The sequence below is a fragment of the Primulina eburnea genome, chromosome 7, assembly GCF_022965805.1.
Source record: "Primulina eburnea isolate SZY01 chromosome 7, ASM2296580v1, whole genome shotgun sequence".
In the NCBI taxonomy this organism is placed as follows: Eukaryota; Viridiplantae; Streptophyta; class Magnoliopsida; order Lamiales; family Gesneriaceae; genus Primulina; species Primulina eburnea.
In genome coordinates this window covers 25,878,050-26,022,228 of record NC_133107.1, presented here as the reverse complement: position 1 = coordinate 26,022,228, position 144,179 = coordinate 25,878,050, and the positions used below count along the sequence as shown (strand labels likewise).

Sequence of the window (144,179 nt, the reverse complement as noted above, 5' to 3'; positions counted from 1 at the left end):
AAAGAACAGTTACCTGCCACAATGTCATCTGGTGCTTCCTGGGCCTGCTCTTCTGTCAAAGCGAAGACTCTGGCCTGCTGTCTCGGAGGCGGACCAACTGTCTGGCTTCCTCCTGGCCTCTGCTGTGACTGAGCTGGCGCTGGCTGAAATGTATGAACAGCAGCTGATCGTCTCTCAGTCTGTGCTGCTGATCCCGATGACTCGGCCCCCTGAGCTCTTTGGGAACCTCTCTGGGGACACACTTTAGCAAAGTGTCCCGGCTGTTTACAGAAATTGCAACTACCAGTCACTCCCTGGCATTGCTCAGTAGCATGTCTTCCTCCGCAAGTCTTGCAATAAACTCCAGTGTAACTCTGGCTCTGTCTAGTCTCACCGGAGCTGGAAGAGCTGCTGCCAGATTTCTTGAATTGCTTTCCCCTGGCTTTCAAAAATTCTTTCTTTCCTCCACTACTGCTGCCACCCTCAAATCTGGGAGGTGGTTGCTGTGGTCTCGGTGCTGGAGGCACAAATGAAGCCCCTTTCTGTCTCATCAGACCGGCTTCTGCTCCCTTAGCTCTGTTCAGGGCATCAGTAAAATTATTCGGTCGCCCTGTGTTCACCAATGTGAAAATATCGGGGTTCAGGCCATTGATGAACTGATCAGCAGTAGCTTCTTCGCTGTCAGCCACATGTGGAGCAAATTTCAGCAAGGAGGAGAACTTTGACACGTACTCCTCTATGTTCATCTGTCCTTGCTTTAGATTGGCAAACTCCGCCCCCTTGTCCTTCCGGTACGACACTGGAAAGAATCATTGATAAAATTCAGTTCTAAATATATTCTAGGTAATATTCGTACCTCTATGCTCCATGGCTCTCTTCCTCGTAATCCACCAGTCCTTGGCAACGTCGTGTAACTGCTGTCCAATTAATTTCACTCTTTTCTCATCTGTATACTCCAAGGATTCGAACAGCATCTCAATATCATCAAGCCAACTCTCACACTCCATAGCTTTCTCTGTGCCTTTCAAGGTTGGCGTATGAAATGACTGAAATTGTTTCAGTAACGTTTCCATTGGAGTCGGTGTTACATCCATTGAAGGATTTGATGTACTTCCCTGTTCTGGTACTCGTCTCGGAGACATATCTAATAATCAAATAGATTAGTAACAAGTACAACAATTCTGTTGCAATCCTCCTCTGATCATCTTACTGCTGATCTAGAATCAATACTGATCCAATTTCAACAAAACATATTAGTATATCAAATCAGATAAACAAGTAACATGTAATAAAGCAGTAAGACATGCTAGCATTCAAAAGCAGGAAAGAAAACCTCAATCTACCCCGCTCACTAGCATCTTCTATCTCAATCTAAAGGATCTATCGCTCTGATACCACCTGTTGTGGGGACCCGGACGCTAATCATCTTTTTAATCATCATTGGGACTAATTAATCAATTATAGTAATCAGGGTCTAATTTTTTTTTTTAAAATGCGGAAGGTAATGGAATCAAACTCCTATATATATCAGTATGAAAGTATAAATCTCAAACATCATACAATAATTTACATCTCAGGTTCAACACCTAACTATCAAGTGTTTAAACACCTATCTCTAGTCCAAGTCCGGAATCACCACTCTAATCTCGATCTGTCTTCACCTCTGTGACCCTGTACCTGTCCCACCTGTTGTCATGCACACATACAAACAAGACAACAGCCGGATAACTCCGGTGAGATATAAATATCCCAGTATAAACAATGTATTACATGCAATCATATAAAACATATATAGAAGCATAAACAAACATCAAAACATGTATCTAGTCTGACTACATGAATCAATGACTCGTGGTCTAATCTTATCTTATCTCAAATCTAGGGATCCCAATCTAATTTAGACTCTGGTATTCTGTATCGAGTGTCTACGATAGACGTCGATCTACATCTAAAATTCATCGATACACCGTAAGTCTAGAGTCTTGTCGGTTCTGAGAAAGACTCGGCGGTTCTGCCCTAGCTAGGCTGATCTGCCCTAGACTCGGACTTTGACTCTGTTCTAAGTCAATGGATTAACATATCAATCTGATAATCTGAAAATATCAATGCAATAAAATAAAGTATGTGATTTAGGGAAACTCAAGTCAAACCTAACTCGAGTTGTGCAATCCCAAATCAACATTTATTTATACCTTTCTTGCTGTCGATCTGATACAATCAAAGTCTTGATTCAAAGTCTGTCACTGTTCAATCTGGCAATGACAATACCAATATTCTGTATCAATATTCTAATCAAATCACAATGTCTCTGTTTTATCAAATTCTGACAGCATAACAGTACAATCTTGCGATACTGATAATACTATATCAGTCTATATCAATTCCAAACATTTACAATCAACCACCATACAAATCTGATATCAATTCTAGTCAATTTCCTTCTGAAATTCATAACAATTCCATATTCAGTCCGTTTCTTAATCTGACTTCGATTCTATGATGTCTAACATGTCAAGAACAACATATATGAGTTCCATTCAATTCTGACAATATCATAATTCCAAAACATGTCAAAACGTAGTAAAACTTACATCCAGTTGTAGCCTACGTTGCTAGGAACTCGGTACCGAAGTCGGATTCAAAATCTAACAGACGGATTTCTCGCAGAAGGCGTAAGGATTTTTCAGAAACCTCCCTCTTCTTTCTCTCGATTTCTTACTGAATTTTCGAAGGGATTTTGCTCTATATATATCAATGCATGCATGTCATGAGGTGTCATAATTTTCGCAAAACACGTCGCACCGCGGGTGCGGTAGCTTCAAGACCGCGGGTGCGCTCATGCTTCGGCAGCATTTCCATTTTCTAAAATTCCACGACCGCGGGTGCGGTCTTGTTCGCACCGCGGGTGCGGTCCTGCACCGCGGGTGCGGTCTTGTTCTCACCGTGGGTGCGGTCTCAGTTTTTCAAAAATTGCTACCCTACTGGACATGCACCGCGGGTGCGGTGTCTTCCTGAGCGCGGGTGCGGTGTTGCTTCGGCAATACATGCTGAAATTCAAAATAAATAGCCTCACATTCTCTTAAATCGTGTCTCAGTTGGCCCTTCAATAATCACGTTAAATTATAAGTCAATAATCGTTAATGAACAGTGATTAATCTTCGGGCATTACATTTCCTCTCTGCTGTATTCTATGAAAGAAATTCAACTTTGTCTCTTTATTTTTTTTATTTTTTTAATATTATATTATTATATTATATTAATAATATAATAATAATATAATAAAATATAATATATAATATTTAACATTTTAACGTCGGTATATCCTTTTGGATCAGTCAAAAGATCAAATTTTTCAAAACTCAAAACATGAAACTTCTATATTTTTGAGTTTTCTACGTTATATCCAAATTTCAAATCATTTGGGCTAATACTCAGACAATTATGTTATAAATCATAACATAATTACCATTTCACCCTTAAAATAAATTCATTATTTTTCAATTATTTACAAGAATGTCATCAAAATTAATCGAATATTTTTTAGTTTATTTACAAAAATGCCATCAAAATAAATTGAATATTTTTCAACTTATTTACGAAAATGCCATTACTATTTTAGTCTCGGGGTCTCACATTTCTCCCCAACTTAAAAGATTTCGTACTCGAAATCTCAAACATCTCTATATACATAACATTGGCGAACATATAATATGTCACAAGTTATAGTACATGTCAAACAAAAATCAATAAATGAGTCACTATTCATTGAATACAATGGAACATGTGGAATAGAATCAAACAAGTGTGGATATGATTCTTGCATCTTGCTTTCCAATTCCCATGTTGACTCTTCCACACCATGTCGTGTCCATTGCACTCGAACTAGCGGAATCGATTTATTACGCAATACTTTCTCCTTCCGATCCATAATGCAAACAGGTTGTTCAACATAGGAAAGTGAAGGATCAAGTTCAACCTCATTAGGTGCAAGTACATGTGATGGATCTGGTTCATACTTTCTCAACATAGAAACATGAAACACATCGTGAATGACAGATAAAGCTGGTGGCAATGCCAATCGATAGGCAAGATCCCCAACTCGATCAAGGATCTCATATGGACCAACATATCGAGGTGATAACTTCCATCGCATGCCAATCCGAACAGTGCCTCTGAAGGGATATAGTTTAAAAAACACTTTATCACCTTTCTGGAATTCTAAGGGTCGTCTTCGTTTATTCGTATAACTCGTTTGACGATCCTGAGCAGCTTTCATCCGCCGTCGAATTAACGGAACCTTATCATTCATTTCCTGTATCATTTCAGGTCCAGTCAATTGTTTTTCACCAATTTCATCCCAGAATAATGGTGACCTACATCGTCTCCCGTACAAGGCTTCAAATGGTGCCATACCAATACTCGTTTGGAAGCTATTACTATAAGAAAATTCAACCAATGGTAAGGCATCTTGCCATCCCATTCTGAAATCCATCACAATCAAATGCAACATATCTTCCAACGTTTGAATCGTACGCTCAGTCTGGCCATCAATTTGAGGATGATAACCAGTACTCATAGCCAAACGCGTACCCATCGCTTCCTGAAAACTACCCCAGAATTTAGAAGCAAACCTGGGATCACGATCAGATACACGCCAGTCTCACAATATTCTCGATGTATAAACGGGCCATTCTCTTATAAGGATAAGTCCGCTCATACGGAATGAAATGTGCAGATTTCGAAAGCCGATCAATAATAACCCAAATAGCATCAGAGCCCTTGGGCGAACGAGGTAAATGAGTCACAAAATCCATAGCAATATGTTCCCAATTCCATTTCGAGATTTCAAGACTATGGAGTAATCCTCCAGGTTTCATTCTCTCGGCTTTCACTTGCTGGCAGAGAAGACATTTTGAAATAAATTCAGCAATGTCCTTCATACGTCTCCACCAGAATTGGGGTCTCAATGTCAAATACCTTTTTCGACCTCTAGGGTGAATACTGTATTTGCTACAATGTGCTTCTCGAGGAAGGGCAGATTTCAAATCAGAATCATTAGGAACTACCAGCCGACCATTAAGTCATAAAGAATCATCAGAAGAAATCTGAAACCCAGATTGATGTCCTGCAGATACAAGTTCTTTCGACTTTTGGATCTGAGCATCGCTTCGTTGGGCCTTTCGTATTTTAGATATCAAGTTCGGCTCAATTTGCAATGCTGACACAGTGACAAAATTCCAATTTGAGTGAAAAGTCCAACCAGAAGTACATATATCTTCATGTACCTTGGCGACACTGAGAGACGCTAACACAGCATCATGAACCTTACGACTAAGGGCATCCACAGTAACATTACCGATCCAGGGTGATACTGAATCTCACAATAAAAATCCTTCAGGAGATCCATCCACCTGCGTTGCCTCATATTCAGATCAGATCGAGAAAAGAGATATTTCAGACTCTTATGGTCCGAATAGATAACAAAATTTTCTCCGTACAAATAATGGCGCCAAATCTTCAAAGCAAACAAAATGGCGGCCAATTCAAGATCATGAACAGGATAGCGTGTTTCATGAGATTTCAACTGACGAGACGCATAAGCAACCACTTTGCCATATTGCATCAGAACACAGCCCAAACCTTTACCAGACGCATCTGTACACACCACAAATCAGGTGCTGTGATCAATCTCGTCTTCAATTCAAGAAAACTAGCTTCACAATCATCTGACCAAATGAATCGCTGATTCTTCTGTGTCAGTTGAGTAATAGGTTTAGCTATCTTCGGAAACCCTTCAATAAAACGACGATAATAACCAGCTAAACGCATGAAGCTACGGATCTCAGGAACATTCGTAGGTCTCGGACAATTCAATTCAGCTTCAACCTTCGCAGGATCAACATATATTCCATGTTTCGAAATAACATGGCCCAAAAATACTACTCGATCCATCCAGAATTCTCATTTGGACAATTTAGCATATAAATGTCCATTACGAAGAGTTTGAAGTACCAATCTCAGATGTTCAGCATGCTCCTTTTTCGATTTAGAATAGACAAGAATATCATCAATAAATACAATAACGAATCGGTCAAGATAATCTCGAAAGACACGATTCATTAGATCCATAAAAATAGCAGGAGCATTCGTGAGACCGAAAGGCATAACCAAGAATTCATAATGGCCATACCTCGTACGAAAAGCAGTCTTAGGCACATCTTTGTCTCGGACTCGTACTTGATGATAACCAGAACGAAGATCAATCTTCGAGTATACAGAAGTACCCTGAAGCTGATCAAATAAATCATCAATACGAGGAAGTGGGTACTTATTTTTCACAGTAGCCCGATACAATTGCCTATAATCGATACACATTCTCATAGTACCATCTTTCTTCCGAACAAATAAAACTGGAGCTCCCCAAGATGATACACTTGGTCGAATATATCCCTTATCGAGAAGATCCTGTAATTGTTCTTTCAATTCTTTCAATTCCAATGGTGCCATGCTGTAGGGAGCTTTCGAAATAGGTGCAGTCCCCGGCATAAGATCAATAATAAACTCAACTTCTCGATGAGGAGGAAAATCAGGAATCTCATCGAGAAATACATCTGAAAACTCTTTCGCAACATGAATCTCAGATAAAGAAGGCTCCTTCTTTGAAACATCAATAGCGTAGATAAGATAACCCTCATCCTCGCTGGTCAAAAGTCGAGACATTTCCAAGGAAGATATCAATGGAATTTTGGCTTGAGAACCTTTGCCATAAAAATTCCACTTGGGTCCATTAACAGGTCTAAATTGAACTACTCCATGAAAACAATCGACAGTAGCTCGATTTGTGTGGGGACCGGGACGCTAATCAAGTTCTTAATCATGTTTGGGACTAATTAATCAATTATAAAACAGAGTCTAAAATTTTTTTAAAATACAAAGCGGAAACGTAATGTAATTTACTCAAATTACATATTAAACATGAACATACAAATCTTGCGTTATCTACAAGAATTCAACTAGGTTCAACTACATATCAGTGCTGAATCCTATGTTGCTTCGAAGCCCGGATCTCCACGCTATCTAATCTTCTCTCATCCTCTTCTTGACCCTGATCCAGGCCCACCTGTTGTCATGCACACATACAAAACAAGACAACAGCCGGATAACTCCGGTGAGATATAAATATCCCAGTATAAACAATGTAAACATGCAGTCATATAAAAGCATATACGAAAGCATATAAGAATTATTCATAACATGTCTCAAATCAGAAACATAAATTCATATCAAACATTCAATAATCATGAATGGCATAAACAATGTAAATCAACATGTCATATCAGACTCAACTCAACCGACACGTCGTCTCAGACTCGACTCCACTGACGCGTCGTCTCAGACACGACTCAACTCTAACCTAGGGATCCCGATGTCTGGATATAGGTAATTATATCGAATCTCAGTCGATAGGAATGAATCAATCCCTACACGGCATCGATATAATTCATATATCTGTATTTGGGCGAATCAGCCGCAGAATTGACGACTCAGTCAATAACCCGACGAATCAGCCGGTAATTAGGCGAATCAGCCAACAACCAGACAACTCAGCCTGTAATTAAGCGAATCAGCTTAAGTTTAGACGAATCAGTCAATCACCAGACGAATCAGCCGGTGACTAGGCGAATCAGCCTATACTAAGACGAATCAGTCAATAACCCGACGAATCAGCCGGTGACTAGGCGAATCAGCCTATGACTCAACGACTCAATCAATGACTAGCGAATCAGCAGTCATTACATGCAGTTGCTATAAATCAATAGACAACAATCATAAGTTTCATCAATTGCAAATGTCAATGCAATAATTGAAAGTATGTGATTTAGGGAGACTCGAGTCAAACCTCACTCGAGTTGTGCAATCCCGACTCAACATTAATTTATACCTTTCTTTCTGATACTCTGACCCTGTCGAAGTCTCGAACTCAAAGCCTGTCAATACTCAATCTGACAATCACAATATCGAGGGTACAATATCAATACACCACTCAATCAATACTGGATATAATCAGAATCCAATCAAATTCTGTTTCAACAACATAACGGCGTAATCTCAATATATCCAGCCCTATCATATCAGTCAGATATCAATTCTAATATCTCATAATCGATAATCACTCAATCTGGATATCAATTCTTATTCAATCTCATTCTGAAAATCATAACAAGTTCATATTCAGTCTGTTTCTTACTCTGACTTCGATTCTATGCTGTTTACTATGTCAAGAACAACATATATAAGTTCCATTCAATTCTGACAATATCATAATTCTAAAACATGTCAAAACGTAGTAAAACTTACGTCCAGTTGTAGCCTACGTCAAAAGGAACTCGATATCGAAGTCGGATTCAAAATCAAACGGACGGATTTCTCGCAAAAGGCGTTCTTCCTCCTCGGATCTTTTCTCGATTTCTTGCGTTCAATTCTGAAGGAACGAATGGCTATCACACATATATATACCATGCATGAATTCGACGAGGTGGCACAATTTCTGCAAAACACGTATCACCGCAGGTGCGGTAGGTGTAACACCGCGGGTGCGCTCATGCTTCGACAATCTTATCTATTCTGAAATTGCACGACCGCGGGTGCGGTCTTGTTTGCACCGCGGGTGCGGTCCTGCTTCGTTAAAACTGACCAAGTTTCTGTCCATGCACCGTGGGTGCGGTACATGCAAGGGCGCGGGTGCAGTGTTGCTTTGGCAACACACTCTGAAATTCAAAATAAATGGCCACACATTATCTTAAATCGTGTCTCAGTCGGCCCTTTCGTAATCACGTTAAATTATAAATCAATAATCCTTGATTAACCGTGATAATTTCTCGGGCATTACAATTTGTCGTCAAAATATCTATGCCAACAATACAATCAAAATCGTGCATTGGGAGGACAATCAAATTCAGAAATATCACATCGTCCTCGTATATCAATACACAATTCTGCACAACTTGCTCAGACAAAAATCTTTCCTGCTTCTGAGTCGCAGGGAAGGCTGGTGAGCTGACACTTAAGGTGGAGGAACATACTAAGGACCTCCTCTCCTTAATCCAGCTTCAGCTGCCTTGGCTCATTCAACTACCTCTGCGTAGCTCGTAGACAAACCCGAAATGACAAAAGTATAAATAGCAGGATGTAAACCATTTACAAACCTGTTATATTTTGGTTTTGCATTTGCAGCTACATGAGGCGCATACTTCAACAAGGTAGAAAACTTCGAAGCATATTCTGCAACAGTCATCGTTCCCTGTTGCAAACTATTGAATTCATTCTCTTGGGCAGTATAATAATAAGGAGGGGAATACTGCTCCAGAAACTGGGCCTGAAGACATCCCATGTGACTTCAATCCCGGCCTCTTTCAATCCAATCTCAGCGGCTTCCCACCAATATTTTGCTCGGTCTTTCAACTGATAGAGAGCAAGTTTCAGTCTCCGAGCCTTGGAATATTCAACAATATTAAACAAGTGCTCAATATCCTTCAACCAGGCCTCTGCTCTTTCAGCACTATCAGTGCCAAAGAACTTCAGTGGTTTCAGATCCTGGAATCGAGCCATCACTAAATCCATGGACATTCCTTCAAATTGTCCAACTATCCTCTCAGTACTGCTACTCGCAGTTTCATTCGTGGGATCCATCTACAAATCAAATGATGAATATCACAAATCAATATCAATTTCACATCATCATCATCTCATATCATCAATCTCATCAATAACATGCTCAAACTAAATCAAATAGGAGCAAGTAATACAATTAAATCAAACACATACGCACAATTCATTTGTGCCTATTCAAGTGTACACAAGACTCAATCGAGCATTCCCAGCTATGCTCTGATACCATACAATGTGGTGTCCTTAACTCCTAATCGTTATTACAACACAATCTGATTAGGGTTAATTAATTATAGCGGAAAACGAGTTTAAATTTTCTTTACGATGAGCCCAAAACATCTTATTTGAATACTAAAAATAGTATTTTATCTCATATCATAAAACTCATCCACACATAATCAAAACCAATCATATACAAAAAACTCATATCCTCGGGACATGCCTCGGTGTATAAATACATATATATATAAATATAAATATACTGGGAACAAAACATAAAACCTCAGCCCAAACTGTGACTCCCTACAGAAGTACCCTCTCCGACCTCCTGATATCCTAGAGTACCTGCCATTGTCCACACACAAAGACAACAACAGCCCCCCTTGGGGGAGAACAAAGCTTCATATGGAACAACCATCATATATACCACAGGTATCTAAACAATGATATATGGTATGCAATGCATGTATGTCATGGAGGTATCAGGTCAAATGCCCATCCACTGAGCACATGTCAGAATCAATTGAATCGCTATCAAATCAATGCTCGAGCTGTCACACCGGCCTCAATAAGGGATACTCGTATGATAGTGTCGACAAAGCGTCATCATGGCCACTTCACTTCATGGGATAACAGTTTATCATGGGTTTATTACTTCACCCGGGGTCACTTACCGGTTCATGCTCAGTTATTGGTACGGATATCCAGTCGAAGGGCTGTGATGATCTCTACCGCCCAGTATACTGTGGTTTAGTATGATCAGGCGATTCAGTTCAGTTCAGTTCAGGGTCCACTAGCGTAGAATATAATCTCAACAGAAAATTTATGACATGTTATTTTACGACAGGGCTCGATTGAGCAAACATTTCACTTATGATTTTCAGTTCAGTTATGCACGTATTATAATTACTCATGACATGATATTTTCACTTTGCATGCGATTTTATTATTATTACTCGTTATTTACGATATATGCATGCTGAGTCTTTAGAATCACTAGACTTGATTGTTGTAGGTACTGATGAGGTCGGGACCGAGTACGGGGACCCGTGAGTCATCTTGGGTCGGCAGTAGTAGGAACCCGAGGATCTCATTTTCAACATTTACTATTTTATTTCTAACTCAGTTTTTATCTGTTATTGAATTATTTTAAAATGTTATTTTGCAAACAATAATTACTTCCGCTGTGCTATTTTGAACATTAAACTCTATTTATCAGTTTATTTTACGACTGAGGCATATTACTTATTTTAAAAGAAAATTTCTAAATTTTTCGCAAATTTTCAAGTACGAAATTCGGGCCTCTACATCATGGTTGGACGTTGAATTAACTGGAAGCACCTTATCTTTAATACCTTGAAGAACATGTTTCTATCCACCAAGCAGTCCAAAGGCTTTGCAGTGCAGCTCAATTATTCGATAAAAGTCAAAGGGTTGGTGGCTGATGACTCAGAGAGATTATCGAAATTCAAAATTTTCAATGCCAAAAACATTTTGCCACCAAAGACTAAACTAGGCTTGTCTCCTGATCAATTCGTGAAGATCAAAAAGGAGATTGGGACGCAGCAGGCTGCTCCCAAATCAGTCAAGAAAGCCAAGATTTTGAAGACTACCAAGCGGAAATTGATTGTGAGTGAATCTGATATAGAGAAGACTCCGTCTCCTCAAATCATCAAGAAACCACGGACATTGAAGACCAAACCTGCTGCTACAGTTAATGTCATACCAACTGATAGTATGATGGAATCAACAGCTCAACAGCCAATCCAGGCTGTTCCGTTAAAGGCAGTCCCAACTGCATCCTCAGCAGAGGATTAGTTACCCTTGTCCACCAATCTACCGCAGAAGACAATCACTGAACCTAGTGATCATACCAGACTGGCTGGAGTCAAAGCTCCTTTAATCATTGTTTCTCATTACATTCCTCTACCATTTGCTAGACCTACAGGGGTGGTGCTCGGAGAGGGAGTTGATGCAACTACTTCTGGATTAAACATCCCTCATATTCTGACTGACCCCGAGGGCAAGAGTAAAATACTAGAAGAGCCCAGACCTACTAATGCCATTCAAACTCATATTGATCTTATTTGGCAACAGGTCGATGAATTTTCAGCAGAGAAACTCAAAATCTATGACGAATGGGTAAGATTCCGAGCTCATGTTTTCGCTAAGGAGCTCCAGAAGAAATCTAAACTGAAAAGATTTATTGAGCTGGAGAAAGTGGTGTTGAAAATGGTCAAAGCTTCCTCGATCTCTCAAGATTTGGAGAGGAAGAAATATTTCTTTGATCTTACAAGAGAGAAGAAGCTGCAGAAGATTGTTGCTGAGCTGTGACAAAATTTCAATTCCTCAAGTCCAACTGCATTCAATGATAAAGCAGTATATGCTCAAATGGAAACAGATTTGATTGGACTACAGACAGAAATTAAACATTGGGAAATGGATCAAGAACTAATCATTCCAGCAGTGTCTCAAGAGTTTGTGACTGAAGACTAGCTGAGCAATCAGCCGGGGAACTCTCTAAGGACTCTGTTGCTACTTTTTCACTAAAAGCAGCTGTTCCTTCATCTTCAGTTGCTCCTTCTTCATCTTTGTCAGCGCCACCTTCCAATGATCCAAATCTTTATTCAGAACTGACTTGACACTAGCTCATATTGAAGAAATTATCCAGTCAGTGGTTCAAGAAGCTACAACAGATGAACCTATTTCAGTTGATCACTCCGCTGATCAAGCAGGTCAAGAGGTTCTCATTTCAACTGAAGAGCCAGTTCCATCTCTTGTCACTGATGAACCAGATAATCAAAATGTTGTGCCTGCTCAATCACCAGATCATCAAATTGCTGCAAATATGGAGGCTCAGTTGCTCATTTCTGAAAATATTTTAACTGACGAACCAGCCCAAGTTTCAGCTGACTGTCAAGCAGAAGCACCAGTTCATGACCCTTCATCTGTCAATCCCAAAGATTCTCATCTACAGCAGGAAAGTTCAGTTGATGCTCTGAATCAGTCTTCAACTCATCCAATTCAAAAGAAGTAACTGAAACAGATGTTCCCGAACAGACTGTCTCTGAAACGATATTATCTGACAGGACTTTGGTGGTTTTTGATCAAGTCTATCAGGAACCTGGAACATCTAGACAATCACCTACTCATTCATCTACAGATCTTGAAATAGGTCTTGAAGAAATTCAGGAGATTCAGAACAACTTGAATAAAATGATCGCTGACATGTACAAGATTTAGTACACTCAATTAGAGCACACTCTGAACCTAGAACATTCTGAAGAATTCAACTCAGCGAAGCTGAAGGCAATTCAAGAAGCTGTAACCTCTCTATCTCATACAGTAGAAGAAATTCGAAAGAACAAAGGTTTGGAGTCTCTCCGTAACTCAAGACTCTATCAGCAAACGAGTTGACAGTTTGGAGACGCTCGTATCCAGAAAAATGGACTCGCTGCAAACCACAATGACTTCTGCAGTCTCCAGAATTTCCACTACTGTCAGCGTCCTATCAACTGATGTTCGGAAATTATCTGTTAAGATGGAACTGTTTGACAAAAAGGGGTAAGAGATTAAAGAGATGCTAGAACAACAAAAGAAAAGCAGCTAGTTTCGAGTTGTTATTTTCGAGTTGCTACTTTTGGAGAAAATATCAGTTGATCAAATTCTTATATTATCTATATGAGTTCAGTTGTTCAGCTATTATTTGCTTAGTTTTTTCAAACACCATAAAGGGGGAAATTGTTGAAAACTAAGTTTCGGCGTTTGACAAAATTGCGAACCTTCGGTTTACGTAAATATTTGAAAACGAGAAAACTGAACTACGCGACTGAGTCTAGCTGAACTATACTCAACTGACTGATCAGTTGGAAACTGATCAGTTGATTTATTCAGTTGAGAACATAACAAGCGTTTTGCCCAACAACAGATCATTCAGCTGAAACACGTCAACCGACAAATAGTACAACAGACTGAAACTAGTAGTGGAACGCCACATTTCAGAGTCTGCAGTGTATGAGTGTCAGAAGAATATTGACGTGGCAAATCAACGTATATAAAATACAAATAACATTTAATTGTTACCGTTGAAAGGGAAGCTTATAAATAAGTGAAGAGGCCAGAGAAGAAAAGATACGAACTATCATTCAAGCTTACTATCACTCTGCTGAAATCACTACGCTCACACTTACTCGCTTATCAGTAGCATTCAAGGCTACATTCTTGAGCTTGTTAGCACGATTGTAATATTTTCTTTATTCGTTAAGTTGTGCTTCATTTAGTTGAGAACTATAAAAGCCGTTTGTAACTAAGAGTTTCAGTGTTGGCAGTGATAAGTCCAAACTGAAGTGGGTCGGTACAACTGTTGTATTTGATCAAAGTCTTTTAGTGGAAATCCTATCCTCGTGATAAAAAGGGTGACATAGGAGTTATTCTATTCTCGAACATCCAGAAACAAATTGTGTGCATACTATTTCAGTTATCGTTTTTCATTCAGTTATTCTATCTTTCAGTCAGTTTACTTCCGCAACTATTTTTAGTTAAACTGATTGTCATCGACTGACAAGATACCGAGCATCAGTTTGTCACTAAACTGAACTCATTTTTCGAAGAAAATATATAATACGTGAGTGTTTATTCAACCCCCCTTCTAAACACTCATCAGCTTTCCAACCGATCCTTTCAGGATTGGTCCATTGGTTAAAGTCTCTTCCCCCCCAACAACACGAAAGGACAGCAACTCGTCCATGGTGCATTGTGTGTCTCGATTTGCATGATTTATTGTCTAAGGTGAGAGTTCGGATCTTGTCTGCCCTAGGCATTGTAGCCATGGTTAGAACCTCTCCTTGGCATGTCTAGGACGTGACCAAGATGCCCTTTCATGGCTTGGTTCATGGTCCCATCAATTTTAAAACAAAACAAGACAGCCCCTTCGGTTTTCGTTTTTATGAGTTTGTGTGAGTAGTTTCGAATTTGAGGATGTTGGGTGGATCATGGTTGGCTTCTAGCCATTAGCCATGGTTCACGCAATACCTCATGATGTCTAGATCAAGCCATGGTCGATCTCATGACCATTGGAATGACCAAGACAACAAGCGAAGTAATACAACCCACGCGTGCTCAATGGCATCTCAAGTGGAACTTCAGATTTTTCGTAGGTGTTGGTTGGATTGTGTTTGGCCTAAGGACCTTAGCCATGGTTCAAACCACACCTTAGGATGTTTGGAAGAGGCTCTGGTCAGGGTTCAAGCCCAATCGTAAACGAAGCAAGAAAGCACAACAGCTGCTGCTGTATTTTTGACAGCAACTTTACCTTCGGTTCAGAGGCTTGTTTCGAGTTCTTGGTTGGCTTTTAGCCTATGGTCTTGGACTCGACAGTACCTCATTGAGTTAGGAAGGTCATGTTTTTGGCCGTTCGTGATTTGGTTAAGTTTAGAGGTCGTACGAGAATTTACGGTGCAATGTGCCAAAGTGACTCTCGAAAAAGCGTTTCATGTTTTTGGCCTCCATTCACCAAATTTCGAGTATCACAATTTTTAGGAGCTTATTTCATCATGTTAGGCGTATTTTGACCATGACTAAACGATGGTTCGATGTTGGTTCGGGTTGGTACGGAGTGATGGTTAGAAGTTAAGTTGTTGGTCTAGTTGGCCCCGTTTTTGGGTTCCATTACGAAGTTATTCTCAAGTTAAGTTATTTGCATGTTTCTCATGTTAGAATTTGGTCGCAGCGAGCCTGGGAACGATCCAACTAAATTGGTAAAATAACACAGGAATTTAATTATATTACGTGCATAAAAATATAAAATGTTTATTTCGAGATATATGCGATATGTCTTGTGGCCACCTCACGCTTATGGGATTATTACTTCACCCGGTGACTTACGACCGGTTCATCTTCATGTATGGGTACGGATATCCAGTCCAAGGGCTGTGATGACCTCTACCGCCCAGTATACTATGGTTTAGTCTGATCAGACGATTCATGTTATGTTATGGGCCACTTGCATAGAACATTATCTCAACAGAAAATTATGATATGATATTTTATGACAAGGCTCTATCGAGCAAACATTTTACGTACGATTTCCAGTTATGCACGTATTTATAATTACTCATGACACGATTTTCACGTTACGCTTTATGATATGATATCTTTGGACGGCATGAAATTTTATGATATATTTACTTGTTATCTATGATATATGCATGCTGGGTCGTTAGACTCACTAGACTTGATTGTTGTAGGTACTGATGAGGTCGGGACTGAGGGGGGGACCAATGAGCCATCTTTGTTCGACAGTAGCAGGAACCCGAGGGCCTCATGTTTCAGTTTATTTATCTTTTTATGCTCAAACTTATTTTGTTACGATGAATTATTTTAAGTTGTTGTTTTGAAAATTAGTATTTACTTCCGCTGCTACTTTAAACATTTAAACTTTTTATCAGTTTATTTTATGAATGAGGCAAGTTATTTACTTTTAAAGAAAAATTTTAAGTAATTCCGCAAATTTACAAATACGAAATACGAGCCTCTACAGTTGGTATTAGAGCCGACCTCTCTGAGTACGGTGTGGTTCGGGGACAAACCAAGCGGAAGCTAATGGGCATGTGATGCCCGGGGCCGAAGAGGGCGGGAGGTGATTGCCGGTGTCATGAGGTTGCACGGACAATGAGTGGCTCCTGGCAGGCTTCTAGGTGGAGGGAACTTGAATGAACCGATCCCACACCGGAATGAGAGGGATTCCGAGACTGTTCCATGTAATGGACTGTACAGTTGAAGAGGGATTATATGATTTGATTGGCACTACTAATATCGCGAATGTGCATATTCTTTTCGGTAACTCATTACATAAGAAATCCAAAGTTAAGCGTGCTTGACTTGTGCCAATTGTGGGATGGTTGACCTCCTGGGAAGTTTCCTAGGGTACGTGTGAGTGAGGACATAAGCACGCTGGAAAGACTTTTCTTGGTACAGTGAGGACAGTCGTCGAATCTGGGGAGTTACAGTTGGTATCAGAGCCTATGTTCTTGTAAAGGGTTGTACTACTACTGACCTCGAGAAGCTCACGAAGTCACGTCCTCGGTCTGTAAGTTTTACGTTTACGCATTTCGTTTAAAGCAAAAAATTATGATATGGTATTATATGACAAGGCTCTATCGAGAAAACATTTTACGTACAATTTCCAGTTATACACGTATTTATAATTATTCATAACACAATTTTCACGTTACGCTTTACGATATGATATATTTGCACGACATGAAATTTTATGATATATTTACTTGTTATCTATGATATATGCATGCTGAGTGGTTAGACTCACTTGACTTGATTGTTGTAGGTACTGATGAGGTCGGGACTGAGGGCGTGGACCAGTGAGCCATCTTGGTTCGGCCGTAGTAGGAACCCGAAGACCTCATGTTTCAGTTTATTTATCTTTTTATGCTCAAACTTATTTTGTTACGATGAATTATTTTAAGTTGTTGTTTTGAAAAAAAGTATTTACTTCCGCTGCTACTTTAAACATTTAAACTTTTTATCAGTTTATTTCATTAATGAGGCAAGTTATTTACGTTTAAAATTTTTTTTTTAAGTAATTCCGCAAATTAACAAATACGAAATATGGGCCTCTACAAAACCCATAAAACTACGTATCTCTGGTACAGATGTCGGTCTAGGCCAATTGATCATGGCCTCAACTTTGCTAGGATCGACAGAAATCCCATCTCCAGATATAATAAGACCCAGAATACAACATGTCTCAGCCAAAATTCACATTTCGAAAGCTTGGCATATAACTACTCATCCCTCAGAGTTCTCAATACAATTCTCAGATGCTCAGCATGATTCAAATTCTTTGAATATATCAGAATATCATCGAATAAAAATAATCACAAAATCATCAAGGTACTTCTGAAATACACGGTTCATTAGACCCATAAATACAGCTGGAGCGTTTTGTTAAACAAAATGGCATGACAATACACTCATAATGGCCATACCTGGTTCTGAACACTGTCTTCGAGATATCAGAATCTCTGACTCAGCTGATGATATCCAGATCTCAGATCGATTTTGGAATACACAGAAGAACCTGCAACTGATCAAATAAATCATCGATACGAGGCAAATGATACTTGTTCTTTACCATAGCCTTGTTTATTTGCCGGTAGTCAATGAAAAGTCTCATTGAACCGTCCTTCTTTCTGACAAATAGTACCGGAGCACCCTAAGGAGAAACACTCGGTCTGATGTACCCCTTGGCCAGTAAATCTTCTAACTGCTCTTTCAACTCTTTTAATTCAATCGATGCCATTCTGTACGGAGTTTTCAAAATAGGAACTGTACCTGGTACCAATTCAATGCTGAAGTCTATCTCTCTGACTGGAGGGAAACCCGGAATGTAAAGACCCGAAAATCCTCGCTTGAAAATTTGCGGAAAAATTAAAAATTTTCTTTTTAAAGAATTTAAATTGCCTCATTCATAAAATCAACTGATAAATCAAGTTCAATGTTTAAAAATATAGCAGCGGAAGGAAATAAAGTTTGCAAAAAAATAACAAGTTAAAGAATATCCAACAACTGATAAAAATGTTTGAGCATCAAATAAAATGGCAACTGCTGAAACTGAGGTCCTCAAGTGCCACTACCGCCGACCCAAGCTGGCTCACTGGTCCCCGCCCTCGGCCCTGACCTCATCGGTACCTACAACAATCAAGTCTAGTGAGTCTAAAGACTCAGCATGCATATATCGTAGATAAAGGGAAAATACTGTAGTAAAATTTTCATGGGATAAAATATCGTGTCATGAGGCATGCTGAAAATAACTTGTACTGAGCAATTATATTACGTGCGTAACTGAATTAAATAACATAGTAAAAATGTTTGCTCCTTGGAGCCCTTCACTGAAATGACTGATAAAAATTTTCTGTTGAGAATATAGTCTACGCATGTGGTCTCTGCACTGAACTGAACTGTCCGATCACTGGCGACCGGGGTACCAAACTGAACTGATCGGTCACTGGCGACCGTGGTACCAAACTGAGCTGATCGGTCACTGGCGACCTTGTAAAATAATATTCCCATGATAGTGAATCGACCACAAGAAATATTGCATAAATCTCAAAAATAAGTATTTTCTATTTTATGCATGTAATAAAAATTAATTTGCAAAACGAAATATCCTGTATTATTTTACTAACTGGATTGGATCGCTCCCAGGCTCGCTGCAACCTACATATGCAATGAAAAATATGCAATAGCTTCTACTTGACCAACTATGCAATTTAAGTTCAAAAATGCGACAATGACGCTTGACGCCTTCGTATTTAATCATGACTCTGAACCAACCCGAACCAACACTGAACCAACGTATAGTCATGATTAAAATACGCTTAAAATTATGAATTTATGCTCCTAAAATGATGAGGGTCGGAATCTAGGTGAAATGGAGGCCAAAACAAGAAACGCTCTTTCGAGAGTCAATTTGGCACATCGCACCGTAAATTCTCGTACGACCTCAAAAATGATCCGAATCACGAACGGTCAAAAACATGACCTTCCTAACTCAATGGGGCACTGTCCAGTCTAACACCATAGGCTAAAAGCCGATCGAGAACTCGAACGAGCCTCCGAACCGACACAGCAACTTGCTGTCATTTTCCAGCAGCTGTACCATCGCGTATCTTGTGTTGTTTTCGAAACTACAGGCCATTAGGGCGTGAACCACTGACCAGAGACTCTTACCAACATCCCAAGAAAGGATTTGAACCATGGCTAAGGGCCCTAGGCCAGCCACAATTCGCCTCATTCCAGCAACCACCCGAAAGCTTCACCCGAGAGCACCTTTGCGCGCGTGAGGGGTGTTTCTCTATGTTTGTTGTCTCGTGTCGTTCTAGTGGCCATTTCATTGACCATGGCACGATCTAGACATCCAATGGTAGGGTATGAACCGTGGCTAAGGGCCATAGGCCAACCAAGATCCACACCCATACACAAAACTCGAACACACACATGCTGTCAAAATTCGAAGGGCCGAGAGGAGAGGGGCTGTTCTTCTCTTTTAATTTAAAAACCGATTGACCATGGACCAAGCCACCAAAAGGGCGACTTAGTCACGTCTTAGACATGCTAGGGAAGTGATCTAACCATGGATATATGCCTTGTGGCAGCCCAGATCAGATCCATCCCCTTGACAGCCGACAACAGATTTTTGAAACACAAAACGCAAGGAAGAGATCTGCTGTCAAAATCGATTTCTATCATGCATGGGGCTTGTTTGAATGGACCATCACGGTCTTGACACACCCTAGTATGTGTCTAGATCTAGCCTAGTGAGCCTGGAGTCGAACCATCCACCTGAGACCACAAACAAGAGAAAACCGTGAAGAGTATCATGAATGTAAGAAAATTCTGCACTTGCATTTCGAAAATGCTTGGTGTGTATTTCGGTTTTCTGGTATAAAATCAGGTACAAGTGATGTTTAAAAATCATAGTAGGACTTGATTGAGGTTTGAAAGAAATAAATACATGCCTGGTTTCGTTTGAAAGAAAAACGAAAAAGATAGATGATACGGCGCGGAGGAGACGGAGTTGCTTCTCTTGTTTTCTTTCTTGTTTTGCTTCCTTAATTTTTTTCCTAGTCTCACACGATTTTTGTGCTGAAGGAGACTCAAATTTTCGAGATTGAGGAGGGGGAGGGAGTCTAGGAAATTAAATGGGAAGATACAAGATAAAAAAGAAGGAAAATATTCTTTCTATCTACTAATTTGAGTGATAAGGAAATAGAATGATATCAAAGATTTTCTTGGGGATACTAGAGGTGAATATGGGCGATTATAAGGTCTAGGTGCAAAGGGAGAATTGGTTTAATTAAATCTTGTTAGTGATTTAAAAGATGGGGAGGATAAATCTATCTATAAAAGTTAAGGGGATAAATAAACAATGAGTTGCAAGGAAATCATAATTAAATCTTTAAAAAAAGAACATGGCCGATTTCTCATCAATCAAATGGGATGGATTATTGCTTAGTCATCAATTAGATGTGGGTTAAAAATGGTGAGGAATTCATCTCCAAAAATGGATAAGGAAGGGATCAAGGAATTGAGTTGTTACAAATCTTTTTAAAATAAATAAGAGGGCCGAAAATTACAATAGAAGGGAGGGAAAATATTTCTTGAATATTGTATTTTAACTCTTTAGTGTTTTATCTACTCATTAAATATTTAAAAGAATTAAGGATTTAATTATTGAACTCTATTTACTACTCATCTCCACTTATTCAAATAATTCCTTAAACCTTATTTCACCATAAATTTACTCATTATTTATCTTAAATAAATTTTAGAAATGTTTTCTTACTAGTAAATTTTATCTCTTTACTCCAACTCCGGTCCGGCCTCACCGAATTGACTGAAAAGAATAAAACTCTAAACTACTGGGTAAAATAATTAACTCCAAGGAAAACACTTTAATACTCATGCAATGAAGTCAATTAAATTTAAAACACTGGAATTATGCATGGCTTATACGTAGTCTAATTACGGGTTCTACAATCCTTCCCCCCTTAAAAGAAATTTCGTCCTCGAAATTAAAACTCCCCGAATAACTCTGGGTAACGATCTCTCATCTCCGGCTCAGACTCCCATGTAGCTTCCTCCTCTGAATGGTTGAGCCATTTGACTTTGACTCGCTTAACCAACTTGTTCCGAAGTTTCTTCTCCTGTCGGTCTAGGATCTGCACTGGTCTCTCCGCATAAGATAAGTTCAGAGTAAGCTGCAACGGCTCAAAATTCAGCACGTGCGAAGGATTTGCCAAATACTTCCTCAGCATGGAGACGTGGAACACATTGTGTACTCCGGCCAGATTCGGCGGAAGAGCCACACGATACACTAGCGTCTCAACTCTGTCGAGGATCTCAAACGGTCCAATGAATCTCGGACTGAGTTTCCCTTTCTTCCCAAATCTCATGACACCCTTCATAGGTGCTACTTTCACAAAAACATGATCGCCCACTGCAAACTCTTAGTCTATCCTTCTCTGATCTGCATAGCTTTTCTGTCGACTCTGAGCAGTCCTCATCCGATCACGGATCTTGACTACTACCTCTGCAGCCTGCTGAACAATTTCTGGACCCAACTCTGCTCTCTCTCCTACTTCATCCCAATGAACAGGAGATCTACACTTACGGCCATACAAAGCTTCATACGGTGCCATAACAATAGAAGACTGGAAGCTGTTGTTATAGGTGAACTCGACCAATGGCAAGTTCGACTCCCAACTCCCAGAGAAATCAATGACGCAAGCATGAAGGAGGTCCTCCAAAATCTGAGTGACTCTCTCTGACTGCCCATCTGTCTGAGGGTGGAAAGCTGTGCTAAACAGCAACTTCGTACCCAAGGTCGAGTGTAAACTCTTCCAAAAGGAGGAAGTGAATCTAGGATCTCTGTCCGATACGATCGAAACTGGAATACCATGAAGTCGGACTATCTCCCGGTTATACAACTCTGCATACTGAACCATGGTGAAAGTCGTCTTAATAGGCAAGAAGTGCGCTGATTTGATAAGACGATCTACAATCACCCAGATGGCATTCGATCCTCTGGCTGACTTCGGCAAACCGGTCACGAAATCCATGGTAATGTTCTCCCACTTCCACTCGGGAATAGGGAGAGGCTTGAGCAACCCTGCTGGTCTCTGATGCTCGGCCTTCACTAACTGGCAAGTCAGGCACTCGGATACAAAACGCCTGATGTCCTTCTTCATCCCTGGCCACCAATACAATAGCTGCAGATCTTTGTACATCTTCGTACTACCAGGGTGAATAGAGTACGGGGACATGTGGGCCTCTGTTAGAATATCTGCTCGGATAGAACCACTGCTAGGAACCCACATCCTGTCTCGGTATCTCACAATACCGTCGGTGACTGTATACAAGACACTGCCCTTGGCTTCATCTCTCTTCTTCCACTGTGCCAATTGCTCATCTGCTGACTGACCACTGCGAATACGGTCAAGAAGGGAAGACTGAATGGTCAAGGTAGATAGACGGGGAACTCTACCTCTAGGATAAGTCTCGAGATCAAACCTCTACATCTCAGTCTGAAGAGGTCTCTGAATCGTCAAGTGAGCCATCACTGCGACTTTTCTGCTCAACGCATCCACCACTACATTAGCTTTACCCGGGTGGTAGCTAATGTCACAGTCATAATCCTTCACAAGCTCCAACCAACGCCTCTGACGCATGTTCAGCTCCTTCTGCGTAAAGAAATACTTGAGGCTCTTGTGGTCGGTAAAGATCTGGAACTTCTCTCCATACAAATAATGCCTCCAGATCTTCAGGGCGAATACTACGGCTGCCAACTCTAGATCATGGGTGGGGTAGTTCTTCTCATGGATTTTCAGCTGTCGAGACGCATAAGCTATCACCTTCCCATGTTGCATCAAAACTGCACCTAAACCGAGCTTCGAAGCATCGGTATAAACGACAAACTCTCCGGGCCCTGATGGCATGGCCAAAACTGGTGCTGAGATAAGAGCTTGTTTCAAAGTATCGAAGCTCTTCTGGCACTCATCGCTCCACACAAACTTCACATTCTTCTTTGTCAATGATGTCGGTGGAACGACAATGGAGGAGAATCCCTGAATGAATTTCCTGTAATATCCTGCTAGCCCCAGAAAACTGCGGATCTCGGATGCATTCTGCGGCACAACCCAATCTCTGACTGCAGCGACTTTCGCCGGGTTTACCTCAATGCCACTGCTAGAAACAATGTGGCCCAAGAACACCACCTTCTCTAACCAGAATTCGCACTTACTGAACTTTGCGAATAATTTGTGCTTCTGCAAGGTCTGCAGCACTGTGGTCAGATGTCTACTGTGATCCTCTCGAATCTTGGATTAGACGAGAATGTCATCTATGAACACTATCACAAACTGGTCGAGGTACGGCTGAAATACGCGATTCATGAGATCCATGAAGATCGCTGGCGCATTCGTCAGACCGAACGACATCACAAGGAACTCGTAGTGACCATAACGAGTCCTGAAAGCTGTCTTGGAAACATCTGCATCTCTCACCCTCAACTGGTGATAACCGGAACGCAGGTCTATCTTAGAGAAAATCGAAGCTCCCTGCAACTGGTCAAACAGATCCTCAATCCTCGGAAGTGGGTACTTGTTCTTCATTGTAACCCTGTTCAAATCCCGGTAGTCAAATCAAAGCCTCATAGAGCTATCCTTCTTCTTAACAAACAAAACTGGCACGCCCCAAGGTGAAAAGCTCGGGCGAATGAACTCCTTGTCGAGGAGTTCCTGAATCTGCTTCTTAAGCTATGCCATCTCTGTCGGTGCTAGTCGGTACGGCGCTTTGGATATCGGAGCCGTACCTGCATAAGCTCAATGGAAAACTCCACCTCTCTCTCGGGTGGCATACCAGAGACGTCTTCGGGAAAAACGTCTAAGAAATATCTGACAATCGGTACATCTGAGGCTGACTGGCTGGGTTACTCGGGGACAGATAAAAAGGTCGCTAGAAATGCCCGACACCCTCTATGCATGAGCTTCCTAGCCTGAACATATGGAATAATGCGCGGTAAAGGAAAGTACCTGTCCGGCTCAAATAAGAATTGCTCCATTCCAGGCGGTCGGACAAGAACGGATCTCCGCTGGAAGTCTATCAACACTCTGTTCCTCAATAGCCAGTCCATCCATAGGATGATGTCAAATTCTGGCATCGGTAGCACGATCAGATCCGCATAAACAAGAATACCGTGCAACTCCATATCTATATCTCGGATAACATTGGTGGCTGCCATCTCCTCGCCTGACGGCAACACTACTGAAAAGGCTACGCTAGCCCAATGGTCTTGATCTTGAAAAGTTTGCAAAGACCTCCGAAATAAACGAGTGAGTGGCCCCTGAATATATCAAGGCCTTGGTGGCGGAACCAGATATAAAAATTCTCCCTGAAAGATCGGAACTCTAAGTTGAATCCCACTACAAGAACTAAACTTATAGACATGCAAAGGTCAAGGTTCTTCTAGCTTAATTCCCCCAAAATAAATCTGAGTAGAGCATGCAATCCTATAACAGTTCTAAGTTCAAAATCTAAATCCCGATTCCCAAAACGCTGAAATTTGAATAATAACTCAATGCTTAAAGGTACCTGTCAACAACATAGTCTCCGGGTTTGTTTCCGCGGCATGGAAAGCAAAAACTCTGCCTTGAGTAGGCAGATTTCTCTGAGGACACTGCAACATGTGGTCTGGACTGCCACACTTAAAACACTTTCCTGAGCCAGACTTACACGCTCCAGGATGGCGGCGTGAGCACCTGGGGCAGACTGCGTGCTCAAAAGTCCTCGGGGCTGGGCGCCCCTACTGTTGCTGCTGCTGCTGGCCTCTGATTCTAGGCGGCCCATGGAATGGCCTCTTGTTTTGCTGCTGATGCTGATGAGGAGGAGGGCGGTGTGGTACCTGGACTGGGCGCTTGCCCTGGCGATCTCTCTCGATGTCCCGCAGGTCCTGCTCTGCGGATAGGGCTTTGGAGACAGCAATCTCATAAGTAGCAGGGTCAGACACCCTAACATCCCGGCGCAAGATCGGCCGTAGACCCACCAGGAAATGCATCAACTTAGCTCTGGCATCATTTGCTATCAGGGGCACAAAGTGGCAGCCCCTCTCGAACTTACGGATGAACTCCGTAACCGTCATATCCCCTTGCCTCAGACTCATAAACTCGGTGGTCAACCTGGTGCGAACTTCCTCCGCAAAATACTTGGAGTAGAAAACCTCTGTGAAGCGTGTCCATGACAGTGTGGCCAAGGTCAGGGCTACTGCTGCTCCTTCCCACCATAAGCGGACATCTCTAGTGAACAGATAGGTGGCGCATCTGACTCTGTCGGCATCTCCCAGCTCCATAAACTCGAAGATGACCTCGAGGGATTTGATCCATCCCTCAGCAATCATGGGGTCAGACGTCCCAGAAAATTCCTTCGGACGTATCTTCATAAACCTTTCATAAACAGCCTCGGGCCCTGTTGGCCTGGCTGCGGCTGCGGCGGCAGCATTGCTCCCCGCAAACTGCGCGAAGAACTGTGTCATCCCAGCTAGCATCTGGGCATTCATGTCAGGTGGAGGTGGAGGTGTAGGAGGAGGAGGTGGAGGAGGAGGAGAGGAGGAGGAGGAGGAGGAGGTGCCTGCCTCTCTTGTCTCTGATAAAACTCGTTGTCATGACGGCGCCCACCACCGCCTCTAGGGCGTCCTACTTGGCGTCTAGGGGGCATACTGTTCCATACATAACCCATACGTAACTAACATGCATAATTCCATAATTTATTTTAAATAACCACTGAAATACTGAAAAGATCTGATTGTAAACTATTTCATGGAAGCATGCTGTCGAAATAATTCATGCTTTAAATAAAATGCTGAAAGCAAAACTTACAGACCGAAGGCGTGACTTCGTGAGCTTCTCGTGGTCAGTAGTAGTGTAACCCTTTACAAGAACATAGGCTCTGATACCAACTGTAAAGACCCGAAAATCCTCGCTTGAAAATTTGCGGAAAAATTAAAAATTTTCTTTTTAAAGAATTTAAATTGCCTCATTCATAAAATCAACTGATAAATCAAGTTCAATGTTTAAAAATATATCAGCGGAAGGAAATAAAGTTTGCAAAAAAATAACAAGTTAAAGAATATCCAACAACTGATAAAAATGTTTGAGCATCAAATAAAATGGCAACTGCTGAAACTGAGGTCCTCGAGTGCCACTACCGCCGACCCAAGCTGGCTCACTGGTCCCCGCCCTCGGCCCTGACCTCATCAGTACCTACAACAATCAAGTCTAGTGAGCCTAAAGACTCAGCATGCATATATCGTAGATAACGGGAAAATACTATAGTAAAATTTTCATGGGATAAAATATCGTGTCATGAGGCATGCTGAAAATAACTTGTACTGAGCAATTATATTACGTGCGTAACTGAATTAAATAACATAGTAAAAATGTTTGCTCCTTGGAGCCCTTCACTGAAACGACTGATAAAAATTTTCTGTTGAGATTATGGTCTACGCATGTGGTCTCTGCACTGAACTGAACTGTCCGATCACTTGCGACCGGGGTACCAAACTGAACTGATCGGTCACTGGCGACCGTGGTACCAAACTGAGCTGATCGGTCACTGGCGACCGTGTAAAATAATATTCCCATGATAGTGAATCGACCACAAGCAATATCGCATAAATCTCAAAAATAAGTATTTTCTATTTTATGCATGTAATAAAAATTAATTTGCAAAAAGAAATATCCTGTATTATTTTACCAACTGGATTGGATCGCTCCCAGGCTCGCTGCAACCTACATATGCCATGAAAAATATGCAATAGCTTCTACTTGACCAACTATGCAATTTAAGTTAAAAAATGCGACAATGACGCTTGACGCCTTCGTATATAATCATGACTCTGAACCAACCCGAACCAACACTGAACCAACGTATAGTCATGATTAAAATACGCTTAAAATTATGAATTTATGCTCCTAAAATGATGAGGGTCGGAATCTAGGTGAAATGGAGGCCAAAACAAGAAACGCTCTTTCGAGAGTCAATTTGGCACATCGCACCGTAAATTCTCGTACGACCTCAACAATGATCCGAATCACGAACGGTCAAAAACATGACCTTCCTAACTCAATGGGGCACTGTCTAGTCCAACACCATAGGCTAAAAGCCGACCGAGGACTCGAACGAGCCTCCGAACCGACACAGCAACTTGCTGTCATTTTCCAGCAGCTGTACCATCGCGTATCTTGTGTTGTTTTCGAAACTACCGGCCATTGGGGCGTGAACCACCGACTAGAGACTCTTACCAACATCCCAAGAAAGGATTTGAACCATGGCTAAGGGCCCTAGGCCAGCCACAATTCGCCTCATTCCAGCAACCACCCGAAAGCTTCACCCGAGAGCACCCTTGCGCGCGTGAGGGGTGTTTCGCTTTGTTTGTTGTCTCGTGTCGTTCCAGTGGCCATTTCATTGACCATGGCACGATCTAGACATCCAATGGTAGGGTATGAACCGTGGCTAAGGGCCATAGGCCAACCAAGATCCACACCCATACACAAAACTCGAACACACACATGCTGTCAAAATTCGAAGGGCCGAGAGGAGAGGGGCTGTTCTTCTCTTTTATTTTAAAAACCGATTGACCCTGGACCAAGCCACCAAAAGGGTGACTTAGTCACGTCTTAGACATGCTAGGGAAGTGATCTAACCATGGATATATGCCTTGTGGCAGCCCAGATCAGATCCAACCCCTTGACAGCCCACAACAGATTTTTGAAACACAAAACGCAAGGAAGAGATCTGCTGTCAAAATCGATTTCTATCATGCATGGGGCTTGTTTGAATGGACCATCACGGTCTTGACACACCCTAGTATGTGTCTAGATCTAGCCTAGTGAGCCTGGAGTCGAACCATCCACCTGAAACCACAAACAAGAGAAAACCGTGAAGAGTATCATGAATGTAAGAAAATTCTGCACATGCATTTCGAAAATGCTTGGTGTGTATTTCGGTTTTCTGGTATAAAATCAGGTACAAGTGATGTTTAAAAATCATAGTAGGACTTGATTGAGGTTTGAAAGAAATAAATACATGCCTGGTTTCGTTTGAAAGAAAAAACGAAAAAGATAGATGATACGGCGCGGAGGAGACGGAGTTGCTTCTCTTGTTTTCTTTCTTGTTTTGCTTCCTTAATTTTTTTCCTAGTCTCACACGATTTTTGTGCTGAAGGAGACTCAAATTTTCGAGATTGAGGAGGGGGAGGGAGTCTAGGAAATTAAATGGGAAGATACAAGATAAAAAGGAATGAAAATATTCTTTCTATCTACTAGTTTGAGTGATAAGGAAATAGAATGATATCAAAGATTTTCTTGGGGATACTAGAGGTGAATATGGGCGATTATAAGGTCTAGGTGCAAAGGGAGAATTGGTTTAATTAAATCTTGCTAGTGATTTAAAAGATGGGGAGGATAAATCTATCTAGAAAAGTTAAGGGGATAAATAAACAATGAGTTGCAAGGAAATCATAATTAAATCTTTAAAAAAAAGAACATGGCCGATTTCTCATCAATAAAATGGGATGGATTATTGCTTAGTCATCAATTAGATGTGGGTTAAAAATGGTGAGGAATTCATCTCCAAAAATGGATAAGGAAGGGATCAAGGAATTGAGTTGTTACAAATCTTTTTAAAATAAATAAGAGGGCCGAAAATTACAATAGAAGGGAGGGAAAATATTTCTTGAATATTGTATTTTAACTCTTTAGTGTTTTATCTACTCATTAAATATTTAAAAGAATTAAGGATTTAATTATTGAACTCTATTTACTACTCATCTCCTATCTCAATGCTTGAATATAAATCTATAAACACAGCATGATCATATCAGGAGATTTCAATATAATCTATAACAATTCAAAACATATCAAAAACATAAACAATAAATCTAGTATGTGATTTGGTTGGGAAACTCTAATCAAATCTGATTCGAGTCGTATCTTCCCAATCACATGTATTATACCTTTCTTGTCGTAGTCTCGTCGTAGTCGAAGTCTCGAAGACGAATATGTCAATACCAAATCTGAAATGGAAATGTTGATATATAATCTATCCATCTCTAATCTCAATCAACACATATCCAATTTAATACTTGATCTCGGTACAATTTGACGGCATAAAGACGTAATTCCCCGATACCTTTCAATCCCACTCTCCACATATATCACCAATTCATATTTCTTAACTCATCAACATCATCATCAGCATATGATAGTACTCCAACTCTGCATATTTAATTCTAAACATGCTGGAAAATCGTAGCAATTGCATATGATACTATTTCTTTGATCCGGTTGCAAATATATAATCACCAACTTCACAAGAACACATAATCTAGTGTAATTCACAATTTCCCCAACATCAATATCTCAAATCATGTAGGAATTGAAGGAAACTTACATCACCTTGTAGCTAATGATGAGAGGAGCTCAAAACCGCAATCGGATTAACGTTTGGATGGCTAAATCATACAAAATCACATTTACAAGCATGAAAGATGAAGTTTTCTCTCTGGAGTCCTTCGGTTCCTATCTCTGAAATGAGGACAAATTCAGCACTTCACTATATATACATTGCATGGCTAAGAACACATGGCTCCTTCTTTGAAGTACACGTCTCGCGCATATGCGCGACATCACTCGTGCATATGCGCGAGACCTACGGGTCTCGGCAATGCACCACCTCGCGCATATGCGCGCTTCATCTCGCGCATATGCGCCAAGGCTTCTGGAGGTGTCGCGCATATGCACGCCTTATCACGCGCATGTGCGCCAAAGTCTCTAGACGTGCCGCGCATGTGCGCGCATTTCTTCGCGCATATGCGCCGATGCTACTGTAATTCTCACGCATATGCGTGCATATCTTCGCGCATGTGCGTCATCTGTTCTGTCCTAATTCGAATATTTCCTCATCTCATCTCACCTAATATTTCCCGTTAGATGTCATGCATTCTCATATATTCCGAGTCTCACATCAACGAAGAGTAATAACTCAAATCTCAAGCCCTATATCCTGCATACTCATATTTTCCGAGTATTTTGTCAATGAAGACTATTAATCTCGAGCCTTACATTTCTCTCCCTCTAAGAAATGATTTCGTCCTCGAAATCGTAGGCAATCTATTAAAGCATATATGAAGAGTAATATAATCAAGACTGAAGAATCACTTACATCATGTAAATAGCTTGGGATACTTCTGTCTCATATCTGCTTCTGTCTCCCAAGTCGCTTCTTCGATGCTATGACGACTCCATTGGATTTTCACGAGCGGAATAGTCTTTGTTCTGAGCTTCTTTTCCTTCCGATCAAGAATCTGTATCGGTTGCTCAATATAACTCAAGGTCTGATCAAGCTCTGCTTCGTCAGGGTGAATGACATGGGAAATATCCGGCATATATCTACGCAACATCGATACATGAAACACGTCATGTATCCCGGATAACGAAGGAGGAAGAGCAAGTCGATAGGCTCGGTCGCCAATCTTCTCAAGAATTTCATAAGGACCGATGTATCTAGGAGACAACTTTCCACGCTTGCCAAATCTGACAACTCCTTTGAAAGGAGAAATCTTTAGAAACACTCTGTCTCCTGCTTCAAATACCAACGGTCTACGTCTGATATTGGCGTATTTTGCTTGCCTATCTTGTGCCGTTTTCATTCTTTTCTGAATGATCTTCACCTTCTCAAACATCTCACGTATCATATCAGGCCCAAGTTCTGGTACCTCAGATACATCATCCCAGTACAACGGAGATCTGCACTTCTTGCCATACAAAGCTTCGAACGGTGCCATTTCGATACTTGTCTGATAGCTGTTGTTGTATGAGAATTCGCAAAGAAGTAGGGAATCTTGCCAACTAGTGCCAAAATCTAGCACTACGACTCTCAACATATCCTCTAATGTCTGGATAGTCCGCTCTGACTGTCCGTCTGTCTGAGGATGATAGGCAGTACTCAAGTGTAAAGTCGTACCTAGAGCCTGCTGCAAACTGTGCCAAAAGTGCGAAGTGAATCGTGAATCACGATCTGATACGATAGACTTCGGCACACCATGCAATCTGACTACTTCTCTGACATACAAATCTGCCATCTGATCATGTCGGTATGTCATTCGGTATGGAATAAAACATGCTGATTTGGTTAATATGTCAATAATAACCCAAATTGCGTCACAGCCCCGGGAAGAACGAGGTAACTTCGTCACGAAATCAATGTAAATGTGATCCCATTTCCATTTTGGAATAGACAAACTCTGAAGTAAACCTCCGGGCTTCTTTCTCTCGGCCTTCACCTGTTGGCAGTTTAAGCATTTAGACACAAATTCTGCAATATCTGACTTCATCTGTTTCCACCAGAACTGTGTCTTCAAGTCATTGTACATCTTCCTGCCACATGGATGAATGCTAAACCGGCTACAGTGCGCTTCTGACAATATCTGTTGTTTCAATTCTGAAAGATCTGGCACTACAAGACGGTTATTCATGTATAGCACATGATCACGTACCTGGTACTCGGAAATATGCCCTGATCTGACCATATCAATCGATCTCTGGACATTCGGATCACCTCTTTGTGCTTCTTTGATTTTCATAATCAAATCTGGCTCAATTTGAATCGAAGAAAGTAGCAATGGTCTACTACCTGTATCAAATGCTAATCCAGACAAACAGCAATCTTCAACTAGATTCGAAACACCTATCGTCGATAAGGATAGGGAACATACCTTTCGACTCAAGGCATCTGCTGCTGCATTTGACTTCCCTGGATAGTATTTGATTTCGCAATCAAAGTCTTTCAACAAATCGAGCCATCTGCGCTGCCTCATGTTCAATTCTGACTGAGAGAATAGGTATTTCAAGCTCTTGTGATCGGAATAAATTTCAAATTTCTCGCCATACAGATAATGACGCCAAATCTTCAGTGCAAATACGATAGCCGCCAATTCAAGATCATGAATTGGGTATCGAGTCTCGTGTGGCTTCAGCTGTCTAGAGGCATATGCGATCACATGTCCTTGCTGCATAAGAACACACCCCATCCCTCTGTGAGACGCATCACAATATACAACGAACTCACCCGTACCTGAAGGAATCATCAAGATAGGTGCACTGGTCAGCCTCTTCTTCAATTCTAAGAAGCTAGATTCACAATCTTCTGACCACACAAATGGCGTACTCTTCTGTGTCAACTGGGTAATAGGCTTCGCAATACTGGAGAAATCTCTGATGAATCGTCTATAGTACCCTGCTAGACCCATGAAACTGCGTATCTCTGGCACAGAAGTCGGTCTCGGCCAGCTAATAACAGCTTCAACTTTACTCGGATCAACAGAAATACCATCTCCAGATATGATATGACCCAAGAAAACAACCTGTCTCAGCCAAAACTCACATTTGGACAGTTTAGCATATAATCTTTCATTTCTCAGTGTTTGCAACACCATTCTCAAATGATTGGCATGCTCATTCAGATTCTTTGAGTATACCAAAATATCATCAATAAAAACAATCACAAACTCGTCCAAATACTTCTGAAAGATGCGGTTCATCAAACTCATAAACACCGCTGGAGCATTCGTTAAACCAAAAGGCATGACAACAAATTCATAATGTCCATACCTGGTTCGGAATGCTGTCTTCGGTATATCAACATCTCGAACTCTGAGTTGATGATATCTCGATCGCAAATCAATCTTGGAATAAATAGATGATCCCTGCAACTGATCAAATAAGTCGTCTATTCTAGGCAAAGGATATTTGTTCTTTATCGTCGCCTTGTTCAGTTGCCTGTAATCTATACACAATCTCATAGAGCCGTCTTTCTTCCGCACAAATAGCACCGGAGCACCCCAAGGAGACGCATTCGGTCTAATGTATCCCTTGGCCAGAAGGTCTTCTAACTGTGCTTTCAACCCTTTCAACTCTATCGGTGCCATTCGATAAGGGGCTCTCGAAATAGGGACGGTACCTGGAATCAAATCAATGCTAAAATTTACCTCTCGAGCTGGAGGTAACCCTGGAATCTCGTCAGGAAATACATCAGCAAATTCTCGTACTACTGGCAAATCTGCCAATGCCGGGCTAGATTTCTGTAGATCTTCCGCATAAACAAGGAACCCTTCTGCTCCTTTCTGCAACAATCTACTCATAGTCAGAGCAGACACCAAGGGAATCCGAGATCTGGAACCCTTACCATAGAATTTCCACTCATCTGTCATCTCAGGTCTGAATCCAACAATCTTGTGGAAACAGTCTACGGTAGCTCTGTACTTAGTCAATATGTCAATTCCGACAATCCAATCAAAATCAGATAAACCAAGTATCACACAGTCCAAATCAATTTCATGCCCTTCAAACTGTAATATGCAATGTCTTACTGAAGTCACAAATATCAAACCACTTCCCAACGGAGAAGAAATAGATACTACAATAGACATTGACTCGACAGGCAAGGAATGCAACAATGCAAAACGTTCTGATATGAATGTATGTGATGCACCTGTATCTATCAACACATATGCAGGATAACCGCAAAGAAAACAGTTACCTGCAATCACGTCATCTGGCGCATATTGTGCCTGCTCCTCTGTCAATGCAAACACCTGAGCCTGTTGTCGGGGAGGTTGGATCACTGTCTGGCCACCTCTGGCTCTAGGCTGGAACTGTGTGGGCGTGGGCTGGAAGGAGTGGACAGACGAAGCTTGCCTCTCGCGCACTGCAGTAGTTACATCTGCAGTAGTTACATCTGCCCATCACTCCCTGGCACTGCTCCGTGGCATGCCTACCTCCACACGCACTGCAATAAACACCATTGTACTCTGAACTCTGACCCTGACCTCTCTGTCGGGATCCGCTGGAGCTCGACGAACTGCTCCCAGCTCTCTTAAACTGCTTCCCTTAGCCTTCAAAAACTCTTTCTTGCCACTACCGCTTCCACTATCATAACGAGGAGGAGGTGGTGGAAACTGTACGGCGGACGGTGGCGTCGGTCTCTGACCCTGAACACTGTAGGAAGCTCCTCGCTGTCTGATCAAACAAGCCTCTGCTCCCTTTGCTCGGTTCAGCGCTTCAGAGAAGGTATTAGGTCGCCCCGTGTTCACCAAGGTGAAGATATCCGGATTCAAGCCGTTTATGAACTGATCAGCAACCGCCTAGTCATTCCCTGCTACATGTGGTGCAAATCGAAGCAAGGAAGAGAATTTGGCGACATACTTCTCTATGTTCCACTGGCCCTGTCTCAAATTAGCGAACTCCACCCCTTTGTCCTTTCGGTATGATACTGGAAAGAAACGTTGGTAAAATTCATCTTTAAAAATTTTCCAAGTAATATCAATACCTCGATGTTCTAGGGCTCGTTTCGCCGTTAGCCACCAACTCTTGGCCACCTCTTGCAATTGATGTCCGATCAGTTTCACTCTCCGTTCGTCTGAATAGGCAAGTGACTCAAACAACATCTCTATATCATCCAGCCAACTCTCGCAATCAGCTGCATTCTCCGTGCCTTTCAGAGTCGGGGGTCGGAACGACTGAAACCGCTTCAACAGAGTCTCCATTGGTGTAGCGGTTACGTCCATCTGAGTACCTGACGTACTTCCTTGTTCTGACACTTGTCCTGCTGCCGGTTGCGGTATTCTTCTAGGCGGCATATCTGAATATCAAACAAATTAGTATACAGTCTATACCATCTGTTTCAGCCCTCCTCTGATCATGTACCTCTGATCGAGAATCAGTTTTGATCCAGGCTTGACAATTATATGCTGTAAATCAAATCAGATAATACAACAACACATAATATGGAAAGAAATAAATCATGCTAGCACATCAAAAGCAAGGAAGATGACTCGATCTACCCCGCTCATTCTACTCTATCTCAGTCTACAGAACACACAGCTCTGATACCACCTGTTGTGGGGACCCGGGCTCTAACTCAATTCTATCTGGGATTAAATGGAACTACGAAAAAATGTGGGTCAAATTTTCGCTTTTTAACATTAATTCTAATGTATATAAATAAGCATAAAATCTTTACTTATTATACAAACATACAAATATGTCTTGTTCTAATACAAACATATCTCTAATGTTTATTACAAACCATATAATGCAAGTAGTACAAGTCCAATCTGACACCACTAGTGATCTTCTGCGCCCGTAGTCACCACTCTAACTCGAACTCATCTCTGTCGTGACCCAGATCCTGCCCCACCTGTTGTTATGCACACATACAGACATAACAACAGCCGGAAACTCCGGTGAGTACAAATCCCAGTATAAAACATGTATACATGCATATGCATAATAAAATCATAAAATACAATATCATGCATGTGATCTACATCATAGGTTCCATAGTCTATGAAACCAACAAATATACGCATGCTATGCAATTCAACTCATGTCTTGACTCTACTCTAGGGATCCCGGGGTGAATAAGACGTCATTGTCTGTTACCTACCCTCCCAATCGAGGTAACTGTACGTATTATTCCTAGACTTCGGTCGTGTCTGTATCGAATGTCTACAATCGGAGGAAATCTGCTCCTATGCGTCGATACCCCGAACGTCTAGTTTTGACAACTCTGTCAATGACTCTCCTATCTCAATGCTTGAATATAAATCTATAAACACAGCATGATCATATCAGGAGATTTCAATATAATCTATAACAATTCAAAACATATCAAAAACATAAACAATAAATCTAGTATGTGATTTGGTTGGGAAACTCTAATCAAATCTGATTCGAGTCGTATCTTCCCTACAATCACATGCATTATACCTTTCTTGTCGTAGTCTCGTCATAGTCGAAGTCTCGAAGACGAATCTGTCAATACCAAATCTGAAATGGAAATGTTGATATATAATCTATCAATCTCTAATCTCAATCAACACATATCCAATTTAATACTTGATCTCGGTACAATTTGACGGCATAAAGACGTAATTCCCCGATACCGTTCAATCCCACTCTCCACATATATCACCAATTCATATTTCTTAACTCATCAACATCATCATCAGCATATGATAGTACTCCAACTCTGCATATTTAATTCTAAACATGCTGGAAAATCGTAGCAATTGCATATGATACTATTTCTTTGATCCGGTTGCAAATATATAATCACCAACTTCACAAGAACACATAATCTAGTGTAATTCACAATTTCCCCAACATCAATATCTCAAATCATGTAGGAATTGAAGGAAACTTACATCACCTTGTAGCTAATGATGAGAGGAGCTCAAAACCGCAATCGGATTAACGTTTGGATGGCTAAATCTTACAAAATCACATTTACAAGCATGAAAGATGAAGTTTTCTCTCTGGAGTCCTTCGGTTCCTATCTCTGAAATGAGGACAAATTCAGCACTTCACTATATATACATTGCATGGCTAAGAACACATGGCTCCTTCTTTGAAGTACACGTCTCGCGCATATGCGCGACATCACTCGCGCATATGCGCGAGACCTACGGGTCTCGGCAATGCACCACCTCGCGCATATGCGCGCTTCATCTCGCGCATATGCGCCAAGGCTTCTGGAGGTGTCGCGCATATGCACGCCTTATCACGCGCATGTGCGCCAAAGTCTCTAGACGTGCCGCGCATGTGCGCGCATTTCTTCGCGCATATGCGCCGATGCTACTGTAATTCTCACGCATATGCGCGCATATCTTCGCGCATGTGCGTCATCTGTTCTGTCCTAATTCGAATATTTCCTCATCTCATCTCACCTAATATTTCCCGTTAGATGTCATGCATTCGAATATATTCCGAGTCTCACGTTAATGAAGAGTAATAACTCAAATCTCAAGCACTATATCCTGCATACTCATATTTTCCGAGTATTTTGTCAATGAAAACTATTAATCTCGAGCCTTACAAAAGGGAAGGAAAATATTCTTTCTATCTACTAGTTTGAGTGATAAGGAAATAGAATGATATCAAAGATTTTCTTGGGGATACTAGAGGAGAATATGGGCGATTATAAGGTCTAGGTGCAAAGGGAGAATTGGTTTAATTAAATCTTGCTAGTGATTTAAAAGATGGGGAGGATAAATCTATCTAGAAAAGTTAAGGGGATAAATAAACAATGAGTTGCAAGGAAATCATAATTAAATCTTTAAAAAAAGAACATGGCCAATTTCTCATCAATCAAATGGGATGGATTATTGCTTAGTCATCAATTAGATGTGGGTTAAAAATGGTGAGGAATTCATCTCCAAAAATGGATAAGGAAGGGATCAAGGAATTGAGTTGTTACAAATCTTTTTAAAATAAATAAGAGGGCCCAAACTTACAATAGAAGGGTGGGAAAATATTTCTTGAATATTGTATTTTAACTCTTTAGTGTTTTATCTACTCATTAAATATTTAAATGAATTAAGGATTTAATTATTGAACTCTATTTACTACTCATCTCCAATTATTCAAATAATTCCTTAAACCTTCTTTCACCATAAATTTACTCATTATTTATCTTAAATAAATTTTAGAAATGTTTTCTTACTAGTAAATTTTATCTCTTTACTCCAACTACGGTCCGGCCTCATCGAATTGACTGAAAAGAATAAAACTCTAAACTACTGGGTAAATAATTAACTCCAAGGAAAACACTTAAATACTCATGCAATGAAGTCAATTAAATTTAAAACACTAGAAATATGCATGGCTTATACGTAGTCTAATTACGGGTTCTACACGGAATCTCATCTGGTAAGACATCAGCAAACTCGCATACCACTGGCAGATCTGCCAATGATGGGCTCGATTTCAGTACATCTACTGAATACACAAGGAATCCCTCTGCTCTTTTCTGTAATAATCGAGTCATGGATAACGCAGATATCAAAGGAATTCTGGATCTAGAACCCTTACAAAAAAATCTCCATTCATCAGCCATATCAAGTCTGAATCTCACAATCTTATCGAAACAATCTACGGTAGCTCTGTACTTGGTTAGCATATCAATACTGATAATACAATCAAAATCAGACAACCCAAGTACAATACAATCTAACTCAATCTCATGCCCGTCATACTGTAGCATACAATGTTTAACAGAATTCACTGATATCAAACTTGTCCCCAAAGGAGAAGAGACAAATACTACGACAGATAATGACTCAACAGGTAATGCATGAATCAATGCAAATCATTCAGAAATAAATGTAAGGGAAGCATCCGTATCAATCAATACGTAAGCAGGGTAACCACAAATAGAACAGTTACCTGCAACAACATCATCTGGTGCTTCTTGGGCCTGTTCTTTAGTCAAATCAAATACTCTGGAATGCTGTCTCGGAGGCTGGCTAACTGTCTGGCTTCCTCTTGGCCTTGGCTGTGACTGGGCTGGTGCTGGTTGGAATGTGTGAACAGCTGATGATTGTCTATCAGGTTGTGCCATTGATCCAGATGATTTTGCTCCTTGGGATCGTTGGGAACCTCTTTGTGGACAAACTCTGGTGAAATGTCCCTGCTGTCTGCAGATATTGCAACTACCAAACACTCCTTGGCATTGCTCATTCGGATGTCTTCCGCCACAAGTTCTGCAATAAGCCCCGATATAAATCTGTCTAGAACCACTGGAACTAGACGAACTGCTGCCAGATTTCTTAAACTGTTTCCCTCAGGCTTTCAACTGATCTTTCTTTCCACCACTGCTACTGCTACCACTCTCAAATCTGGGAGGGGGTTGTTGGAATTGAGTCAAGAGTGGTTGCTGTGGTCTCGGTGCTGGTGCGACATATGAAGCTCCTTTTAGTCTCATCAGACCTGCTTCTGCTCTTTTGGCTCTGTTCAAAGCATCCGCAAAATTATTCGGTCACCCGGTGTTCACCAATGTAAAGATCTCAGGATTCAACCCATTGATGAACTGATCAGCAACAACTTCGTCATTCTCAGAAACATGTGGAGCAAAACGCAACAAGGTAGAGAACTTTGCCACATATTATTCTATATTCAACTGACCCTGTCCCAGATTAGCAAACTCTGCACCCTTGTCTTTTATGTACGACATTGGAAAAAATCTTTGATAAAATTTAGTCTTAAAAATGTTCCAGGTAATAGTCGTACCTCGATGCTCCAACGCTCTCTTGGTCGTGAGCCACCAATTCTTCGCAACATCATGCAACTGGTGCCCAATCAATCTGACTCGGGGATCATCAGTGTAACTGTAGAGGCCCAAAATTCGTATTTGAAAATTTGCGAAAAAATTAAAATTTTTTTTTTAAAATAAATAAAATGCCTCATTTATAAATAAACTGAAAAAAAATATTCAGCGTTTAAAATAGCAGCGGAAGTAAATGTTTGTTTCAAAGTAACAACTTAAAATAATTCAACAAAATAAAATATTAGTTTGAAATAAAAATGTAAGTGCTGAAAATGAGGTCCTCGGGTTCCTACTACTGCCGACCCAAGATGGCTCACTGGTCCCCGCCCTTGGTCCCGACCTCATCAGTACCTACAACAATCAAGTCTAGTGAGTCTAAAAACTCAACATACATATATCGTAGATAACAAGTAAATATATCCTAAAATTTAATGCCGTGTAAAGATATCATGTCGTAAGACGTAACGTGAAAATATCTTGTCATGAAAAATTATAAATACGTGCATAACTGAACTGAAAATCGTAAGTGAAATGTTTGCTCAATCCAGCCCTATCATAAAATAGTAAATCATAATTTTCTGTTGAGATTATGTTCTACGCAAGTAGCCCATAAAATGAACTGAATCGTCTGATCAGACTAAAACACAGTATACTGGGCGGTAAAGATCTACCAATACATGAACATGAACCGGTCAGTGACCACCGGATGAAGTAATAATCTCATGATAAGCTGCAATCCCATGATAGTGAAGTAGCCACAAGAAATATCGCATAAATCTCAAAAAAGAACATTTTATATTTTTATGCACGTAATATAATTATAATTTCTGTATCATTTTACCGAATGGATTGGATCGTTCCCAGGCTCGTTGGACCTAATTATAGCATGAAAAATATGCGAATGATTTAACTTGACCAAAACTCGTAATTGAATCCAAAAACGAGACAATCACGCCCAATGTCTTAGTATTTAATCAAGACTCCGTGCCAACCCGAACCAACACCGAACCATCATTTAGTCGTGATTAAAATATACCTAGAATGATGACATAATGCTCCTAAACTTACAATACTCGAAATTTTTGGAATGGAGGCCAAAACATGAAATGCTCTTTCGAGAGTCATTTTGGCACATTGCACTGTAAATTCTCGTACGACCTCTAAGCTTAACCGAATCATGAACAGCCAAAAACATGACCTTCATAACTTGATACGGTACTGTCCAGTCCAAGGCCATAGGCTAAAAGCCAACCAAGAACTCGAAACACACCTCTGAACTGCGGGTACAGTTGCTGTCAAAAATACAGCAGCTGTTGGTGCGTTTCCTTGCATCGTTTGCAAGGCTAATGGCCATTGGGGCTTGAACCACCGACTAGAGCCTCTTCCCAACATCCTAAGGGTTGGCCTGAACCATGGCTAAGGGCCCTAGGCCAGCCAAAATCAAAGCAACACCAGAAACAAATCACATGTTCCACCCGAGAGCCAAGCTGAACGCGTGGGACACCTTGCTTGTTCTTGCTGTCATGTGTCATTCCAGTGGTCATGTAATCGACCGTGGCATGATCTATAAACCATGGGGTATTGAGTGAACCATGGCTAAGGGCTAGAAGCCAACCAAGATCCACCCAACACCACAAAACCGAACACCAAATCACACACCCGAAAATCTGAAGACAGAAATCGAAGGGGCTGTTCTTGTTTTATTTTAAAAACTGATGGGGCCATGAACTAAGCCATGAAAGGCCGACTTGGTCATGTCATAGACATGTCAAGCAGGGATTCTAACAGTGGCTACAGCCCCTAGGCCAACCAAGATCAGATCTCTTCCTTAGACAACCCAAACAAGCAAAAATAGAGACAAAAAATTTACAGCATGGTGTGTTGCTGTCAAAGTGGTTTCGTTGGGGTGCATGGACCGCAACCAATGGAAAAACATGATCCTAATACACCCTATTATGTGTCTAGAAGCAGTCTTGAGCCACTGGAATTCGATCCATACCCTGAACCGTCAAAAAAGCAGAAAACATGAAGTGCACAAGGAAAGCCGAAAGAAATCTGTACATGTTTCGAAAATGTTGCTGTCATGAAATTTCGGTTTTCCTGCATTTAAATCATGTACATGTGATGTTTAAAAATAATTATATGGCTTGATTGAAGAGTGAAAGAAAATATAAACATGCCTTGGTTTGTTTTGAAAGAAAAACAAACGAAACGACGACGCGACGCGGAGACGGAGCGCTTTACTTTCTACTAGTTTTCTCTCTTGTTTCCTCACTATTTTCTCACGGGTTTTCCTCTATGAAACCTACTGAATTTTGGTGGTATGGTGAGGGAGGGAAGTTTAGGGAGATAAATGGGAGGTTGCAAGATAAGTGGGAGGAAATGAAACTTTCTATCCTTGAGTTGTTGGTGAGATAAGGGAAATGATTTGATTGAGAGAGATTTGAAGGATAATTAGGAGTGTTGGCCGATTTTCCTAGGCTAGATACAAGGGAGGAAATTGCTTATTTATTTAATTGTAGCTGATTTAAAAGTGGGGTATCTACCAAGAAAGATTATGGAAATGAATCAAGGAATGAGTTGTCCAATATTTTTAAATCTAGAAGGGAGGGGCCGAAATTATCTAGTTAAAATAGGTAGGAAAATTGCTTAATTAATATTTATTGGGGGATTAAAATTGTGGGAATTATTCTACCATGAAGAGATAAGGAAGGATATCAAAGATGGAGTTGCTAAAATATTTTTAAAGTTTTTAAAGTGTAATGGCCGAAAATTAATGATAATGGTAGGGAAAAATATTTCTTAAATCTTATATTTTAATTCTTTAGAGTTTTATCTACCCATTAAATATTTTAGTGAATTAATAAATTAATTATTGAACCTAAATGAACTTATTTACTACTTACCTCAAATTACTTAAATAATTCCTTAAACATTCTTTTACATTAAATTAACTTATTATTTATCTTAAATAAATTCTATGAATGTTTTCTTAATATTAAATTTTATCTCAAAACTCCAACTCCAGTCCGGCCTCACTAAATAACTGAAAAGGTAACAACTAAACTACTGCATGAAATAATTAAATTTAAAGAAAAGAATTTAAATTCGCATGCATAAAAATCATTTTAATTTAAATATTAGAAATTATGCATGGCTTATACGTAGTCTGATTTACGGGTTCTACAGTAATCCAATGCATCAAACAACATCTCTATATCATCTAACCAACTCTCACAATCAACCGAAGTCTCAGTACCTTTCAGAGTTGGCGGTTTGAACGATTGAAATCTCTTCAATAATGTTTCCATCAGTTTTGCGGTCACATCCATCGGATTAGCCGAGGTACTGCCCTGTTCTGGGATTCTTCGAGGAGGCATATCTTATTATCAAAAGGGTTAGCAATCAAATCTGACAAATCTGTCTCAGTCTCCTTCTGATCATCTTACCTCTGATCAAGAATAGGTTCTGATTCATTCTCATATAATACATATTTACAATCAAATCAGATAATCAGGGAAACATGTATTGTATATCGCAATAAAACATGATGGAATGCTAGCATGCAAAAGCACGGAAGAAAACTCAATCTACCCTGCTCATTCTCTTCTATCTCAGTCTAAGGAACCTATTGCTCTAGAAACTACTACTCTGATATCACCTGCTATGGGGACCCGGACACTAATTCATTTCTTAATCCTCTTTGGGAATAATTGGATCAAATAAACTGGTTCTAATTTTTTTTTTTCAAATACAAATGCGGAACATAACATAATCCATCTGACATACATGCCATAAGTAAAAGTACAGGTCTTTTACAAAATACATCAATGTCAAACTAGGGTTCAATCACTATACGTCAAGTGCTGACACCTACTCTACTTCTGGGTCTAGATCTCCACGCTAATTCTGATCTCTCATCCTCTTCTTGACCCTGATCCTGTCCCACCTGTTGTTATGCACACATACAAACACAACAACAGCCGGATAACTCCGGTGAGAATAATATTCCCAGTATAAACAATGTATACATGCAATTATATAAACATATACAAAAGCATATAACAGTTATCAATAACATGTATCAAATCTGAAATATGAAAAGACGTAAAACTGTAAATCAAATTCACATCTCTGACTCGACTCTGATCTAGTCTAGAGATCCCGGTTCTCGGACTTTGGTATATTATATCGAATATCTACAATAGAAGTCGATCTACTCCAAAGCAACATCGATATAACCAAACATCCAATGTCTAGACACCTCTGCCCAAGACTTGGCACATCTGCCAATGACTCATTCTCAATATCTATCTTCCTTTCTCTGCTATTCTATAATTCAATAGAATAAGCATATACATTCAAGTAATACAAAGGTATTAAAACAATAACATACAAGTATGTGGTTTTGGGAAACTCAAGTTGAATCTAACTCGAGTCGTTTCTCCCAGCTAACATTGATTTATACTTTTTTTCATTGGGGTTTCGGCTCTGTTCTGTATTTGAAATCTTCAATACCAATCTGGCATAACATATTCGAGGAATACAATATCAACATATATCCCAATCATTACCAGATATAATTAGAACTCGATCTAATTCTGTTTCGACGGCATCACATCACAATCTTGAAATACCGGTAATAAAAAATCAGTATATACCAATCCCAATAACTCATAATCAATAACCAATACAATCTGATACCAAATCTGTATAATCTCAATCAAATCAATTCTGAAAAATTATAACAATTTCATACGGTATCTGTTCTTCAATCCGGTTTCGATTATACGATGTCTATTAGCTCAAGAACACCATATATTAATCTTATCTGATTCCTTCGACAACATATTTTCAAATCAAAATAAAAAATAAGAAAACTTACGTCCTTTCGAAGCCTGTAACAAGAAGAACACGATACTGAACTCGGATTCAAATTTTACCGGTCGGATTCTTCAAACTCACAATTTAAAGCGACGATGGTATTGAGGAATTCTTTATGGGGAACTCTCAGTTTCTTGTTGCCGTTCACAAGGAAATGAAGAGATTTATATAAATCTCATGCATGTCCAAGCCATGTGGCTAAGTTTTTGTGCTGCACGTCTCGCGCATATGTGCGACCCTCCTCGGCGCATTACACTTCAAGTACTCACGCATATACGTGCCCTCTCTTCGCACATATGCGCGAGGTCCTCTTCCATGCTCGTGCATATGCGTGTCCTGTCTCCGCACATATTCGCGAGGTTCTCTGCCTGTCTCGCGCATATGCGCGCATAGGTTCCGCGCATATGCGTGAGACCTTCTGTCCTCGCACACAACAGTGCTCATGCTATTCCAAATCGTGTCTCGGAGTGGTCCTTCTATAATCACATCAATTCATAATCAATAATCTCATATTAACATGATATCAATCTCAGGTATTACATCAAAAGTCCCCCTCTTTTAGGTTTTCCTCCTCTTTTATATCTCCTTCCATAAAGCCCACCAACCATGTTATTTTCGAGCCATAATTAATATCTTCCCAAAATCTTCGCCAAACCTGATGTTGATATGAAGGGCATGGACCCCGTGTATACCTCAGGGTTAGGGTTCGTGTCTTTTCGCTGCAAATTATGTCCGGGAAACCATGGACACGGACCCCGTGTAGGGGTCAGGAGTGGGGTCCGTGTAGGCACTGCAACTCTCATTCTCGTGAAAGGGATCGATTTTAGGTGCCTGAAAACGCAACGGAAGCAACAACATTTCGATTTTTACAAGAAAAATTCGAGCACCACTATACTAGTGTGTAGCATATACAAAAACACAAAAATGACATTCATAGTGTGTTTAGAAATGTACCTATAAATCTTAAAAGATTGATGATGGCTCCAACTAAGGTGTAAACACCTTAGCTCTTGAATGTCAAGACAATCTTCAAGCTTCCTTTGAGCCCACCTTGCTCAAATATTAAGCCCACCACCAACTAACTAGAACCACTCTAATTTTGCACTAGACAAATTAGAGAATTTTTCTTTGAGAAGTGTATTGTTTCCTCAACCATTGAATAACAAAAATTGGAGAGAAAGTTGAGGGAAATTTCGGCCATGATTGTGGGGAGGGAAGAGTGAATGAGTTGTCTTGGTATGTGAAAAAGTAGAGACCAACTTTTTCATGCCATGCCTTGGTTAAACAAAAAGTTGTCTCCCAACTCTTCACCTCCCTTGCATGCATTTTTATTTGATTTTTAACATTTAAAAATCCATGGACTTAATTTAATTATCTCAAACAAATTTGAGACTAATTAAACATTACTTGAATTAATCAAGTCACTAGTTGAATAATTATTTTACTATTGGGCTCTACAAGACCCAATACGATTTAATTAATTCAACACTTGAATTAATTTAATTATTTGGACTCTATTAGGCCCACTAGTTTTTAATTAGTTCAACACTTGAATTAATTTAATTTAGTCCATAATAATGTTTATGAAAATCACAATTTTCAAATACATTATTTATTTGGCCAACTTTTAATTTAGGAACACTTCCACAAACTAAAAGTTACATTTCCCTCATAGAAGTCATACTTCTATTTTTCTTTACGCTTATAAACTCTTTTATAAGCCGTTCAACACATTGAACTATTTTACTTCTCAACGGGATCTAGAAAGCTAGTACTTGTGTGGCCCTCAATGGTTCATTGATACAACTAGCCGCGGGTTCACATCTCCATGTGATTCGGACTAAACATGTCCTTAAATGAGCATACCCCAATTGCTCCATTCTTACTTATCAACTCCTTGATAACAAGAACGTCAGAACTCAAGTCTGATAGTACCCAACCAACCATGTTAAACGCCTAGCACCATCGCTTACATGATTCCCTAGGTATCAAATGATAGTGTCTGCAAGAACCATTCAATTATGGTTAGCGTACAGTACGGTCCCTTCAACTCATATATCCCGACCGATTCGACAACCATTGGTTTATCGAGAGTTGTCAATGAATCGATACTATGTGTCATGTTGTAGTTGCATCGATGGTGTAATCTATGAAACCCCTTTCATAATTACCACCGTACTGTGATCAGAGATTTCATACTACATACACATAGAATATTCATACCCGAAGGTAAGCGGTGAATCCCCGACTACAATGCATCGACTCCTATATGTTTCGAAAAAACACCCAACCTTGCCACCTGATGACCCCTTGAGAGTCGGTAAACAAGTCAAAGTGTAATGCTAGCACATAGAGTCTCAATGTTGTCCCGGGTCATAAGGACTAATGGTGTACAACCATAAACCATGACGTTTCCACTCGATAAGTGAGAACCACTTGGAAAGTCCTCTATGGAGGGTTGTTCAGTGCACTCTACCAGGAGCACCTATCTGCATGCTCGGACATCACAATGTCCCCTACCAATGAAACATGGTACTCACATCGCAGTTACTAGTCTCGAACTCGAGCGGCCTATATCCTTCTTAGCGGCGGCTGGATCGACTATGAACTGTTTAGAATATACAGTATTCCAAATATGAGTTTCATGATACTCATCATATGAGTATCTCATATTCTTTCTACTATTTCTATATTCAAGGGCTTTATCTATGCAACTAGCATGGGTGTACAGATAAAGATGTGCCAAAACAATAATTTCAAATATTATTAAAATAAAGATTGCTTATACATAGAGTTTTATTGTGGACACTCGGCCAACACTTGGCTCGACGGGCACCTACTCTAACATCTCGGAAGATAATTGACACGGACCTAGGGTACAGGTCCGAAGTGGGGTCCGTGTACACTCTGAAGTTTTCTTCTTTGGGCTTCTATGACGCGGACCCTTACACGGGGTGCGTGTAGGGGTCTAGATATGCAATTTGTTCTATTTCCTGTTTTTTCGGGTGTTTCTGACATGGCATTGCGAAGCTTGACTTTCTTTCCCTTTCGTTGGCTTTTATCATCTTTTGGTCAAACCTACAAATAGCAATAATAAAACCAATTAAGCGCAAAACTCGGAATAAAAACGCCAGATAAGCACGAAAATGACAAAATAAAGTCCCTATAATGCTATGGAATTCGTGCTTATCAACTTCCCCACACTTAACTTTGTTCGTCCTCGAACAAATTAGACATGAAATAAATATGAGAAATATCTCAGATTCAGAACTCAAGTACTACATTCAAAACTTTTGAATTTGTCAAATTTTATCACCCCCGGTCAAAAGATCATGCTTCAAATATCACGTTTTCATCGCAATTTAAGATTCAAACATTACCCAGTAAAGGTCGACAAAATGATATGTGTGTAGTGTGCAAGTCAGAACTCGTATTCATCAACAACTACATGGTTTCAGGATCACTTATATTCATTTATTTCCGAAACGCCCCATATGCTTGACTTTCATACCCCTCTCTACTAAATGTTGACTGATCATGACTTGGTTAATAGGTCTTTCAAGCTTATAAAGTAAGGTCAAGGCTCACGGCTTATATAAAAGACATGAAAATCAAAAGTGAGAGAAAATAAACATATTCCTGCAGCGCATTCATTCCACCTTTAACTCGCGACCAATTATTATATTTTTATCATCTCCTTTCTTTTTTATCGTCCTTCAACTTTCACCCACAGATTTCTCGGGTGTCTTCAATACCATACAATTTACACCATTTTTATTATTATTTTTTTCTATAAAACCACTTCTTTTCATTCACATATAATTCAACAACTCCTTCAAATATGTCCTTTCCACACATTCAAGTTTTTGAACATTTCAAAGCGCTCGAAGGTTTTATTTCTCTCAAAGTTCGGGTACGACAATAGTGTATAGGATAAATAGGGTAGTCAATGCGGTGATTAAAGAAATTACGAATGGGGTCTAATTGTGTGCCATTAGCACACACCATTCGATTTTTTTCAAGCTCAAAAAGGGTAACTAGAGATAAGAATGATGCATTAGGTAGGCTCGAAAAGCTCAAACGGTCCAAAGATCGTCTATGTCATCCCTTATTCACAATCGTTCGTATTTTCGCTTCGAGGGCTAATCAGAAAAGTTTTAGGTTGTTTCAATTTTTTTTTTTATAAGTTCACCTTGCACCAATTCACCATCACTGAGTAAAAGTCTGACCATGTGCATGCAATGAAATGTCAATAAAAAACTGGTTCATGTCTGACTCTCTCTTTGAAACTACGACTCCTCTCATTTAATACTAGTAATGAAACGATTTCCCGGGTGATCCAAAATAAAACAAAATAATCAGATTATCATGTACGACAAGTGTTCGTTCTCTAGATATATTTGCATCCTACTTGAAAAGTGTTGTTAAGTGCTGTACAACGATGTGTAACAAAACTGGTCCACCCACACACTTTGAAATCGACACTGCCCTCAGTGTAAAGCTAAGAAAAATGTACACTAGCAGGAAAATCAAAGCAAAAACAGTTCCCAGGAAAAATATCGATTAAGGGGCAAAAATTTGGGTAGAAATCATCAATTCCTGAAAAAAACGACATCGAATACCCACAGAACCGTAAAAAGAATAGGAAAGGCACACATGCACACGAATAAACCAAAAGAGGATAGGCATACAGAATAAAATGGTCCACATACAATAAAGTAGTGTAGTTACTGCATAAGTTCCAAAAAGTCAACATCAACATATGAATGAAACGATCAAAACGAGAAAACTAATAAAATCCTCCACAACTACTAAAAAAAATCAAGGTAAACTACTCGTCGTCGGAACCCACATCCAAATCCTCAAGTCCATCCAGGGTGGATCTGTCAAAGGGTGGCGCATTGATATCATCTGAATAGGCTTGTGTCCTGGCATGGTGTTCGAGTCGAGCCAATCGGGTGGGCAAGTCATCCATGCAATCAAATACGGCCGAGAAGACCTGACGACTACCTCTCGGGGCGCTCTGTCTCGGGAGCAAACTAACTTGAGGTGCTGCCCGGGCATCCAATGCCGCTTCTTCCGCCACTCAATCTTCCCAAACTCGCTCATCGCCTGTAGGTGGAGGCACTGGTGGGTCACATGGATGGGGACTGATATGGCGACTCCTGGGATTACGGTACCAAGAACCCTGTCGAAAAATGAAATACATGCCCTGAATGGCCTGGGGGTATGAGAATCTGCGTAGAAGTGGGGAGGAAGGATGTCTCACCAGTGAGATCGACACCATGAGCCACCAAAATACGGGAGCTGATGATAGGAAAGGGGGCATATGGCGTCTTATTCTTTGTGGGATCAATATGGGCGACTGCACGCAAATGAGAGATTATGATCGAAGCCATTGGAATTGCAGAAATAGCCCCCAAGCCATTCAACATATTGTAGTTGATATATAGATCCATATGGCGGACCTCATTGTTTCCGGCCTTCCTCGGAATGATTTTTGCTCCGGTGAAGTAACAGATTAGGAGATCAAGCAGCGGGAGGGATGTCGGAAGGACGCTGGAGTGGGAATCAGTCTGGGATGGGAAATATTGTTGACGGCTCTGTGCCTGAGGGATCCGGAATGTGATGTCCGACAGGAAAATATCCAACTGATTGAAAGTCACCGGGGGCCCGTCACTGGGGACATTCAATATAGCGGTCAGAGATCCGCTGGTTAACTAAATTGTGACCCCTTTGACTGAGTCATCTGTCATTTTTATTATTTAAATAGTGCTTGAAATTTTTTTTCCTTAATCTCCTTAATTCAAAATATACATATATAAAATTACTTTAAAATATCTTGTCACCATTTTAAAAATAAACATCCAACTAACACTTAAAAATCCAAGAGAAAATATTTTAAAGCATAAAATCGTCAAACGTTTTACCAACCTAAAAACATTATTTGAAAAGTATAGCTTATACTATAACCTCTCAAAAATATCTCATAACATAAATAAAAGTCGTAAAAATATATTTAACATAACTTAAAATCATGAATCATAACTAGTGCGGAAAACTAGCGTCGGTCCTCGGGTTATGTGCACCTTCAGTCCAGCAAAGTCAACCATCAAGACCTCCATAATAATTATTATCATAATCACCTGCATCAATCACACCTAGCGAGTCTTATGACTCAACACACCATAATCCTGATAACAAGTAATACATATACAGATCACATACAACAGTGAAAAATACTCGTACTTAAAATATCGTTTTCATGAAGATGCATAAGCTTTAAACAATAACATTTTCGTAAATATTTTCATGATGCATGAACTTTAAACAAAAACATTTTCATAATGATGCATCGACTAAACATATACATTTTCATAACCTTTTCATAAACATTTTCGTAAACCTTTTCATATTATCCTCAACCTATTCATATGAACATGCATAACATAAACCTCCATATTTTCCTTTTTCCTCATTTCATTACATAAATCCTTTCATCATGAGCATATGCATATTTCCTTTTTATTGAATTCAGATCGTTAATTGTGACTTTCCTCAACCTCAAAAAGTCTATGGATCCATCTAAATGAAACCGCAGTCTTGGGCGGCGGGGGACACCAGCAACACTCTCACCGGTCAAATGGGCCCTGGCCTATCCTCATCGAATGAAAATACAATCGTCGGGGCTCTCTCGGGGGCCTTCTCCCATAGACGCGCTCCCTCTGGGGCTTTTTCCCATGCATGGGTTACCTCTGGGGCCTTCTCCCGAAAATGGGCTCCCTATGGGGCCCTTTCCCCTCACGATTTCCCATTCTTACCTCAAATCCTCATATCCTCAATAGTCACAATTACTTCACCTCTTCCGATGATTCATAGTTTCATCACTTTATAAAATCATGCATTTAATATCATTTTTCCTTTTAAAAACAAGCATGCAACATATTTTTTAACGTTATCGTTTCCTCGTAAAAATCCATAAACATTTTAAAAGAAACCTTTTAACGTATAAAAATCCATAAATCTTTTAAATAAACATTTCAACATCATAAAAATTTAAAATACGCATTTAAATCACAAACATTTAAAATAAACATTTTAAAATTATAAACATTTAAAATATGCATTTAAACCATAAACATTTTAACATATTAAATCATAACCTTTTAAAATAACAGTTTGAAATAATAAATCATGAACATTTAAAATCAATGTCATAAAAATTCATAAACATTTAAAACAATCATATTAGCATGAAAAACAATTGAAACGCTTGCCCTTTTTATTGCTTTAAAAGTACTAGAAATTTTTTTTTTTTTTTTTTTAAAAAAACCTCACATAGCATTCGGCCGAACCATAAAATTTCATAAAATATTTTTGACATCATTTTAAAATAAACAACCAACTAACATTTTTCTAAATCTAAAAATAACATTTGAAAAGTATAGCACATACTATAACCTCTCAAAAACCACTCAAACTCATGATAAAAGTCATGAAAATCTTTTAACATAAATCATAACATATATGCGGAAACTAGCGTCGGTCCTCGGGTCATGTGCACCTTCAGTCCAGTCGGATCAACCATCAAGACCTCCATTAGCATTATCATGATAACCTGCATCCATCACACCTAGTGAGTCTAAAGACTCAACACACCATAATCTTTATAACGAGTAATACGTAATACAGTCAACATATAACGGTGAAAAATACTTGTACTTAAAATATCGTTTTCATGAAGATGCATAAACATTAACATTTTCGTAAACATTTTCATGATGCATAAAACTTTAAATATAAACATTTTCATGACATGCAAACATGAATTTCCTTTTTCCTCAACATGACATGACATAAATCATTTTTCATGATCATAAACATTTTCCTTTTCATTTTCCTCTGTTGAATTCAGATCGTTAATTGTGACTTTCCTCAACATGACATGACATGACGATGGATCCATCTACATAAAACCACAGTACTGGGCGGCGGGGACATCAGCGACACTCTCACCGGTCAACTGAGCCTTGGCCTAACATGATCGAATAGAAATACGATCGTCGGGGCTCCCTCTGGGGCCTTTTCCCATAAATGGGATCCCTCTGGGGCCTTCTCCCCTCACGATATTCACATTCTTCCGTTACCACAAAACCGTTACCACATATCCGTTACCACATATTCGCAATGATGGAAACACGATCGTCGGGCTCCCACTGGGACCATAACCCTCACGACGTCGCCACCATTAACGAATTAGTCACAATCACTTCACATCCTTCAACATTTTTCCTTCACATCACTTTAGAAAAATCATGAATACATTTACATTTTCCATTTTTGAAACCAAGCATGCAACATGTATTTTAAATGTCTTCTTAAATAATAAAAATCAAATAGACATTTAAAAATCATAATTGAATCATGAGAAATTCATAAACATTTAAAAATATCATTTTTAACATGAAAACAACATTTCGGGCACTGCCATGACCTTTACTAATTTCTAGGTGTAAAAAGACCGTTTTACCCCTGGACTCGACTTTTTACGAATTCGACTTTTTTCTTGATTTCATGACTCTAAAATGTCCCAAATAATTATTTAAGCTTACACGAATTTTCTCATATTTTTATTTGGCCTAAATCAATGACTTTTAATTTACCCCTTAAATGAGACGTACTAATGCGTTTTAATCCCGAAAAATTCCAAACCTCAACATAAAATTCCCAAATCAGAAACTTAGGCTTATAATAATTATTTAAGCTTAAATCTAATTTTCCATGATTTTATGAAGCTTAAAACTAGACTTTTCAATTAACTCGATAGTTGACGTTTCGTGCGGCGATTAAATTCCTAATAAATCCAAAACTCGTTATTTTGATCCCAAATTTTTAACATAACCTTTTTATGATTTATTCTACCTATCCAAGTCATGAGCCACACCCGTGGACCCTTGGATCTATTTTTTGTTCTTAAATTCGAAATATTGACACCCTAGTGAACCCGCCGAGCCATCTCTCGATTTACTCGAGCCACGCCCGAGCCACTTCGAGCCAAAACCTAGCTAACCTACCTAGGCACCTTACTGTACAAGCCCAGCCCAAAAACCCGGCCCTGGCCCGCTCAAAAACCTCCTAGAACTTGGCCCAAAATCTGCATGTTTTGAGTGTGTCTTCCTAGCACCTCTAGAACTCCTAATTGGACTAGGACTCAACTAGCTGTGAACCACTCGCCCCCTTACGAACCTAACCCTCCCTGGACCACACCCCGACCCAGCCCAGGCCAGCCCCAGTCCTTGAACTCGCGCCCAAAGCACTGCCCATGACAGCAACCTCACGCGAGCACAGCTGCATGCTTTCCCCTCCCTGTGTGCATGCGTGTGTTTCCTCGCATGGTTCTGGCTCGAGATACCCCGAGCCCTTAACCTTGCTACCCCTCTCTGGAATATCCCAAGCCGTCACCCAGACCACCTAGCCAGCCCCTTAACGAGCCACCCCCCTGAAATTCTCGGCCGATCACCCTGAACCCTGCGCGTGAGTTCCTTATTTCTCGGGTGGAGTCCTAGCCTTCTAGGACTCCTCCCCAGCCCTAGATCTCGAGTCCTAGCATGGCTAGGACTCCTTCCCAGCCCCTAACCGAAACCCAGCAGTGACCCAAGCCAGCCTATGCATCGATGTTCCCTAAAACCGAACCCCAAGATCAATACGTTCCGATACGGTCCCGACTTGTCTCTAGGATTGTTTGTGGCATGTTGTGTAGTTCTATAACCCCTTAGACTCATGTAAAAACAACTCTAGATCATAGCCTAACATCATGGCAGCCCCTTTCATGTATGAAACAAGTTATGAGATTCAAAATCATGGGTTCAACCTCCACAATGCATAAAACCGAAAACTTATAAAACTTTTAATCAATTTTCATGCATCTAGTATTTAAAAGGATTATATGATATAATGGATGAGAAAAGGAGATTAGAGGGTGCCTTTGCGTTATTAACGCTCGGATAATCGACGACGACGAAGAACGGATGAACGACGGGGCTTTGCACTTCACGAGAAAACCTCCCCTCACGGCTGCTGCTTTCCCTTTCCAGAAATAATTGAAGTGCCGTGTGTGGGTGTGTGTCTTGAGAGAGTGGGAGAGTTTTTTAAAAAGACAAACAAGGTGGCCGATTGATATTTTTAAACTAGAATAGGTTTATGAGTTTTTTTGTATATTATATACTAAATTAATTATCTAAATAGGCTTAGGCCTATTAAGCCATAAATTAAAGCCCATTTAAATTAACTAGATTTTAAATAAAATAAAAACAAAGTTTTCTTTTAAATAAAAATGTGAATTTATTAGCCGGGATGCCCGAAAGTTTGAATTTTATTTAAAAATCCAATACCGATAAAATATACGTCCCGACGTATAAAATCACCTCAAAATCCTATATTTTCAAAAATTATTAAAAAGCATCGACCGCCCTTTAAATAATTAAAAACAAATATTTAATAAAATCATTTTACAATTTTCTGCCCTCGTCCCCGTTCCTCGATCGCAACTTGAATATCCTTTAAAAAAATACATTTTAATGCAATCATGTAGAAAATATAATTTTAAACATGCAATTATGCACATCATAATTAATTAACGCAATCCCATCAATTAATTAAAATACAAAAGCAAATAATTGCGCGCATGAGGTTTACGTGAACTTTAAATTTTCGGTGCGTTACATTCTCCCCCCCTTAAATTGAATTTCGTCCACGAAATTCGCTTATCCTTAATAACCCAAAGTTTAGATTCAGTTCTAGAATCCCAATTAACTTTTCCTTCTTAAATCATTATTTTCAAATCGTAACTTAAAAAGACCCATAATTTCTTAGTGCTATATTATTTTGGCCTCGAATTTCAACTTTTCTTAAAATTCCCAATAAAAATATGGCTGCCCACGCTTATCGTATTTTTCCTTCCTTATTTTATACCCAAAATATTCATCACTTAACAAATTTAAATCTTAAAATCCCAAACGTAACCGCTAACGCTTAGATTTTCAAGCTTAATATTGATTCATTCTTAGAAACCCATGATCGACATTCCTTATAACACTATAACCGAAATATCTCAAGGTTCCAAATATTCCTAAAAGTTTAAATTCTCAAAATTCTTATCATTTAAAACATCAAATTATCGCTTATTGCTAAATTAGTCCCCAATTTCTTAATATTAACAAAATTAATTCTTAATTTCCTCAAAAATTATCTTAATTGGTCCTTAATTTCAAAAATCCTACAGTTAACCCATAAGTTCTCGGTATTCTTAATTTTCTTCTACCGTTTTCCCATGACATAATTTCAATAAACTTAAACTTATTTACCCAAAAGTAAACTTCTATAACCAATCTTACTTTTCATCAACTTAAAATCTCAATTTATCTATTTTCTTATTCCCAAAGTCGTTGCAATCCTCGAATAATTATTCCTTATGTCTAATTCCCAAAAATTAATTCAACTAATAACCATGAATCATCAGTATTTTCTTAGAAAAATCTACGTGTACCATAAAACATTCATAATATTCACGATTAACTTATAGCCCAAAAAGTAGAACGTCAATACTAGAACCCAAAAATCAACATCGTCCAATTCCACCACCAAACCAACATGCGATAAAATAAAATAATTTTTCAATTCATATCGTATCACGTATAAAAATTCCAAGCATATAAATCATAACTTATCATAAAACTATTAAACATGCGACGTAAACATATAATCCATATAATTATGCAGGTAACATCATAAAATCATATAAAGCATGTAAACTTACAAATTTGAGGCTTGACGACTGATCTTTCCGGCGCTGATGGTGGCACAACCCTTTACAGGAACCATTGCTCTGATACCAACTGAAACGCTTGCCCTTTTTATTGCTTTAAAAGTACTAGAAATTTTTTTTTTTTTTTTTTTTAAAAAAAACCTCACATAGCATTCGGCCGAACCATAAAATTTCATAAAATATTTTTGACATCATTTTAAAATAAACAACCAACTAACATTTTTCTAAATCTAAAAATAACATTTGAAAAGTATAGCACATACTATAACCTCTCAAAAACCACTCAAACTCATGATAAAAGTCATGAAAATCTTTTAACATAAATCATAACATATATGCGGAAACTAGCGTCGGTCCTCGGGTCATGTGCACCTTCAGTCCAGTCGGATCAACCATCAAGACCTCCATTAGCATTATCATGATAACCTGCATCCATCACACCTAGTGAGTCTAAAGACTCAACACACCATAATCTTTATAACGAGTAATACGTAATACAGTCAACATATAACGGTGAAAAATATTTGTACTTAAAATATCGTTTTCATGAAGATGCATAAACATTAACATTTTCGTAAACATTTTCATGATGCATAAAACTTTAAATATAAACATTTTCATGACATGCAAACATGAATTTCCTTTTTCCTCAACATGACATGACATAAATCATTTTTCATGATCATAAACATTTTCCTTTTCATTTTCCTCTGTTGAATTCAGATCGTTAATTGTGACTTTCCTCAACATGACATGACATGACGATGGATCCATCTACATAAAACCACAGTACTGGGCGGCGGGAACATCAGCGACACTCTCACCGGTCAACTGAGCCTTGGCCTAACATGATCGAATAGAAATACGATCGTCGGGGCTCCCTCTGGGGCCTTTTCCCATAAATGGGATCCCTCTGGGGCCTTCTCCCCTCACGATATTCACATTCTTCCGTTACCACAAAACCGTTACCACATATCCGTTACCACATATTCGCAATGATGGAAACACGATCGTCGGGCTCCCACTGGGACCATAACCCTCACGACGTCGCCACCATTAACGAATTAGTCACAATCACTTCACATCCTTCAACATTTTTCCTTCACATCACTTTAGAAAAATCATGAATACATTTACATTTTCCATTTTTGAAACCAAGCATGCAACATGTATTTTAAATGTCTTCTTAAATAATAAAAATCAAATAGACATTTAAAAATCATAATTGAATCATGAGAAATTCATAAACATTTAAAAATATCATTTTTAACATGAAAACAACATTTCGGGCACTGCCATGACCTTTACTAATTTCTAGGTGTAAAAAGACCGTTTTACCCCTGGACTCGACTTTTTACGAATTCGACTTTTTTCTTGATTTCATGACTCTAAAATGTCCCAAATAATTATTTAAGCTTACACGAATTTTCTCATATTTTTATTTGGCCTAAATCAATGACTTTTAATTTACCCCTTAAATGAGACGTACTAATGCGTTTTAATCCCGAAAAATTCCAAACCTCAACATAAAATTCCCAAATCAGAAACTTAGGCTTATAATAATTATTTAAGCTTAAATCTAATTTTCCATGATTTTATGAAGCTTAAAACTAGACTTTTCAATTAACTCGATAGTTGACGTTTCGTGCGGCGATTAAATTCCTAATAAATCCAAAACTCGTTATTTTGATCCCAAATTTTTAACATAACCTTTTTATGATTTATTCTACCTATCCAAGTCATGAGCCACACCCGTGGACCCTTGGATCTATTTTTTGTTCTTAAATTCGAAATATTGACACCCTAGTGAACCCGCCGAGCCATCTCTCGATTTACTCGAGCCACGCCCGAGCCACTTCGAGCCAAAACCTAGCTAACCTACCTAGGCACCTTACTGTACAAGCCCAGCCCAAAAACCCGGCCCTGGCCCGCTCAAAAACCTCCTAGAACTTGGCCCAAAATCTGCATGTTTTGAGTGTGTCTTCCTAGCACCTCTAGAACTCCTAATTGGACTAGGACTCAACTAGCTGTGAACCACTCGCCCCCTTACGAACCTAACCCTCCCTGGACCACACCCCGACCCAGCCCAGGCCAGCCCCAGTCCTTGAACTCGCGCCCGAAGCACTGCCCATGACAGCAACCTCACGCGAGCACAGCTGCATGCTTTCCCCTCCCTGTGTGCGTGCGTGTGTTTCCTCGCATGGTTCTGGCTCGAGATACCCCGAGCCCTTAACCTTGCTACCCCTCTCTGGACTATCCCAAGCCGTCACCCAGACCACCTAGCCAGCCCCTTAACGAGCCACCCCCCTGAAATTCTCGGCCGATCACCCTGAACCCTGCGCGTGAGTTCCTTATTTCTCGGGTGGAGCCCTAGCCTTCTAGGACTCCTCCCCAGCCCTAGATCTCGAGTCCTAGCATGGCTAGGACTCCTTCCCAGCCCCTAACCGAAACCCAGCAGTGACCCAAGCCAGCCTATGCATCGATGTTCCCTAAAACCGAACCCCAAGATCAATACGTTCCGATACGGTCCCGACTTGTCTCTAGGATTGTTTGTGGCGTGTTGTGTAGTTCTATAACCCCTTAGACTCATGTAAAAACAACTCTAGATCATAGCCTAACATCATGGCAGCCCCTTTCATGTATGAAACAAGTTATGAGATTCAAAATCATGGGTTCAACCTCCACAATGCATAAAACCGAGAACTTATAAAACTTTTAATCAATTTTCATGCATCTAGTATTTAAAAGGATTATATGATATAATGGATGAGAAAAGGAGATTAGAGGGTGCCTTTGCGTTATTAACGCTCGGATAATCGACGACGACGAAGAACGGATGAACGACGGGGCTTTGCACTTCACGAGAAAACCTCCCCTCACGGCTGCTGCTTTCCCTTTCCAGAAATAATTGAAGTGCCGTGTGTGGGTGTGTGTCTTGAGAGAGTGGGAGAGTTTTTTAAAAAGACAAACAAGGTGGCCGATTGATATTTTTAAACTAGAATAGGTTTATGAGTTTTTTTGTATATTATATACTAAATTAATTATCTAAATAGGCTTAGGCCTATTAAGCCATAAATTAAAGCCCATTTAAATTAACTAGATTTTAAATAAAATAAAAACAAAGTTTTCTTTTAAATAAAAATGTGAATTTATTAGCCGGGATGCCCGAAAGCTCGAATTTTATTTAAAAATCCAATACCGATAAAATATACGTCCCGACGTATAAAATCACCTCAAAATCCTATATTTTCAAAAATTATTAAAAAGCATCGACCGCCCTTTAAATAATTAAAAACAAATATTTAATAAAATCATTTTACAATTTTCTGCCCTCGTCCCCGTTCCTCGATCGCAACTTGAATATCCTTTAAAAAAATACATTTTAATGCAATCATGTAGAAAATATAATTTTAAACATGCAATTATGCACATCATAATTAATTAACGCAATCCCATCAATTAATTAAAATACAAAAGCATATAATTGCGCGCATGAGGTTTACGTGAACTTTAAATTTTCGGTGCGTTACAACAATATTCAGAACACTGCCATGACGTTTACTAATTTCTAGGTGTAAAATGACCGTTTTACCCCTAGACGTAAAATTCCACGTTTTGACTTTTTCTTAATTCTATTGACTCTAACATGTCCCAAATAATTATTTAAGCTTACAGGAATTTTCTCATATTTTTACTTAGCTTAAATCGATGACTTTAAATTAATCTTTAAATAAGACGTATTACGCGTTTTAATCCCGAATTAAACCAAACCTTAATATAAAATTCCCAAATTACAAACTTAGCCTTTTAATAATTATTTGAGCTTAACTATAATTTTTGATAATTTTATAAAGCTTAAAACTAGGTGTTTCCATTAATTCTTGAATTAGCGTTTCGTGCGGTGACTAAATCTCGAATAAATCAGAAACTCATTATTTTGATCCAAAATTTTAAACATAACATTTACGGGTTCAATTTTAGCCTTTTAACTTTCGTTTTTGACACACTAACGAACCCATCCAGCCATCTCTCAATTTACTCGAGCCACGCCCTAGCCACCTTGAGCCAAAACCTAGCCAACCCATCTAGGGACCCTACTGACCAATCCCAGCCATGGCACACTCAAAACTCGCTTGAAACTGACTTCAGAACCCGCGCTTGGATGAGACTCACGCATATAACTCCTAGTGACTCTAGGATTCTTCCAGCCCTTAACCACCGATCCCACCTGACCCTAACCAACCCTGGACCAAGGCAAGACCCTACCCAGACCAACCCAAGCCCTGAACCCAAGCAGTGAAGCCCTTGAACCAAAGGATAGCAGCCTCGCGCCCAAGCATCTCGCGCTACTGCTGCTATATTTCGTGGAGGTTCTTACCCAGGCTACCACTGAGCCCAGCCCTTCCTAACCCTCACTGGACCATCCTAAGGCACCATCTAGACCACCTAGCCCAGCCCCATACTGAGCCACCCTCTGAAATCTCTCGTCCCCTCTTGATCACGCGTGGGAAGAGTCCTTTCACGCAAGGATTCTCCTCCAGCCACCAAGCGCTAGTCCTAGCCCTCCAAGGACCCTTCCTAGGTTCTAACCATGACCCCTTGGACCCAACCACCAGGCCTGGTCGAGCCAATTGCCCCCATGCATCAATACCGAGCCCTTAAAAGTCCCATGACAACAACTGTAGTGCCCAAATCTAATGCACGTATAACCTATGCATTTATTTAATTATTAAATCATTTAAATTAATTTTAAATGAGTGTTAGCGATGCATGATTTATTTAAATGCATTATTTTAAATTATTTATGTATATGTGATGCACGTTAAAATGTCTTTCGAGTTTCATGTTTCAGGCGCTTATTCGAGGCGAGATTGAAGAAAAGACACCGGCGACGATTGGTGGCAATTTCTTTTTTTTTTTGTGGTATTTTATTTTAAGTTAAGGAGGGGGCGTTTTGAATGATTTATTAAGTTTTGGTATTTAAAATTCTAATTTAATTGTTAGGTGAGTTTTGAATTTTAAAAACTTTTAAAGCTAGATCATGTACCCTTTTTAATTTTATTAGAGGTGTTGTTAAGTTAAGGGAGAGTTAGTATATTTTTTTTATTATTAGTGCTAATTATTAATTACTCAAAATTATCTCCCCTTAATTACCTTCTAAACGCACACACACACATGTTTACACACACTAAAACTCACGTATAACACACACAACACACACACTAGTTATTTTTCAGATTTTAAAAGATAGAAAAGTTTAGGGTTCTTCTCCTTCGAGCAGCCGCCCCTCCCCTATTATTTTTCCCTGCAAGTTTCGGTGGATTTTATTGCAAGAAATCGGTGCCACGTTCTTCCCGGATCAAGCCTCGCTTCCTCCTCGCTTCGGTATCGTCGTCACGGTATTTTTAATATTAAAAAGGCACGTATATCCTGTTCTTTCTGCATCGATCTTGTCATAGTATGCGTTGTGTTATTTTATGCGTGAAAATTCGTGTGTGAAGTTCGTCGTTTGAGCGGAAAATTATTTGAATGCGTTTGAAACACTTTTTAGATCTGAAATCTCGTAACTCACTGTTCTGTTGAAAACTGTGATTTTTCTGTCGAGATTTTGAGAAAACTTTCAACTACAAAATTGTAGAACCTTTCGATACCTTCGATTTGATATAAAATTCGAGATTTTTTGATGAAAATTAAGTGAGTTATGATGTTTTTCGTGGGACTGCTCAAACTGCGTTTTCAGAAAAGTTACGATATTGGTGTATTCTTGAAGTTTCAGTGTTGCAGGCTTCGTTGGAGATCCACGGGCGATTGTTGCTGCGTACGGGTATGTTAGTAATGATGTTAAGAGTGTTTTGAGGTTTCGTTTCATGTCGATAGGCACTCGAATTATTTAGAAGTCGTAGGAAACGGTTTGATGTCTTTTGTCGTATTTTGGGTCGTAGGTGTCGTAGAGCGAACGCTGTTGCTTTGGAACGTTTGTACAACTTGGATTGATGTTATGGAATGCTAGGATGGGTCTCGAGGTGTCGGTGCATGGTCCGTATAATCGAGTCTAGAAGGATAAACATTGAGTGTTCAAAATTTTCGTAAGTTCGCGATCACAGTGGGTACACGGACCTGTACACGGACCCTGACACGGGGTCCGTGCCTTTGGTTTCCTTTAGTGTCTTTTTCCAGTATCTACACGGACCCCTACACGGATGAGGGCACGGGGTCCGTGCCTTTGAGTCTCACTTAGTGTATTCTTCCAGTACCTACACGGACCCTCACCCGGACCCTGACACGGGGTCCGTGCCTTTGCTTTCCTTCGGTGTCAATTTCCAGAGCCTACACGGACCCCTACACGGATGTAGGTACGGGGTCCGTGTCCTTCATTTTTGGGGAAAAATAATTTAGTATGCTTTGAGGTTAGACGTCATGGGTCAGTACAATGATTTACAAAGTCGAGTCATGGGAATTGTAGAACGTCCTAAGGAATTGAATGAACTCGTAAGTGAGCATGATTACCTATGTCTAAGTATGCAAGTTAAGCATGTCAATTCATGATCAGTATGTGCAGCAACGGCCCCGATCGAAGTCCAACGAATCCCTCAACGCCAAGTAAGTATGTATGACGTGCAAAGAAAATATGTTTAAGTTTTTGAGGTATGCTAATTGTCTTGTGACCAAATTATGAATGGGTTTGGAAGTCGGTGAACGTGGCCGAGGACCTCTCCGCCCCGTTAAATCATGAACGGGTTAGATCGTGGTTGGAAAGCGTTAAATTATGAACGGGGACCAACCAGCCCGTTAAATTATGAACGGGGATCTCATGTATGCGACAGTGGATACGTCCCTGTCAGCCCAGTACTGTGGTGTGTCTGATCAGGCATTTATTATGTATGGGTCACTTGCTTTGAAACATCCTCTATGCAAAATGAATTCATGTATGTTTTAGTATGCTCAAGTATGCAGTTATGATTATGAAAGTTTCATGTTATGGCACTTCTATATATGTATGCAAGTTCAAGTTATTATGCAAGCTCAAGTTTAAAATTATGTACGTTCTATTTTTAAGATGCATGCGATTTTATTATGTAGTACTCGTTATCCCAGTTTATACGTGTTGAGTCTTTAGACTCACTAGGCTTGATTGATGCAGGTGACTATGTTGAGGAGACAGGAGGTGATGACCAAGGGGCAGGCTTGGGCTGAGTGGCAGGCTAGACCCGAGGACCGCAATGTTTATGTTTTTATGCAAGTTTAAAATACTCTGATTTTTAAATATTTGGATGCGAAATATTTGGAGACAGTTTCTTTTAGCAAAATTTTATTGGAGACGGATGATTGTGAGATTTATTTTATGAATGTTGAGTGACGACCGTATGGATGTTTTTATTTAAGAAAATCTTAAATTTTTCCGCAAATTTTAAGTATGAGAAGTACGGTTCGTTACAGTTGGTATCAGAGCGGTGTTCTTGTAAAGGGTTACGCCTACTGCCAGTCGCAAGAAGCTCACGAAGTCACACCTCAAGTCTGTAAGTTTAAAGTTTTGCATTATGTTATGTAGTAAGCATCAAGTTAGGATTCCAGTATGTGCATGTTTTAAGTTTGATTTACGTGCATCATAAAATACTGATATATGTTCATGCATATTGGGTTTACGTGTTGGGTGAATTATTGGAACAGTATGCCTCCTAGACGTTTGGTTAACCGGGAAACAAGGGATGAGAACAGGGAGCACCGAGTTGAGGACAGGGAGCACCGAGAGGAGGAAAGAGCCAATCCTCCACCTCCACCTCCACCTCCACCACCAGATATGCAAGCTCAGATGCTTGCTGGTATGACACAGTTCTTCGCACAGTTTGCGGGGAACCAGGCGGCAGCAATGGGTGCAGGGGCGAGGCCCCAACAAGAGGCAGTATATGAGAGGTTCCGGAGGATGAGTCCGAAGGAGTTTTCGGGTACTACCGACCCGATGGTCGCTGAGGGATGGATCAAGTCCATCGAAGTAATTTTCGACTTTATGGAGCTGGAAGATGCTGATAGGGTCCGTTGTGCCATCTTCTTATTGACTGGAGACGCTAGGTTATGGTGGGAGAGCGCATCCGTGGCAGTCAATCTGCAAGTACTGCCATGGAATGGTTTCAAGGAAGTCTTTTACTCCAAGTACTTCACTGAGGAAGTACGAACCAGACTCACCAACGAGTTTATGACGCTGCGACAGGGAGACAGTAGCGTGGCCGAGTTTGTGAGGAAATTTGAGAGGGGGTGTCACTTCGTGCCCCTTATTGCGAATGATGTACAGGCAAAATTGAGACATTTCCTTAATGGTTTGCGGCCGATCTTGCGCCGCGACGTCCGAGTAGCTGGTCCCACTTCTTATGCAGTCGCCGTATCTAGGGCTTTGGCGGCGGAGCAAGACCAGCGAGATATTGAGGCTGACAGACTGGGCAAGAGGCCCTATCAGGCTCCACCGCAGCAGCAGCAGCATCAGAGGCCCCAATTTAAGAAGCAGTACCAGGGGCCGCCAGCAAAGAAGCCTTATCATGGACCACCAAAGGGCAAGGGTCCAGTTCAGCAGCAAGGGGCGCCTCAGAAGCCCGTTTCCTTCCCCGTGTGTCCTAAATGCAACCGTCAGCACCCGGGGCAGTGCTTGTATGGATCAGGCAAGTGCTTCAAGTGTGGAGCTACGGATCACATGTTGAAGGAGTGCCCGCAGTGGAAGCAACCAGCTCAAGAGAGAGTTTTTGCCATGCATGCTCAGGAGGTAAACCCAGACACTACACTACTGACCGGTAAATTTTCCTACCAAAGCTCAGTATTATTTTGCCTTGCATGTGGATTTTGGTTTGGGATTGTTAGTGTGCTAGTATTATTTTTCTTTAGTAACTTGAGATATTGGGTTCTTCTGTGCTTAAGGTTTATGTTAATAATTTTGGGATGTAAGTTAGTTTGTTGTTCTAACGTCTCTCAGGAAACATTTTTATTAAGAGATTATCCACAACTGCACTGATAGACTCAGGAGCCACTCACTCCATATCGGAAACGTTTGCTAATCATCTGGACCTCAAGTCCATTGGCCTAGACGTGAATTTTTCAGTAACAGTCCCATCAGGGGAAGAGCTGTTAGCTGCCAGTGTGGTCAGAGATATCGACCTAGAACTGCATGGCCACCTAGTGTATGCAGATTTAATCCTATTGCCAATGCCAGAATTCGACATCATATTGGGAATGGACTGGCTGACTAAGAACAGAGTTCTTATCGACTTTCAGAAGAGATCAGTACTAGTCAGACCATTGGGTATGGAGCAGTTTCTTTTTGAGCCAGATAGATGGAGAAGCTTCCCTCGCATGATTTCGTGCATGCACGCGAGGAGACTGATTTCCAAGGGCTGCCAGGCCTTCTTGGCGAGTATTATTTCAGCAACGGATGTGACCACTCCATCTTTAGCAGAAGTGCCAGTAGTCAGTGAATTCCCAGACGTCTTCCCAGACGATGCTTCAGGTCTTCCACCAGAGAGAGAGGTGGAGTTTGCCATTGATCTCATGCCAGGCACGGTGCCAATCTCTAAGGCACCGTATCGATTAGCTCCAGCGGAAATGTTAGAACTCAAGCAACAGATTCAGGAGCTCTTAGACAAAGAGTTTATCCGCCCGAGTTTCTCACCGTGGGGCGCATCAGTACTTTTTGTGAAAAAGAAAGACGGAAGCATGAGAATGTGCATCGATTACCGTGAGTTGAACAAGGTAACGATCAAGAATAAGTACCCGTTGCCTAGAATCGAAGACCTGTTTGATCAGTTGCAGGGAGCCACCGTGTTCTCTAAGATAGATCTTCGATCAGGGTACCATCAACTGAAAGTGAAGGATGCAGATGTCCACAAAACAGCCTTCAGGACTAGATACGGACATTACGAGTTTTTGGTGATGCCGTTTGGACTGACTAATGCTCCAGCAATTTTCATGGATCTCATGAACCGAGTATTTCAGCCGTTCCTCGATCAATTCGTCATAGTATTCATAGACGATATTCTTATATACTCGAAGAGCCAGGAGGAGCACCGCCAGCACTTGAGGACAGTATTACAGGCTTTGCAGAGTCGCAAGTTATTTGCGAAATTCAGTAAGTGTGAATTTTGGTTAGAAAAAGTAGCATTTTTGGGGCATATAGTATCTAGCAGTGGAATCGAGGTGGATCCAACGAAAGTAGCGGCTGTCAAGGAATGGGTTGAGCCGAAGAATGCATCTGAAATCCGCAGCTTTTTGGGTTTAGCCGGTTACTACCGTAAGTTCATTAAGGGATTTTCGTCCATAGCGGTGCCACTCACTTCACTCACCAAGAAAAATGCTAAGTTTGTGTGGAGTGAGGAATGCCAGAAGAGCTTCGACACCTTGAAGCAAGCTCTTATTTCAGCGCCAGTGTTAGCCATGCCAACAGGGCAAGGTGAGTTTGTGCTTTATACCGATGCATCTAAGCTCGGATTAGGCGCAGTGTTGATGCAGCAAGGTCGGGTGATAGCTTATGCTTCCAGACAGTTAATGGTGCACGAGAAGAACTACACGACGCACGATCTTGAGTTAGCCGCCGTCGTCTTCGCACTGAAAATTTGGAGACACTACCTATACGCGAGAAATGTCAGATTTTCACCGACCACAAGAGTCTCAAATATTTCTTCACACAGAAAGAGCTGAATATGAGACAGAGACGGTGGTTGGAACTCGTGAAAGATTACGACTGCGAAATTAGCTACCATCCGGGAAAGGCTAATGTTGTCGCAGACGCCTTGAGCAGAAAGGTGGCAGTTGTAGCTCAGTTGTCAGTGCAGAAACCCCTTCAATCTGAGATTCAGAAGTTTGGTCTAGAAATTTATCGTGAGGGCAGAGCTCCTAGACTGTCTACTCTGACAGTCAAATATGATTTGCTAGACCGTATTCGAGCAGGACAGTCTTCAGATTAGAAGTTACGGAAATGGAGACTGAAAGATGAGGCCAAGGGCAGTGTTCTTTATTCAGTGTCAGAAGGGATTGTGAGATACAGAGGTAGAATGTGGGTGCCTAGTGTTGGATCGATCAGACATGATATATTGACAGAGGCACACACATCTCCGTATTCCATTCACCCAGGAGGAACCAAGATGTACAAAGACCTACAATTATTGTATTGGTGGCCAGGGATGAAGAGAGACATCCGCCGATTTGTGTCAGAATGCCTCACTTGTCAGCAAGTGAAGGCAGAGCATCAGAGGCCAGCAGGATTGGTTAAGCCACTCCCCATTCCCGAGTGGAAGTGGGAGAACATTACTATGGATTTTGTGGTCGGGTTGCCGAGGTCAGTCAGAGGATCGAATTCTATTTGGGTTATAGTAGACCGACTCACTAAGTCAGCGCATTTTCTACCAGTGAAGACGACCTTCTCCATGACGCAGTACGCGGAGCTATATATCAGGGAGATAGTCCGTCTACATGGATTCCCAGTTTCAATTGTGTCCGACAGGGACCTGAGATTCACATCGTCCTTCTGGAAGAGTTTGCATGCAGCCATGGGGACGAAGTTGCTTTTCAGTACAGCTTTTCACCCGCAGACAGATGGCCAGTCTGAGCGAGTGATTCAGATTTTAGAGGATTTGCTGAGAGCCTGCATGATTGATTTCCAAGGAGCTTGGGAGTCTAGACTACCTCTAGTGGAGTTCACATACAACAATAGCTTCCAATCATCTATTGGAATGGCTCCCTATGAGGCGTTGTATGGGAGGAAGTGCAGATCACCAGTTCATTGGGATGAGGTTGGTGAGAGAGCAGAGCTTGGGCCAGAAATAGTTCAGCAGACTGCCGACGTGGTGGTCAAGATTCGTGACAGAATGAAGGCTGCCCAAAGCCGTCAGAAGAGTTATGCTGATAAGAGGAGGAGAGATCTCGAATTTTCAGTGGGTGATCACGTTTTCGTCAGGATAGCACCCATGAAGGGTGTGATGAGATTTGGGAAAAGAGGCAAGTTGAGTCCGAGGTTTATTGGACCGTTTGAGGTTTTGGACAGAGTTGGGACACTAGCTTATCGTGTAGCCCTTCCACCGAATCTGGCCGGGGTGCACAATGTGTTCCATGTCTCGATGCTGAGAAAATATTTGGCTAATCCTTCTCATGTTCTGAGTTATGAGCCGCTACAGTTGACTCCAGACCTGTCTTATGAGGAGAAACCAGTCCGAATCCTAGACAGACAGGGATGCAGGCTTCGGAACAAGACGACTAAGTTGGTCAAAGTTCAGTGGCTGAATCAATCAGTGGAGGAAGCCACTTGGGAGTCAGAGGCCGACATGAGACTTCGCTACCCGGAGTTGTTCGGTAAGAGTTAATTTCGAGGACGAAATTTTTATAAGTGGGGGAGGAACTGTAGTGCCCAAATCTAATGCACGTATAACCTATGCATATATTAATTATTAAATCATTTAAATTAATTTTAAATGAGTGTTAGCGATGCATGATTTATTTAAATGCATTATTTTAAATTATTTATGTATATGTGATGCACGTTAAAATGTCTTTCGAGTTTCATGTTTCAGGCGATTATTCGAGGCGAGATTGAGGAAAAGAGACCGGCGACGATTGTTGGCAATTTCTTTTTTTTTTTGTGGTATTTTATTTTTAAGTTAAGGAGGGGGCGTTTTGAATGATTTATTAAGTTTTGGTATTTTAAAAGTCTAATTTAATTGTTAGGTGAGTTTTGAATTTTAAAAACTTTTAAAGTCTAGATCATGTACCCTTTTTAATTTTATTAGAGGTGTTGTTAAGTTAAGGGAGAGTTAGTATATTTTTTTTTATTATTAGTGCTAATTATTAATTACTCAAAATTATCTCCCCTTAATTACCTTCTAAACGCACACACACACACATGTTTACACACACTAAAACTCACGTATAACACACACAACACACACGCTAGTTATTTTTCAGATTTTAAAAGATAGAAAAGTTTAGGGTTTTTCTCCTTCGAGCAGCCGCCCCTCCCCTATTATTTTTCCCTGCAAGTTTCGGTGGATTTTATTGCAAGACATCGGTGCCACGTTCGTCCCGGATCAAGCCTCGCTTCCTTCTCGCTTCGGTATCGTCGTCACGGTATTTTTAATATCAAAAAGGCACGTATATCCTGTTCTTTCTGCATCGATCTTGTCATAGTATGCGTTGTGTTATTTTATGCGTGAAAATTCGTGTGTGACGTTCGTCGTTTGAGCGGAAAATTATTTGAATGCGTTTGAAACACTTTTTAGATCTGAAATATCTTAACTCACTGTTCTATTGAAAACTACGATTTTTATGTCGAGATTTTGAGAAACATTTAAACTACAAAATTGTAGAAATTTTCGATACCTTCGATTTGATATAAAATTCGAGATTTTTGGATGAAAATTGAGTGAGTTATGATGTTTTTCGTGGGACTGCTCAAACTGCGTTTTCAGAAAAGTTACGATATTGGTGTATTCTTGAAGTTTCAGTGTTGCAGGCTTCGTTGGAGATTGACGGGCGATTGTTGCTGCGTACGGGTATGTTAGTAATGATGTTAAGAGTGTTTTGAGGTTTCGTTTCATGTCGATAGGCACTCGAATTATTTAGAAGTCGTAGGAAACGGTTTGATGTCTTTTGTCGTATTTTGGGTCGTAGGTGTCGTAGAGCGAACGCTGTTGCTTTGGAACGTTTGTACAACTTGGATTGATGTTATGGAATGCTAGGATGGGTCTCGAGGTGTCGGTGCATGGTCCGTATAATCGAGTTTAGAAGGATAAACATTGAGTGTTCAGAATTTTCGTAAGTTCGCGATCACAGTGGGTACACAGACCTGTACACGGACCCTGACACGGGGTCCGTGCCTTTGTTTTCCTTCAGTGTCTTTTTCCAGTATCTACACGGACCCCTACACGGATGAGGGCACGGGGTCCGTGCCTTTGAGTCTCACTTAGTGTATTCTTTCAGTACCTACACGGACCCTCACCCGGACCCTGACACGGGGTCCGTGCCTTTGCTTTCCTTCGGTGTCAATTTCCAGAGCCTACACGGACCCCTACACGGATGTAGGTACGGGGTCCGTGTCCTTCATTTTTGGGGAAAAATAATTTAGTATGCTTTGAGGTTAGACGTCATGGGTTAGTACAATGATTTACAAAGTCGAGTCATGGGAATTGTAGAACGTCCTAAGGAATTGAATGAACTCGTAAGTGAGCATGATTACCTACGTCTAAGTATGCAAGTTAAGCATGTCAATTCATGATCAGTATGTGCAGCAACGGCCCCGATCGAAGTCCAACGAATCCCTCAACGCCAAGTAAGTATGTATGACGTGCAAAGAAAATATGTTTAAGTTTTTGAGGTATGCTAATTGTCTTGTGACCAAATTATGAATGGGTTTGGAAGTCGGTGAACGTGGCCGAGGACCTCTCCGCCCCGTTAAATCATGAACGGGTTAGATCGTGGTTGGAAAGCGTTAAATTATGAACGGGGACCAACCAGCCCGTTAAATTATGAACGGGGATCTCATGTATGCGACAGTGGATACGTCCCTGTCATCCCAGTACTGTGGTGTGTCTGATCAGGCGTTTATTATGTATGGGTCACTTGCTTTGAAACATCCTCTATGCAAAATGAAGTCATGTATGTTTTAGTATGCTCAAGTATGCAGTTATGATTATGAAAGTTTCACGTTATGGCACGTCTATATATGTATGCAAGTTCAAGTTATTATGCAAGCTCAAGTTTCAAATTATGTACGTTCTATTTTTAAGATGCATGCGATTTTATTATGTAGTACTCGTTATCCCAGTTTATACGTGTTGAGTCTTTAGACTCACTAGGCTTGATCGATGCAGGTGACTATGTTGAGGAGACATGAGGTGATGACCAAGAGGCAGGCTTGGGCTGAGTGGCAGGCTAGACCCGATGACCGCAATGTTTATGTTTTTATGCAAGTTTAAAATACTCTGATTTTTAAATATTTGGATGCGAAATATTTGGAGACAGTTTCTTTTAGCAAAATTTTATTGGGGACGGTTGATTGTGAGATTTATTTTATGAATGTTGAGTGACGACCGTATAGATATTTTTATTTAAGAAAATCTTAAATTTTTCCGCAAATTTTAAGTATGAGAAGTACGGTTCGTTACAACAACCTTGTCCCAACTTGTTTCTATTTCTTGTGTAGCTTTTGGTGTGTTCTAGGACCCCTTAAACTTGTGTAAAACATGACCCTAACACATCCTAGTCATGGCAGCCCCTTAGGTACAAGAAATTCATGGTTTTTGAGATCAAAATACATGTTTCGAAACCACATAATATGCATGTGCGAAAATATTAAGATATGTGGTTGTTTTCATAGAAAAACATGATCAAATAAATATTACGGTGTAATAGATATTTGAAGGAAATAAATATGGCGTGCCTTTGCGTATTTTACATACGAAAAACCGTCGACGATTGCGAAGAAAGGGGCAAGAACCTTGGCTTGAAATCTGTGGGGCCCTTAGCACCTAATCGTTATTACAATGCAATCTGATAAGGGTTAATTAATCACAGCGGAAAACGAGTTTAAATTTTCTTTACAATGAGCCCAAGTCATTTTATTTTAACACTAAAAATAGTATCTCATCTCATGTCATAATCATGCCCACACGTAATCACAACCAATCACATACAAACATCTCATATCCTCGGGACATGCCCCGGTATATAGATACATATACATATATACTGAGAACAATACATAAACATAAACCTCAGCCCAAGCTGTGGCTCCCACCAGAAGTACCCTCTCCGGTCTCCTGATATCCTGGAGTACCTGCCATTGTCCACACACAAAGACAACAACAGCCCCCCTTGGGGGTGAGCAAAGCTCCGTATGGAACAACCAATCATATATACCACAGATATCTAAACAATGATATATGGTATGCAATGCATGTATGTCGTGGAGGTATCAGGTTAAATGCCCATCCACTAAGCACATGTCAGAATCAATCGAATCGCTATCAAATCAAATCAATGCTCGAGCTGGCACACCGGACGATATGGGAATACACGTATGATAGCGTCGACGAAGCGCCATCAATCCCACATTTCATATCCAATCATATGGGGCCACAATTGTCTATGCTTTACGGGTCATATAATACCGGCAGAGTGATTGTGTTCACAAACCCCGGAATCCAATCAAATCATATCAAGGTATCCAAGGATCATAGCTCAACGTGCATGTCATGTATCGATGTATGCATAAAATGATGTGTGTTAACAAAACGTTCATTTCATACATCGATATTCAAATCTCAATGTCATGTATGCCACATAAAATCAACAAATAGGCATATAGACACGTATTCCAATCCAATCAATCCAATCAGATATCATATAATACAGATACATGTCGTATGTTACCCGGTCGCAACATACCTCAATTCTTCGTTCCCAGTTGATGTAGCCTGAAGATATCGATATAATACTTTATCTACATCAATAACATACTCATTCCAATTAATAACATATTCCCAAAATCTTTAATATGAGTTTCAAATATCATTTGAAACTTCAATAATTCATATAAAATTCAAATCATATCATAATTCAATCCCGACTTCGAATATGAGTTTCTTGTCGGTCATTCTACTACATATCAGAAATTCAACTTCAAATACATGATATTCCAGCACTTTGATATTTAAAGCTGCTGGAACCAGAAGAAAATTACCTCAGTCAGAAGTCCTCGACGCGACGATCACAAATATATAATTTGTTTCGCATTTAGACAGCGTTTCAAAGTCGATTCGGGCGAAAGAAAATCGAAATCTCTCGGTTGTTCTCGAAATTATTACAATCAACTGACGGAGGAAAGAAAAGAAGAATTTAAGCTTATCCCACCGCCTCTCGCGCTCGGGCGGTAGAATTCTCGCGCCCGAGCGCGAGACGTTCTACCCCCGAGAAATATTTGTGCCGCGCTTGAGCGGTCGAAATTTACCGCTCGGGCGCGGGGTGTTCTGCCCGAACACTTATATTTTCTACCTTGGTGCTCGGGCGGTCATTTTCTACCGCCCTGGCGCCACATGTTCTGTACAAATTTTAAGTTTGTACTAAATTGGCGTCCGACCTCTCCAATCGAGCTCTTACAACGTCAATTCATATTCAATATTCATTTTTTCAATTTCATTGTCATAATCTACATCAAATATATAATCACATGACAATTTCATTAATTATCGATAATCACCACAAGATTTACGATAATACGATACACGGTCCTTACATTTCTTCCCCTCTTAAAAGATTTCGTCCTCGAAATCTCAAACATCTTTATATACATAACATTGGCAACATACATATGTCATCAGTTATAGTACATATCAATACTAAAATCAGAATAAGGATCAGAATACATAGAATACAATGGAAGAGATGGATCAGCATCAAATAAATGCGGATATGCATCTCGCATTTTGCTTTCCAACTCCCACGTCGATTCTTCAACACCATGTCGTGTCCATTGTACTCGTACTAGAGGAATCGATTTGTTTCTCAATAGCTTTTCCTTTCGATCCATAATGCGAACAGGTTGTTCAACATAGGAAAGAGAAGGATCAAGTTCAACCTCATCAGGTGCAAGTACATGTGACGGATCTGGTTCATATTTCCTCAACATAGAAACATGAAACACATCGTGAATGGCAGATAGAGCTGGTGGCAATGCCAATCGATACGCAAGATCACCAACCCGATCAAGAATTTCGTATGGACCAACATATCGAGGAGATAACTTTCCTCGCATGCCGAATCGAACAGTGCCTCTAAAGGGAGATATTTTCAAAAACACTCTGTTACCTTTCTGGAATTCCAAGGGTCGTCTTCGTTTATTCGCATAACTCGTTTGACGATCCTGAGCAGCTTTCATCCGCTGCCGAATCAACTGAACCTTATCATTCATTTCCTGTATCATTTCAGGTCCAGTCAATTGTCTTTCACCAATTTCATCCCAGAATAACGGTGATCTACATCGTCTCCCATATAGAGCTTCAAACGGTGCCATACCGATACTCGTCTGAAAGCTATTATTATACGAAAATTCAACCAATGGTAAGTGTTGGAAACTAAATTCTGGAGTTTGACAAAAACATAAATCAATCGATTAAATCATCTAATACGCGAAAGCAAATTCGGCAGCTGGACTTATCAACTGAAATCAGTTAACACAAACTGATCAGTTGAGAACTGATCAGTTAAAACATTCAGCCGAAAATATTAAAATCTCTCAACTGAAGATACCTCGGGAAAGATCATATCAGCAACTGAATATGGAAAGTCGCACCTTGATCACTACAACATAGAACAATGTGTTTCGGCTATTGCATTTAAGACGCCGTATCACAATCAATGAAGAGAACATTGCCCAAAGGAATATTGAAGAAGCAATCAACGGATACATAAATTCAAAGTTACCGTTGAAAGACAAGTCTATAAATATGACAAAAGAGCAGTTGAAGAACAACAACGATCTATCAATTTCAAACTTGCTATTACTCTGTCAAAATCTCAGTTCACTCTTATTAGACTTATTCGTAGCAATCAAGGCTACAAGTTGAGCAAACTAGCACTCTGTAATATTGATAATTCAACAAGTGCTAAAGTTCAGTTACTTACAGAGATCATTGTATTATACTAAGAGTTTCAGTTTAGGCAATAGATAAGTCCTAACTGAAGTGGGTCTGTACAAGTGTTGTACTCGATCAAAGTCTTTTAGTGAATATCTTATCCTTGAGATAGAAGGGGTGACGTAGGAGTTATTCAAATCTCTGAACATCCAGAAACATATTGTGTTGTTTTTACTGCAGCCTTTCATTTTTCAGTTAGATATTCTATCTTTCAATCAGTTTATTTTCCGCAACTGCTTATTGAGTTTAACTGATTGTTATTGACCGACGGGATATTTAGTTCAGTTTGTAATAAAACTGAACTGTCTTTTTCAAAGAACTTTTATATTCATAGAAGTGTTTATTCAACCCCTCCCCCCCCTTCTAAACACTCCTTAGTCAATAACCGATCCTATCAAGTGGTATCAGAGCAAGGCATATCCTATCAAAGACTATCTATACTCAATCTGATCACTATGTCCTCATTCAATAAGATTCCTATGTTCTCCAGAGAAGATTTCGATGATTGGAAAATAAGAATGCAAGCTCATCTAGTTGCACAAGACGATGACATGTGGTACGTTATAACCGACGGACCCATGAAGATTTTGAAAGCAAACACAGCTGTTGCTATTACTGAAGGGGCACCTCACCGAATTGAAAAGCCCAGAGATGAGTGGACTACTGAGGACAAGAGAAAGGCAAATCTAGACAATGTTGCAAAAGACATATTGTATAAGACACTGGACAAAGTAACGTTCAGTAAAATCAAAATGTGCAAAACCGCCAAAGAAATTTGGGAGAAGTTAATTCAACTTTGCGAAGGCAATGAACAAACCAAGGAAAACAAACTTTCAGTTGCTGTGCAGAAGTTCGACAACATCAGAATGAAGATTGGAGAAACAATGCACGAATATGATGAAAGAACCAGCTGTATCATCAACGAACTGAATGCACTTGGAAAAGTGTATACAAATAAAGAAGTAGCGTTGAAAGTAATCAGAGGACTTCCCAAAGAATGGGATGTCAAAACTATGGCAATGAGGGAATCAAAAGATCTGAACAAAGTTGAACTTCATGATTTATTTGCTGACCTGAAAGCATATGAGTTTGAACTTCAAACTCGAGAAGGGGAACCATCTACCCCAGCAGCAACTACTGCCTTGACTGCTGTTAGAAGTGAACCAACTGATTCAGTTGAGAAAGCTGCTGATCAACTGAGCAATGATGCTATGTCACTATTCATTAAGAAATTTGGAAGATTCATGAGGAAAAATCAAGGAAATTTTCAGAAGAATTATCAAAGAAACAACTCTAGAGAAGAGTCTAATGTATGTTACAATTGTGGCAAATCTGGTCACTTTATTGCTAACTGTCTCAAGCCGAAAAAGGACAATCAAGTCTCAACTGAAAGAAAGAAGAAAGTGTATGAGCATAAGAAGATATCTAAGGACGACAAGAAGCCTTACAGAAAGAAACATGAAGTACTCCTAGCTGAAGATAGCAAAGCCAAATGGGCAGATACTGACAGCGAAGAATCAGAACCAGAAAGTTCTTACAGTTCTAGTGAGGATGAAGAAGAAGTAAAATGTCTGATGGCTGATAACATAGAAGATCAATCAAACTATCAGCAGGTATTTGATTTCAGTTCAACTGATTTTACAAGAGAAGAACTCATATCAACTCTTCATGACATGGTCAGTGAGTATCAAAAGCTTGCCTTATCATTTGAAAAAATCAGAGCAAAGCAAGATGATCCCAAAGACAATAAGACAAAAACTGATGAATCAGTTGATATGTTGAGTCTGAAAAGGGAGATTGCTGAACTCAGAAATGAAAGAAGCAGGGATCAATTAATGATTCAAAAATTGTTGCTTGAAAATTCAAAGCACAATGAGCTTATTCAGGCTTGGAACAAATCATCTAAAGCTTTAACTAATATACAGAATTCTCAGAAATCAGTTGAAGATAAAAATGGTTTAAGATTCTGTAGTAAAGATGATTCGTCTTCCCAAGATACTCAACCAAAACTGAATATGAACAAAGGGAAATATATTCACTTTGTAAAATCAGTTATGGTACAAGAACAAGCAGAGTCGAGTAAACTGATTGTACAGCCATCTCAGAATATGAATAAAGGAAAGAGATGTGGGATTGGGTAAAATCCAAAAAGTAAGACTGACTCATGGAGTCAGCAACTAAAAACTCTTAGCAGAAAATATTCAAATGGCTACTCAAACTACTACAACAGTAAGCCAGTTCAGAAAAGATATCGGTTGAACAATCAGTTGAAAAAGGGCAAAATACATGTTGTATCATCCACACACCATACACCAAGCACAAACAGACAAGGAAGGATCATATGGAATACATCAACAGGACGGTCAGTTAGACTGATTCAAGTCTGGATACCTAAAGGACTAATCAACTTTGGACCCAAATAAAAAAAAAGGGTACCAAAATCTTATTTTGTGTTTAATCGCAGAAAATAGGTACAAGCATTGGATCAATATGGTATTTGGACAGTGGATGTTCACGACATATGACAGGAGATTCAAATTTATTATCTCAACTGGTCAAATACATTGGTCCAAACATCAGTTTTGGGGATAACTCCAAAGGTAAAACTGTGGGTAAGGGTAAGATTATCCATGGTAACTTCACCATTAATGATGTTTTATTAGTCGAGAATCTCAAGTATAATCTGATAAGTATTAGTCAGCTATGCGATAATGGATTTTCAGTTCAGTTTGACAAACACTCCTGTTCAGTCAAAAACTCAACTGAAGAGATTATTCTAACTGGCAAAAGGTGTGGAAACACTTACAAAGTCAGCTGGAATGATCAACCTTATACACCAGTATGCTTTATTGCATCTAAATCATCTCAAAACTGGTTGTGGCATAAAAGGTTAAATCATTTAAATTTTAAATCCCTTGCCTATCTGAGTAAGCATGAACTTGTAACTGGTTTGCCCAAAATAAATTTTTCAAAAGAAAAACTTTGCTCAGCATGTGAATATGGAAAACAAGTACGATCCTCTTTCAAAAACAAAGGCTGTAAATCTTCATCCCGATGCTTAGAATTATTGCACATGGATCTCTTTGGTCCAATACCAGTCATGAGCTTAGGGGGAATGAAATACACCTTGGTGGTCGTAGATGACTTCTCAAGATTTACTTGGGTTATATTTCTCAAATCCAAAGACCATACGACTGCACTACTGATTAAACTCTTCAAAAGACTTTTAAATGAAAAATCAGTTGGAATTGATCGAATCAGATCTGATCGAGGAACTGAATTCATCAATCAAACACTTTCAAACTTTTTAGAAAATACTGGAATCAAGCATGAGCTCTCAGCAGCAAGAACACCTCAGCAAAACGGTGTAGCTGAGAGAAGAAATCGGACTCTTAAAGAAGCTGCTAGAACAATGCTTGCTGATTCTGGTATTTCTCAAAGATTTTGGGCAGAAGCAGTAAACACTGCATGCTATACTCAGAACAGATCGATGATTAATAAGAACCACATGAAAACACCATATGAGATCTGGCATGGAAGAAAAAGCATAATCACTTACTTCAAAATATTTGGCTGTAAATGCTTCATTCATGATAATAGTAAAAATTATTTAAAGGCTTTTGATGCAAGATCTGCAGAAGGAATTTTCCTTGGATATTCATCAGTTAGCATAGCTTACAGAGTATTTAATAAGAAAACCTTAAATGTTGAAGAATCTGCACATGTTGATTTTGATGAAACGGCACTAATTGATAAGCCAACTGATCAAGTTGAGCTAGCTGATCAATTTACAGATATCAGTCTGGAAGATGATGACTCAGACGAAAGTCGTAATAATCAAAATATCCTTCATACATCTGAACCTGAGATATTGGATCAATCAGCTGAATTAGAATCAAATCTTGACAATCATTTAGTGGAGCAAACTAATGTGAATCAGTTAACAACTGAATTAGCTCCAACTGAAACTGAGAACATTCAGTTACCTAACGAAGAATTTGCTGACAGTGTAGCAACAAATGCTGAACTTAGATGGAAGAAATCACACCCTCCAGAACTGGTAATAGGTAACCCATCTGATCCAGTAAGAACAAGAAATCAGATGCTCAATCTATTTACTCATTCAGCTTTTGTATCTCAATTAGAACCAACAAAAACTGACGAAGCTCTTGCTGATCCAAATTGGATTAATGCAATGCAAGAAGAGCTAAATCATTTCGTTCATAACAATGTCTGAAACTTAGTTCCAAGACCAGCTTTTAAAACTGTTATAGGAACAAAATGGGTGTACAGAAACAAACTGAATGAAGATGGTCCAGTTGTGCGCAACAAAGCAAGGCTAGTGGCACAAGGATATAGACAAGAAGAAGGAATTGATTATGATGAAACATATGCACCAGTTGCAAGACTGGAGGCAATCAGAATATTTCTTGCCTATGCATCCTTCAAGAACTTTAAAGTCTATCAAATGGATGTGAAAAGTGCATTCCTAAATGGCCAATTGCAGGAAGAAGTTTGCGTTGAACAACCTCCAGGTTTTGTCGATCATAACTATCCTGATCATGTCTATTATTTGAACAAAGTGTTATATGGTCTCAAACAAGCTCCAAGAGCTTGGTATGAAACCCTTTCAAAATTCCTAACTGATCATAATTTTTCCGTTGGATCAGTTGATAAGACTTTGTTTAAATTTTCGAAAAATGATCATATCTTACTTGTTCAAATTTACGTTGATGACATTATTTTTGGGTCAACTAACCCCAAATTGTGCAAGAAATTTTCCAAGTTGATGCAGGATAAGTTCGAGATGAGCATGATGGGTGAGCTGACATTCTTTCTTGGTTTACAAGTGAAGCAACTGGATTCAGGAACATTTATCAGTCAAACCAAATATACCAAGGAATTGCTGAAGAAATTTGGCATGGAATCTTGTTCAGCAGCAAGCACTCCAATGAGCTCATCAGTTAAATTAGACACTGATCAAGGGGGAATATCAGTTGAGATGACACTATACAGAGGTTTAATAGGTTCATTATTGTACCTAACTGCTAGTCGCCCTGATATTATGTTTGCTGTATGCATATGTGCAAGATTTCAAGCTAATCCTAAGCAATCACACTTTTCTGCTGCCAAACGTATCTTGAAATATCTTAAAGGCACGGAAAATGTTGGATTATGGTACTCTAAAGACTCATATTTCAATTTAGTTGGCTATTCAGATGCAGATTATGCAGGATGCAAGCTTGATCGGAAAAGTACAAGTGGATCATGTCAGTTTCTTGGAGACAGACTGATCTCTTGGTTTAGTAAAAAGCAAACATCCATAGCAACTTCCACAACTGAAGCAGAATATCTTGCTGCTGGAAGCTGCTGTGCCCAATTACTTTGGATTCAGCAACAATTGAAAGATTATGGTGTTGATGCAAAGGAATCACCAATATTCTGTGACAACACCAGTACAATTGCTATTACATACAATCCAGTTCTTCACTCCAGGACTAAGCATATAGATGTCAGACATCATTTCATCAGAGATCATGCACTGAAGAAGAACATCAGATTAGAATACGTCTCAACGGAACAACAAGCAGCAGACATCTTCACAAAACCATTACCAGAGGCTAAGTTTTCTTATTTCCGAAATATTCTTGGTTTAATTGATCTATCTTAAGATATTATTAGTAATATAATTTCACTAACAAAATTAAGTGCAAAAAAAAAAAAAAAAAAAAAATAAGAACACAACAAATTGAAAATAATATTTCACTAAGAATACCAACGTTCCCAATGTACAGAAGAAATCATAGATCCAACTGTATCTAGCCATGTCCTAACCCAATCATTTAACTCATAAATTCGAACTCCGGCAAATGCCCTTGACTTTGAGATCTTATCAACAACATGCCACTCCTTCCATAGCATTGCTTCTAAAAGACATTTGTCTTCAACCAAATCATTAACATGCCTAACCTCAAAACGAGCAAGGTATTTCAGTGCTCTTGCCTCCTGAGCACGAGTAGGAATGACACCACTATCACTCACCATCTTCAGTTCATAAATCTTTTCCCAGGTTGTCAATACCTTTTGAAAAACATATCTTTCCATTTTTCTTTTGATCTCAGTTAAGCGAGGGGCTGACTGATCAGTCACATGAACGTGAGTGCTACTGCATGCATCAGAATCAGACATGTTGAAATACTTTTGAACTGATGTGGAATCACATTTTTATCACTATCATCTCATTTATAAGAAAAAGGTGTTGAAGAAGTTGAAGAATCACAAGTCAATTAAAGCTTCTCTCACATTTACCGAGGACATTTAAGATATCAGTTGATCATTGTCAACTGATAACAGTTTGAATTTTATTAGTTGTTTCATTATCAATTTATGAAAATAAGTTTTTTTTCAGTTCATTTGTTTACTTATCAAAACTGATGACTGTTAGCATTTCATTAGATCATATAACAAATAATTGTGTGAAGAAATAAAACAAAACGATGCAATAAATATTTTATTCATCCATAAATATTTGAAAGGATTACATTATCATAAGTTTCCTTCACACTAGCTATCCACATTTTCATCCAAACAGCTAGTGCTGAGGACGAAGTTTTGCAGAAACTTTGTGAAGAAGCAATGCTGTTAAGAGTCTCCAACTCCTTGCGCAGCATCAGCTCATAGAGATGACCTTCCTTGAAGGCATCCACCTCTGCAGAAATCTTTAAGTGCTCTCGCACTTCTCTCAGTTGGGCCATCCGCCTGAACGAAGTAACCCTTCCTGAGTTATACAGGAGCTCGAGCTCCAGTAATTCTTCCCAGTAGGGAAGACTAGCATAGAAAACTTTGTCTTCCATAGCAGCTTTCTGTGCTTCCAGCGAAAAAGGATCAACGTTTGAACTACTTGCTCCTGCCATCTTTGAGTATTTTCTGCTGATGCTTGTGACTAACTTCTCTACTCTTATTTATAGGCCAGGTCAAAGAAGATGAAAGGACACTCCTTTAAAAGACGATTAAAAGCCTTGGGATTTCCTTAATCAAGATTATTTTATTTAATGCATCTATTTAGGGGGAATGAAGGTTTAAGAAGTTAACTGAGAAGATAGTTGTTAGTGAATTCTCAACTGAAAGGAATCAGTTTTCCCTAACTGGTCGTTCAGTTGATTATTCAACTAATCTTCTCATCAAAGTTAAATAATTAAACCTATTATATTCCACATCAAATGACATGACTGTCTGCTAATTCATGATGAATTTCAGTTTATAACGTGTACACATTTTTAACCGCTCATTATTTTACACACAAAATTACAGTACACGTACACATATTTTTACTCAACATTTTACTGGACTGACACGTGTCCGAGAATTCAAACAGTCATAAACATTAGTACTATTTCCCGCTTCATCTCAGTTTTCCTTTACGAGAATTTTATCTTTCTAAAGAACTCTCACTTCTCCTAATTTTTATCTTGAGAAATATCAGAATTTCTAACACTTTCAAATGGCAAACCAGATTCCAGCACATCTTTTGAACGCCATGGCTATCAACTTCAACTCAATTATGACCATTACAGACGCTGATGTAAAGAAAGTATTTCAGCAGCTGGAATCAGCAGTCTTAAAACCCTTTCTGGGTCTCTACGCTCAGGAAATTTATCCCAAAGAGCTTCACGACTTCTATTCAACAGGATTCATCAATTCTGATGAAAACATTGCTGCTACCATCAATAACAAACTAATGATCATCTCTGAAGATTATTTTGGAAATCTGTTTTCACTGCCTTCGGATGGGCTAGCACAAATTTCTGAGATCCAGGCATCGGAAATCGAAGAGATGCAAACTTTACTCTCTGCAGATGGAAGGAAAATCAAAGTTTCCGATCCAAAGAAGGAGTTAAAGCACGAAGTGCAACTGCTGGCAGACATTGTAGCCAAAGTGCTTTTGGCGAAGGCTGGGTCGTTTGCTGCTCTGACTCTGGAAAAGTTTCAACTCATCACCGTAATCATGACTGGACGACGAATCAACTGGAAGCATCTTCTATTCACTATTTTGAAGAACATGTTCTCTTCTGCTAAGCAATCCAAAGGTTTTGCTGTCCAGCTCAGTTATCTGCTGAAAAAACAAGGGTTAATTGCTGATGATTCTGACAGATTAACAAGATTCAAGGTATTCAATGCTAAAAACATTCTACCATCCAAAACCAAATTAGATCTTTCCCCTGAGAAATTCATCAAGATCAAAAAGGAAATTGGGATGGAGCAAGCTGCTCCCAAATCAGTCAAAGTTGTCAAGAACTTGACAAAGAAGAAAGAGTCAAAACGCAAACTGACTCTCAGTGATTCTGATAGTCAGAAGACTCTACCTCTTCAAATTGTTAAGAAACCAAGGACAGTGAAGACCAAATCAATTGATCATGTTAAACCCACATCCACTGATCAGGAAATGGATACAGGAACTCAACAGCCAATCCAGGATGTTTTCTCAAAGGAAGTTTCAGTTGCATCCTTAACTGAGGATTAGTTACCGTTATCCTCATTACTGCCAAACATCACTGCATCCAGCAAATCATCAAAACTTCCAGGGGTCAAAGCACCACTGATTAGTATCTCACCTTACTCTTCTTTACCATTTTCCAGACCCACCGGAATAATACTCGAGAAAATATTGACGCAACTACATCAGGATTAACTATTCCACACATTTTAAGTGACTCTAAGGGCAAGAGTAAACTTCAAGAAGAACCCAGGCCCTCAAATGCAATTCAGACTCATATTGACCTTATCTGGCAAGAAGTCAATACATTTGCAGCAGAGAAGCACCAAGTTTTTGAGAAATGGGTCAATTTCAGAGTTAATGTTTTTGCTAAGGAACTGCGCAATAAATCAAAGTTGAAAAGATTTATTGATCTAGAACAATTAGTGCTCAAAACAGTTAAGGCCTCCTCTATTCAGCAAGCTTTGCAAAGGAATAAATATTTCTTTAACTTACATCGGGAACAAAAGTTGCAGCAAATAGTTGCTGAACTCAGGCAAAACTTTAATCCCCTTAGTCCAACTGCATTCAACGACAAAGTAGTATATGCTCAATTGGAAACAGATCTGATAACACTACAAGAAGAAATTAAAGACTGGGAAATGGGTCAAGAGCTGATCATCCCAGAGATGTCTCAAAAAATTGCTGAAGAAGCTCCAGCTGATCATTCAGTTGGAAACCCAGTCACGGATCTTGCTGATTCTTCATCTCAACCAAAAGGTATTTCATCAATTGCTCCATCTTCATCCGACACAGCACCTACAACTAATATTCCTAAGATGTATTCTGAGGCTGAGCTGAAATTGGGAAACATTGATGAAGTTATTCAGTCAGTTGTTCCGGAATTTTCCACAGTTGATCACTCTGCTGATCAAATCAATCCGGAGGTCACTATTGAATCTGTACAACCTGATCTATCTACTGATCCGGTTCACCCCACTAATGAGCCAGAAACTTTAATCAATCATCTTGAAGAGGCACCAACTTCAGTGCTTTTATCATCTGCTGAACAGAACCCTTCTTCATCACCTCAGGATTTAGATGAAATCACTGCTGATGATATTCCAGTTCAAGGAGAAATAACTGAAACTGATATTTCAGTTCAAAATGTTATTGAATCAGTCTCAACTGATCAAACATTGGACATTTTTGAGCACATCTCTAAAGAACAAGGAACATCTTATCAGTCTCCTCCTTCATCTTCTTCAGATGTTGCACTTATCTTGGAAGAAGTTCAGCACCTACAGAATAATATGGAGCAAATGATCTCTACCATCTCCAAAATTCAGAACACACAACTATCTCACACTCTAAAGCTGGACCATTCACATGCATCCAACTTAGAGAAAATGAATAAACTTCAAGCCAATATGGACTCTCTTATCCAAACTGTAACAGATATGAAGAAGGGACTCATCAACTCTTTCTCTACAAATCAGGATGTAAACAGTCAAAGAATTGGGCGACTGGAAACCTCTGTTTCAAAGAAGATAGAATTACTGCAGACTTCTTTCACCACTATGGCCACAAGTATCTCCTCAGATGTAAAACTTCTATCCATCGATGTTAGAAAGCTCTCAGACAGAATGGAGGTATTTGACAAAAAGGGGGAAAGCAGCTGAAGTAACTGATATCATTTGTCCCGTTATTTAATGATTCAGTTGTGCTGAAGAATTAGTTGAAGAATTAATCAGATTATTATTATCAACTGATATCATTTTCTCAGACTTTATATTATCTACAAGGAACCCAGCTATTCTATGATTCAGTTGCGTAATCTATTATCAACAAAGAGCTGAGTTAAATCTCTTGGTTTTGTCAAACACCATAAAGGGGGAAATTGTTGGAAACTAAATTCTGGAGTTTGACAAAAACATAAATCAATCGATTAAATCATCTAATACGCGAAAGCAAATTCGGCAGCTGATTCGGCAGCTGGACTTATCAACTGAAATCAGTTAACACAAACTGATCAGTTGAGAACTGATCAGTTAAAACATTCAGCCGAAAATATTAAAATCTCTCAACTGAAGATACCTCGGGAAAGATCATATCAGCAACTGAATATGGAAAGTCGCACCTCGATCACTACAACATAGAACAATGTGTTTCGGCTATTGCATTTAAGACGCCGTATCACAATCAATGAAGAGAACATTGCCCAAAGGAATATTGAAGAAGCAATCAACGGATACATAAATTCAAAGTTACCATTGAAAGACAAGTCTATAAATATGACAAAAGAGCAGTTGAAGAACAACAACGATCTATCAATTTCAAACTTGCTATTACTCTGTCAAAATCTCAGTTCACTCTTATTAGACTTATTCGTAGCAATCAAGGCTACAAGTTGAGCAAACTAGCACTCTGTAATATTGATAATTCAACAAGTGCTAAAGTTCAGTTACTTACAGAGATCATTTTATTATACTAAGAGTTTCAGTTTAGGCAATAGATAAGTCCTAACTAAAGTGGGTCTGTACAAGTGTTGTACTCGATCAAAGTCTTTTAGTGAATATCCTATCCTTGATATAGAAGGGGTGACGTAGGAGTTATTCAAATCTCCGAACATCCAGAAACATATTGTGTTGTTTTTACTGCAGCCTTTCATTTTTCAGTTAGATATTCTATCTTTCAATCAGTTTATTTTCCGCAACTGCTTATTCAGTTTAACTGATTGTTATTGACCGACGGGATATTTAGTTCAGTTTGTAATAAAACTGAACTATCTTTTTCAAAGAACTTTTATATTCATAGAAGTGTTTATTCAACCCCCCCTTCTAAACACTCCTTAGTCAATAACCGATCCTATCAGTAAGGCATCTTGCCATCCCATTCTGAAGTCCATCACAACAGCGGCAACATATCTTCTAAAGTCTGAATCGTACGCTCAGTTTGGCCATCAGTTTGAGGATGATAAGCAGTACTCATAGCCAAACGCGTACCAATCGCTTCCTGAAAACTACCCCAGAATTTAGAAGCAAATCTGGGATCACGATCAGATACAATCGAGACTGGCACACCATGCAGTCTCACAATGTTTTCAATGTATAAACGGGACATTCTCTTATAAGGATAAGTCCGTTCATACGGAATAAAATGCGCAGATTTCGAAAGCCGATCAATAATCACCCAAATAGCATCACAGACCATGGGCGAACGAGGTAAATGAGTCACAAAGTCCATAGCAATATGTTCCCAATTCCACTTCGGGATTTCAAGACTATGGAGCAATCCTCCAGGTTTCATTCTCTCGGCTTTCACTTGCTGACAGACAAGACATTTATAAATAAACTCAGCAGTATCCTTCTTCATACGTTTCCACCAGAATTGAGGTCTCAATGTCAAATACATCTTCCGACCTCCAGGGTGAATACTGTATTTACTACAATGTGCTTCTCGAAGAAGGGCAGATCTCAACTCAGAGTCGTCAGGAACTACCAGCCGACCATTAAGTCGTAAAGAACCATCAGAAGAAATCTGAAATCCAGACTGATGTCCTGCCGATACAAGTTCTTTCGACTTCTGAATCTGTGCATCGCTTCGTTGGACCTTTCGTATTTTCGATATCAAATTCGGCTCAATTTGCAATGCAGAGACAGTGACAGAATTCCAATTCGAGTGAAAAGTCCAGCCAGAAGTGCAAATATCCTCGTGTACTTTGGCGACATTGACAGAAGCTAAAACAGAATCATGAACTTTCCGAATAAGGGCATCCGCAGTAACGTTCACCGATCCAGGGTGATACTGAATCTCACAATCAAAATCCTTCAGGAGATCCATCCACCTGCGTTGCCACATATTCAAATCAGATTGAGAAAAGAGATATTTCAGACTCTTATGGTCCGAATAAATAACAAACTTTTCTCCGTACAAGTAATGGCGCCAAATCTTCAGAGAAAATACAATGGCGGCCAATTCGAGATCATGAACAGGATAACGTGTTTCATGAGATTTCAATTGACGAGACGCATAAGCAACCACTTTGCCATGTTGCATCAGAACACAGCCCAAACCTTTACCAGACGCATTTGTACACACCACAAATTCTCCAGTACCTGAAGGAATAGTAAGCACAGGTGTTGTGGTCAATCTCGTCTTCAATTCAAGAAAACTAGCTTCACATTCGTCTGACCAAATGAATCGCTGATTCTTCTGTGTCAGTTGAGTAATAAGTTTAGCTATCTTCGAAAATCCTTCAATAAAGCGACAATAATATCCAGCTAAACCCATGAAGCTACGGATCTCAGGAACATTCGTAGGTCTTGGCCAATTCAATACAGCTTCGACCTTCGTAGGATCAACATATATGCCATGTCTCGAAATGACGTGGCCCAGAAATACCACTTTGTCCATCCAGAATTCGCATTTGGACAATTTGGCATACAAATGACTAGTACGAAAAGTTTGAAGTACCAGTCTCAGATAATCAGCATGCTCCTTCTTCGATTTCGAATACACAAGAATATCATCAATAAATACAATAACGAATCGGTCCAGATAATCTCGAAAGACCCGATTCATTAAATCCATAAAAATAGCAGGAGCATTCGTAAGACCAAAAGGCATAACCAAGATGATGCGACCATAGGTGGCCAAGCTCCAAGGAAGGCATGGGATCCGTTGCAGTTACCGGATGTACCAATCACAAGGGGCCGATTAAAGAAGTTCAAGGAGGCCTTACAAGGATTCATGAGCAAGCATGAAGAGGTCGTGTTGCATGGAAGCAAGCGGGAGAGTCATAGAAACATTATACAAGTGGTTCAAGATGAAACTTCCAGCAACATTGGCGCCCGAGCGGCAACTTATTACCGCCCGAGCGCCATACATACTGTCCAAGGAGAAAAAACGGCAGAAGAGCCGCGCCCGAGCGGCATAATCTTACCGCCCGTGCGCGACCAGGGCAGAAGCTTGGCGCTCGAGCGACCGAAGTCTACCGCCCGAGCGCGCGCCAATTTCGAGAAATATTACATTCCTTAATTAGAGTCCTAGTTGGTTTGGTAACTAGATTTCTTTGTTATCTTTTTGATATAAGGATTATTTTGGACGGAAATAAAACAACAATAGAGATATATTATTGATTTGTTATCAACTTTGAGAATTTTCTCTCAACTTTTCAAAGCCAAGCTTTGTTAAATCAAAATCAAACTTATCAAAGTTTTTAACTTTGTGGCGTTTGTCGATCGTTGCTTGTGCGGATTGTCGTAGGCAAAGTTCTTCGAAGGTTCGCATAGTTTTCGATTGTTTATCCTCGTGTTTATTTGTTGCTAAACTCTTGCTAGTTTAGAGGTGAATACCACACAACACTTGAATCAAAAGATCGGGAAAACACACGCGTCTTGTTATTGTAATTGAATAGAGGGTGCGATTCACTTTTAATCGTGTTTGCTATTTATTCGTATCAAGATTCACATCATTTGGTATCAGAGCACATGTTTATTGAATTCAAGTGAATTATCTTGTTCTTAAATTGCATATCTGTATTATTTCTTCGTTTATTTTCAGATCTGTTTTGTTCTATCGTTCTTCGTAATTTTTCGTGAATCTGTGATTCTCGAAATTTGTTGGTGACTTTTTTTTGGGATTTTCGAGTAGTACTCAAGCCAAAAAAAAAAAAAAAAAAAAGAGTACAAAAAATTCCGAAAATTCACCATTAATTCTTTTTGATATCTTGTTCTATTTCCTTTAGAGAGTCATATTTAATTGTCTCTCACAGTCAAAAAAAAAATATATATATATATATTATATTCGAATTTCGTGTTTACACGGTCCAAGTGAGTCGGTTGCAATTGTTCACAAGTTGAAACTTGATTGTTTGATTTACTCAAAAATACAAAGCTTGAAGCTCTTGAGGGAACTCTCAAATTTGAGTGACATTACTTGACTGTGAGTGATATTTCTTTGGAGTGACTAGTGAGTATTTGATGTGAGCAAAAAAAAAAAATAATAATAAGAGAGGAGAGACGAGTGAATTTCTTTGGAGTGACCGTGAGCATTTGGGCGAGGATTATTTTATTTCTACTAACCTTTTCTTGCATGTACAACTTTGAAATTAAATGGAGAGGGAGGTAGGAGATAGTTCGAATTCGGGGTTGTCTAAGGCCCAAAGAGATGCGTTGTTTGTGGATCTTATTAAATTGATGACGACCCAAATGGAGTCGTTGCATGAGAGGTTGGGTAAACTTGAGGTTAGTGTTAGTGGGGGTAAACCTAAGCCTAAGGATTTGGGTAGAGATGATGAGGAGTATGATCTAGGAGGAGGCGATGAGAGTCAAAATGAGAATTGGGGTAGGAATGGAAGAGATAGAGGATTTGGGAGAGGAAGAAGAGAAGCTATGAGGGGTAGGTATGAGGAGACTAGGGAAGATGGTCACATGGGTAGTATTAAGATGAAAATCCCTTCATTCCATGGGAAATCTGACCCGGAGGCGTACCTAGAATGGGAAAAGAGGGTAGAGTTCATATTTGAATGTCACCACTACTCCGAACAAAAGAAGGTGAGGTTGGCGATGGTTGAATTCTTAGACTATGCTCTCATTTGGTGGGATCAATTAGTGACCACTAAAAGAAAGTATAATGAGAGACCCATTGAATTTTGGGATGAGATGAAGAGTGTAATGAGGAAGAGGTTTGTGCCTAACCACTATTTTAGGGAGATGTTTAAGAGGTTACAAACTTTGAGGCAAGGGTTGAAGAGTGTTGAGGACTACTATAAGGAGATGGAAGTACTCATGATTAGGGCAAATACTGAGGAGGATAATGAAGCAACTATGGCTCGTTTTCTTTGTGGTTTGAACAGGGAGATTCAAGATCAAGTGGAGCTTCGGCACTACTTAGATCTAGACGAGATGGTGCAAATGGCCATTAAAGTGGAGCAACAACTCAAGAGGCGAGGAGTTGGCCGCACCAATCAAACCGGAGGTGCATCTTCATCTTGGCGACCAAATGAGGCCAAGCGAGATGATAGCAAAGTGGTGACCAAGCCTAAGTTTGAACCAAAGCAAGAGGCACCTAGACATGGAGTACAAGGTAAATCTGAAATTCCTACTACTCGTTCTAGAGATACAAAATGTTTTAGATGTCAAGGGTTGGGCCATATTGCTAGTGAGTGTCCTAATAAGAGAGTCATGTTTTTGAATGATTATGGTGAATATGAGGCTCAAAGTGAGGGGGATGGCGAGGGTAGTGATGATGATATGCCGGAGTTGGAGGATCCTGATGAGGGATATGGGGCGGTTGTAGGAGAAGCTCTAGTGACTAGGCGAATCATGAGTGCCCAAGTCAAAGATAAGGAGATTAACCAAAGGGAGAACTTGTTTCACACTAGATGTTTTGTGAGTGGTAAGGTGTGCAATGTAATCATAGATGGGGGAAGTTGCACCAATGTGGCTAGCATTGAGATGGTTGAGAAATTGGGATTGCCTACAATAAAACATCCTCAACCATATAAGCTTCAATGGTTGAACGATTGTGCGGAGGTGAGAGTGAATAGGCAAGTTCTAGTGTCCTTTTCAATTGGGAAGTATGTGGATGAGGTTTTGTGTGACATGGTACCTATGCATGCTTGTCATATATTGTTGGGTAGGCCATGGCAATTTGATAGGCGAGTGACTCACGATGGGTTCAAAAACAAGTACTCGTTTGTCTTGAAAAAAGAAACTGTTGTCTTACTTCCATTGTCCCCAAAGCAAGTATTGGAGGACCACTTGAAAAAAAGAAGAGAGAGGAGGCCGAAAAAAAGAGTGAATTAAAAAGTGAGATGGCCTCTGAAAATAAAATTGAAGTGGCTGAAAAAAGGAGAGTTGAAAAGAGTGATATAGCCATACAAACAAAAAAAGAGAGGAAAGAAATTGAGGGGAAAGAAAAAAAAGAGGAAAGAGGCCACAAAGAAATTATATATGGCCCAAAAAGGTGAGTTGAAACAATTGTTGAACACACATGAACCACTTGTGTTAATTCTTTACAAGGAGATTCTCCTTAACACAAGTGATATAGCCGGGTCCCTTCCGAGCATTATTGTTTCACTATTGTAGGAATTTGACGATGTATTTCCGGAGGAGCTACCTCAAGGCTTACCACCATTGAGGGGGATTGAACACCAAATTGATTTGGTGCCCGGGAGTGCCTTGCCAAACCGTCCAGCTTATAGGAGCAATCCGGAGGAGACTAAGGAGCTGCAACGACAGGTAAGTGAGCTATTAGATAAGGGGTTTGTGCGTGAGTCCATGTCACCTTGTGCGGTGCCCGTTTTATTAGTCCCTAAGAAAGATGGCTCATGGCGTATGTGTGTGGATTGTAGGGCAATCAATAACATAACCATTAAGTATAGGCATCCCATACCTAGACTAGATGATATGTTAGATGAATTGCATGGGTCTTGCATTTTTAGCAAAATTGATTTGAGAAGTGGGTATCACCAAATTAGGATGAGAGAAGGTGATGAGTGGAAAACTGCTTTCAAAACTAAATATGGGTTGTATGAATGGATGGTTATGCCTTTTGGCTTAACTAATGCACCTAGCACTTTTATGAGGTTAATGAATCATGTTTTGCGTGCACACATAGGAAAATTTGTTGTGGTCTATTTTGATGATATCCTAGTGTATAGCAAAAACTTAGAAGAGCATGTTAACCACTTGAAACTTGTGCTAATCACATTAAGGTCTGAAAATTTGTATGCTAACTTGAAGAAATGTGATTTTTGTACTAGCAAACTTGTCTTCCTTGGTTTCGTGGTAAGTTCACAGGGTATACAAGTTGATGAAGACAAGGTAAGTGCTATTCGGGATTGGCCAACGCCTACTAATGTTGGACAAGTCCGAAGTTTTCATGGTCTTGCAAGCTTCTATAGGAGGTTTGTAAAAGATTTTAGCACATTGGCGGCACCGATGACGGCGGTGATAAAGAAGAACGTTCCATTCCATTGGGGCGAGGAGCAAGAGAAGTCCTTTAATCTCATTAAGCAAAAATTGATTAATGCACCTTTACTTGTGTTACCTGATTTTGCTAATACTTTTGAAATTGAATGTGATGCATCAGGTGTAGGTATCGGTGGAGTGCTAATACAAGGAGGACGACCGGTGGCTTACTTCAGTGAAAAGCTCAATGGGGCAGCGCTTAACTATCCCACGTATGATAAGGAGTTCTACGCACTTGTGAGGACCCTAGAGACGTGGCAGCACTACTTGAGGCCTAAGGAATTTGTGATCCATACGGACCATGAATCTCTAAAGCACCTTAAGGGTCAACAAAAGCTGAACAAGCGGCATGCCAAGTGGGTGGCGTTCATAGAGGCGTTCCCCTACATCATCAAGTACAAACAAGGTAAGGAAAACATAGTGGCCGACGCACTATCCCGGAGGTATGTGCTTTTCTCTACTTTGGAATCTAAAATCTTGGGGTTTGAGCTTGTTAAAGAATTGTATGTGCTAGATGATGATTTTAAAGAAGTGTTTGAAACTTGTATGCATGGTCCACATGATAAATTCTATTTGCATAAGGGTTTCTTGTTTAGAGAGGATAGATTGTGCATTCCTAAGTCATCAATTCGTGAGTTACTTGTTAGGGAAGCACATGGGGGTGGCTTGATGGGACACTTTGGTGTGGCTAAAACTTTAAGTGCATTGCATGAACATTTTTATTGGCCACACATGAAACGTGATGTTGAGCGTATTTGTGAGAGGTGCGTAACTTGTAGACAAGCTAAGTCTAGGACACTACCACATGGGTTATATACACCACTTCCCGTCCCTAGTGAACCTTGGGTTGATATCTCGATGGACTTTGTTTTGGGGTTACCTAGGACAAAGAAGGGGAGGGACTCTATATTTGTTGTTGTGGATAGGTTTTCTAAAATGGCACACTTTATTGCTTGTCACAAGACTGATGATGCATCTAACATTGCGGACCTATTCTTTAGAGAAGTCATTAGGCTGCATGGCATGCCTAGGACCATTGTGTCGGACCGTGATGTTAAATTCCTAAGTTACTTTTGGAAAACACTATGGGCTAAACTTGGCACTAAATTACTGTTTTCTACGACCTGTCATCCTCAAACTGATGGTCAAACTGAGGTAGTTAATAGGACGTTAGGAACTTTATTACGTGCTATTCTCAAGAAGAACTTAAAGAATTGGGAGAATTGCTTGCCATTTGTTGAGTTTGCTTATAATCGTTGTGTGCATTCTACTACTAACTATTCGCCATTTGAAATTGTATACGGTTTTAATCCTTTGACTCCGTTGGATTTGATGTCTCTACCTGTGAGTGAAAGGTTAAGCATGGACGGCAAAAAAAAAGCCGAATTTGTTAGGGGATTGCATGAGAGGGTGAAAGACAATATTGAGAAAAGAAATGCCCAATATGCTAAGCAAGCTAACAAGGGGAAGAAGAAGGTGGTCTTTGAGAAAGGGGATTGGGTATGGTTACACTTGAGGAAGGAGAGGTTTCCGGAGAAGCGTCGCTCAAAGCTATTACCTAGGGGCGATGGACCATTCCATGTCCTTGAGAGGATCAATGATAATGCCTACAAACTCGACTTGCCAGGTGAGTATAATGTTAGTTCTACATTTAATGTTAGTGACTTGTCGTTGTTTGATGTAGGTGACGAGCGGGATTTGAGGACAAATCCTTTTCAAGAAGGGGAGGATGATGCGACCATAGGTGGCCAAGCTCCAAGGAAAGAATGGGATCCATTGCAGTTACCGGATAGACCAATCACAAGGGGCCGATTAAAGAAGTTCAAGGAGGCCTTACAAGGATTCATGAGCAAGCATGAAGAGGTCGTGTTGCATGGAAGCAAGCGGGAGAGTCATAGAAACATTATACAAGTGGTTCAAGATGAAACTTCCAGCAACATTGGCGCCCGAGCGGCAACTTATTACCGCCCGAGCGCCATACATACTGTCCAAGGAGAAAAAACGGCAGAAGAGCCGCGCCCGAGCGGCATAATCTTACCGCCCGAGCGCGACCAGGGCAGAAGCTTGGCGCTCGAGCGGCGAAGTCTACCGCCCAAGCGCGTGCCGATTTCGAGAAATATTACATTCCTTAATTAGAGTCCTAGTTGGTTTGGTAACTAGATTTCTTTGTTATCTTTTTGATATAAGGATTATTTTGGACGAAAATAAAACAACAATAGAGATTTATTATTGATTTTTTATCAACTTTGAGAATTTTCTCTCAACTTTTCAAAGCCAAGCTTTGTTAAATCAAAATCAAACTTATCAAAGTTTTTAACTTTGTGGCGTTTGTCGATCGTTGCTTGTGCGGATTGTCGTAGGCAAAGTTCTTCGAAGGTTCGCATAGTTTTTGATTTTTTATCCTCGTGTTTATTTGTTGCTAAACTCTTGCTAGTTTAGAGGTGAATATCACACAACACTTGAATCAAAAGATCGGGAAAACACACGCGTCTTGTTATTGTAATTGAATAGAGGGTGCGATTCACTTTTAATCGTGTTTGCTATTTATTCGTATCAAGATTCACATCACAAGAATTCATAATGGCCATACCTCGTACAAAAAGCAGTTTTGGGCACATCTTCGTCTCGAACTCGTACTTGATGATACCCAGAACGAAGATCAATCTTCGAGTAAACAGAAGTACCCTGAAGCTGATCAAATTCGCATCGTACCATCTTTCTTTCGAACAAATAAAACTGGAGCTCCCCAAGGTGATACACTCGGTCGAATATATCCCTTATCGAGAAGATCCTGTAATTGTTCTTTCAATTTTTTCAGTTCCAAAGGTGCCATGCGATAGGGAGCTTTAGATATAGGCGCAGTCCCCGGCACAAGATCAATACTAAACTCAACTTCTCGATGAGGAGGAAAATCAGGAATCTCATCGGGAAATACATCCGGGAATTCTTTCGCAACAGGAATCTCAGATAAAGAAGACTCCTTTTTCGAAATATCAATAGCGTAGATAAGATAACCCTCATCTCCGCTAGTCAACAATCGAGACATTTCCAAAGAGGATACCAATGGAATTTTGGCTTGGGAACCCTTGCCATAAAAATTCCACTTGGGTCCATCAATCGGTCGAAATCGAACCACTCCATGACAACAATCAACAGTAGCTCGATTTGTCGTCAAGACATCCATGCCAACAATACAATCAAAGTCGTGCATAGGGAGGACAATCAAATTCAGAAATACCACATTATCCTCATAGATCAGTACACAATTATGCACAACTTTCTCAGACAATATAATCTTCCCTGCTGGCGTGGCTATCGACAAAGTATCATACAACGGGGTACACTCAATATCGTGAGATGCAACAAATGCATGAGATATGAATGAATGAGATGCTCCTGTATCAAATAAAACACGTGCAGGATAATCGCAAAGCATGCAAATACCTGCAATCACGCCTCCAGGAGCTTCTCTCGCCTGATCCTCAGTCATGGCATACACTCTCACTTGAGGAGGAGCATGGGCACTCTGACCACCCGGTCCTCGATATCGTGGGACACTCGACTACTGAAAAGATGGAACAGGAACAGCAGGTCTCATCATACTAGGGCCACCTCTAAATCCTGGCTGGGGTTGAGCAGAAGTCATACCCCTGTTCGGACATACTCGAGAGAAATGGCCTTCCTGCCCACATTGATAACAAGTACCAAACATACCTCGACACTGCTCGATAGTATGTTTACCCCCACAATGGCTACAATAAGGAGCAATCACATGACTCCCTCGCTGTGATCCACTCGAACTCGAAGAAGACGAAGAAGCAGAGCCAGTCTTCTTGAACTTCTTACCCCTCGGTCGCAAAGTAGGCTGCTGAGCTGACACCGATGGTGGAGGAGTATACTGTGGACCTCCCCACCTAAGTCCAGCCTCGGCTGCCTTAGCTCGTTTAACTGCCTCTGCGTAGCTGGTAGGTAATCCAGAAACAACATATGTATATAAAACAGGATGTAAACCATTTACAAACCTTTTATATTTTGCCCTCGCATTCCCAGCTACGTGAGGTGCATACTTCAGCAAAGTAGAAAATTTCAAAGCATACTCTGCAACAATCATCGTTCCCTGCTGCAGATTATTGAATTCATTTTCCTGAGCAATATAATACGAAGGAGGAGAATACTGCTCCAGAAATTGGGCCTTGAAGACATCCCAGGTGACTTCAGTCCCGTCCTCTTTCAGTCCAATCTCAGCGGCTTCCCACCAAGATTTAGCTCGGTCTTTCAGCTGATACAAAGCAAGTTTCAGTCTCCGAGCCTTGGAATACTCAACAATATTAAACAAGTGCTCGATATCCTTTTGCCATGCCTCGGCTCTTTCAGCACTCTCAGTGCCAAAGAACCTCGGTGGTTTCAGATCCTGGAATCGAGTCATCACAACATCCATGGACAACCCTTCAAATTGCCCAACAATCCTCGCAGTTTCATTTGTGTGATCCATCTACAAATCAAAAGATGAATATCACAATTTCATATCAATTTCATAATCTCATCATCTCATATCATCAATCTCATCAGATACTTACTCAAATCAAATCACATAAGAGCAAGTAATACAAATAAGTCAAACACATACACACAATTCATTTGTGCCTATTCAAGTGTACACAAGACTCAATCGAGCATTCCCAGCTAGGCTCTGATACCATACTGTGTGGGGCCCTTAGCTCCTAATCGTTATTACAATGCAATCTGATTAGGGTTAATTAATCACAGCGGAAAACGAGTTTAAATTTTCTTTACAATGAGCCCAAGTCATTTTATTTTAATACTAAAAATAGTATCTCATCTCACGTCATAATCATGCCCACACGTAATCACAACCAATCACATACAAACATCTCATATCCTCGGGACATGCCCTGGTATATAGATACATATACATATATACTGAGAACAAGACATAAACATAAACCTCAGCCCAAGCTGTGGCTCCCACCAGAAGTACCCTCTCCGGTCTCCTGATATCCTGGAGTACCTGCCATTGTCCACACACAAAGACAACAACAGCCCCTCTAAGGGGTGAGCAAAGCTCCGTATGGAACAACCAATCATATATACCACAGATATCTAAACAATGATATATGGTATGCAATGCATGTATGTCGTGGAGGTATCAGGTCAAATGCCTATCCACTGAGCACATGTCAGAATCAATCGAATCGCTATCAAATAAAATCAATGCTCGAGCTGGCACACCGGCCGATATGGGAATACACGTATGATAGCGTCGACGAAGCGCCATCAATCCCACATTTCATATCCAATCATATGGGGTCACAATTGTCTATGCTTTACGGGTCATATAATACCGGCATAGCGATTGTGTTCACAAACCCCGGAATCCAATCAAATCATATCAAGGTATCCAAGGATCATAGCTCAACATGCATGTCATGTATCGATGTATGCATAAAATGATGTGTGTTAACAAAACGTTCATTTCATACATCGATATTCAAATCTCAATGTCATGTATGCCACATAAAATCAACAAATAGGCATATAGACACGTATTCCAATCCAATAAATTCAATCATATAACATATAATACAGATACCTGTCGTATGTTACCCGGTCGCAACATACCTCAATTCTTCGTTTTCAGTTGATGTAGCCTGAAGATATCGATATAATACTTTATCTACATCAATAACATACTCATTCCAATTAATAACATATTCCCAAAATCGTTAATATGAGTTTCAAATATCATTTGAAACTTCAATAATTCATATAAAATTCAAATCATATCATAATTCCACCCCGACTTCGAATATGAGTTTCTTGTCGGTCATTCTACTACATATCAGAAATTCAACTTCAAATACATGATATTCCAGCACTTTGATATTTAAAGCTGCTGGAACCAGAAGAAAATTACCTCAGTCAGAAGTCCTCGACGCGACGATCACAAATATATAATTTGTTTCGCGTTTAGACAGCGTTTCTAAGTCAATTCGGGCGAAAGAAAATCGAAATCTCTCGGTTGTTCTCGAAATTATTACAATCAACTGACGGAGGAAAGAAAAGAAGAATTTAAGCTTATCCCACCGCCTCTCGCGCTCGGGCGGTAGAATTCTCGCGCCCGAGCGCGAGACGTTCTGCCCCCGAGAAATATTTGTGCCACGCTCGAGCGGTCGAAATTTACCGCTCGGGCGCGGGGTGTTTTGCCCGAACACTTATATTTTCTACCTTGGCGCTCGGGCGGTCATTTTCTACCGCCCGGGCGCCACATGTTCTGTACAAATTTTAAGTTTGTACTAAATTGCCGTCCGGCCTCTCCAATCGAGCTCTTACAACATCAATTCATATTCAATATTCATTTTCTCAATTTCATTGTCATAATCTACATCAAATACATAATCACATGACAATTTCATTAATTATCGATAATCACCACAAGATTTACGATAATACGATACACGGTCCTTACAAAATCCTTGAAGCTTGCTTCGATTTTTTCCTCTTAAATTGTGTGTGTTGTGTCGTGTATTGGAGTGATAAGAAATTCTGAATTGTGTTGCTAGTGGTGGAGGCGTGGGTTATATGAATTTGGGGTGGGGTTTTGTGCTTAAATAATAAATAAAATACTAACCAAACACTAATTGCTAGCTTAAGCCCATTAACCAAATGAATTAGGCCCAATTAGCCCATTACTGTTTAATTAAAATATTAAAATTTATTTTGTTTAACAAAGTTAGTGAATTTATTAGCCGGGTTGTCAAAACGTTCGCGTTTTTTTTGTTGCAAAAACAAACACCAATAAAATTTACGTCCCGGCGTATAAAATCACCTCAAAACCCCTTATTTTCAAAAATATGAAAAACCATCAACCATATTTTAAACAATTAAAATAATTGTTTAATAAAAACATTTTACGTTTTTCAGCCACCGGTCTCCGTTCTTCGATCGCAACTTGAATAATATTTAAAAATACATTTTAATGCAACCATGTAGAAAAATATATTTTAAACATGTAAATATGGACAACATAATTAATTCATGCAATTAAAACATTTAATTAAAATAAAAGAGAATTTAATAATCGTATGCATGTGGTTCGCGTGGAACTTTAAATTTTCGGGGCGTTACATTGACGTAAGTGCGTATATGTCGCATCCCGATCTTGTCATTTTCCTCGAAATTCGCATAAAACTGCCAAACCAACTTGGGGTAGTAGGTGCTGGTGATTTCCAGGAGAGGTCCCCAACTGAATTTATCAAATTCCGCCCTAAGTGGCACCTCGTGATCGATCCGTGGATGAATTGAACGTTCAACGATCACGGAGTTGTCATTAAGCGCCGAGTACCACTCAAACTTTTCTCGGATGGTAAAGCGAGAGACATCAAATGCTAACCTTGCGGAACCAGAAGAGGAGAAGGCACCGCCTCGTGCGTGCTTACTAGTCCGCTTGCTAGAAGTATTCCCAACCGATTTAATCGGTCATGTTTTTGGCGCCGTTGCCGCGGACTAGGTCAAGTTATAGTAACTGGACGATGCGTCCAAGTATCGATCCCACAAAGACTATTATTTAAGTACGAAGTTTTAAATTATTCAATTTAATCTAGGCAAACAAGAACAAGTGATTGGAGATAATTTAAACTAATTGAATTAAATTAGGTTATGATAAATTAATAACTAAGATAAAATTTGCATAACATGTTGGAACTTGGAGGTTTTCAATTTTAATAAAATGACCGGGAACACACAACAATATCAAACTTTGATTATTGCCATGTATTGGTATTATTCAACTACGAATTATTCAACGTCACAATGTAATTCCCTAATTTAACTATAAATCTATTTCTAGACTTTATAATCTTATTTTCATTTAACATTCCAATTATTTCTAATTGAATTTAATTAAACAAAAAAGCATTAATCAATGATTGAATCACAGCTTTCGTCTAAAATTGTACATTGAAACCGAATACTATTTCTAGTCGATTTAACCGTGTGTTGATTAATATTTTGAAGCTAAATTCAACATATTCTGTCTCGAGTTAAGATCAAACAACAAATATGCAAATAATTGGCCAAACTAAATGCAAGAAATTTATTCAAACATTAATCAATAACATAAAATAAATTCATAAATCAATTAATCCAATAAATGAACAAGATCAATAGTTTGACCCTATCGTGGTCCCGATCACAAGAAAAACTACTCCATAAATTCAAAACTAGAAGAATTTCTAATATTCGAATTCATGAATAAAAAATACGAAAATATAAGAGGAGAAAATCTCAGCGATGATGCGTGAATCTTGCTTGTGAAGTGCGTCTCCCTCTCCTTTTCTCCAAGCTCTAGCCGCCGCCTTCAAAAGTTCAAAGTGTCAAAAGTCCCCCTCTTTTAGGTTTTCCTCCTCTTTTACATCTCCTTCCAAAAAGCCCACCAACCATGTTATTTTCGAGCCATAATTAATATCTTCCCAAAATCTTCTCCAAATCTGATGTTGATATTAAGGGCACGGACCCCGTGTATACCTCAGGGTTAGGGTCCGTGTAGGCACTGTGATTCTCATTCTCGGAAGATAATTGACACGGACCCCGGGTACAGGTCCGAAGTGCGGTCCGTGTACACTTTGAAGTTTTCTTCTTTGTGCTTCTATGACGTGGACCCTTACACGGGGTGCGTGTAGGGGTCTGGATACGCTCTTTGTGCTATTTCCTATTTTTCCGGGTGTTTGACATGACATTACGAAGCTTGACTTTCTTTCCCATTCGTTGGATTTTATAATCTTTTGGTCAAACCTGCAAATAACAATAGTAAAACGAATTAAGCGCAAAACTCGGAATAAAAACGTTAGATAAGCACGAAAACGACAAAATAAAGTCCCTAAAATGCTACGGAATTCGTGCTTATCAAGGAGTAACAAATAATACATATAAATTTTGCAGGTGCTATCTTTATTGCCACTAGACATCGAAGTAAAATGGAAATACGATCGCAGGTGCTATCTTTATTGCCAAATCTCATAACACCCTTCATAGATGTTATCTTATAAACACTTGATCACCTGCTGAAAACTCAAGATCTCGTCTTCTTTTGTCCGCGTAGCTCTTTTGTCAATGCTGAGAAGTTTTCATTCTTTCTTGGATCTTGGCGACCATTTTTGCGGTGTGTTGAATTCTTTCGGGCCCTAATGTAGCTCTTTCTCCTACCTCGTCCCAATTGGGCGATCTACATGTACTTCCGTAGAGTGCCTCGTATGGAGCCATTCCTATAGATGACTGATAACTATTATTGTATGTGAACCACTAAAGGTAACTTTTATTCCCAACTCCCTTGGAAATCGATCACGCATGCTCGGAGTAGATCCTCTAATATTTGTATGACTCTCACTGAGTGACCGTCGGTCTGAGGATGACATGCGCTGCTGAATAGTAGTTTTGTCCCAAAAGCTGCATGCAGAATCTTAAAAAATGATGAAGTGAATCTTGTGTCTCGGTCCAACACTATAGACACTGGGATCCCATCCAGTTTAACTATCTCTCGAATGTATAGCTCTGCATACTGTGTCATAGAAAAAGTATTCTTCACTGGTAGGAAATGTGCGGACTTAGTAAGACGGTCCACTATTACCCAAATGGCATTGAGTCCTTTCACTGTCTTTGGCAATCCTACCACGAAATCCAAAGTAATGTTCTCTCACTTCCACTCGGGAATGGGTAGTGGTCGAAGCATTCCCGCTGGTCTTTGATGCTCTGCCTTTACTTGTTGACATGTCAAGCATTTGGATACGAAGCACATAATGTCGCGTTTCATTCTCGGTCACCAATATAGAAGTTGCAAGTCCTTGTACATCTTGGTACTTCCGGCATGAACAGAATAAGGGGTACTGTGAGCTTCCGTCATAATTTCAACTCTAAGTGAATCACCACTAGGAACCCATAGTCGACCTTGATACTTAACAATGCCATCCTCGACTGAATATAACATGCTGCCCTTTGATTCATCTCGCAGTATCCATTTCTGCAGTTGCTCCTCAGTAGACTGTCTGGCTAGAATTCTATCTCGTAAAGTAGAATACACTGTCAATGTGGCAAGGTTAGGGGCCTCTCCCCTAGCATAAACTTCAATAGCGAAGCGCTGAATTTCCACTTGTAAGGGTTTCTGTACTGATAAGTGGGCCAAGACTGTCCCATTTCTACTCAAACAATCCACAACTACATTAGCCTTGTCGAGATGGTAGCTAATGTCACAATCAAAGTCCTTAACAAGCTCTAGCCACCGTCTTTGTCTCATATTCAAGTCCTTTTGGGTGAAGAAATATTTAAAACTTTTATGATCCGTAAAAATCTTGCATTTCTCACCATACAAGTAGTGCCTCCAAATTTTTTATGCAAATATAACTAAGGCAAGCTCAAGATCATGCGTCAGATAAATCTTTCAGTTGTCTAGACGCATACGCTATGACTCGGTCATTTTGCATGAGGACAGTGCCCAATCCAAGTTTTGAAGCATCAGTAAATACCACATATTCCACTTGCTCTGTCGGCATAGCTAAAACTGGCGCTGTAGTGATTGCTTGCTTCAACTGGTCAATGCTTTTTTGACACTCCGGTCCCCATACAAATTTTGCATTCTTCTTCGTCAATGACGTGAAAGGTACTACAATGGATGAAAAACCCTTGGTGAACTTACGATAATAGCCAGCTAAACCCAAGAAACTGCGGATTTCCGTCACACTTTTAGGCACTGGTGTAAGGCCTGAGATTTTATCATTATAAATCGAGATTAATTAATTGACGAATTGATGTGATTATGGAAGAAAACGCCCCGAGGGAGACATGAAAAGGCATGGATTATGTGTGAGGACAGAAGACCTCATGCATATGCGCGGAGAAGAGGCGCGTATATGAGCAAGCAGCCAATGCCGAGGCAGAAGACCTCGCGCATATGCGTGAGAAGAGGCGTGCAAATGCGCGAGCAGGAGAATTTTCTATGCGCCAGTGTTGGACGCGCATATGCGCGAGACGTGCTGAATGAAAAATGAGCCACATGTCTTGCCATGGATAACACCATGTAAACCAATTCCATTTCATTCAAATTTTAGGGAAGAAAACCGAGAAAAGCTCCATGGAAATCTTCAAGCTTTGCATATTTTACAAAATTTGAATGTGCAAAATCCTGCCGTCCGATTTTCAATCCGAGTTTATTTCGTGCTTTTCTCGTCAAGAGCTTCAAAGGGATGTAAGGTTATTTAATTTTCTGTATGATTTGAAAGTTTGATATTGGAGGAATCATGATATGATTGCTATTATGTGCTCTTGAGATTATGGTAAGCGTATAATCGAAACCGGATCGAAGAATGGACACCATATGCAATTGTTAGCATTTTCTAGCTTATGTTTGATTGAGACTATGCAGATTTTGAGAATTTTATCTTGTATTTTTATTGGTTATGAGTTGTGATTGGTATTTTTGATATTGAGCTGTCAGGGTATCTCGAGATTGTGCCGTTATGCCGTCAAAAGTTAACTAGAGTGAGTATTGATCAATCGAGTTGTACTTTGAGTTGTATGTAATATTGTACTTCTCGAATGTCATTCCAGATTGGTATTGAAGGCTTCGAACTCGAGAATTCAACTTTGAAACCGGTAGAAGAACGAGCCAAAGCCAAACCCCGAGAAAAGAAAGGTATAAATTGATGTTAAACTGGGATAGATAACTTGAGTAAGATATAACTTGAGTTTCCTAAAACCACATACTTACTTGTTATTGTTTTGATATATATTCGAATTCCTTAAATGTATGTACTTGTTCTATTGAGTTATAGAAAAGTATGGAATAAGAGATAGGTATCGTTAAAGAGTCTTTGGCAGAGGTGCCAAGTCACTGGACGTTTGGTTTATATCGATCAGCTTAGGAGAAGATCGACTCCTATTGTAGATACTCGATATAGTGTACCGAAGTTCAGGAATAAGAACGTACCACCATCTAGAAGGGGAGAGTAGATGGAAGACTTGTTAGGTTCTTATTCAAACCGGGATCCCTAGATAAGAGTCGAGTCAAGATTAAGAATTAAAGAGTTTGATTTAAAGTTTTGTATCGATTTATGTTTCTCAGATTATGATACATGCTATTTGATAAATGTTTTATGCTTTTGTATATGCCTATATGAAATGCATGTATACATTGTTTATACTGGGAAATATATTTCTCACCGGAGTTATCCGGCTGTTGTTGTGTTTGTATGTGTGCATGAAAACAGGTGGGACAAGATCATGGTCGAGAAGAAGATGAAAGATCGATATTAGAGTGGTGATCCGGGCTTAGATGTAGAACTGGTTGTTCAACACTGATATGTGATTGATAAACACTAGTTTGTTATGATTTTATTTTGAACAAGTGGTGTATCTTGGATCATGTTGTAGATATTAAACTTGATCTTGTAAATTAAATAAGATGGAACATTACTTGTTGTAGCATTTTGTACACTTGTTTATGAGGTGTTCAACTTTTAAAAAAAAAAATTCGACCTAGCTTATTTAATTTATCCATTTAATCCCAATGATGATTTAAGAAAATGAGTTAGCGTCTGGGTCCCTACAACTGGCAACTGCTTGACTGACTCGACCTTAGAAAGGTCGACCTCTACTCCCTCTTTTGACACGATGTGGCCTAAGAATGCCACCTCCTCTAGCCAAAACTCGCTCTTGTTAAACTTTGCATATAATTTCTGATCTCTTAAAATTTGCAAGATCGTCCTCAAATGCTGATCATACTCCTCACAACTCTTACTCTTAGAATCGATCAAGATATCATCGATGAAACCAATAATGAACTGATCGATATACGTCTGAAATACGCGATTCATGAGATCCATGAATATTGCTGTGCGTTAATCAGCCCAAACGGCATCACTAAAAATGTAACATCTACTACTTAAAATACTGCTAGAAATATTTTTTTTTTACAAGATCATTTTCGAAAATTCATAAATTATATGGTGTGCGGAAAATATATGGTCCTCGGGTTCACATGCGCACATCCAGCATCGCCTAATCAGACTTCGGCACCTCTAGCCTCCTCATCAATATGCTCACCTGCATCATTCACACCTAGTAAGTCTAAAGAATCAACATATCTGTAACGTTTATAGCAAGTACATATACATAACATACAATAGTGAAAAGTACCGTACTAAAACTACATTTCATGAACTTGAAAGGAAACATGAACTTAAACATTTCCTATCATAGCATAGTGTGTCAAAAACAGCTCATCATATCATCATACAGTTATTCATTTTCCTCAACCAAATTCAGTTCGTTAGTTTTGAATCTCATATCAGCTCTATTCGATGGATCCATCTACATAGAACCGTGGTACCCGACGACGGGGACATAAGAGACTGTATTACCCATCCACTGAGTCTTGGCCTTACAGTTCGTTAAGCTTCCCTGCGGGACTCTGATGCTCTGCCTTAACTTGCTGGCATGTCAAACACTCGGACACAAAACACAAGATGTCTCGTTTCATGCCCGGCCACCAATACTGTGTCAACAGATCCTAATACATCTTCGTACCTCCAAGATGAATGGAGTACGGGGTATTGTGAACTTCCTTCATAACAACCTCTCTCAGTGAATCGCCAGTAGGAACCCATAGTCGATCTCGATATCAAACTATGCCATCCTCCTCGGTATACAGCTTCCGGCCTTTAGATTCGTCTCTCAGTCTCCATTTTTGTAACTATTCATCAGAAGACTGATCATCATGGATTACATCACTCAGAGTGGATTGTACTGTCATAGTAACAAGATTACGAGCCTTGCTCCAAGCTTACATAACAAGCTCGAACCGATGAATCTCTACTTGCAATGGTTTTTGAACTATCAACTGAGTGATAATAGTTGTCTTTCTACTCAAAGAGTTTGCAACCACATTAGCCTTCCGCGGATGGTAGCTAATATCGCAGTTGTAGTCCTTCACCAATTCTAACCATCTTCATTGCCTCATATTCATCTCTTTTTGGGTGAAGAAGTACTTCAAGCTCATATGATCAGTGAAAAATTTCACTTCTCCCCATATACGTAATGTCTCCAAATCTTTAATGAAAATATTACTGCTGCAAGCTCGAGGTCATGAGTCGGGTAATTTTTCTCATGAACCTTCAAATGTCTAGACGTATATGCTATCGCTCGATCATTCTGCATCAGGACTACGCCTAAACCAAGCTTCGAAGTGTCCTTATAAAGAAAATACTCTCCTTAACCTAATGACATCGATAGAACTAGTGCTGAAGTCAAATCTTGCTTCAGCTTTTCAAAACTTTCTTGGCGGTCGGATTCCCAAATAAACTTTGCACTTCTTTGACAAGGCGGTCAAGGGTATCACAACAGATGAGAAAATCTGAATGAACTTTCGGTAGTAGCCAGCTAGTCCCAAGAAGCTACGGATCTCAGTTACACTCTTAGGTACTGGCCATCTTTAATTGCCTCGACCATACTGGGATCGACCTCGACTCCATCTCTAGAAATTATGTGACTTAAGAACGCCACTCTCTCGAGCAAAACTCGCACTTTCTGAACTTGGTGAGTAATTTTCTATCTTAAAATAATTGTAGAGTCGTTCTCGAGTGCTGGTTGTGCTCTTCTTTGCTCCTCAAATAAATCAGAATATCATCTATGAAGATTATGATAAACTGATCCAGATATGGCTGAAATATGCGATTCATAAGATCCATGAAGATCGCTGGCGCATTGGTCAACTTGATTGGCATCACCATAAACTATAGTACCCATATCGAGTCCTAAAAATCGTTTTGTGAACATCAGACTCCTTCACCTTCAGCTGATGGTATCCCAAACGTAGATCTATCTTCGATAAAATCGAAGCTCCTTGCAATTGATCAAATAAATCCTAAATTCTAGGTAAAGGATACTTATTCTTTATGATGACTCTGTTCAGCTGTTTATAATCAATGCACAGTCGCATACTATCATCTTTTTTCTTCACAAATAATACCAATACATCCCACGAAAAACAACTCGGGCGAATAAAACATTTGTCTAGCAACTCTTGAATTTTATCTTTTGGTTCTTTCATCTCGGCGGATGGTAGACGATAAGGTGCCTGGGAAATTGGCACCGTACCCGGCATTAGGCTTGCTTAACGGACAGTTCGAGCCGGAACCGACTGAAATCGGTCCATTAAGCCCTGAATAGAATCCGGTATTGAAGAACCGGACCCGAAACCATGTACAATCCGTTGTGTAATGCCCAAGAATTATAGAATTGAAAAACCAAGATTATTAATCTTCATTAACGTGAGACTCGGAAGATATGAGAATGCATGACATGCAATGAGGGAAGAAAAGACATGAGAAAATAAGAGTTTTTATTTGAGACAAGACCGCACCCGCGCTCAGGAAAGTACCGCACCCGCGGTGAATGTCCAGTAGGGTACCTATTTTTGACATTTCGATACCGCACCCGCGGTAAGAACAAGACCGCACCCGCGGTGGTTTTACCGCACCCGCGGTCTTGTATGTAGCGCACCCGCGGTCGAAGATTTTAGAAAAATGATAAAGCTGCCGAAGCATGAGCGCACCCGCGCTGCTGAACACACCGCACCCGCGGTCATGCGTGTAGCTTGAAAAATGATGCCACGTTTTATGATGTGCATGCAGTATATATATAGTTGAATGGCACGTTTTATTCCTCAGAAAACTCAGAATAAGGTCAAAGTGTTGGAGAAGATTTCCTTACGCCTTTTAGATTTCGATTGTGAAAGATCCGTCCATCAGAATTCAAATCCGAACGCAGCATCGTGTTCCTCTTGACTCAAGCTACACAAGGACGTAAGTTTTGTTACGTTTTGAGATGTTTTGAAAATATGATGTTGCTAGAATCGAATATGATTCAGATATGGTGTTTCTACTACCGTAGACATTGTAGAATTGAAGGCAGATTAAAGAAAAGACTGTTTCTGTAATTGTTATGATTTTTTAAAAGATATGGACGGAGATTCGATATCAGATTGTGTTATCGTTGAGATTATGAGTTATATCAGTATTGATTATGAGTTCTAGTATTATATCTGTGATGTTGAGACTGACGGGGTTATTCAGATTGTATTGTTATGGCGTCGAAACATCAGCAGACTGATATCTGATCAGAGTTGATATTGATTGAGATTGCATTGTTTTGTCATTGATATTGATATGTTGTCAAGACATCAGTTGAGTTAGATTGATTAGATTCAGATATGATTTTGATTATATTGTGATGTCGATGATATGAATTAGATTGTATCTTGTTCAGATATTGATCAGATTATGTACTGATTTGATTGTTGATCAGAACAGATTGTATATTGAGTTATTCACTGATACAGCGTATTCGATATTGTCATTTTAGATTTGATATGCACAGATGGGAATACCAGACTTCGTCTTCGTCAGACCAGGAAGACAAAGGTATAATTCATGTGATATTCGGGAAGATACAACTCAATTGAGATCCATTTGAGTTTCCCAACAAAATCACATACTAGAATTATTGTTGTTTATTTTATGATATGATTATGATATGTTTATAGATGATATATTCATATCTTTTGAGATGATTATGCTTTGTTTACAGATTGTTATTCATTGCATTTAAGATAGGGAGTCTTGACAGAACAGTCAAACTTCTAGACGTTCGGTGATATCGCAGTTTAGGGGAAGATCACCTCTCCTATTGTAGATGCCGATACAGATCAGGCCGAAGTCTAGGAATAAGACGTACAGTCACCCCGATTGGGAGGGTAGGTGATAGATCGTCTTATTCACATCGGGATCCCTAGAGTTATAGTTGAGTCGAGTCTAGATATGATTTGACTAGAACTGCATGCGTTTATGGATGTGGTTTCATAGACTATGAAACCCATTTTTATTGCTTTCAGTCATCATAGCATGTTTTTATAATTTGATTTGAGTAGCATGTTTAACTGATTTGAATTGCATGCTTATTTGGAGTTGATTTCACAGATTATGAAATCTATTGTTTTTAAGTTTATTCATGATAGAATATTTCATGATTTACTTTATGTATATGCATGTTTACCATGTTTTATACTGGGATTTATTCTCACCGGAGTATCCGGCTGTTGTCTTGTTTTGTATGTGACAACAGGTGGGACAAGATCGGGGTCAGAAGATGATGAGAGAAGACGAGTTTAGCGTTGTGATTCCGGACTTATTGTAGACTTGGTTTAATACTTGAAATTTAGTAATTGAACCCTAGATTAGTTTGAGTGAATAATGTACATTATTGTACTTTTATACTGAAATGTAGTTGATACTGAGATGTATGCTATTTAGATTCCATTACCTTCCGCATTTTAAAAGAAAAATTTTTAGACCCTGTTTTATCTTAATTGATAATTAAATCCCAAAGAAGATTAAGAAAAAGATCAGCGTCCGGGTCCCCACAACAGTGGTATCAGAGCGATAGATCCTTTAGATTGAGATAGTCAGAACTGATAGATCCTTTAGACTGAGATAGATTGAGATAGAAGAGAATGAGCGGGGTAGATTGAATTTTCTTTCCTTGCATGTGATTGCTAGCATGAGATTTATGTTAATGTTGATTGACATTGTGTGTGCTAGCATGATTTATTGCTTTCCCTAATACATGTTGTTTGTTATCCGATTTGACTACAGCATGTAATCATCAAGACTGAATAAGAACCGAGTCTGAATCAGAGGTATATGATCAGAGCATGGCTGAGACAGATTATATAGATTGTGTATTAATTTGTTTGATATTCAGATATATCGCCTCGGAGAATTCCAGAAAGGGATAGTACTTCGTCTGAACAGATAGATGCATCAGAAACTCAGATGGAAATAAAGATGAAAGAATTTCAGTTATTGCAGCCGCCGATTCTGAATGGTATCGAGACGTCCGAAGATTGTCAGAACTGGTTTGATGATATAAAAATACTGTTCGATTTACTTGATTGTACAGATGAATAGAGAGTTAAAATGGTGCCTTACCAGTTACGAGAAGCCGCCAGGAATTGGTGGATTACCAGTAGAAGAATGTTGGAACAGAGAGGTACTGGGATTTCGTGGGAAATATTCAGAACTGAATTTTATCGACGATTTTTCTCAGCCTCGTACCGAGAGGATAAGAAAGCAGAGTTTGAGAATTTGAGCTAAGGTCAATTGAATATTGAAGGATATGTGGCTAAATTCTCTACTCTACTGCGTTTTGTTCCTCATTTGATTGGGAATGATGAAGCTGTAGCGGATCAATTCATCAGAGGATTGAACTCGGAGATAGTTGCATTGATGAATATACAGCGACCTCACCATTTTGCTGATGTCTTGAGTAAAGCGAAGCGAGCGGAGGCGAGTCTGATTAGACAACTAACAAGGGTATGTGCGATACAACCCCAGACACAGCAACCCCCTCTTCGATTTGATCGCGGCAGCACGAGTGGAAAGCAAGAATTGCTGAAAGCTCGAAAGAAGCCATTCAAGAAGTTAGGGAGTGGTTCCTCTAGTTCTAGTGATTCTAGTTCTAGTTACACTGGAGTGTACTGCAGAACTTGCGGAGGGAGACATTCCTCAGAGCAATGCCAAGGAGTGCTTGGTAGATGCAATATTTGTAGATAGCCTGGACATTTTGCGAGAGTCTGTCCACAAAGAGGTTCCCGCAGATTTCAGGGAGCTGGACCATCTGGTGGTAGTGACCGAGGAACAGACCCAAGAGGCACTTGATGATATAGTGACAGGTATTATTCTTTTATGATTAGATTGCATATGTATTGATATATACTAATGCATTCCCTACGATTATCTTTAATTGAATTGTATTGATATATGTGGTACCTGTTGGGCCTGTGTTTACTGTAGTATTGATATCATTACTTCATGAGAAAGAAAGATTGATCTCAGAGATTTCTGTGACATATTGTATACTACAGTAAGATGAGACTGAGATTGAGTTAGATTATAATGTACTTGTGATTTCTGATTTGCCTGCATTATTGATATTAATATGCTGAACAAGTACATAATTATTGTAGATTCCTTTCAGGAGAATATAAGATTCAGACCAGATATGGCTGAGTGGAGATTCCACGGTAAGGATTCTAGATTCAGAATTCCTGTGATATTTAGATTGTCTATGACTCGATTTTTTACAGAAAGGAACAGATGGTATCCTTATGTATTCAGTAGATGTACTGGAATCGAGCCTAACAATGGCAGATTTGTCAATGATGTGAGAATTGGCTGATGTTGCCAGACAAGATTTTAGAATTGCTTTATATCAGAAAGATAGATTTCAGAATTGAATCCATGTCAGATACTGGTTATTGTGTTAGAATTCAGTATAGAATAACATCGAATGTACAGAATGATACAGAATGAATTGAAAGAAATGAAAGATCAGTAGAAGAGTACCGACACATCTGAATTAGTGTTGCGCTTTTGCTTCTTTCAGTATATTCAGAGATGTTCTGATGATTTTATGCTCATTGTATCTATGAGATTTTGATGTAATTGCAGCATTTGATTGATCGAATCGAATATCTAAAGATTTTATTGAATATTTTGAGAACTGTGATGATTGTATACAGAAATTATTCAGATAAGAATCCTGCTTGAAACATATTGTATTCGAAGTATGCGATATCTGAAGTTAGTATACCGATTGATTTTGATACAGTTGAGATTGTGATCAGGGGTTGATAAGATACCGATATCAGAAGGACCAGAAAGTTCAGAAATGTCAGAAATGTCAGAAATGTATTTTTCTGATTTGGCAGATTATTCTATTCGACTGTTTCTTTATATCTGCTGAGTATTGTTATTGTTCTAAATCAGTATTTGAGATATCTTATATTGTTTTGGGAAGTATATTTGATTTGCAGATGAGATATAACAGTTAATTAGAATGACATGAAGATATTTACCAGAAATCATTATTTTATGAGTTCATTGAACTCACTAGATCTGTGTAGGATATTGATATTTCGTCTCTGATTTTATATTACTGTTGTTGTAAATCCGTATATGCTACAAATTATTGTGAACCGGTGAGAGTATATACAGTTCCAACCAAATCAGAACTGAATTCGAGAGTTACAGTAATTCAGAAAAGGTGATCAGAATGTTCAGAATCTGAATGTGATAATCAAAGCAGAACATCGAGCAGAGTAGCAGATCCGTGATTTGCACTGTATAAGAATGATTATCTTGTGATATAAGATTGTTTCAAAATTGTCAACAGAATTTGATATCGACAGTCAGAACAGAATACCAGGTAGGTATTTCTTCTTTAATTTATGTTATTAACTGATTTGTTTATGTCAGTAGTTCGGATCTGAAATCACAGATAGGGTCAGAAATGTACCGTAGTGGATTCAGTTTTCATTCTGATGATTGAAAATGTATGATATTCGAACAGATAGTTGTGATATAGACAGATTAGATCAGTTATGATAGAAATTGTATTGAAATGTTGGCAGAAATTGTACTAATACGTCTGAGTCGCTAACAGAAAAGACAGAAAGATAGAAATCAGAAGATTTATTACAGAATTTGTATATTCTGATGCGAAATGGGGAGTATAATTCGATGAATTTTGTAATGAGATTACTACAATACTTTCCAGATTATGATATGATATGATTGTGATTGACAGATTGTTCAATCTATATCTATTAGTTTGTACCAGATAACGTACAAACATGACCAAATGACACAGATCGATGTCAGAAAAATGGTCAGAATAATTAGAATACAGAAGTAGAGTATATCAGATTATGATTTTGCTTGATTTTATACTGGTGACGGAGTATATCTTGAGCTCTCTCTTAGATCGGGCTACAGATTGACAGACAGTCAGAATGTATTATACAGATATTGGAAGATGTTGGTAGAGTTATAGAGTGCTAGATGTTAGCACTAATTGATATGATTTAATAACACTGCATGACAATATCTATCACCTTATCAGATGGGTACTGAGATAGTTATAGACAAGACAGTATACGGTGAATACTACAGATTTCTTTTGAAGAAACTTCGAAGGAAAATGAAGATAGTTCAGAATGAACAGATTTAAGAAACCAACGTCGGATGATGACGATTGGTATTTGAAGCTGAAGACTGTATATGTCCTTGATTGGGATAAACAGATTAGATAACAACGACTGGTATTGTTTTGCTATGGACTGTGATTGGTTTATACGGATGTTGTATAACCAACATGACAAGATTGATTCTGTCAGAGTTAGTTTAAGAAGTATTATGATAGCATACTTCATAAAGTCTTATTTCAGATTTGAAATCAGAGGTTGAAACAAGAAAGAGATTTCCAAACGGGTTCATTGAGATGAGTTTTGATTTAAACGCTATTATACACTTCTCCTGATATATCTGAATTGATTGGTTGTGAGTTCGAGGACGAACTCAGATCTAAGAGGGGAAGAAATGTAATGCTCAAGAATTATAGAATTGAAAAACCAAGATTATTAATCTTCATTAACGTGAGACTCGGAAGATATGAGAATGCATGACATGCAATGAGGGAAGAAAAGACATGAGAAAATAAGAGTTTTTATTTGAGACAAGACCGCACCCGCGCTCAGGAAAGTACCGCACCCGCGGTGAATGTCCAGTAGGGTACCTATTTTTGACATTTCGATACCGCACCCGCGGTAAGAACAAGACCGCACCCGCGGTGGTATTACCGCACCCGCGGTCTTGTATGTAGCGCACCCGCGGTCGAAGATTTTAGAAAAATGATAAAGCTGCCGAAGCATGAGCGCACCCGCGCTGCTGAACACACCGCACCCGCGGTCATGCGTGTAGCTTGAAAAATGATGCCACGTTTTATGATGTGCATGCAGTATATATATAGTTGAATGGCACGTTTTATTCCTCAGAAAACTCAGAATAAGGTCAAAGTGTTGGAGAAGATTTCCTTACGCCTTTTAGATTTCGATTGTGAAAGATCCGTCCATCAGAATTCAAATCCGAACGCAGCATCGTGTTCCTCTTGACTCAAGCTACACAAGGACGTAAGTTTTGTTACGTTTTGAGATGTTTTGAAAATATGATGTTGCTAGAATCGAATATGATTCAGATATGGTGTTTCTACTACCGTAGACATTGTAGAATTGAAGGCAGATTAAAGAAAAGACTGTTTCTGTAATTGTTATGATTTTTTAAAAGTTATGGACGGAGATTCGATATCAGATTGTGTTATCGTTGAGATTATGAGTTATATCAGTATTGATTATGAGTTCTAGTATTATATCTGTGATGTTGAGACTGACGGGGTTATTCAGATTGTATTGTTATGGCGTCGAAACATCAGCAGACTGATATCTGATCAGAGTTGATATTGATTGAGATTGCATTGTTTTGTCATTGATATTGATATGTTGTCAAGACATCAGTTGAGTTAGATTGATTAGATTCAGATATGATTTTGATTATATTGTGATGTCGATGATATGAATTAGATTGTATCTTGTTCAGATATTGATCAGATTATGTACTGATTTGAGTGTTGATCAGAACAGATTGTATATTGAGTTATTCACTGATACAGCGTATTCGATATTGTCATTTCAGATTTGATATGCACAGATGGGAATACCAAACTTCGTCTTCGTCAGACCAGGAAGACAAAGGTATAATTCATGTGATATTCGGGAAGATACAACTCAATTGAGATCCCATTTGAGTTTCCCAACAAAATCACATACTAGAATTATTGTTGTTTATTTTATGATATGATTATGATATGTTTATAGATGATATATTCATATCTTTTGAGATGATTATGCTTTGTTTACAGATTGTTATTCATTGCATTTAAGATAGGGAGTCTTGACAGAACAATCAAACTTCTTGACGTTCGGTGATATCGCAGCTTAGGGGAAGATCACCTCTCCTTTTGTAGATGCCGATACAGATCAGACCGAAGTCTAGGAATAAGACGTACACTCACCCCGATTGGGAGGGTAGGTGACAGATCGTCTTATTCACACCGGGATCCCTAGAGTTATAGTTGAGTCGAGTCTAGATATGATTTGACTAGAACTGCATGCGTTTATGGATGTGGTTTCATAGACTATGAAACCCATTTTTATTGCTTTCAGTAATGATAGCATGTTTTTATAATTTGATTTGAGTAGCATGTTTAACTGATTTGAATTGCATGCTTATTTGGAGTTGATTTCATAGATTATGAAATCTATTGTTTTTAAGTTTATTCATGATAGAATATTTCATGATTTACTTTATGTATATGCATGTTTACCATGTTTTATACTGGGATTTATTCTCACCGGAGTATTCGGCTGTTGTCTTGTTTTGTATGTATGCATGACAACAGGTGGGACAAGATCGGGGTCAGAAGATGATGAGAGAAGGCGAGTTTAGCGTGGTGATTCCGGACTTATTGTAGACTTGGTTTAATACTTGAAATTTAGTAATTGAACCTTAGATTAGTTTGATTGAATAATGTACATTATTGTACTTTTATACTGAAATGTAGTTGATACTGAGATGTATGTTATTTAGATTCCATTACCTTCCGCATTTTAAAAGAAAAATTTTTAGACCCTGTTTTATCTTAATTGATAATTAAGTCCCAAAAAAGATTAAGAAACCGGGTCCCCACACATTGATTGGTGGGTTGAACCGATTTAGGATTCTGTTTCGAACCGGAACCGGACCATAACCGGAACCGACCCGGAACCGGACCCAGAACCCCGAAACCGATTTTTTTAAAAAATAAAATAAAAATAAGCCCTTTGGGCCAACGGCTGCATTTATAGTCGTTGGCCCAAAGGCTGCATTTGCAGCAGCCAACAGCTGCTGCACATTTCAGTAGCCATTCAATGGCTATTGAAATGTGCAACTTTTTTTTTCAATTTGGCCCCCAAATTGAAAATATAATTTTTTTTACTCCCAATAATCACCTATAAATACAAGTCATTTTTTATATTTCACATATCAATTTTATCTCAACTTTTTATTTCTCAACAATCAATATCTTTCTTTGCTATCATTTCTTCAAATATATTCAATAATTTTTCTATAATCATTATTATTTTTATTGTTATTTATTTACTATTTTGCAATTTACTTGTATAAATAATTCGAATTTCAATGACATAATCTTCAAACCATCGTGGTGGTGGAGGCGAATACGCTCCCGACTTTGGTGAACATTTTGGCTACATCCCCGACTTTGGTGAAGTCGAACTTGGCCATGAGGATGAAGAAACCATCGATCTCCCCAACAAAGATGTAGGGACGTCATCGTCTACTCGAACAAGCAACACAATGTCAATGAGAACGACAACAGCCCGTGCAAAGCGAAGCAAAGTTTGGGATCACTTTGATATTGTACAACAAGGTACGAATAACTCTTTTGCTGTTTGTAAAATTCGCAAAACAAGGTATTCTCAAAAAACGGGTAAACACAAATGATCACTTCGTTAATTATTTATTATTTTGTATAAGAAAAAGAGGTTCCCATTCTTGGATTACTAATCCTGGAAAATAGTGGATAGGATTTTACATGAACCTAAGGTACATAAACTTGACCCTGATACGCTACAACCATTCGGTAGGGAACCAACACAACAATAAATTAATTCTTCAAGTGGTAAAGCTTTCACAATTACAAAAGATAAGAATCATATCTTGTTGTTACATGTCATTACATTGATGAAACTTGGACTATGCGAAAAAGAATTTTATCAATAGATAATTTAGAATCGTCTCACAACGCATACACTATAGCTTGATATGTTTTATGTGATACCCTTGTCCCACATCGAAAAAATCAAAGATTTAAAATGAGTTTATAATGGCTTATAATGGACTTCTATAGCAACTTGGGTTAATCATTTTCGTAAAGCGATGACGAATACGAAGTAGTTGCTATAGGGACCCATTGTGCAGTCACGCAGGCGCGGGCCTGGGCTCGGGGCGTGACAGAATGGTATCAGAGCCGGTCACTGGCATGGAACACCGGGAAATAAGTGCTATGCGGGGCAAAGTGCTATGTGCATGGGAGCCACCTCTTGAACCTGCGGGGCAAAGTGCTACATGACAGGAGCCACCTCTTGAACCTGTAGGAGCCACCTCTAGATTCTCGGTGCTGGTGGATCGAGGGGTCAGGCCGCGACGAGGACGTCGCGTTCTGAAGGAGGGGTGATTGTCATACCCTTGTCCCACATCGAAAAAATCAAAGATTTAAATGAGTTTATAATGGCTTACAATGGACTTCTATAGAAACTTGGGTTAATCATTTTCGTAAAGCGAGGACGAATACGAAGTAGTTGCTATAGGGGCCCATTGTGCAGTCACGCAGGCGCGGGCCCGGGCTCGGGGCGTGACATTTTAAATGTTGTTAAGATTTATGGCATAAAAAATAAAATAATGTCAATAACGTTAGATAATGCGAGTTTCAATATTCTTGCAATTAAATATCTAAAAGATTCACTAAAACCAATTTTAGACGGTAATTTGCTTCATGGTAGATGTGTGTGTCATATTATCAACTTATGTGTTAAATGTGTAAGTGATGAGCAAATGTCTACTGTAATAGAAAAATTCAAATTTAGTACTGGAAAGCACTAGTCGAATCAAATAGAATTAAATTTAAAAAATTTCCTCTTCCTATTGAAACTAGATGGAATTCTTTACATCACTTGCTTCATGCTTTATTACGTTTGCAAGATTTAGTTACTCCATATTATAATAATATTGCGATACAATCTTTAATGCTAACTGACGATGATTGGAATATTTTGAGTAATTGTGCTTCTTTGTTAGAAAGTTTTAAAGAAGCAACCGAAAAATTTTCAGGCATTAGCTACCATACTTCAACGATGTTTCTACTTTTGCTTTTCAATATGTTTTATAAATTTATTGAATATCGTGATGATTCTGTTATTCGTGATTTTTTCACAAATATGGAAAATAAATTTTAAAATATTGGGAAACTATACCAATTGTGCATGGTTTAGCAACATTACTTCGTCCTACTCAAAATCGAGGATTAGATGTTTTTTTAATATTATGCTAAATTTTTTCGGAAGAATGTTGACGATCAAAAGAAGTCAATAAAGCATTCTCTCCAAGTATTGTTTGATTTGTCGCTAGTGAACAATGTGATGAACCAAGTGCGCAGCCGAAGGAGATGCCGACATATAAAAGCAAAAGTAGAGCACTGAACTTCTTTCAAAGTCTGAAATGACAAAATTTCAAAGAAAAATCGGCGACAACAACCAATTACATTGAGATTCAAATATATCTAAGTCAATATATTTAGACTACATAGAATTTTGATGTTCTTGATTGGTGGGAAGTAAATTCTAAACTTTATCCAGTGTTAGCTGCAATTGCAAGAGATTTCCTACCAATTCAAAGTTCAAGTGTTGCTTCCGAATAAGTATTTTCAGTATGTGGAAGGATCATTGGTGAACAAAGAACTAATTTAAAGCCATAAACACTTTCCATGCTAACCTGCTTACAAGATTGGTTTGCAGCCGAAAAAAAGAATAGGACCTCTGGCGCAATCGATGAATTTAAAATCTTAACTTCTGATGAAGATTTGGAATATTCAAAATATATTTTAACAAATCGTGATAAATTTTAGGTTTTCAATTGTAAAATAAATCTTTCAATTATTTTATTTTTATGATTGTTCAGTCTTGTTTCCAATCTAAATACTAAAAAAAAATTCATTAAAAAATTAATTATATATTAAAAATAAATATTCGGTCAAGGAACTCAGAACCGGTCCAAATCGAGCCGGAACCAGTCTAGAAGTCGTCATCGTCGAATCGGTACAAGATTGGATTGGTTCCAAGATTTAAATCTTGGAACCGGAACCGGTTCTGACCGGTTCCGACACCACCAGATCTGGAACCGGAACCCTAGACCCGATAAGCATGCCTACTCGGCATCAACTATAACGTTCGAAAAACCAACCTACGTAAACTACATGCATGCAAATAAATTAAATTTGTATAATTGCTTTATTTAATTCATTTTCAATGCATACTTGATGCATATTAAATGAACAAAGATATGGTTGCATGATTAAATGCTTATATGACATGATTTCATGAAATTGAAGGATTTTACCCGAATATTCGATAATATGATGGGCAAAGGAGACCGAGGACGACCAAAACAAGAATAAATATTTTTCACTAAATATTTTCAAGATTTCTTAATATGAATAAAAATGATTAAATGTTTCAAAAATTAAAGATTTCGAATTCTTTTACGAGACGAGCTCGCTTTTTTTACTCGGGAAGCCGGTTTGGGCAAATGAAGAGTTTTTACAAGATAAAAAATATTATTTTTGGAAATTAATTTTTATAAACTTTTATGTTTTAATTAAAAAAAGAGTTATTAGGTGCAATTTAAGTAAATTGAGTAAGCCCAATTGCTCCTATACTTGGAGACCCAAAATCAAAGCCCATTATCATACAAATTAAAATCTATAAAAAATAAAAAAGCTAGGTCTTTTGCACCATTCAGCAGCTGAAATCTTCACACACGTGCACCCACAAAATTCGAGATATAGGAGAGGAAGAAAAGATAGGGTTCTTAGTCGTCTGGTTGTCCTTCTTCGCACCCTCGCCAACGATTGAGTCTTCGAGTGTTTTAAATGCAAAGACACGTTTTCTAAACCATTTGATGCATCATTCAAACTAATGTTTTAGGTAATTTTGCATGAAAAATACTCGTGTTTGATTATTTTTTTCAAATATATGACGATTTTACGCTTGTATGAAAAATGCTATGATTCCTAAGGACACGCTGCCATTAGGAGATGTTTTGGGGAAGGGAAAAGAGTCGCTAATGGTGTAATACATGCTTGAAATCGAGGAGAATGCAAGGGAGGTGAGTCCTAGAGTTTCCTAATAATATATTTTGGAAAATGGCTCGGCCATTAGCTTGACTCCATGCATGGTTCGGGTAGGGCTGGGCTAGGAGCTGGGTTGGACGTTGTTAGGTGCAGGGACTAGTACTTCTTGGTCGTAGCCTAGGAGGAGTCCCGTGATGTGAGGACTCCTCGTGTGCACAAACTGGTGATGTTCACGGCTGCAGGGACTCGCGGCTGGGGCTGGGCGGTTCAGGGTTGGTCAAGTAGGGCCTAGGGAGGATGGTCAGGGTTCGGGTCATTGGCTGGTTCATGGTGCTTCGACGGTGCCTCAAGCAAAACATGAAGAAGCAACTCGCACGGTTGTCTCTATTGCAACGGCTGAGCGAGGGTTCAGGGGCTTGGGCTGGGTTCGGTTGGGTCTGAGCATGGTCCATGGTCAGTTAGGGTCAGGTGTGGTCAGTGATTGATAAGCTTGGAGAGCCCTAGATCGACTAGGACTCCAACAAATCTAAGAAGAGGGGTCGTGGGGTTCATGGCTTACGCCTAGGGGTTGTTTAGATGAGTCCAGAGCGGTCAAGAGGGTCCATGAGAGGTTGTCAAGTTTTGACTCGAGGTGGCTCGGGCATGGTTTGACAAAAATGAGAGTTGGCTCGGTGGGTTTTGGCTTGGGTTCGAAAATCAAGTTTAATAAAAATGGCGTGAATCGTTGGTCCACGGGGGGTGGCTCACGACTCAAAAGAGTAGTTTTTGTAATAAAAAGTTTATGATTAAAATTTGGGAAGAAAAAAATAAAGTTTGAATTAATTTTGGAATTAAACGTCTCACGAATAATTAAATAAGAATTTAAATCAAAACACATGAATTTAAGCTAAATAAAATTATGAAAAATTAGTTTTATGCTTAAATAATTGTTTGGGATAAGCCCGTGTCAATAAAAGTAAGAAAATGTCAAAATCGAGAAATATTACGTCTAGAAGCAAAACATTCATTTTACACTTGGGTAATACGAAAACGGTTGGCAGCATCCCGAAGGATCATAACACATGTTAAATGATTTTTTATGATGATTTTTATGAAAATATGATATTTGATGATTTATGGTAAAACTGTGCAATTTTTACTGTTAAAAATGCTATTTTTGAATGTCATGATATTTTATGCTTTAGAAAAATGGAAAAATATTTTGAATGATGTGAATTGACTATGAAAAAGGATAGATGATATGTGGGGGATCCGTTTTAAGAAGTAACAGTGAACTTACAATTTTGTGAGAATGTCGTGTGGGAAAAGGCCCAGAGGGAGCCTGTTTACGGGAAAAGGCCCCAGAGGGAGCCCGACAATCGGATTTTCATGATGATGCCTAGTGTTCGTCTCCATGGGCCATGTGGAGCTGAAGACTGATAATTCGACCAGAGGATAAAATGCTAATCACTTTCAAGGATCAAAATTCGCCCAAAATGATAAAGGATTGAAAGATTTACGATTAAATGATTTTACGATTTATGATTTATTTATGCATAAAAGCTATTTTAAATAAAAGTATGATTTTTTTTATACTTGTGATTGTATATGTATTATTTGCTACTCATGTTTAGATCGTGCTAAATCATTAGACTCACTAGGTTTGAATGTTACAAGATTTGATGATATGAGGAGGCGCTGACGCTTGGGTAAATCGAGTGCTGTAGTACACTCGAGGGACATTTATTTTCCGTATTAGCAAAAGATTATTGTTACTAATTTTATTATAGACATTTTATGATTTATGTTAGTGGATCCTTTTTAAGGTCGACGTATGACACGTGGCGCCCTTATTTTAATTTTTTTTGGCAAATCTGAGGTAAGAAAGAGCCTCTCTTTTTACCATGGTTAAATGCTTAACCTTTTATTTTTAAAATAAAAAAATAGAATAGCTCAAGCTAATTCAAATTCCTGTGAAAATATTTCCTCATTATTTTCCCTCTTCTTTGACCGCCGAAACAGCAGCGGACCTGTGAAAAGATTACCCCCATTTTCCCTCTTCTTTTACCCCCATAGTAACGGCAGCGGCGTTGCTATGCACCGGCGTACTTTGCATCCACCGGTGAGACTCCTGAATCATGTGTGTTATTTTCGCTTTCGTTCGTAATTACTTTTTTTTATTTAAAACAGAAGATGAGATTTTTACCTTTGCTTCGCTTTCACTATAGATTGATACGTGTATGTACTTATAATCTAGGTCATTGTCAAAAATGTAGATATTAAGATTTTGGCATTTGTGACATTTTAAAATTTTGAGCTTCTGAGATTGGGGAACAATTTTTTTCGATATTGTTTGGTAAATTTCGACTGATTTCAGCTTTTCAGATGTTAACTATAAGTTTATATTATAATTTGGATTAAATGATTGATAAACTAACCTATTTTTTCTTCTTTGGATGAAGTTACTGTTTTTCCTTTCGTTGGATGAAGTTACTGTTGTTCCTGGAGTATTGTTGTTCCTGAGTTGATCACAAGATTAGATCCTGGTCCATCTGTGGTTGCTACACATCTACGTACATCCCATTGACTGAACCGAGACCTGAAACACGACGAATGGATCTGAATTGCGATGGTAGATATATTGACTCTTGTAATATTTTCCCATGGTTATAAATTTTCTTTTAGAATATAACCAAATACTATCCAAACTGATTTTTTGTTCTTATAAATTTTGTGGTAGATAATATTGAAGAGGTCGGAGTTTCAAATTTGGAATCTGTGGTTCATAGAGATGTTGAGGTACTATCTACAAATTCTATTGTAGATCAATTGGAGAGTAGACTATTTGTTGGTGAAGTAGTGAAAAGTGTTGAAGATGCTTATATACTATATTGTAATTATGCTCATGCAAAAGGTTTTAGTGTTAAAAGAGGTGATCAACGTTACTTTCCTGGCACTAACGAACTTCAAGCTAAAGAGTTTGAATGTTCTTGTGAGGGTAGTAAAGATGAAAAACGTTCTAATGCACAAATACCTGTTTACTTGAAGCCAACAAGTCGAAGTAAATGTAAAGCAAAGCTCAGAATAACTAGGCAACGTGGTGGAGAATGGACGGTCGGTAGATTTGTCACAGAACATAATCATGAAATGCTTGCGGTTGATCAAAGACATTTGTTGAGATCATCACGCAATATTTCATATGCTCAAAAATCGATTTTGGAGTCCATGGTAAATTCTGGGATAACAGTGTCTAATGCCGTCTCTTATATGGAAAATGAAGCACAAGGACCACAAAATTTGAGCTTTATTCGAAAAGATGCTTATGATTATCTTGGACGCATGAAAAAACAAACGAAAGTTAAGAATGGAGATGTTTCTACATTGCTTCATCATTTTATAAACAAGTCGAATAAAGAGTCAAATTTTTATTGGAATGTGCAATTAGATGATGACAATATAGTCATGAACTTCTTCCTTAGGGATTCCAGATGTCAAGCTGATTATGAGTTTTTTGGTGATATATTATCAGTTGACACGACTTATCGAACCAATCGGTACAATTTGATATGTGCTCCTTTCGTTGGAATTAATCCTCACAGACAAATTGTAATGTTCGGCTTGGCATTTATGTCAGATGAAACTGAGAGTTCATTTGAATGGTTGTTCAAAACCTTTCTTGATTCTATGAATGGGAAACAACCTGAAACAATTTTTACAGATCAATTCCAAGCAATGATGAATGCAATTGAAACAATTTTTCCACATTCACAACATCGGTTATGTCAATGGCACATCAATCAAAATGCTCCATCACATTTAGGTAGTTTGAATGGTGATTCGAGTTTTAAAATATTGTGGAATAAATGCATGACTCATTGTGAATCTGAAGAAGAATTTGAATCCACATGGAGTATTATGATTGATGAATACAATCTCAGTGGCCACAAATGGTTAAATGGTATGTATACGTTGAGATACAAATGGGCTACTGCATTTAGCAATCACAAGTTTAGTGCAGGGCTACTGGCAACTTCTAGAAGCGAGGTGACAAATGTTGTGTTGAAGAGATCAGGTAACAGTGCAATTTCATTGTATCATTTTGTGGTTAATTACGAAAAAATCCAACAAAGTTGGCGAGAGAAAGAGAAGGCCGAAGATAAGCATTGTCATCACAAGAAAGCCCCGACAATGTTGAAAAACAATCCCATGTTGAATTCTGCAGCTGATGTTTATACACTCATCATGTACAAGCTATTCGAGTTAGAGTTTATTAATTCTTTGAATATGCAATTTATTGAGATGCCTTTGGATTTCAGTGCGCTTTCCCTAGAGTTTAAAGTAAAATCTCATGATGTGAACTCAAGGGTTCGACACGTGTTATTTAATAAGGAGACTACTGAAGTAAAATGCAGTTGTCAGAAATTCGAGTCAATGGGAATATTGTGCACACACATTTTGATGGTCTTTAATTTTATGAATGTGAATTATATTCCCACACCGTACTTGAAGAGGCGCTGGATGAAAAATGCAAAAAATAGAGTTGTCGTGGATGATTTTTGTCAGCAAAAAAGTGGAAGTGGCCAGGAATCTGAGATGGTTTTTGTAAACCAACTTATGAGATCGACATATACTCTTACCATGCGATGTAAATCTAATGGAGATGCACGCAAGAAATTGACAGAAATTGTTGAAGGTGCGAGAGAACAAATAGATGAGTTATTCGAAAAACTTAAGTTGGATGACAACGACATTCTTGAAGAAAACATGGTAGATGAAATGGTTGTACGTAATCCTCCTCAAGTCAAGTCAAGAGGAATTACAAATAAAAACATACAACGTCATTGGGATGGTAAAAGTAAGAAAAGAAAAGGAAAAGGAAAAGTTGACAGTTCAAGTAAGTTGTGATTTCTTTTGTTAATTGTTATTTCAATCTTTCATAACTTTTTCTCATTGTGTGTTGTAGATGCAGGATGTGGCAAAAGAAAAGGACAAAGCTCACAAGCTTCTCAATGCATGAATAGCCAAGAAGTAGATCATGCCCAACAACTACAAAATCCAAATGTCCTACCATCATTGACATCTCAATTTGAAGTCAATCAACTACATAGTTGGGTTAATGCAAATTTATCACATTTGTTCTAGTTTGGTAATGCTCTGTAAAGATTCTGGAGATAACATGCTTTTGAGGGGCTTTTGTAATGAAATGCTGGAGAAATGATATTGTATTTTGGGACCAGACACTATTCAGAGGGGCTTTTGTATTCTGGAGATATTGTATTGTATTTAGACACAATGATATTGTATTTTTGGGACCAGACACTATTTGGGTTAATGCAAATTTATCACTTATGTAATGACCAGACACTATTTAGACAAATGATATTGTATTTTGGGAAATCAAGCTTTGCTTCTCAAGTATATTTTACTCTATGTTTTTCTGCTTCCAATCAGCATTGTGTTTATTGGGGAATCAGGCATTTATTCTGCGTTTTTTGTTTCAGCACTATAAAAGCATAGCAAACTACAAAAACTACTAAATACTATCATAAATATTATAAATGCATAGCAAACCAGGAGTATTACTAAAAACTTTATGAGAACAAAGTAATTATTCCACTTATCTTACATGACAAAACTAAACAATTAAAAAAGATTCATTGTAATAACAAAAATACTACTTCCAATCTTCTTTAACACGAAGAGATTTCAATTGTCGTTCCATCTCTTCAAATATTTGTGCAGCCTTCAAGCATTGCTCCCGTTGATCACGTGCTAATTCTACTTGGACATCTATTAGTTTAGCTAGTTTCTCATATTGGTCGGCAGATGTGGTGCAACTTGAAGCCGTAGTAGAACTTGAAGCGGAAGCTGAAGCGGGCGCTGAAGCGGACCTTGAACTCGAACAAGATTGTTTTTCCTTGTATGCCGTAAATGCTGCTATTGCTTCTTCATTAGTTTTATAAGACTTGTGTACAGCTCCACTAAATTTGGTAACTTGCATATGCGTTTCTTCCCAAGACGTATATACGCCGGGATTGTGTCCAACAAACACAACATATGTTTTGCCCTATAGTTACACAAAATTTCCAAATAAAATAATTAGTTCACTAAATACAATAAATAATACAAAAAATACCAACTCCAAATTACCTCTGTATACCACACTAACCCACAATACACAATGCCTCTGCATACCACACTAACCCACAATACACAATGCCTCTGTATACCACACAATACACAATGCCTCTGTATTGCAACAAATTGTTGCCTATCTCACACAAATATCACAACTCCATTCGTAAAAACAAGGGTTAAGTTTTCACCACAAGACACTCTGTTGATTTTAGATCTACTCGAAATAATTATTCAATTTTTCTTCAACCCTCGTGAAGTTGTTTAATTTGTATAATATGAATCTAAAGCTTACCCAATCAAATAAAGAACTTGGAAATAAAATGACTCTAAATTACGCACAAACCAGCAAATGCACTGTGGCGGCTTTTCAGCGGTTGCGGAGTGGTGGCAGCAGCGATCCGGCACCAGTGGAAGAGACGTGGAGAGCTTCGTTTTCGGTGGTGACGACCGTCGTGGTGGCTCGTGATGGTGGCGGCGTGGTGTGGGGAGTAAATGGAAAAATGAAGATTATCATAGAAATGAAGATTATCAGAGAATTGGGGAATATCGTTGAGCAATTAACCATGATACAAATAAAAAGAGGCTATTTCTTACATCAAATTTGCCAAAAAAAAATTTAAAATAAGGGCGCCACGTGTCGTCGTTCGAGTGGGTTAGGGCACAGCCCTTAAGCTAGCATCGAACTAACCTGTACAAAGATGGCTCGTAGAAGGATTTTGCATAGGAATGATGAGAATAAACATGAGGAGGAGATTCCACAGCCTCCACCTAATCAGGATGCTAGTGCCCATGTACTAGCCGGAATTGCTCGTTTACTAGAGCAACACGTAGGAAATGGTGCGAGGGTCCGACCGGAGGCTGCATATGAGCGTTTTAGGAGGATGAACCCCGAGGATTTTCATGGCACAACTGATCCATTCGTGGCTGAGGGATTGATTAGATGTTTAGAGATGATATTTTGTTATATGGATATGGCCGAAGCTGACCGAGTTCATTGTACCATCTATCTACTGAAAGGCAACGCTTCCTTATGGTGGGATGGAGCGGAGCGAGGGGTGAATCCAGCAAAATTGACATGCGAAGACATCAAGAGGGTATTCTAGGACAAATATTTCACTTTTGATGTCCATTCTAGACTTAAGAGAGAGTTTATGAGTCTCCGCAAGGGGGATTGGTCTGTTGCTGAGTTTGTGCAGAAGTTTGATAAGGGCTGTCATTTTGTGCCCTTGATTGCTAATGATGCTGCGGAAAAGTTACGACACTTCCTAGATGGTTTGAAGCCGATTATCCGTCGTGACATGATGCTCGTCGATCCTACTGATTATACTACTGCTGTTTCCAAAGTTTTTAGAGTTGAACAGCCACTCGAAGATATTGATTGGGAGATGCAGCGAAAGAGGAATCGTGCTCAGCAAGCTAGTCATCAAAATAAGAAGCCTTATGCGGGACCACCTAATCAACTGGAACCACCGAAACCACAAGGACAACCACCAAGAGATAAAATCCCAAAGACTGCTGAGAAACCAGTGTGCAAGGAGTGCAATCGTTCACATTATTGCAAATGCATGTGGGGCACTTACAAGTACTTCAAGTGTGGAGATTTGGGACACAAGGCTGGGGATTGCCCAAAACTCAAGCAATCCACGACTGGAAGGGTCTATGTGATGCAAGCTGAGGAGGCTGAAGCATAGCCGACGCAACACTAATTACCGGTAACCTAGTTGTTTAACATTCTTACAATGCCATTATTGCATAAAATGTTAAAAAATTGGTTATGGAATTGTTTGTTATAATGAAGAACTTAGAGGAGAATATGTTGCATGCTCTACCTGAACTGGATTTTAGAGACGACGTTGAAATTTTTTGGGATAGAAATACATTTTTCGAGATTGTGGGGAGCGAAATGAAGAGAAACATTTAAGTTAGAAGGTCAAATATTAAGTGGATGAGGGAGCCTAAGCTTTTCAATTTTCAAGACAAGGCAAATTTTGAGGACAGAATTCTATTTAAAGAGGGGAGATTTGTAACTTCTGAAAAACCAACCTACGTAAACCACATGCATGCAAGTAAATTAAATTTGAATAATTGTTTTATTTAATTGGTTTTAGATACTTACTTGATGCATATTAAATTATTAAAGGTATGATTGCATGATTAAATGCTTATATGATATGATTTCATGAAATTGAAGGATTTTACCCGAATATTCGATAATAGGCTAGGGAGAGAAGACCGAGGACGATCAAGACATGAATAAATATTTTTCACTAAATATTTTCAAGGCTTTTTAATATGATTAAATGTTTCTAAAAATTGTAGAGTTCGAATTCTTTTACGAGACGAGCTCGATTTTAGCCGGGAAGCCGGTTTGGTCAAACGAGGAGTTTTTAAAAGACCAAAAATATTATTTTGGAAACTAGTTTTTTAAAAATTTTATGTTTTAATTAAATAAGAGTTATTGGGCCCAATTTAACTAAATTGAGTAGGCCCAATTGCTCCTATACTTGGAGGCCCAAAACCAAAGCCCGTTATCATGCAAATTAAAATCTATAAAAATAAAAAAAAGCTAGGTTTTTTGCACCACATAGCAGCCAAATTCTTCACACACTTTCACCCACAAAATTCGAAATATAGGAGAGGAAGAAAAGCTAGGGTTCTTCGTCGTCTGGTCGTCCATCTTTGCACCCTTGCAAACGATTGAATATTCGAGCGTTTTAACCGCAAAGACACGTTTTTTTAACCCTTTGATGCATCATTAAAAATATTATATGCATGTTTTAGGTATTTTTTCATGAAAAATACTTGTGTTCGATTATTTTTACCATAGAACAGTTATTTTCAAATATATGACAATTTTATGTTTGTATGAAAAACGCTATGATTCGTAAGGATACGCTGCCATTAAGAGATGTTTTGGGGACAGGACAAGAGTCGCTAAGGGTTGAATACATGCTGGAAATCAATGGGAAGGCAAGGGAGGTGAGTCATAGTGTTTCATAGCAATATATTTGGGAAAGTGGCTCGGCCAATAGCTTGGCTCCATGCATGGTTCGGGTAGGGCTGGGCTAGGAGCTAGGTTGGACGTTGTTAGGTGCAGGGACTAGTACTCCTTGGTCGCAGCCTAGGAGGAGTCCCGTGAGGTGAGGACTCCTCTTGCACACAAGCTGGTGCTGCGCACGGCTGCAGGGACTCGCAGTTTTGGCTGGGCGGTCCAGGATTGGTCCTGTAGGGCCTAGGGAGGATGGTCAAGGTTTGGGTCATGGGCTAGTGCAGGGTGGCTCGATGGTGGCTCGAGCAAAACATGAAGAAGCAACTCGCGCAGATGTCTCTGTTGCAACGGCTGCAGGGGGGTTTAGGGGCTTTGGTTGGGTCTGAGCATGGTCCAGGGTCGGTGAGGGTCAGGTGTGGTCGCTGCTTGATAAGATAGGAGAGTCGTAGCTCGACTAGGACTCCAACAAATCTAAGAAGAGGGGTCGTGGGGTTCATGGCTTACGCCTGGGGGGTTTGCATGAGTTACGGGCCGGTTAGATGCATCCAGGGCGGTCAGGAGGGTCCATGAGAAGGTCTGGTTAGGGTTTGGCTCGAGGTGGCTCGGGTATGGTTCGATAAAAATGAGAGTTGGCTCGGTGGGTTTTGGCTTGGGATAAAAAATAAATTTTAATAGAAATGGCATGAACTGTGGGTCCACTAGGGTTGCTCACGACTCACAAGGGTAGTTTAGGTAATAAAAATTCTATGATTAAAATTTGGGAAGAAAGTAATGAAGTTTGAATTAATTTGAGAATTAAACGCCTCACAAATAATTAAATAAGAATTTAAATCAAAACCTTTGAACTTAAGAAAAATAAAATTATGAAAAATTAGATTTAAGCTTAAATAATTATTTGGGTTAAACACATTAAATAAAAGTAAGAAAATATCAAAAACGAGAATTATTACGTCTAGGGGAAAAAGGTTATTTTACACTTGAGTAATACGAAAAAGGTTGGCAGCATCCCGAAGGGTCATAACAAATGTTAAATGATTTATTATGATGATTTTTATGTAAATATGATATTTTATTATTTATGGTAAAGCTGTGCAATTTTTACTATTAAAAATGCTATTTTTGAATGTCATGATATTTTATACTTTAAAAAGAAAAAAAATTTATTTTGAGGGATGTGAATTGACTGTAACAAAGGTTAGAGGATCTATAAGGGATCCGTTTTAAGAAAGAATGGTGAACTTACAATTTTATGGGAATGTCGTGAGGGAAAAACCCCAGAGGGAGCCCGTTTACAATAAAAGACCCTAAGGGAGTCCGACGATCATATTTCCATGATGGTGCCTAGTGCCAGTCCCCATGGGCCATGTGGAACTGAAGATTTATCAGTCGACAAGAGGATAAAATGCTAGTCACTTTCAAAGATCAAACTTCACCCAAAATGAAAAAGGATTGAAAGCTTTACGATTAAATGATTTTACGATTTACAATTTATTTATGCATAAAAGGTATTTTAAATAAAAGTATGATTTTTTAATGCCTATATATGTATAATTTGCTATTCATGTTTAGAATGTGCTCAGTCATTAGACTCACTAGGTTTGAATGTTGTAGGATTTGGTGATATGAGGAGACACTGACGCTTGGGTGGATCTAGTGCGGCAGTACACACCCTAGGGACATTTATTTTCTGCATTAGCTTGTTAGATTAAAGATTTAAAAGATTATTGTTAATGATTTTATTAGAGACATTTTATGCTTTATTGTTTGTTGATCTTTTTAAGGTCGATATAAGATTTTTGGTTAGTTGCGATTTAGAGATTTTTATGATCTTGTGATTTCAAATGTTAAATAATTATGATTTATGGAAGTGTTAAGTTTTTTTAAATTAGTAACTTTTGAGTTTCTGATTTATTAAAAAAATTAATAGAGGACGTTTCATCAACTTAATAAAAAATTCCACCTCTCGGCGGTCCGGTTGAATGCCAGAAACATCCTAATGAAAGACACTAGGAAAGTCTCTGACAACCTCAAGATCCTCTAGCTTCTGACTAACATGAACCAGCGATGAATTAATAAATGGTAGAAAAGCTTGGCAGCCTCGCTTCATAAGTTTCTGTGCGGGATTTTCCGCTGCCTTAAAGACAAAATATTTCCCGTTGGGTGGTCGAATAGATACTGATCTCTGCCGATAATATATTGAAACTTTATTCATATATAGCCAGTCCATGCCAAGAATGATGTCGAATTCAATCATCGGGAGTACAATAAGATCTACCCAAACCACATCCTTTTGCAAACGAAGTTCCATATTTTTCACAATGCTCGAAGTGATCATTTGATTACCAGAAGGAATAGAAACTCTAAAGTCCAATTCCAAATCCTAGTGTATAATCTTTAGTCGATTGACGAATGTCTCAAATATGAATAAGTGTGTCGCTCCTGAATCTAGCAATGCATAAGTAGCTACATCTAAAATTTATATCCTTCATGCGACAAATATACTATCAAATCTAATCGTGTCGAAAACTTAAATAATTTCCATAATTAATTACAAAAAATTCTCGAAAATTACCACTTTGCCCTAATAATTCTCAAAAAAATACACAATTTTACCTATAACGTCCAAAAAGTCAACACACACGTAAATCACATGTATGCAAATGATTTAAATTTCTTAATTGTTTTATTTAATTGATTTTAAATTCTTACTTGATATATATTATATGATTAAAAGTCTAATTGCATGATTTCATCAGAAATTAAGATTTTATCTGAATATTCGATAATAGGATGGAGAAAAGAAACCGGGAACGACCAAGATAAAATATTTTAAAGGCTTATTAATATGATTAAATTTTTCTAAAATATATTAAAGTCTAAATTATTTTACGAGAGAATCACGATTTTATTCAAGATGCCAGTTTTGGGAAAACGAGGGACTTTTAAAATATCAAAAGTATTATTTTTGAAAACTAATTTTTATAAATTTTATTTGTCAATTAAATAGGTGTTATTGAGCCTAATTTACCTAAGATTAGTAGGCTCAATTGCTCCTAAAGTAAAAGGCCCAAAACATAAGCCCATTAACATGCAATTTAAAATCTATAAAAAAGAAACCTAGGGTCTTTTGTCACCCTATTGCAGCGGAATCACACACACACTTCACACACAAGTTTTCGAAAAATTGGAGAGCAAAAAATAAGGATTCTTCATCGCCCGTTCATCCTTCTTCGCACCCCACACCAACTATCGTATATTTGGGCATTCTAAAATGCAAAGGCACGTTTCTAAATTTCTTTGACGCATATAATGCTTGTTTTATTTATTTTTGCATGAAAAATATTGAAGCATGGACCGTTTAACGATTGAACAAATATTATAGACTTAATTTAATTGTGGTGATGAGAGTGAAAACCAGTAGAGCGCGTTAGTAAAACCAGAAGATAGTATAAAAGCAGAAGTTCTCGTATCACCTTAACAAAGGAGTACTCTTCGAGTACTTATCAATTTAGATAAACAGAAATAGAACTCGGCTTATACAAGATCAGAACTTAACGAATTTTACTTGATCGTTACAATATTAAATGTTACCGTTACTTTATCTAGTACGAATATTTATTCCACCATTAATGCTGAACAAATAAATTTAATGCTCCTTACCAGTTTTGGTATGAAACAAGACTGATTGTTTCGTAGCTTTCTGCAGGACTCATTTTAGGTACTAAAGCTGATCTTGCTCAGAAGTCTCAGAAGCCGTCTCTGAATATAGACGTTGGACTCTAGTTTTCTATATATATTAGGTTCAATCCTATATAGAAAACAATTTTATCATCTTTATCTACCCAACGATTATTCCAACGTGAGTTTGAGCTATCTTCAACTATTTATCTTCAAAGCTCAACATACAGAAAAGTAGCACACGCTTTATTATCAATATCCGATCTTCTGAGATCATATTGTGCTGCTGTTTCGTAAAATCTCTTCAAGCTAAACACTTTGCTACATCTTTGAAAAGAGTTTGTAAACTGGAAAAGAGTCTTTTCCAGAACCTTGTTGTATTCGTTTTTACTGAGTTTTGTAACTAAGAGTTTCAGTAGGCTAAGGGTAAGCCCTACTGAAGTGGAAGTGTACGAGTGTTATACTGTAATATCCAAAGTCTTTTAGTGATACATTCTGGAAACATAAGAAGGGGAGACATGTAAGATTTTATATTCGAACTTCCATAAACAACCACTGTTCTACTGCCTACTGTTTTATTGTGTTTAACCGTACTCCAATGGATCTTTTCCACACTTATTATTGTGATCTATTGAATTTACTCTTGAACAAGATAAGCTATAATCTCTTACAGGATTCTAGCACCCTTTGCAAAATCAACCAACAAAGGAAAGAGTTTATTCACCCCCCTCTAAACTCTATATCAATCCCCAACAAGTGGTATCAGAGCATATTTTTCTTGTTCCATATTAACAACAGATATGGCACATTTCAACAAGGCTCCCATGTTCCCAAAAGAAGACTTTGATGACTGGAAGATCCGAATGCAAGCTCATCTTGTAGCTCAAGACGATGACATGTGGTTTGTCATCACAGATGGTCCGTTGAATATATTAAAGTCTAACACTGCTGTTGTTGTTACTGAGGGAGCACCCCAGATGGTTGAGAAGAACAGAAGTGATGGACTGGCGAAGATAAAAAGAAAGCTAATCTTGATAATGTTACGAAAGACTTTCTCTACAAAACTCTCGACAAAAATACCTTCAGTAAGATCAAGATGTGTTCTAGTGCTAAAGAGATTCGGGAAAAACTCATCCAAATCTGTGAAGGAAATGAACAGACGAAGGAGAATAAATTGTCTGTAGCAATGCAGGAATTTTAGAATCTCAAAATGAAAGCTGGAGAAACTCTAAATGAGTTTGATGAACGTTTCAGCAGCTTGGTTAATGAGCTGGCAGCTCTTGGGAAAAAATATGGCAACAGAGAAATAGCACCCAAAGTTATGAGATCTTTACCCAGAGAATGGGATGTAAAAACTATGGCTACAAGAGTATCTAAAGATCTGAACAAGTTAGAATTACATGACTTGTTCGTAGACCTAAAAGCCTATGAGTTTGAACTTGAAGTGAGAAGCGGAGAGGAGCCCTCAACGAAATTACCTACCAAGGCTCTCACTGCTACTACTACTGCTAGTGCTACTGCTGCAGTTGTTCCAAATTCATCACCTGCTACTGCCATTGAAAGCACATCTAAGAAGACTGATGAACAGATCAGCGACGATGCAATTTCTATATTTGTGAAGAAATTTTCCAGATTCATGAAGAAGAATCCTCGAGCTTACCAGGGTCCTAACCGAAACTTTAAGAAAGATTCACCATCTGGTGACATGGCATGTTTCAATTGTGGAAAATTGGGCACTTCATTGCTGATTGCCCGAATCCAAAGAAAGATGATCAGAAGAAAAAGGAATACAACAGGAATGACAAGAAATTCAGAAGATATCGCAAAACGATGATTGCAGAGGAAAGCAAATCTAAGTGGGCGGATTCCAGCTCCGAGTCTTCTCACTTAGAAAGTCATTCTACTGATAATGATGCAGAAGAAATCAAATGTGTCATGGCAGACATTGAATCCACCTCGACATCTGGTGAGGTATTTGACTTTGACTCGAATGAATTTAGACGAACTGATTTTGGTTAAAGCACTGCATGACATGGTGGAAGAGTACTCGAGAATTTCTCAGTCATTCGAGGAAGTTAAGATTGAAAATCAAAACTTAAAGTATCAAGTCAGTAAGTTTGCTTGCTTGCAAGAGAATAGCTGCAATGATTTAAAAGTTGAGATGAGTAAGTTAAGAACTGAGAAAGACAGATTTAATGCATATTACCAGACGATGAAGTCTGAGAATTAGAAGCTATCTATTATGGTAAATGCATGGAACAAGTCTTTCGTTTCTTTAGAAAAGATGCAAGAATTGCAGAAGCAATCCGGTGACAGAAGTGGTCTTAGATTCAGCAATAGTGAAAGCACTTCCGAAACGAGTACTAAGCCAGAACTGGATACAAACAAAGGGAAATACATTCATTTTGTTAAATCGAGTGTAGTATATGAACCAGTAGTACCAAATATTCGAGTTGAAAGGACTGTAGATTAGACGAACAGAAGGAAGCATTATGGTCTGGGTTATGTTGAACCTAAGGGAAGAGTTCACCAGAGCTCTGGATCCAGCAGAGGATTCAACTCAAGAATACAACCCTCTATTAATGTTAAAAACTACCAGTACTATAATTCTAGACCTGTTCAGAAGAGATACAGGCCAGACAACAAAAACAGAAGGGAAGAACAACATTTTAAGATGCATTCTGTTAGAAATAACAGACCTTCTGTTGCACACACCTCTTTGGATACCCGAAGTACAATGTCACCTAGAATTGTACAAATGTGGGTTCCTAAAGGACTGATCCTTTGGACTCAAATAGATTGGGTACCAGATACTAAAATTTGTGTTTGCATGAACAGGAGAGGAAAGCCAAAATCAGCAGCTCCACATGGTATCTGGACAGTGGATGTTCCAGACACATGACTAGACAAAAGAATCTACTATCAGAATTAATGAGTTGTACTGGACCAAAGATGACCTTTGGGGACAACTCAAAAGGTAAAACCGTGGGTAAGAGTAAGTTCATCCATGATAACATTACTATTAATGATGTAAGATTAGCTGAAAATCTTTGTTACAACTTGATTAGTATAAACCAACTGTGTGATAATGGTTACTCAATAGGTTTTCAGAAGCACACATGCACAGTTAAAAATTCTGATGAGTATACTGTATATTAACTGGAAAAAGATAAGGCAACACATACAAAGTTTCATGGAATAAAGGTCATATTAATGTTCCTACATGTTTAGTTGCTTCTCTTAGTGATAAACATTGGCTATGGCACAAGAGATTGAATCACCTGAACTTCAAATCAATCTACCTCTTTTATCACTGAGCGATCATTTAAGTGCCCCATAGGTTTGATCCTGTAGAATTTGACAGAACATTGGCTATGGCACAAGAGATTGAATCACCTGAACTTCAAATCAATCAATAACCTCAAGAAGCAGAACATAGTTGATGGTTTGCCTGATATAAACTTCGTTAAGAATCATGTATGTTCTGCATGTCAACTTGGTAAGCAAGTGAGATCTAGTTTCAAGAATAAAGGTAGTAAATCAACATCAAGGTGTTTGGAATCATTGCATATGGACTTATTCGGACCAATCCGTATCATGAGCTTAGGGGATATCAAGTACACACTTGTTGTTGTGGATAATTTTTCTAGATTTACTTGGGTGATATTTCTTGCTGGAAAAGATCAAACCGGTTGCCTCCTGATCAAGCTTCTGAAAAAAGGTTCAAAATGAAAAATCGATTTCTGTCATTAAAATCAGAAGTGATCGGAGAACTGAGTTTATTAACAAGATTCTTGAGTTATATTTGAATGAACAGGGGATTCACCATGAATATTCAGCTGCCAGAACGCCTCAACAAAAAAGAGTGGCTGAGAGGAGAAACAAAACTCTTAAAGAAGCTACTAGAACAATGCTAGTAGATGAAGACATCTCTCAGCGCTTCTGAGCAAAAGCAATCAATATATCATGTTACACACAAAACAGAAATATGATCAACAAGAGGCATAATCAGACTCCATATGAGATATGTAAAGGGAGTAAGCCTAATTTATCTTATTTTCATGTATTTGGTTGTAAATGATTTGTGCACAATGATGGTAAAAATTATTTTTCCGCATTCAACTCAAAATCAGATGCTAGACTCTTTCTTGGATATTCTGCATTAAGCAAAGCTTTCATAATCTTCAATAATAGAACTCTTAATGTTGAAGAATCTATTCATGTTGTTTTTGATGAAGATAGAAGTGCTCCTGGAATTTCTAACGTGTCAAATCTAAGTAACATGTTAGACAGGATTCATCTGGAACTGGATAGTGAAGATGATGCAGAACCTAGTGTTAAAGATGCTCAAAATCCAGAAACAGACATTCCTCTGGTAGAACCAGTTGTTCAGACACAGGATATACCAGAACCAGAAGTGAACATTCCAGAACCTGCTGCTGCTTTAGCTGAGCCAGATTAGAATCAATTAAACCAGGAAGAAATTTCTTTAAACCCTTTTGTCTGGAGAAAATCTCATCCTCCATCTTTGGTTATTGGTAATCCAGCAGCTCCATTAAGAAACAGAAGGCAAATGATTAATGAATATATATATGCATGCTGCTTTTATCTCTCAGGATGAACCAAAGAAAATTGAAGAAGCTCTTCTTGATCCCAATTGGATCGAAGCTATGCAAGACGAGCTAAATCAATTTAAGAAATGAAGTTTGGTTTCTTGTACCTAGACCATCTCATCAAGTTGTTATTGGAACCCGATGGGTGTTTAGAAACAAGGTTGAAAACAAGACTGATAGCTCAAGGTTTCAGACAAGAAGAAGGGATAGACTATGATGAAACCTATGCACCAGTAGCCATCAGAATATTTTTAGCCTTTGTTGCTTTCAAGAACATCAAAGTTTATCAGATGGACATGAAAAGCGCCTTCCTAAATGGTCTACTACAAGAAGAGGTTTACATTGAACAACCTCCAGGTTTTATCGATCATTTCTTACCGAATCATGTATTTAAATTACACAAAACCATGTATGGTTTAAAACAAGCACCTCGAGCTTGGTATGACACGCTCTCACAATTTCTAGTCAAACATGATTTTACAATCGTCACATTAGACAAGACTTTGTTCACTTTAGTTAAGAATAAGCACATCCTGTTAGTACAGATTTATGTTGATGACATTATCTTTGGGTCTACTAACCCCAAATTGTGTGCAAAGTTTTCTAAATTAATGCAGGAACAATTTGAAATGAGCATGATGGAAGAATTAACATCCTTCCTAGGACTGCAGATCAAGCAACTTGATATTGGAATCTTCATAAATCAGGCTAAGTATATTAAGGTACTACTAAAAATTTTGGCATGGAAACATGCTCTGCTGCTTCTACTCCTATGAGCTCATCTAATAAACTTGACAAGGATGAAAATGGAATTTCAGTAGAAGTAACTTAGTATCGTGGTCTTATTGGCTCATTGTTATATCTTACTGCCAGTAGACCTGATATTATGTTTGCTGTTTGTATTTGTGCAAGATTTCAATCTAACCCTAAGCAGTCACATTATATTGCTGCTAAGCGCATATTGAAATATTTGAAGGGCACTCAAAATGTCGGCCTGTGGTATCCTGATGATTCATTTTTCAATCTTATTGGATATTTAGATGTTGATTATGCAGGTTGCAAACTGGATAAAAAGCGCACAAGTGGTTTTTGTCAATTTCTTGGTGATAGGTTGATCTCTTGGTTTAGTAAGAAGCGGACTTCCATAGATACGTTTACTGCAGAAGCAGAATACCTTGCTGCTGGAAGCTGCTAATCTCAAATACTGTGGATTCAACAACTTAAAGACTATGGATTTCAAGCCTCTGAATCACCTATTTTCTGTGACAATACCAGTGCTATAGGAATCACGCAAAATCCAGTACTTCATTCCAGAAAAAAGCACATAGATATCAGACATCATTTCATTAGAGATCATGTGCAGAAGAAGGACATTCCTCAAGAATACGTTTCTACTGATCAACAAGCAGCAGACATCTTTACAAAGCCTCTGCCTGAGAATAAATTTTCTTATTTTCGCAATGTTCTTGGTTTAATTGATTTAACTTGAGCAATATTGTTGCTAACATTTTGTTAATTATTATCAGTTATTTGTTATTCATCTAATATCAGTATGTTTATAAGGAAAAGAGACAATTTGGGGCAACTACTGATATTTTATGGAGAATAAAATCGATGCCATACAACACTACTTAGACTACTGCTTATGGCATCTTGCCACAACATCAACAAATTATTCAAGTCATGAATCCTAATATTCTTGAAGGCTTGGGCATTTTCCATCTTCTGAAGCAAGTCCCATTCCTTAAAAAGCATCATGTTGCTCAGCACATCATCCTTGACCAACTCCTATATTTGATCAACATGTGCACGCCTCTTAAGCTTCTTTGCAAGGGATCTTTGCTTAGCAGAAGCAGGGAGCTCTTCATCATTGATTGACTGAATGCAGTGAGCAGTAATCCAAATGGACATAACCTTTCTAAAGATGCATTCTTCAGCGTCCTCTTTAAATCCCTGAATATTTTGAGGCGTGCATGAAGGATGAGGAACATGTGTGCTGCTTCACAATCCATTGGAGTTCAAATGTCATTACGAGTAGAAATGATATTAATTTATAGAAAAGACTTGAAGGGACAAGATGAAGACAAAGAGTCATCTGGCCTTAATTTATTCAGACTAAGTTTTTCTCATCATTTCTTTTATTTATTTGCATTAAGTAAAAAGCAGTAGATAAACAGAAAATATGACAAAATGGAATATTTCATTCATAAAACAAGATGTGTTACAATACATTGTGTTTATCTACTACATTTGATGATATCAGCAGTTTGAAGTACTTCAGTAGTGCTAAGTACTTCAACAGGAATCTAAGATCTGCTGGAATCCCCTTGCTTTGCATGATCATGGTTTGTGAAAGGGATGATTCCGCAGCTTAATCCTTCTAATAATGAATAATCTAACTGATTATTCAAATTACAGGTCAAGGATTTTCTTCCAAGTCTTCATATCTTGAAAAAGGATGTATTTAAACATCATCTTACGAGAAGCTAGGAGTTGCTTTTGAGATTCCTCTACTGAATCAGACTTTGGAGAAGACTCCAAGAGAATATTTGTATCATCCATTTGTTTTAATCTATTATTTGTGTAAATTTCTTAGTTTGTGAGTTTGCAGGTATTTTATGGAGTCTCGGGGAAGCCATGAGACACCTAACTATCCATATCCTGCACGAATATCAAAGAGTCACATGTCTTTCCCTCAGATTTCGTATCTCCGCATTAATTAGTTGCATTAATTGATGGGGAACATTATTTTATTCTCTTTGATATTTTCGTGATATATCAAAATTAGAAGGAGGTTTGTCTTTTCGATAAAACAATGTGTCTACTGGCTTTTATCAAGGTGCTAAAAATACTTTAGTACCTCATGACTTCCAGTAGATATTATCATAAGACGAAAAACCATCTTCTGATTTTTTTCCTAGTAACCACTCGGACAGCCCGCCTTTCTCTTTACCTTTTTCAAATTTTTGGCATAGCTAACACTCTCTGCTTAAATTTTCTAAAACTCAACTGCAAACATATTGACACGTGTCCTTATGTTTCACTGACGCCTATATATTTTTTAATATTAACTGCCTCTTCCATCTCATTTCACTTTTACGTTCCATACTTTTGCTTATTAGCTACTGATTTCTCTTGCAATCATCTCTTTTACAGAATCTACTTTGAATTCATTCTATTTGTAGAAATGGTTAGAGCATACACACTCAATGCTTATCAAGTTAACTTTGCATCAGTCCTGAAAATCAAGGACGTAAATCTTGTTAGGATGTTTCAAACCATCGAAAAATCTGGTCTCAGAAAGTTTTTGGAAACACCTATTGTCATATACAAAAATACTCACTTGGATTTCTACGCCAAATCAACCGTAGAGGAAGGAAAAATCATTTACTCTCAAGGAGGTGCATACATCTCCATCGATGCTGCACTTCTGGGAACGACGTTCTTTCTCCCATTTTTAGGTATTTCTGAATTTTCTGGTATCACTAAGGAGGAGATGTCTACTGCCCTTCTCACCTTCTCAGCTTCTGGAAAGGATCTCTCTCCCTCCTGTTTCAAGAAGCTTCTGAAAATGGAGTATCAAGTGCTTGTTGATATTTTCGCAAAGGCACTTTTGGACAAAGCTGGAACATTTGATAGATTGACCAAGGAGAAGGTTCAATAGCCATCACTTCCGATTTCAAGGTGGACTGGAGCCGATTCTTGTTCAAAATCATGAAGGATATGGTTGTTAGGAAGAGTTCTAGTTTTGCTGTGCAGATCAATACAATTCTAAAGGATGCTGGTTTTCCTTTAACTTCTGAACAAGACGCTTCTTTTGTGACAATGGCAGATGTTGATAATGTGCTCGCCTTGAGGCCAAAGCCAACTGTGACGTAATTTATTGCTCGAAAGAAGGAGGTTGGAGATGCTCAGACTTAGGTTCAAGGACCTCAAAAGAAGATCAAGAGAAAAAGAGTAGTTATCTCCACCGATTCTAATAAAATAGTAACTGAGGAGTCTACTGCTCCTACCCAAGCATCTATCCCTGCAACCCCTAGCAAGAAGAAGGTTTCACGGTGCTCTGCATCAAGAAAACAGTAGCCATCACTGATTTAGACACTGTCCCCTTGAGACAAGTGTTTCCAAAAGCCTCCTCTTCAAAACTAGAATCTGTCACAAAAGCAGCAGCCACATCTACTGCCACCACAGATACTACTGTTCCGACTCTCAGACCCCTATCTGGAGTCGTCTTTCGTGAATCTACTGCAGGGTCTTCTGCTTTTAGAACCGTGATTCCTGCCTCATCTTCAGATAAAGGCAAAGGGAAACTCGTTGCAAAATCACAATTTCACAACGCCAAATCATCCGTCTTAACTGGTATTGATATTCACTTGGAAGAGATTGAGAAATCTGCCAATGAAAGAATGACCTTCTTTGATGATTGGCATAAGGTTCGAGTTTTCCATCCAATCACATTTTTCAAGACACCAGGTGCATTTGGTAAAATGGTGAAGAATGAAAAGAAAGTGTTTGACCTTGACAAGACTGGAAATATGATTGAAGCAATGAAACAACGAAGTTACATTCTTGAGCAGCTGAAGTGTCAGAAGCTGGAATCAGTTTTAAAGACTCTTAAGTCTAATTTTGACTCAATGATTCCGACTGCTGCTCAGGATCAGAATGTGATCCAAATTTTGACCGAGAGATTAAGATTAATGAATGAGCAACTTCTTGCTCAAGAACAGGCATTTGGAGAACCTGTTCAGTATCCTCTAGGCTTTGTTCCCAATTTTACTCAGAATAAGCCAATTGAGGAAAGAACTATAGCTCTCCCAGAAGCTAAGGTTTCCAGTACTCCTGCATCTCCGAATCAGCCTACTCAATCTTCATCTCATCTATCTGTTCGTGAATTGGCTTCAGTTGATGAAGTCATTCAATCTATTGTTCTTACTATCTCTATTGCACTAGAAGGAGCTCAGGCTGAAGATATGGTCCAACCAGAAGCTCAACCAGCAGACGAACCCATGGTAGAATCAGATGCCGCCCCATCTCAATCACTGGCGAATTTGAAATTTTCTCTGCTGAACATCAAGCAGAAATGGTAGCTATCTTGAATGTTCAATCTGAACCCATTCTAGCCATTGAGCAACTGGAGGACATGGAAGCCGCGCAACCAGAAGAAAGAGCATTTTCTGAACTATCTGCTGCTGCTGAAGGATCTTCTGCTGAATAGTCTACTACTGTTACTACTGCTCCAACAGACCTTGTCTCCTCTACTGCCTTGATTGTTCTTCCTACTGATTCACCAACTGACATCGCTCATATTGCTCAACTTGTTGAAATCACAGAACGACAGCTTGCAAGAAGTGCATCCCCAGACGAAGAGCACTTTAATCATGAATCTGTAGAGCTCCACATACTGCGTCATGGAGAAAGTCGTCTTCACTGGCAAGAAGTGTGATGACTTCGTGAGTTGATCCACTATAACCCCAATTGAATTAAATCCTCTGACTGACCTTGGCAGACCAACCACAAAGTCTATGGTAACATTCTCCCATTTCCACTCTGGGATGGGGAGTGGCTTAACCAATCCTGCTGGCCTCTGATACTCTGCCTTCACCTGCTGACAAGTGAGTCATTCAGACACAAATCTGCAGATGTCTCTCTTCATCCCTGGCCATCAATACAGAATCTGTAGGTCCTTATACATCTTGGTACCTCCTGGGTGAATAGAATACGGAGATGCGTGTGCCTCTGTCAGAATATCCTCTCTGATCGAATCAACGCTAGGCACCTACATTCTATCTCTGTACCTCACAATACCATCTGACACTGTGTAGAGAACACTTCCCTTGGCTTCATCCTTCAGCCTCCATTTCTGTAACTGCTCATCTGAAGGCTGACCTGTACGAATACGGTCTAACAAGGAATATTGGACTATCAAATTAGACAACCTCGGAGCTCTACCCTTGCGATAAACTTCTAAACCAAACTTCTGAATCTCAGATTGAAGAGGTCTCTGCACTGACAACTGAGCTATGACTGCAACTTTTCTGCTCAAGGCATCTGCCACAACGTTAACTTTCTCCGGACGGTAGCTAATCTTGCAGTCGTAGTCTTTCACTAGCTCTAACCACCGTTTCTGTCTTATGTTCAGTTCCTTTTGCGTGAAGAAATACTTGAGACTCTTGTGATCGGTAAATATCTGACATTTCTCGCCATACTAGTAATATCTCCAAATTTTCAAAGCAAAGACGACGTCGGCTAATTCTAAGTCATGCGTCGGGTAATTCTTCTTGTGCACCTTCAACTGCCTGGAGGCATATGATATAACCCGACCCTGCTGCATCAGAATTGCGCCTAGCCCGAGCTTAGATGCATCGGTGTATAACACAAAATCTCCTTGTTCTGATGGCAGGGCTAACACCGGCGCTAAAATAAGAGCTTGTTTCGAAGTA

General features: G+C 39.0%; 1 protein-coding gene across 1 annotated transcript; it reads left to right on the top strand.

Annotated features, from left to right (window-relative positions):
* Window positions 1-122,782: 122,782 nt before the first annotated feature.
* On the top strand, window positions 122,783-125,338 carry LOC140835809 (protein FAR1-RELATED SEQUENCE 5-like). Its single transcript, XM_073201216.1, has 3 exons — window positions 122,783-122,953; window positions 123,062-125,202; window positions 125,285-125,338. The coding sequence occupies exons 1-3, from the start codon at window positions 122,935-122,937 to the stop codon at window positions 125,336-125,338; spliced, it is 2,214 nt and encodes a 737-aa protein (XP_073057317.1). The 5' UTR covers window positions 122,783-122,934.
* The last annotated feature ends 18,841 nt before the right edge of the window (window positions 125,339-144,179 follow it).

Bases quoted from the DNA above. Each gene is read 5' to 3' on its own strand.
- LOC140835809 (XM_073201216.1), top strand. The intron at 125,203-125,284 runs GTTGACAGTTCA...TGTGTGTTGTAG, and splicing joins AAAGAAAAGGAAAAGGAAAA to ATGCAGGATGTGGCAAAAGA.